The sequence below is a fragment of the Pipistrellus hanaki genome (genome assembly GCF_964339955.1).
Source record: "Pipistrellus hanaki genome assembly, chromosome: 9".
NCBI lineage: Eukaryota > Metazoa > Chordata > Mammalia > Chiroptera > Vespertilionidae > Pipistrellus > Pipistrellus hanaki.
In genome coordinates this window covers 63283649-63408018 of record NC_140511.1, presented here as the reverse complement: position 1 = coordinate 63408018, position 124370 = coordinate 63283649, and the positions used below count along the sequence as shown (strand labels likewise).

Sequence of the window (124370 nt, the reverse complement as noted above, 5' to 3'; positions counted from 1 at the left end):
AGGATAGGTACTTATTTGTTGCCATTTTTATTCTTTATGCACGTGTTCCTTCTTCCCTTCCTATTTCTTCTTTTTACAGCAGTCCCTTTAGCATTTCTTGTATTGCTGGCTTGGTTAAATTTTATGTATAGTTGTGAGGTAAGGTTAGATATTCACACACCCACATACACACAAACACACACATATACCACCATGGTAGTTCCAGCACTGTTTGTTGAAAATGCAATGCTTTCCCCTACTACTCTGGCACCTTTGTGAAAATCAATTGCCCTGTTATTTATAGGTCTCTTTGAACACTTTTATTTATTTTTTTATTGATCTATGTATCTATTCTTTCACATAACCCACACTATCTTAATTTATGAAACTTTAGAGTAATTATTTCTCATTGTGGTAAAATAAATATACTATTTATGATTTTAACCATTTTAAGTGTGCAATTCAGTGGCATTAAATACATTCACCCTAATAAAGAGGAAATATACAAATTGACTGTCATGCCATCACAAAGATGGTGGTGCCCATAGCCACAAGATGGTGGCACCCAGTCCCCTCAGCCCTGCCAGAGTATCCAGACCTTTCAGCCCCACCGGAAGGGGCAGGTGGCAGGCATATGGTGCAGCCGAACCCACCCTCGGCCTCTCAGCCACCCAGGGCCAGCCCAAGGTGCAGGCAAGCCTTGGATGGTGGCTGCCCATCCTCCTAGAGCCATCCCAAGGCACAGGCAAGCCTCAGACGGCAGCTTCCCAGCCATCCAGGGCCGCCTGAGGCTCAGGTAACCAGGGCCAGCTGAGGCTTGTGCTGCTGGCAATGGCAGCAGCAGAGGTGTCTTGGTGGCATTGCCTTGCCCTGATCACCGGGTCACCTCCTGCCCCTGAGGGTTCCCAGACTGTGAGAGGGGCAGGCCAGGCTGAGGGACCCTCCTCCAGTGTATGAATTTTTATGCATGGGGCCTCTAGCAATGAATATAATAATCACCGTTATCTGTGCCCCAAACTTTTTCATCGTCCCAATACAAATTCTGTACCATAAAACACAAAAAATGTTGCTGGGATTATTATTGGAGTTGCATTGAAACTATATATAATTTAGGGAAAATTTATTTATTGATACTCTTTAGTCTTCTCATTTATGTCTGTGGAAAATGCCTACATTTTCTTACTTCTTTTATTTATCTTAGCAATATTTTGTAGTTTTCAGAGGATAAGTCTTGTGCATAATTTGTTAAAATTTCCCCTAAGTATTTCACGATTTTTATTCTCATTTACATTGTATTTAAATTTTTTATTTGCCAAATATCCATTATTACATATAGAAACATTTAGTTTATACCTAGTATACCATCTAAAAATTTCTATTTATCATTTGCCATCACACTATGCTACATCACAATTCATATGCTACATATGATTTTGTACCCATTGTTTCCTCAACGTGGATTTTGACTCCTATCTTATTTCATGTTTTGTTGTTTTCCTGAGGAATTTCTATTCATCAAAATATAGATCAAATACCATCTCTTTTATGAAGCATTTCCTGGCTCTCCCAGAATTAGGTTATCTTCTAAATTCCCATAAAGCACTTAGTGGCTATTTACATAATAGCATTTGCTAAACTATATTGTTATCTATTTATATATTGGAATGCCTATAATTGTGAGCACCTTATGGGGAAAAACCCCACATTTAATTATTTATTATTTTTTACCTCCAGCATCTTGTAGGTGATCAATAGATAAATAAACCAGAATATATGAATATAAGATGCTTTATAAGCTTTATAATGTTAAGTTATGGAAGACTTTAAGATTATTTTAATGAAATTCCCCTATTGAATATTTGAGATAATAAAGGGTTATGACTTGTTCAAAATAAAACCAATGAGTTGATGGTAAAGAAAGTACTGGTATTAATTTTCTTATTCCTCATGTAGTTGTTATTCCACGTCTGTCTTAAGGCAGAGATAAAAATAACGTGGAAATACAAAAAGGAAAACATCAAAGATGATTGTTAAATTAATGTTTACCTCACCTCTTGGTTTTATAGATTGTGTTTTTCTTGCCTGTGGATGTTACTCAAAAGAGTGAATTATCTACAACAGAGGAAGATGCTGTAATTCAATTTGATTTTCAAGAAGAGGGTTTCAGGAATGAATCAATAACAAAGACACAACCTGTTTTCTTTGGAGGCTATACTTTCTACAAATTAAGAGTCTCAAAAAATCCATTAACCATCCATAATTCAGAAAAGAGAGGCAGTAATAATTACTATACAACTTCTTCCGAGTCAGATGCACAGAAAACCAGACCTTCCTCTTTAAAACCTTATGAGAATGATACTGACCAGCAACATTTGTCTGTCAGATTAGAGAAAAGGCCCTCAGAAAAAATCAGACAAACTGAACAAATAAATGATGAAGATCTACATTTTGCTGTTGAACAACCCCCAGAAATGCAAACACAATCAATGCAGGCTAGCTCATTGACACCCCAAGTTTCTCCATCCAATTCTGTGGAAAGTGTTGAAGCATTACCAGAACCTGACTCATCATCTCAAGTTCTGTTAGTAAAAGTCTCGCTATCTGAAACCCCACCATCCCATGTTAAACAGTTTCATGACCTAGAAACCGAAGATAGGCCATCCCAAGATATACCATCTTCAAATATAAAACCCCAAGATACACAATCACAGGACATGTCTTCACACGATATGCCATCCCAAGTACAAGTTCTGCAACCACCACAAGCCATGCTAGTTGAAGTCCCAACATTCTTGTCTCATGACTTGGTATCTGAAGATATGTCACGCCAAAACATACAATCCCAAAACGCACAATCAAAGGACATACAATCTCAAAGCATGCCTTCCGAAGATATGCTTTTTCGAGTACAAGTTCTACCACAATCCACATTGTACGAAGCCCCAACAATCCTGTCTCATGATTTGGTAGTCGAAGATATGTCACCACAAAACATAGAATCCCCAAAAATACAATCTCGAAATATGCCTTCCCAAGATATGCTTTCCCGAGTACAAGTTCTGCCACAATCCACTCTATACGAAGCCCCAAAATTGTTGTATCATGATTTGGTAGTCGAAAATATGTCACCACAAAACATAGAAACCCCAAACATACAATCTCAAAACGTGCCTTCTGAAGAAATGCTTTCCCGAGTACAAGTTCTGCCACAATCCACGCTATACGAAGCCCCAACATTGTTGTCTCATGATTGTGTAACCGAAGATATGTCATCCCAAAACATAAAATTCCTAAAGAAACAATCCAAGGACGTACAACCTCAAAACGTGCCTTCCCAAGATATGCTTTCCCGAGTACAAGTTCTGCCACAATCCACGCTATACGAAGCCCCAACATTGTTGTCTCATGATTGTGTAACTGAAGATATGTCATCCCAAAACATAAAATACCTAAAGAAACAATCCAAGGACGTACAACCTCAAAACGTGCCTTCCCAAGATATGCTTTCCCGAGTACAAGTTCTGCCACAATCCACGCTATACGAAGCCCCAACATTGTTGTCTCATGATTGTGTAACCAAAGATATGTCATCCCAAAACATAAAATTCCTAAAGAAACAATCCAAGGACGTACAACCTCAAAACGTGCCTTCCCAAGATATGCTTTCCCGAGTACAAGTTCTGCCACAATCCACGCTATATGAAGCCCCAACATTGTTGTCTCATGATTGTGTAACCGAAGATATGTCATCCCAAAACATAAAATTCCTAAAGAAACAATCCAAGGACGTACAACCTCAAAACGTGCCTTCCCAAGACATGCTTTCCCGAGTACAAGTTCTGCCACAATCCACGCTATACGAAGCCCCAACATTGTTGTCTCATGATTGTGTAACCGAAGATATGTCATCCCAAAACATAAAATTCCTAAAGAAACAATCCAAGGACGTACAACCTCAAAACGTGCCTTCCCAAGATATGCTTTCCCGAGTACAAGTTCTGCCACAATCCACGCTATACGAAGCCCCAACATTGTTGTCTCATGATTGTGTAACCGAAGATATGTCATCCCAAAACATAAAATTCCTAAAGAAACAATCCAAGGACGTACAACCTCAAAACGTGCCTTCCCAAGATATGCTTTCCCGAGTACAAGTTCTGCCACAATCCACGCTATACGAAGCCCCAACATTGTTGTCTCATGATTGTGTAACTGAAGATATGTCATCCCAAAACATAAAATTCCTAAAGAAACAATCCAAGGATGTACAACCTCAAAACGTGCCTTCCCAAGATATGCTTTCCCGAGTACAAGTTCTGCCACAATCCACGCTATACGAAGCCCCAACACTGTTGTCTCATGATTGTGTAACCGAAGATATGTCATCCCAAAACATAAAATTCCTAAAGAAACAATCCAAGGACGTACAACCTCAAAACGTGCCTTCCCAAGATATGCTTTCCCGAGTACAAGTTCTGCCACAATCCACGCTATACGAAGCCCCAACATTGTTGTCTCATGATTGTGTAACCGAAGATATGTCATCCCAAAACATAAAATTCCTAAAGAAACAATCCAAGGACGTACAACCTCAAAACGTGCCTTCCCAAGATATGCTTTCCCGAGTACAAGTTCTGCCACAATCCACGCTATACGAAGCCCCAACATTGTTGTCTCATGATTGTGTAACCGAAGATATGTCATCCCAAAACATAAAATTCCTAAAGAAACAATCCAAGGATGTACAACCTCAAAACGTACCTTCCCAAGATATGCTTTCCCGAGTACAAGTTCTGCCACAATCCACGCTATACGAAGCCCCAACATTGTTGTCTCATGATTGTGTAACCGAAGATATGTCATCCCAAAACATAAAATTCCTAAAGAAACAATCCAAGGACGTACAACCTCAAAACGTGCCTTCCCAAGATATGCTTTCCCGAGTACAAGTTCTGCCACAATCCACGCTATACGAAGCCCCAACATTGTTGTCTCATGATTGTGTAACCGAAGATATGTCATCCCAAAACATAAAATTCCTAAAGAAACAATCCAAGGATTTACAACCTCAAAACGTACCTTCCCAAGATATGCTTTCCCGAGTACAAGTTCTGCCACAATCCACGCTATACGAAGCCCCAACATTGTTGTCTCATGATTGTGTAGCCGAAGATATGTCACCCCAAAACATAAAATCCGTAAGGAAACAATCCAAGGACATACAACCTCAAAACGTGCCTTCCCAAGACATGCTTTCCCGAGTACAAGTTCTGCCACAATCCACACTATACGAAGCCCCAACATTGTTGTCTCATGATTGTGTAGCCGAAGATATGTCACCCCAAAACGTAAAATTCCTAAAGAAACAATCCAAGGACATGCAACTTCAAAACGTGCCTTCCCAAGACATGCTTTCCCGAGTACAAGTTCTGCCACAATCCACGCTATACGAAGCCCCAACATTGTTGTCTCATGATTGTGTAACCGAAGATATGTCACCCCAAAATGTAAAATTCCTAAAGAAACAATCCAAGGACTTACAACCTCAAAACGTGCCTTCCCAAGACATGCTTTCCAGAGTACAAGTTCTGCCACAATCCACGCTATACGAAGCCCCAACATTGTTGTCTCATGATTGTGTAGCCGAAGATATGTCACCCCAAAACGTAAAATTCCTAAAGAAACAATCCAAGGACGTACAACCTCAAAACGTGCCTTCCCAAGACATGCTTTCCCAAGTACAAGTTCTGCCACAATCCACGCCATACGAAGCCCCAACATTCTTGTCTCATGATTTGGTAGCCGAAGATATGTCACCCCAAAACATAAAATTCCTAAAGAAACAATCCAAGGACGCACAACCTCAAAACGTGCCTTCCCAAGATATGCTTTCCCGAGTACAAGTTCTGCCACAATCCACGCCATACGAAGCCCCAACATTCTTGTCTCATGATTTGGTAGCCGAAGATATGTCACCCCAAAACATAAAATTCCTAAAGAAACAATCCAAGGACGTACAACCTCAAAACATGCCTTCCCAAGATATGCTTTCCCAAGTACAAGTTCTGCCACAATCCACGCCATACGAAGCCCCAACATTCTTGTCTCATGATTTGGTAGCCAAAGATATGTCACCCCAAAACATAAAATTCCTAAAGAAACAATCCAAGGACGTACAACCTCAAAACGTGCCTTCCCAAGATATGCTTTCCCAAGTACAAGTTCTGCCACAATCCACGCCATACGAAGCCCCAACATTCTTGTCTCATGATTTGGTAGCCGAAGATATGTCACCCCAAAACATAAAATTCCTAAAGAAACAATCCAAGGACGTACAACCTCAAAACGTGCCTTCCCAAGACATGCTTTCCCAAGTACAAGTTCTGCCACAATCCACGCCATACGAAGCCCCAACATTCTTGTCTCATGATTTGGTAGCCGAAGATATGTCACCCCAAAACATAAAATACATAAAGAAACAATCCAAGGACGCACAACCTCAAAACGTGCCTTCCCAAGATATGCTTTCCCGAGTACAAGTTCTGCCACAATCCACGCCATACGAAGCCCCAACATTCTTGTCTCAAGATTTGGTAGCCGAAGATATGTCACCCCAAAACATAAAATTCCCAAAGAAACAGTCCAAGGACGTACAACCTCAAAACGTGCCTTCCCAAGACATGCTTTCCCAAGTACAAGTTCTGCCACAATCCACGCCATACGAAGCCCCAACATTCTCGTCTCATGATTTGGTAGCCGAAGATATGTCACCCCAAAACATAAAATTCCTAAAGAAACAATCCAAGGACGTACAACCTCAAAACGTTCCTTCCCAAGATATGCTTTCCAGAGTACAAGTTCTGCCACAATCCACGCCATACGAAGCCCCAACATTCTTGTCTCAAGATTTGGTAGCCGAAGATATGTCACCCCAAAACATAAAATTCCCAAAGAAACAGTCCAAGGACGTACAACCTCAAAATGTTCCTTCCCAAGATATGCTTTCCAGAGTACAAGTTCTGCCACAATCCACGCCATACGAAGCCCCAATATTCTCGTCTCATGATTTGGTAGCCGAAGATATGTCACCCCAAAACATAAAATTCCTAAAGAAACAATCCAAGGACGTACAACCTCAAAACGTTCCTTCCCAAGATATGCTTTCTAGAGTACAAGTTCTGCCACAATCCACGCCATACGAAGCCCCAACATTCTTGTCTCAAGATTTGGTAGCCGAAGATATGTCACCCCAAAACATAAAATTCCCAAAGAAACAGTCCAAGGACGTACAACCTCAAAACGTTCCTTCCCAAGATATGCTTTCCAGAGTACAAGTTTTGCCACAATCCACGCCATACGAAGCCCCAACATTCTCGTCTCATGATTTGGTAGCCGAAGATATGTCACCCCAAAACATAAAATTCCTAAAGAAACAATCCAAGGACGTACAACCTCAAAACGTTCCTTCCCAAGATATGCTTTCTAGAGTACAAGTTCTGCCACAATCCACGCCATACGAAGCCCCAACATTCTTGTCTCAAGATTTGGTAGCCGAAGATATGTCACCCCAAAACATAAAATTCCTAAAGAAACAATCCAAGGACGTACAACCTCAAAACGAGCCTTCCCAAGATATGCTTTCCCAAGTACAAGTTCTGCCACAATCCACGCCATACGAAACACCAACATTCTCGTCTCATGATTTGGTAGCCGAAGATATGTCACCCCAAAACATAAAATTCCTAAAGAAACAATCCAAGGACGTACAACCTCAAAATGTTCCTTCCGAAGATATGCTTTCCCAAGTACAAGTTCTGCCACAATCCACGCCATATGAAGCCTCAACATTCTTGTCTCAAGATTTGGTAGCCGAAGATATGTCACCCCAAAACATAAAATTCCTAAAGAAACAATCCAAGGACGTACAACCTCAAAACGTGCCTTCCCAAGATATGCTTTCCCGAGTACAAGTTCTGCCACAATCCACGCCATACGAAGCACCAACATTCTCGTCTCATGATTTGGTAGCCGAAGATATGTCACCCCAAAACATAAAATTCCTAAAGAAACAATCCAAGGACGTACAACCTCAAAACGTGCCTTCCCAAGATATGCTTTCCCAAGTTCAAGTTCTGCCACAATCCACGCCATACGAAGCCCCAACATTCTTGTCTCATGATTTGGTAGCCGAAGATATGTCACCCCAAAACATAAAATTCCTAAAGAAACAATCCAAGGACGTACAACCTCAAAACGTGCCTTCCCAAGATATGCTTTCCCAAGTACAAGTTCTGCCACAATCCACGCCATATGAAGCCCCAACATTCTTGTCTCATGATTTGGTAGCCAAAGATATGTCACCCCAAAACATAAAATTCCTAAAGAAACAATCCAAGGACGTACAACCTCAAAACGTGCCTTCCCAAGATATGCTTTCCCAAGTACAAGTTCTGCCACAATCCACGCCATACGAAGCACCAACATTGTTGTCTCATGATTTGGTAGCTGAAGATATGTCACCCCAAAACATAAAATTTCTAAAGAAAGAAACCAAGGACATACAATCTCAAAACATGCCTTCCCAAGATATGCTTTCCCGAGTACAAGTTCTACCACAATCCACGCTATACGAAGCCCCAACATTCTTGTCTCATGATTTGGTAGCCGAAGATATGTCACCCCAAAACATACAATCCCCAAACATAGAATCCAAGGACATACAATCTCAAAACGTGCCTTCCCAAGATATGCTTTCCCGAGTACAAGTTCTGCACCACGCCATGCTACATGAAGCCCCAACGTTCTTGTCTCATGATTTGGTAGCCGAAGATATGTCACCCCAAAACATAGAATCCCCAAACACACAATCCAAGGACGTACAATCTCAAAACGTGCCTTCCCAAGATATGCTTTCCCAAGTACAAGTTCTGCAACACGCCATGCTACATGAAGCCCCAACGTTCTTGTCTCATGATTTGGTAGCCGAAGATATGTCACCCCAAAACATAGAATCCCCAAACACACAATACAAGGACATACAATCTCAAAACCTGCCTTCCCAAGATATGCTTTCCCAAGTACAAGTTCTGCCACACGCCATGCTACATGAAGGCCCAACGTTCTTGTCTCATGATTTGGTAGCCGAAGATATGTCACCCCAAACCATAGAATCCCTAAACACACAATCCAAGGACATACAATCTCAAAACCTGCCTTCCCAAGATATGCTTTCCCAAGTACAAGTTCTGCCACACGCCATGCTACATGAAGCCCCAATGTTCTTGTCTCATGATTTGGTAGCCGAAGATATGTCACCCCAAAACATAAAATTCCTAAAGACACAATCGAAGGGCATACAATCTCAAAATGTGCCTTCCCAAGATATGCTTTCCCAAGTACAAGTTCTGCCACACGCTATGCTACATGAAGCCCCAACGTTCTTGTCTCATGATTTGGTAGCCGAAGATATGTCACCCCAAAACATAGAATCCCCAAACACACAATCCAAGGACATACAATCTCAAAACCTACCTTCCCAAGATATGCTTTCCCGAGTACAAGTTCTGCCACACGCCATGCTACATGAAGCCCCAACGTTTTTGTCTGATGATTTGGTAGCTGAAGATATGTTACCCCCAAACATAGAATCCCCAAACACACAATCCAAGGACATACAATCTCAAAATGTGCCTTCCCAAGATATGCTTTTCAGAGTACAAATTCTGCCACACGCCATGCTACATGAAGCCCCAACATTCTTGTCTCATGATTTTGTAGCTGAAGATATGTCACCCCAAAACATAGAATCCCCAAACACACTATCCAAAGACATACAATCTCAAAACGTGCCTTCCCAAGATATGCTTTCCCGAGTACAAGTTCTGCAACACGCCATGCTACATGAAGCCCCAATGTTCTTGTCTGATGATTTGGTAGCTGAAGATATGTCACCCCAAACTATAGAATCCCCAAACACACAATACAAGGACATACAATCTCAAAATGTGCCTTCCCAAGATATGCTTTTCAGAGTACAAGTTCTGCCACATGCCATGCTACACGAAGCCCCAACATTCTTGTCTCATGATTTTGTAGCTGAAGATATGTCACCCCAAAACATAGAATCCCCAAACACACAATCCAAGGACATACAATCTAAAAACTTGCCTTCCCATGATATGCTTTCCCAAGTACAAGTTCTGCCACACGCCATGCTACATGAAGCCCCAACATTCTTGTCTGATGATTTGGTAGCTGAAGATATGTCACTCCAAAACATAGAATCCCCAAACACACAATCCAAGGACGTACAATCTCAAAACCTGCCTTCCCAAGATATGCTTTCCCGAGTACAAGTTCTGCCATACGCCATGCTACATGAAGCCCCAACGTTCTTGTCTGATGATTTGGTAGCTGAAGATATGTCACCCCAAAACATAGAATCCCCAAACACATCATCCAAGGACATACAATCTCAAAATGTGCCTTCCCAAGATATGCTTTCCCGAGTACAAGTTCTGCCATATGCCATGCTACATGAAGCCCCAACATTCCATGTCACACAGGACCTGATATCTGAAGCCATGCAAATTGAAGCCCAAACTTTCCATACTATGCAGGCTATTAATGTAGAACACCTAGAACAGCAATCCCTGGATCTTCAACTCCAAAATATACAACATCAAGACGATCCATGTCCACAGGTATCATATCAAGACCTTCAATCAGAAGTCAAGTTACTGACCGAAGATTGGAAATTTAAGAAGAAACACCACCAAATCAAGAAATCCACCAAGCATCTTTCCTTGGACCTGGGTAGAAAACATCGAAGAAAGAAATCTATAGATTTACCAATCAAAGACCAGCACTCCCTAAGGAAGAAATCCTTTGACCAGCAAATCAAAGGCTGGCTATCCCGAAAGAGGCACTCCATAGATAAGAAAGCTCAAGTTAAGCAATCCTCAGGTCAGCAAACTGAAGAGCAACTGGTGCAAGAAAAGCAATCCCTAAAGCAAGAATCCCAAAACTGGCAAGGTGAAAACCAGCATGGCAAAGAGGAGAAATCCCTTAAGAAACAAATCCAATTTCAACAAACTGAAGAACTGAAAGTCCTAGAGGAGAAATCTTCAAAGCAGCTAAGTGAATATATGCAATCCCAAGTTCAGAAACAGCAAGATTGGCAATCTTTAGGCCAACAATCTCAAAACTGGGAAATTCAAGAATTGAAAAACAAAGATTATAAAGCACAAGAAAGCAAATTTGAAATGAAACATTCCATAAATTGGGAATCCCAATCCACACAAACCCAAGATATATTAGAGAAAGAATTCCTATCGCAGAAAGTTCTATTCAAAGATACCGAAGCTTTGCCCGCCATACCTCAACATCACCTTGCTCAGCAATTACAAGATGAGAACCAACAAAAACTTCTATCCACAGCTATCAAAAAAGAAGATATGCAAATAAACATTAGACCAATAGAATACAATATGCAAATAAGCACTATACAAACAAAAGACATGAAATTGATAGAAATGAAAAGTCTATGCCAAAACTCAAGTGATGTGCTATCAGAAGATTTGAAGCCAGAATTTCATCATTCCTCCTGCCAAAGCTCAGTACAAGATGAATTTTCCACCTGTGAATGCTCAGAACAAGATGTGCAACAAAATACTTCAATTAGCTCAACTTCATACAAAGAAGATCCAAGCATAAATTCATGTTATCCAAAGGATCAACAGCAATCTGAAGACTCTGACTAACTTGCAGAATCTATCCCAATTATGGAATCAAATTGGGGGAAAACAATGCAGTCACCTCCCATATTCTCTTGTGTTGTTACTAGCTTATTCACTCACCAGAAAATGAAGGGCATGTAGAACATTCAAAGAATTTGTCCTTAAATAAAACAAAATGACAACAAATAATACTATTTCAGAACTTTCTTGGGGGAAAAGAATAATTCACATTTAAATTCTTTGCCATCAATGTTAGTGTTTCAATTTATGATCAGCAATTCACTTTACAGCTTAATATTTAGTGAACCTACTTTTCTATGGTGCTGATATTTCTTGCCTTTTCCTCTGTGTATTAGAGGGGTTTAGCACATCAACCAGGAGGAAGTCTATGCAGGCTCTAAGGGCTCAAGAACCAAAAGAGTCAACAAAGAACAAAATTAAATTCCACCATTCCTCTATTTTCTTATTTTCAATCACCTAATTTAATCCCTCTGCCCCAAATCTATGCTGAGGATATTTACTCTAAGTTTGTTTAATTATTAATGGGATAACGTGGTAATGAGGACATAATGTGAGAGAATAAAACACACCTAGAGATGGGTATGTAGGAGGCAGAGAAGGTTAGAGAATGCAGATGCCATCAAAGTTTGAAAGACTGTAACGAGTGAAACTCTAGATCCCTTCCATATGCCTGCACTCACTCACTGCTTCTAACTTCTCAACCCTCATGACATAATTTTATCCTCAGTAATCAGAAAAAAAAATGTGTGAACAAAAGCCATAAGTTACACTCCATCTTCCAAGCCTAAGTACATTTTCCAATCCTCATTGTCTTTGATCACTTTGATACATTTGGAATTGATAATCATCCCTTCTCTCTGCAACCTTCAACACCCTTGTTGGCTTCTTTGTTATTTCTCTCCCTGTTTTAAAAAGTCTAAAATAAGTATTTTCAGGGGACCTCTCACCAACTTCCTTCTTTTCTGAAATCATATACACTCTTGTAGTTCTCTTATGTTCTTGTGAATAAGCCCAGACTGTCATATCTGTCTTCTACAGAATTCTGCACAAAGGCTTGCTTCCAGCAAGCATTAGATAAATCATTTTTAAAAGCATAAATGGGAGCCTGAACCCTCCACCTAGAGATGAGTGAAGTTATGTGTAGCAGAATAATGAGGCCTAGAGTTAGAGAGACTGGTTATATGTCCCCTATATTTATCATCCTGAGTGGTTCCATCTTTGCTAGAGCCCTACATGAGTTGGCCTCCAGCTCATGAATGGTTTCCACTTTGTATTCCAATTATTATAAATAATTCTGATAATTCCCCCTTTTGCTTCTGCTAGATTAGCACACATTTGCATGGTGCTTGTATAATGGCTTTAACTTTTGATCCACACACATAGGTGTTCAGGAAATATATATTTTCAATTTTTAATCAAATTTTTAAGAATCCAACCCATGTAGTCATTCCTGCCCATTCATCCCCATGCCCATCCAACACACTTACACACACACACACACACACACACACACACACTGATGCACACATGCACAAGGGTTCTGGGGTCTTAAATAGTACAAAGCCATTGGAGAGATGATTCCTATCATCACTGAGGTATCCACACCATTTACCACTGAGAAACTCATTGTCTGAGTTCACATTGTCTTATGAACTTGATGATTCTGTACCACACTTGGAAGACAGGGTTTTTCTTTTATTATGGTAAGAATACATCGCCACCTCAGATAGCGAATGATGCTAGGGATAAAGTCAGAAGCCCCTCATGCCCTTTAGACACATAGTCATCTTTCCAATCTGCAAGAATTCAATTTTTCTCTCTCTACTTTTCAGGAATTCTGAAAATTCTCCCCTTTTTGATATATCTAATACAGTCCTGTCAATGAGATTGGGTCCAGAGTTGACAAAATCAGATGTTTAGGAGCCAAGAAGGGAATAAAAAGGTGTGAAGTAGCTATTTATAAGACCAGGTGCAAAAGGCTGTAGAGAGCCAGAGCATTTATGATTGACTTAAAGGTAATTTACTTCTTAAACACTGTTTTATTCTGAATATAATATGTCTTTCTTAGAATCTATTATGCCTTTTATTTTGGTAAAATTGGGAAGAATTATTTTCCAACACTAGTACCTTACACCTACAATTCCCAAGAGCACATGAGAGAATTATTTACAAGGTCACTTTCATTTGCTGGATTACATATCCCATAGCTATGTTACACTTTCCAGCCCTTTTGCATCTAAGTTGGTGAGAAGGTGCCTATCACCAATAAAGTGTTGCTGAAGTGATGCTCACCACTTCCAGGTTTGATTCCTAAACCCTCTGCATTGCTCTCATAATTTCTCATGCCCTGAAGAATCCATGACCCAAAGATGCTCAAATATTTAGAGAATTAAGCCTGACCCATAAATAATTGCAGATATTAAATCCATTGCTGATCATTTCATTGGACTGTGACCTATGGTACTAGTCCAAGGAAAATATAGAATTGTTTGTCATAGAAGTCACCCTAATCTGAATAATAGTAAATAAGGCAAAGAACTTCAAATCTTGCTCAATCTTGTATTATCTATTGATATACAACAAATTACAAAAAAATGTAGCTGCTTAAAACACTACAAATTTATTATTCCAGTTTCTTTAGGTCAGAAGTACTGGACAACCTGGTTAGATTATTTGCTGAGACTCACTTAACTAAAATCATATTGCTGGCCAGGTCTGTGGTTCTGAGGCTTGGGATCCTTCTCAAGCTCATTCATTGTTGGAAGAATTCAGTTTCCTTCAGCTGTAGGTTTCTTTTCCCTCTGTCAGCTAGTGGGATGGGGTAGTGTTCTCTGCTCCTAGAACCACCTGCATTTCTTCTCATATGGTCCACTTCATTTTTAATCCAGCGCTCGTTAAGTCCTTCTCAAACTTCTACTTTTAAGGTGTCCTATGATTCCATTGGACCCACTCAAATATTCCAGAATAATCTCCCCATTTTGCAGTAAATTCACTAATTTTATCTATAAAATTCCACTTGCTATGTAAGGTGATATATTCATAGGTATGATATCACATTCACATTCCTGAGAATAAGGGCATGGACTTTTCTCGTGGGCCATAGTTGTTCCTATCACACCCCCAATGAGTGATAAAGGGAGAAAAAATATTAAATATATTTTGATGTTTTATTTTTCCTCTTAATATATTAACTTGCCTTGTCACATATGAAACAAAAGTGCAGTAAACCCTTGAACAACATGGCTTTGAACTGCGCAGGTTCACTTATACATATTTTTTTTCAATAAAAATACAGACACCCTTTTGTATGTATCATTGAGTTTCACATCTGTGGATTTGACTAGCTGCAGATGAAAAACAGTATTTTCCATTTTTAGTTGAGAATCCACAATGTGGAGGGCCAATTGTATGCATTGTTCTATGGCATTTTATATAAGGGACTTTATTACCTGAGGATTTTGATATTTGTGTGTGGTGGGTTCTAGAACCAATCTCCTGTAGATACTGAAGGATGATAAAAGTTTTGGAGGAGTCAAAAGTTACATGTGGATTTATGACTGCATTATGATTGGCATCCCTATCCCTATGTTGTCCAAAGTTCCACTGTAGACAGTTTTTATGTTTCAATAATCATAGTTATATATTTACATGGTTTAAAAAATTAACTAGTCATACAAATTTATCTTGAGTAGCAAGTAATCACATTTGGAGCTCTAAATGCCTCAAAGCCATGTCCCAGACACTTTATGTGAAAAAAGTTTAACACTGATATAACAATGGAAGATCAAGATTTAACCCTCCCTTTTCCAACACCCAATCACCACACACATGAACATTTCCCATATACATTCTGTCTATTAAAGCTCATAATTTGGGGCAGAGAGACATGTACTTATTTGTATTTTTATGACCATGTATGCTATCAGAACTAGGTAACTCCATAGGCTGCTTTTGAACATTTTTTTGAAAACTAATTAATGAGATTGACAGATCATTCCTATCGGTCACTGGACTAGATGCTGAGAGAAAATGCTAAACTCAAGGGTTCAAATTCCTAGCTCAACTGCCACATAAATGGCTTGACAACTTAGAAGTTGTGAGCCCTGAAGGAAACTCATACATAGAAACCCAGACATATAGTGAAAACTAAGGACTCAACAGAAGCAGAAAATCAAAAGCCTAAGATCAATAGGCAATATAGAAGCCCAAATTGCTTTTCTCAATTCTATTTGCCCCTTCTTAGATGTATCTGGGAGAGAAACTGGGTTTTATCATTATTCATGGATAAAATCTAGAGCTATTATCATTTATGAATTTAAAATCAAGAGAAAATGAAAGGACTTGGGAACCACTAAGTAGGGGATATCTGGTCACACTAATTAACTGCTTCTGTCAAATTCTCTAGAATGTGGATATTTTGCAGTAGAGAAGAAATGGGGAGATTTTGCAGTAGAGACAAAGATTAGATACTTAAAAACAAGTAAAATTGAGCTTCAATGGCAATAGGAGAATGGTAAGAGGAAGACCACAGAGAACCTCCCTTGGAATTATCTAGCAAGAGAATTAGAGCAGAAGAAGTAAGAAGCAGAGGACTAATCCTATAAAGAGAATAAATTGTGTCAGATTAGGAGATAAGGAGGAATCTAAGGCTATGGAAAGAAAAAAAAAAAAGGAGTGCACAAATACACATTATGCGAGTACCAATGGGCCTAGCTGATTAGCAGAAGACTGTGAAGTTCCACATCCCATGTTGAAATGGAGAAATGAGGTAAAATAACTTCTGGAATAGGTCAGTGTGACATTTCCAATGTTTTATAGCTAAGCACATAAAGACATATAAGACATGCAACTGATAAAGAGCCAACCAAAATGAACTTTGGAAAAAAATGTGGACATAAAGCAAAAGCAAAACACCTGGCCACCATGATTAAAAAACAAAATGATAATAATAATTGTCTATTTTAAGTAATGGCTAATTAATTTTAGGGCCAGAGGAGTTTTCCCCTTTACCTGACTCAAAAGAAATGTTCACAATACTCTTTTATTTGGAAATTGAAATGTCTTTATAGATTTCTAGTCCAACCTGATCAATGTACATATAAGGAAGCTGAAACTAAGAGAGGGGATATGACCCTCCCAAAGTCATAGGGAATTTATGACTGAACCATAATCCTTATGTGAACCAGGACTACCAGTCAGGCTCTCCAACCCTCCAGACCTGGGTCTTTTACTCATTCATCTTCTTGAGATCTTGACCTGAGATTCCATGACTCTGTGACTTTATGGTTCTAGAATCCCAAGACAAAGCCCAACAATGTCAGTGCCCCAGACAGCCTTGGGACACAATAAGAGCATGGTCTAGATTGAAGTACCAACTAAATAATTTTACACTTCAAAATATCAACTATACCATCATGGATTCAAACTCTGCACAACATCCTGTATTTATGGTATTTCCTCCGGAGGTCACTGCTTCAGAATTGCAGTCAATGAAAAATACAGTCACAGCCTATGAATCTACCATGCCCTTCTTAAAATATTTTACTAAGAAAATAAAAATCTTTGGGGTAAGTAAGATTTTCCCCAATGTAAATGCTACTGAAGGCATGTTAGGAATGTAATATGTGTGTTCCCCGAAATTCATATTTGATGCCATAATCCCAACATGATGGTATCTAGAGGCAGGGAATTTGTGGGATAATTATTTTACTAATAAGTAGGGGGTCAGAGTGCTAGGTTTCTTTGTGAGGATGCAACAGAGAAGTCTATAGTCTATAAGCCAGAAGAGGGTCTTTACCAGAAACTGATTATTCTGGTACCCTGACCTTAGACTTTCAGTCTTCAGAACTGAGAGAAATAAATTTCTGTTGTTTATAAGTCACTGGGTCTATGATACTTGGTTAAAGCAGCCCAAGTTGACTAAGACAAGATATTGGTACCAAAAAGTAGGCTGCTGTTATAACAAATATTTTAAAATGTGAAAGCAGCTTTGGAGATGGGCAATGGGTAGAGGCTAGAAGAGTTTTGAAGTACATGCTAGAAGAAGCTGAGATTGCCCTGAAGGAACTGGTAAAAAGCAATTTTAGTGAGAGCTCACAAAGTAAAGAGGAGAGCTATATAGGAAGGCTCCATCATCTTAGAGAGTGAACTTGACTGGACAGATTGAATATGGGGTGGTGTTACCCATGGAATATTCAAGTGGGGATGTTTGACAAGAGCTAAAAATATGCATCTGGAATTAAGGAAAATGATATTGTTTACAACTCAACTACATTAAGGTAATAGTTGCAATGGGAGTACATGAGATTCCTCAGATGGAGGTGGATGGGAATGAAAGAGGGCAAGGACACAGACTCTTCTTTTGTATACCTTCCATTCTTCATGTAATTCTCATCAATCTTTCCCAGCATTCATCAAACCACTGCTTGGTGTGGTAGTGCATCACAAGTGTGGCATAGAGACAAAAAGTAGAAAAGATGGGGAGTGCTGTGAATCCTGGGACATGACAATACCTCCATAGGCTCAAAGAATGGGTCATTGACATAAGGGTTTCTGACAGACCACTGCTATTTGAGACAATGCCTGCATGATGATTTAGAATTCAGTACTTTTCAAACTTTAACATTTATATACCACAGACTTGGTGGTTTCCCCCCAAGCTTTGTAAAGATGTAATTGACATATAACTTTGTAAAGTTTAAGGTGTATAATCTGGTGGTTTGATACATATGCATATTGCAAAATGTTTACCACAATAGGGTTAGGTATCACATCTTTCATATAATTGCCATTTTTTGTTGTTGTATGCTGAGAACATTAAAACTCAACTCTCATAGTAACTTTCAAGCATAAAATACAGTGCTGTTAATTGTAGTCACCATGCTGTACCTTAGAGCTTGGGACTTAACTGAAAGTTTGTACCTTTTGACCAACATCTCCATATTCTCCCCAACCTCTGAGCCTTTAACAACCACTATTCTACTCTTTGATTCTGTGAATTCAATGCCTTTAGATTCCACACACAAAGTACTTGTCTTTCTCTTACTCCACTTAGCATAATTTCTTCAAGGTCCATCCATGTTATTGCAAATGGCAGAATTTTCTCTTTTATACTGAATTAGTGCCTGGTGCATGGATTCATGCACATTGTAAGGAAATTAATTGAAGGTGGCTGGTGGGGTGGGACTGGGTGAGACAGGCCAGTCATACCCTAGAACCAAACCTCCCATGGTCCCTCCCCAGCCGGCTGCACCTGGGGCGGCGCCATGGCTCGGAGGCCAACTGTGGAGTGAGAGGGGTCTCTCTGGCAGGTGGGGTCCCTCAGCCTGGCCTGCGGGGTCAGGCTGAAACTGGCTCTTCAACATCCTCTAAGGGGTCCTGGATTGCGAGAAGGCAGTTCTTGGGTGACACACCCCAGAATCAGGCTCCCTCCTCTCTATTTCCAGGTGTGCACCAAGTCACTCCAGCTCAGCAGCTCCCTGGTGCTCACTGAGCATCATAGTTATTGGTCGGATGGTCAGACAGTAACTTAGCCTTTTAGATAGATAGATAGATAGATAGATAGATAGATAGATAGATAATAGAATTTAATTTTCTTTATCTACCTAGATTGTTCTCATATCTTATCTATTGTAAATAATGATGTGATAAATGCAATAGCACAAATTTTTCTTTGAGGTAGTGATTACGTTTCCTTAGGATATATACCTAGAAGTGGGACTGCTGGGCCATATAGTAGCTCTATTTTGAATTTTAGCCTGGGGATTTTATTCAGTAAGTATAGGATTGTGCATAATAATTTGCACCTCTAATTCTTAGGTGATCCTAAGGCTGCCAATCCATTGACTACATCTTCAGGAGCATTGATTTAAATAAATTTTCTCATTATCAAATACTAAGTAGAGGGATCTGGAAATTCCTGGGTACATAATAAAGAGGCTTCTACTACCCTTCTCTATTTATAAAAGAGGATAATTGCCATGTCCATTTATCAAAAAGAGATCTAAATTTTCTAAAGGGGTTTTCCCTTATTGTGTCCTTTTCCTCTCTTTACAGACTATCCAGATACTGCTTGGACTGATGAACTTTTCTTTTGGGATAATTTTCTTTTTCATGTTTGAAGAACCATACCCAAGGTTCCCCTTTATATTTGTTACAGGATATCCATTCTGGAGCTCCATTTTGGTGAGTATAGTAAATCAAGTTCAATGTGAAGCCATGTCAACAGGGATATTAGAGAATTCTTAGTTTCAAAATGAGCAATATACAGTTATATGATAGGCTTTGAAATGCCAAAATAAAAATGAGCCTTGTTGAAATTATTTCCCCATTAATTCATTAGTTACTGATATTCCATCATTGAGTCTTGAAGTTCCTTTGGGAATATTTCTTTGGGTCTTGAGGTTATTTGTCCATTCATTCATTCAAATGAGTTACCATTTGAGCCAGATACATAGAAGAAAGCAACCAGGATTCAAAGGTTAATAAAATACATGGGCCCTGATTTTGAAAAACAGTGTGGCTACTCCTCTAAAAAATTAAAACAAGACCCAGCAATTTCAATTCTGGGAATATATCCAAAGGAAATAAAAACATTACGTCAAAGAGATATCTATACCCCCATATTCATAGCAGCACTATTTACAACAGCCAAGACATGGAAGGAAAAAAGCTGTGTTCTACAGAAAAATGGATAAAGAAGTTTGCACACACATAATAGAATTTTCTGTCATAAAAATGAGGATATCCTGCCAATTGTGACAATATAGATGAAACTTAAGATCATTATGCTAAGCAAAATAAGCTAGATAGAGAAATACAAATACTGTATGATCTCATTTAAATGTTTAATTAAAAGGGCGTAAGGGTAAAAAGGATTACGATGATGAAAGAATATTTGAATTTAGGTGGTGGGCACACAAAGCAATATACAGATGATGTCATAGAATTGAAACCTATATAATTAAAAAATATATATTTTTCACTTACTCCAGAGAGGAAGGGAGAGAGAGAGAGTCACAAAAACATTAATGATGAATCATTGATTGGCTGATTCCTGCACACCCCACACCAAGGACTGAGTCCAAAACCAGGCATATGCCCTGACTAAGAATTGAACTGTGATCTCCTAGTTCATAGGTCAATACTCAACCACTTAGCCACGTCAGCTGAGCTGAAACCTATATAATTTTATTAACCAACATGATCCCTAAATTTTTAATTAAAACAAAAGTGATCAGATTTGACATTACCAAGAGCAGGGATGGTGTCAAAGGACATAAACTCCCAATTATAAGATTAAAAAAGTACATGATGACTGTTTAACACTGTTGTATAATATATATGATATATATTTTTTAATATATTTTTTTTGATTTTTTACAGAGAAGAAGGGAGAGGGATAGAGAGCTAGAAACATGGATGACAGAGAAACATTGACCAACTGCCTCCTGCACACCCCCTACTGGGGATGGGCCCGCAACCAATGTACATGCCCTTTGACCAGAATCAAACCTGAGACCTTTCAGTCCGCAGGCCGTTGCTCTATCCACTGAGCCAAACTGGTTTCAGCAATATATATCATATTTTTAAGAGGGTACCTCCTAAAAGTCCTCATCACAAGAAAAAAAATATATTTTCTTTATTTTCCCTTTTTGTTTTATATTTAAATGAGAAGATGGATGCTAACTAAAGTTATTATGGTGATCATTTAATGATATATGTAAGATCATTATGCTCACACCCTAAACTTATATAGTGATGTATGCCAATTATCTATATGAATAAAAATATAATATGTAAATTGGTCAGGATGCCCTCACAGTAATGACCAAACAGCAGGCTGTGTGGGGTGACCAGGTCAGCAGGGGGGGGGGGCGGATGGTGGTGCAGTTGGAGGTGACCAGGCTGGCAGTGGGGACAGTAAAGGGTGAACAGGTCAGCAGTGTGGCAGTTAGGGACAATCACCAGGCAGACAGGAAGGTGAGCAGTTAGGAGCTAGCAGTCCTGGATTGTGAGAGGGATGTCCAACTGCCAGTTTAGACCCTACCCCTAGCACATACCCTGCGGGGTCCTGGACTGGAGAGGGTGCAGGCTGAGCTGAGGGGACTCCCCCTCCCCCTGTGCACGAATTTTGTTTCTCAACAAAACTGGGAGAAAACAAAAAACAACCAAACAAAAATAAAACATGAAAAAATGACCATGCGGTGTGATGAATGGTGACAGAGGACACACAAGCTGTCTCTATAGGAAAAGCACTTAAAAAATAGAGGGAAGTTTTCCTAGAGATATTCTAGCTTGACTAAGTTTAAAGAATTTTAATCAGATGAAGACACATGGAGGAAGGGAGTGGGGGGTGGTTGGGTGTAAGAGGTAGGGTGTTTTGCTGTATGTCAAGGGAAAAACATGAACAACATAAGAGAAAAACTTAAAGTATGGGGAACGCTTTTTATTCTGTAAGAGTTCAGTGCAGAGAGTAAGAGGGGAGGAATGAGGTTGAAAAAATACCACACAATGAACTAGAAATTAAAAAATGGATAAACTGTGATCAAATTTGAAATTTCTCTTAGACAATGATCCGACCACTATGACTTATCACAATGAAAATTTTAGTATTTTTATATAAATCCCAGAATATTAGCTGCAACTCTGCTTTTGTTACCATCCAAGAGAACACATCAGATTGCACATAGGTAGAAAGGATGTTTTCTACAGAAATGATGGAATCTGATCTTATTGGTTGTAAATTGAATTGACATCAGTATGTCATGATGTCTGCAATAGCTATAAAAGGAAGATGGATGAGAAAAATGAAATCTCAGTAAAGTTTTAAAAAATTCTCATGTTGAAATAAATAGTTAAAGCTAAATCAAATATCTAGTCCAATATTTTGTTCACTATTAATTTATGGACAACCCATCCAAGGCATCTCACCTTTTTTACTCCTCTGTTGGCCTGTGAAAGGGACATGTAGAAGTCTATCCTCTGAGAACTCTTTATGTCCATCACTAAGATATCTATTCTTTCTAACAGTTCATTTATTCTGGAGCCTGCCTAATTGCATTGGAAAGAAAAGGCACACAAACTGTGGTGAGTTATATTTCCCCTTTATTAAAACAGTATTTATAACTTTGAAATAATTCCTTTGAGTCTTGACAATGAATTTGGAAAATCATTAAGCCACTATAACTCCAAAAACTGATAATTATTGATATTAATCAATGTTATTTGCTTACTTTTTTCATAGAATCATAAAACATTAGAGCCAAAAGCAAGTTTCCTAGGTCATCCAGTTTAATTCTGATTTTATATATAGACATCAAGGCATAGATTAAATGACTTGTCCAAGTTCTTTAGCCAAAGGGAAGATGGTATTATTACAGTATCTCACTCATTCTTTTTTTATTTTTTATTATTGCTAATACTCACCAGAGGATATTTTTCCATTGATTTTTTTAGAGAGAGTGATTTTAGAGAGAGTGGAAGGAAGTGGGGCAGACTGATAGAACCCTCTCACATTGATTGGTTGCCCCCTGCATGCTCCCCAGCCTGCAACCGAAGTATGTGCCCTTGACAAGAATTGAACTCAAGACCCTTCAGCCTGTGGGCCAACATAAGTATTTCTGTTGCCTACTGCATACCAGACACTTTGACAGGCAGTCATTTGACACTTATATGATAGGCACACTATGTAAATGGCATAATTTAACCTGATATGCAAAATCAGAAAATAAATGTGTTAATGAATGCAAAACTTTAACTTACAGATAAACTATAAGCAGCATATTTTTTTTTTACTTTTCTCAAATAATCAAAGCTATGAGATATTAATAAGCCAATAAGTTATATTCAGCAAAGAATGACACTAATATATATATATATATATATATATATACACACACACACACACACACTAGAGGCCTGGTGAATGAAATTTGTGCACAGGGGCTGGGGATATCCTTCAGCCCAGCCTGCACCCCTCTCCAATCTGGGACCCCTCAAGGGTCCAGGACTGCTGGCTCCCAATTTCTCTCCTGCCTGCCTTCCTGATTTCCCCTAACCACTTCTGTCTGCCAGCCTGATCACCCCCTAACCACTCCCATGCCAGCCTAATTGATGTCTAATTGCTCCCCTGCCAGCCTGGTCACCTCTAACTGCCCTCCCCTGCACGGTTGATTGCCTCCAACTGCCCTCCCCTGTTGGCCATCTTGTGCTGGTCATCTTGTGTCTACATGGGGGCAGGATCTTTGACCACATGGGGGCAGCCATCTTGTGTGTTGGAGTGATGGTCAATCTGCATATTACTTTTTTATTAGATAGGATAGAGGCCTGGTGCACAGGTGGGAGCCAGCTGGTTTGCCCTGAAGGGTGTCCTGGATCAGGGTCGGGGCTCCCTTGGGGAGTGGGGTGGCCCTAGTGAGGGGCCTGTGGTGGTTTGCAGGCTGGCCACGCCCCCTATCGACCCAAGTAGAGGCCCTGGTATCTGGAATTTATTTACCTTCTACAATTGAAACTTTGTAGCCTGGAGCAGAGCCAAGCCTCCTGTTTGGATTTGTTTACCTTCTATAATTGAAATTTTGTAGCCTTGAGTGGAGGCCTAGGCCAGCAAGGGCAGGCGAAAAGATTGGCTTCCCTTGTTGCTTGGGAAACCCAAGCCTCTCTCCTGTTCTTTGTGGCTGTAGCCATCTTGGTTGGGTTTATTTGCATAGTCGCTCTGATTGGCTGGTGGGCATGGCTTGTGGGTGTAACGAAGTGACGGTTAATTTATATATTACTCTTTTATTAGGTAGGATGTATGTGTGTTATATATATAATATACAGTATACAATATATATAGTATAGTATATACATACATACAAATATATATATGATGTATATATATACTATACTATATATTGTATACAATATATATAGTATAGTATATAGTATACAATATATATAGTATAGTATATACATACAAATATATATATAATGTATATATATAATATATAGTATACAGCAGTGTTTCCCAAAGTGTGGTACACGTACCCCCAGGGGTATGGGAAGAGTTTGGTGGGGGTATGCGTTGCACTGGAGTTTGGTGGGGATATACACTGCACTGTGCTTAGCTGCGTCTAATTCTACATTCTCATGAGTATGAGGGATACTCAGCATTACGAAAATTATAGAAGGGGTACACATATGTCAAAAGTTTGGGAAACACTGGTATACAGTATACTAGTATATGTTAAATATATATGTAATATATGTATAAGTATAATATATATATTAAACAGAGTCATAAATAAGTTTGATCAGAGCATCAAAATGCAATGTGGCTATCGCTAAGAACTTTTATTGTCCAGTGTGTACCTCTCCCCCTAATTAAATAGGATTTAAATTAGGCACAGATTATGGGGGCTGGAAGGATTATTAAAAGTTCACTGGTTCCCCTTATTCTGTAGATGAGGACCTGAAGCCCAGTTAGGTGAAAGGACATTCATAAGATGATATGGCTGCTTAGTAGCATTGTAGTGCTGAGACCAAAATCCTGCTGCCCAGTCTCCTCACCCATTGTTTTGTCTATAGACTCAGATGGAGCCTGGTAATTGTGTTATGTTTTTACTCTCTTTCAGATGAGGATGAGCCAAACAATGAATTGTTTTAGTGTCCTGGCAGCAATAGTTGGAATCATTCTCCTTGTACTTGGTTTCATTCTAGATCGAAACTACCTTTGTGGCTATTCTGGAGAAGTTAGTGAGTGTAAGGCTGTTAACACCCTATTCATTGTAAGTATGCTGCATTTTCTAGGGTGAGGAGTAATGTGTTTAATCATAAAGGTTTATTAGAACCTAATCAGCACCATCCAAATAATGTTGCAGACAAATGTATTATTTAATTCACAAACATGTAAGAAATAATAGCATCTAATAGGCATTCAACCAGGCATTTAGAATAGAACAATAAATGTATTATTACCCCAACTTGAGAAATTCACAGATGAATACAGAAGATAAAACATATGCATCAATGAGAATAATATATAAAAAAGTGATATATTAGAAGAAAAATCAGGTATAACAGTATGGTAGTAGTTATAGCCCTGGATGCACATTAGAATCATGAGTGGAGCGTTTTTATGGTTTTGGTTTTAATATTTAGACTGGGTTTCTGACAAAACATGATAGATTGAAAACAGGCATTTATTTCTGCTCTTCTGAACTTAGTATAAAGGCACGTAAAAGATATGAATTTTCATGGAGAGAGAAAATAGCCAGTAAGATCCATAAAAAATTGCTGAGAAATTTGAAAACCAATCATCTAAGAAAAAGGGGATCCTAATAGAAGGGGTTCCATATTTTTTCATATGGAAGATTTGAAGGAACAGAATGTATTGGACCACAGAAAACAGGGGAGAAGAGAATAGATTAATTTTGGTAATAGTAAAATGAGATGTGTGAATTGATCCTAGTCTAGAAACAAAGAAAAATGCTACATTAAAAAAAAAAACAAACCCACACTTTGTCGAAACCGGTTTGGCTCAGTGGATAGAGCATTGGCCTGTGGACTGAAAGGTCCCAGGTTTGAGTCCGGTCAAGGGCATGTACCTTGGATGTGGGCACATCCCCAGTAGGGATTGTGCAAGAGGCAGCTGATCGATGATTCTCTCTCATCGATGTTTCTAGCTTTCCATCCCTCTCTCTTCCTCTATGTAAAAAATCAATAAAATATATATATTTAAAAACCCACACTTTTTAAAAACAATTTAAAAACATTGAAAAGCTGCTAAATCACCTGGATCACCTACCTCAATTTTTTTTTTTAAAAGAAAGCTTAATCTGAAATCTGTCAATAAAATACCAAAGAGCAATAAAGCTACTATACCTCAAGAAAATTTGCCAATGTTGCCCATTTGGAATCTGATTCTAGTCTAAGTGCATTAAGAAGAAAGAAATGAAGACCTGTGCAATGTTGTGCTCTGCACAGTAGGGTACCACACTGTGCTGTGCTAAGTAGTACTGTGCTAAAATATTTGTATATTGCAATGAGCCTCTACTAATTTGCTTTGTAAGCATTAGCTACATTTGATATGTGGGGGAACTTTCTTATCTGGACATTGTTACCTCGTTATCATCTGAAAAACCATTATTGTGCTAATACCTTGATGCTTTCATTTTTTTTCTTCTGTTACAGGGAATTTTGATTATGCTGGTAGTCTTCAGCACCACTGAACTACTCATTGCTATATTTTACTCAATTTTTAGCAGGTCCTTTGACTGCTGTGATTGTGAGGAATGGTGTTGAAAATCACTGTGCAAATAAAGAAGTGAGATAATATCATGGAGAGATTAATTATATTTGTGAGAAACAGCCAAAAGGAACATAGGATGTTAAAGCTTGTAACTCTGTGAAGCAAAGGGGAGGGACTCAGGGGAATGGGGCTGGGGAAAATTTCGACTGATAAAATACATCCGCGTCTTTGAAATGTCATTTCCTCCTCTCCCAGAATCACATGGTCACTTTGGTGTCACCTCCTTCTGTCAGTCATGCATTCACTGAAGCAGTGTGGTGTTGCTGCTACCACAAACAGACAAAGGAATCAGAGTCCAGGATGTGCAGAAACCAGGTCCTACTGATTTCACCAGGAGGCTCTATCTCCAAGAGGCTCATGCCCTATTGTCCTGTACACAGATGAGTTATGGGAAGAATGTCTTGGCCCACAAATTTTACAATGATCATGCAGTATCAATATTATCAACTTATAATTACAATAGTAACAATAATGAGGAAAAATATTGGTAAAAGTCAGTACAATGTTCCAAGCACTGTATGTTGTATTTCATGTATATGACTCATTTAACCTCACAAAAAATTCTCAGAGACAAATTTTATTATGAAACTCATTTTATGGACAAGGAAGCTGGCACACAGAGAAGGTAAGTTATGTACCCAAGGTCAATTACAAGGGCAGAGCCATGATATCAACAGACAGTGTGTCTCCAGGGCCCAAGGTCTTAATACATATGCCGGCATCTTTGAAACTTTTGCTCTCAGAACCCCTCTTATACTTTAAAGACTCATTACATAATGCTACAATTAAACCTTTATTAACATAACTATATTTTTCAAAATATAAAAATAGTGTGGAGAGTGGCACTGATAAAAAGTTTTACAAGTCTCTTTTTATAGGTTACTTAAAATTCTTTTCTCTTTTTTTTTAGCTTTATTGAGTCATAGTTTGTATACAAAAATTGTACATTAATGTATGCATACTCCCAATATCATCACCATAACCAAGATACTAAACATATTCATCACCTCCAAAAATTTCCTTGTATTCTTTTGTTATGTTTTTATTTTGCTTTTGTTTTTGGTATGAACACAACATGAAATTTGTCCTCAGAATATTTTACAGTGCACAATACCATATTATTAGCTGTAAGTGCCCTATTGTACAGAAAATTCCTAAAATTTACTCATTCTCATAAAAAAACTTTATGCCCATTGAAAAACAAATCCCCATATAATTTTACTGTCAATTTACATCACCTGAAGAACTTTTATAAACCCAATGCACCACATACTACAACAAACCAATGAAATCAGAATGTGATGAGAACTGGGCACCAATAATTTTCAAAGATCTCCAGGTAACTCCAATGCAAAGGTTAAGGACCACCATTTCTCTTAATGGGAGATGAGCAGACTCTCTTAACTTCTTTTGAATTCAACCTATTGTGACATCTCCTGTGGGCTGTGGAGAATACCACTGCAAACTCATGGGAAGAGGTCAGTAGGTCTTAGTATCATTATGAAATTTTGTTCTGAGTTCACAGGTCCCCAACCTCCTAAAAGTGCCTCAAGGACTCCAGAAGTTCCCCAGACCACACTTTAAGGACAGCTGCCTTATAGAGCTCGCTCTTCTGCCATCTCATTTAATTGTCATGACAGTCCCGAGAGGTTTGATTGACGTATGCCACATTCATAAAAACTGAAATTCAACATGGTTAACTTTCCTGGGACCACAAAGGGGAATTAGAACCAGGATTTGAAGCAAGATCTCCAACTACAAATCCCATTGTCCTATGCTTGTATTGGCATAAAAGTACTTGGCACATTCAAAGAAAGAAACTATCTGGCTTTCATTTTTGCTGTGAGCTGGAAAGAGATCAGCCTATAGGTGGGGATGGGGAAATGAAGTTCTGATGAAAAATATGTTTTTTAAATATTTATTTTAAAATATTTCCACTGGAGTGAGGTTCTGATAAAGAAAAAAATATATTTGGTGACAGCTGAGTGAAGTTCAGATGTGTAAGGTTTGAGATAGATTTAAGGGTGAAAAGCTTTTACCTCATGGTCAGGACTTTTAAGTTAGACCTAGTTTTAAATATCAGTTGACTTGAACAAATTAACCTTCATAAGCTTTAAATTTCTAGTTTAAAATACAATAATACCTCCCAGGTGGGTTTCCATGAGGGGTAAGTGAACAATGTAAACTGGTTTTATCAGTGCCTGGAACTTAAAAATCACTTAGGAAATGGGTACATTTTCATTTAAATTTATATTTGATGTTTTCTTGCTTTCCAAAATCACACTTTATCACTTACTCATGACTATGGGTGAGTTTCCCCCACTTCCTGAACATTCATTTCCACTGATTATAAAACAGAATCAAATTATAGTCTTGCCGGACCGGTTTGGCTCAATGGATAGAGCGTCGGCTTGGGGACTGAAGGGTCCCGGGTTCGATTCCAGTCAAGGGCATGTACCTTGGTTGCAGGCATATCCCCAGTAGGGGGTGTGCAAGAGGCAGCTGATCAATGACTCTCTCTCATCGATGTTTCTAACTCTCTCTCTCCCTTCCTCTCTATATAAAAATCAATAAAATATATTTTTTAAAAAATTATAGTCTTATATGGACAATGCTTGGCATATAAATAGGTATTCAACCGATGTAACTTTCCTAACTGTCAAAAATGTAAAGTAGTCCCCCAGGACAGAAAGAGGACCTTTTATACTACAAAGCTCTTAAGTACGCAAATCTACATTTTCCTGAGTTTTAATTATTTATAAGTATAACATTGGGATTTTTCAACTTGTAACCAAGTTCTATTTGCAACTTGGTAGGGAGGGGGGTAAAGGGTAAAAGCCGACAAATACTCTGAGCAGCCAGATTATTATGATCTCTGAATGGATAACAATCTGCTGGCCACTCAGTGTGTGTGTGTGTGTGTGTGTGTGTGTGTGTGTCTGTGTGTGTGAGGCCCAGTGCATGAATTCGTACATAGGTGGCGTCTGGCCAGCCTGGCCAGGGGGAGGGGACGTGGGCAGTTGGCCGGCCTGCCTGCTGGTCAAAATCCTGGTCAAGAGGAGAATTTGCATATTAGCCTTTTATTATATAGGATATACACTGGGGACCCAGATTTTTATGTGTTCACTGATCATAATAATCTGGCCACCCAGTGTATATGGTGATGGAAGAAGATCTGTGCACCCAAAGCAATACACAGATGATTTACCGTAGAATTGTACACTTGAAACCTATGTAATCTTAACTAATGTTACCCTCATAAATTTAATTAATTAATTAATTAATTAATTAATTAAAATATATTTTATTGATTTTTAACAGAGAGAAAGGGAGAGAGATAGAGAGCTAGAAACTTCGATGAGAGAGAAACATCGACCAGCTGCCTCTTGCACACCCCCTACCGGGGATGTGCCTGCAACCAAGGTACATGCCCTTGACCGGAATTGAACCTGGGACCTTTCAGTCCGCAGACCTATGCTCTACCACTGAGCCAAACCAGCTTCGGCTCATAAATTTTAATTTTAAAAAGTAATTATAGTAAGGTCTTCGGTTTCACTTCTGAGGGACCCTAAATCTTCCTAATCAATTCTCTGAAACCAAACCCTCCAGAACCAGTTAGTTCTGATACCAGTGCTTCTTGAGAGTGGAGAGGGCTGATCACTGACATGGGAGGCAGTACCCAAGTAGTGGTATCTTTCACAGCACTGCAGAGAACAAGACAATCAGATCCTATGAAATTGCTGCTTGCAAGGAACACACAAGTCAAAGCCTACAAATAATGAGGACAGTACATCGTAATGGCATTGTGAAATGTAGAAACTACATTGTGAAATGTACTTTTCATAAGAGGGGACAAATGTTTCCAGGATAAAAATAAATAGGGGTACTAGGAGGCGGGGAGAATAAAAGGAAGAAAAATTCCTATCAGGCAAATGCTGACTAAATCAAACTGGAATTGATAAAATTCTATGCAGAGTTTAAGAAAGAGATCATTATATGGAAGTAAGGAAGCCACTAGGTAATGACAAGAGGTTTACTTCAGAGAAAAAAATTTAGTGTATAATTGACCTCATAAAACATCCTCAAACATAACAAAGAAAAAATAATAATGGGACAAATAAAGTGCTACTGACAAACCCAAACTTGGGTTGTCAGCACATTCAAGACTTTAAAGGTCAATCTAGCCAAACTGGCAAAGGCTAGGTGAAAGTTTATTTAAGTTCAAATTCAAGTTTATTTAAGAGCAATCACTCTTGTAGCCACCTAAGTTTGAAAAACACACTCCAAAAAACAGAGTAGCAAACACTCCAAGAAAGAGTTGGGCAAAGTAGGGCCTACACAGAGACAAGGATATGAAGATTCAGGTGTGCAACCCCAATTTGAGACTCACTGATGCCAGGTATTTTCCAAGTCTGACACTGCTACCATGCTCACTGAAATGAAGGCACATCTCTATGTCTGCTCAACATCCTGGACCCAAACCTCAGGCCTCACAATCACCCACAACTCAGACCCTATGAAATTACTGTCCCTGTCACCAATAACTCAAGCAGATACTCAAAGATCCATAACCAGAATATTGAATGGATGGGTGGCAAAGCTAATGTATACTTGATGACAATAAGTTCTCCATTCAAGTGGTAGCCTGTTCCATTGATGAACTACTCCTGGGTAACAGTTTTAATTCTTAAATTTTTCTTTTTAAAATATATTTTATTGATTTTTTTACAGAGAGGAAAGGAGAGGGATAGAGAGCTAGAAATATCGATGAGATATAAACATCAACCAGCTGCCCACAATTAAGGTACATGCCCTTGACGGGAATCGAACCTGGGACCTTTAAGTCTACAGGCCGATGCTCTATCCTCTGGAGCCAAACCGCTTTTGGTGCATTTTTAATTTTTAAAAAATAAATTTATTGGTGTGACACTGGTTAATAAGATTAATCCCAAAGGCAAGGGAAATAAGAGAAAAATTAAACAAATGAGGTGGCATTTTCTTACATGTTGCATCAAAAGCAGCCTTCCAGACCTATTATTAATCATTGGTTTTAACCCTTTGATTCCAAACCACCCTAAAGAAAAGAGTGGTAAAAGGAGAAAAAGAGGAAAGAAGAGAAGAGATTAAATATGAATTAACCTTAGATTCGGCAATAGAGCTACCATAAGTGAGTGGCCTGATTATTATAATCTCTGAATGCATAATAATCTGGCCACTCAGAGTGTGTGTGTGTGTGTGTGTGTGTGTGTGTGTGTGTGCATGAATTTGTGCATGGGTGGGGTCCAGCCATCCTGGCCAGGGGGAGGGGACATGGGCGGTTCCCTGCCTGCCTGCTGATCAAATTCCTGGTCAAGGGGACAATTTGCATATTAGCCTTTTATTATATAGGATATACACTCAGTGGCCAGATTATTATGCATTCAGAGATCAGTGTATTTCAGCCCTTTAGAAAAGGCAAACAATTACGTAACTACAACCCTGGGTCTCTAATTAAATAAGGCAATGGAGAAGAAAATTTAAAAAATAATGAAAAATCCAACATGTAAAATACAGCAGTCCTAATTATTGATAGGCAATCTATTTTAATACCCCCAGAAGATGCCTGAAACCACAGACTGTACTGAAGCCTATATGTATTATATTTTTTCCTACACATACATAATACTTCACAGCCTCTCTTTGTTATATCCAAGTTGCCAGGATCACTAATCTTGCGATTTGGAGCCATTATGAAGTAAAATAAGAGTTACTTGAACACAAGCACTGAGATACCACCACAGTTGATCTCTTAACCTAGACAGCTACTCAGTGACCAGTGGGAAGAAGCATATACAGTGTGGAGATGCTGGACAAAGGGATGATTCATGTCTGGGGTGAGCCAGAGCAGGACAGCATAAGATTTTATCACACTGCTCAGAATGACACACAATTTAAAAATATGAATTGTTTATTTCTGGACTTTTTCATTTAATATTTTCAGACCACAATTGACTGTGGGTAACTAAAACCCCTGAAAGTGAAACCACAAAAAGAGGAGACTACTGTAGAGGCTGCATTATAGTGGGGGTAGGGGGTTCAGTATTTTGGGGCAAAACTTCCGTTGATTCATCTCTTAAATGTTTGCACTCTCCTGGCTATGAGCTTCCTCCATTCCCTCATTTGATCTGGCATTGTGCTTGATAGCCTCAGCTCCAGCCCAGAATTAAAAGAGAGGGGACACAAGGGAATTAAACAGATGGAGGAAAAGGTAGGTTTGCAGGTAAAAGTACTATTTCAATTTATAACCCCAAACCTGAAACTCTTGTCTCAAGCTTTTGGGGATGTGGTCTACTGCACCAGAGTATATTTTTAGGCCATTTCTTCTAAATCCGACACAAGGCACATATGGTCCCACTAGAACGCTAGTATGGGCCAATGAGTCAATATTTGGAGACAGATACACAGAATCTCTCAAGTGTAAGGGCTTAGTGATTATTAATTCTCTCTGCATGGATGCCTCCTTCCCACCTACCCACTCCTAAAAGTGAAGTAAAAAGTTAAAAATGTTCACAGCCCATCTTTGCAAAATTTCAAAAGCCCTTCTTGCCCTTGGGGACCCAATACCCACACCTGCTTACAGGGTGGAGGGTGCAAAGTTCTTCTAATTAAGGTGGTGCAAAGTACGCCATGCAGTCCCTTGGGGTCCTTTTCAAGAAGTGAAACCTTCTGGTATGGCAGAAACTTTTTTTCTGTGTCCTTCAGTTCTGATAAGTATGTATTAAACCAAAGTAATTGGGGTGATGTCCAAGGTAGCAGAAGCCACTGATTTCCTGTCACCTGGTATCTATAAGCAATCCTAGGTCTGGCCTATCTCACTCACCCCTTGCGCACTTGAGAAAGTAGCAGTCAAGTGAACTCAGCAGCAAGCATCAAAATCAGCCCTTGAGCTCTAAGGTCTTGGAGACTCAGGTAAGGAATCAATTTACTTTGTTTCAATGACTAAAAGGGAGTGATGGGGGAAGGTATAGGTTAGTTTTGGAGACTGGAGATTTTTGGCTTTAATTCTAGGGCTTTCCTGGTCAGGTTTCTGATAGTGACATGATTTGAGGAGGGGTAATATGAAAGCTTGCTGCCCACCCACTTTTAATATTTCCCTCCTCCTCTACCTCCCTCCCTCCCTCCCTCCCTCTCTCTCTTTCTCAATTCTGGTAGATCAACTTTGAGTCAGATTGCAGCATGTAGATTAAAACACAATTGCCAACCTGCTGGGTTCAGACCTGCACTCTACCACTTACAAGCCACATAACCTCAGGCCAAGTTACTAAGCCTCTGTGTTCTCAGTTTCCTCTTCTATAATAAAATTGTGGCAATAATACCACCAATTGCATTATAAAGATTAAATGAGCTAAAATCCTGAAGCTCTTCAAACTAGTTGTGTGGTACGAAATAAGAAAGTAACCAGTTGTGGCTATAATAAAAAAAAAATAGCTCTATTCTCCTTACTTTAATTTTTCCCCCTTCAAAAGATAGCCCACTAAATGGCAATATCCTCAGATGTTACTAAGCCTCACAGGCTAACATTTCTGGAGGGGCTTGGCGGACACCAAAATGAACCTCAAATCCTGACTCAAATCCACCACAAAAGCTTAGAGTAAAAGTGGGCACTAGAGATGAGAGGAAGCTCTACTGAAGGGGGACAAAAATAAAATTTAACCATGTCATATCTATTTTCTAAGAACAGTATATAATGTCACTCTTTTCCCTGTTTCCCATAAAATAACTTGATCTCACTGATCAGATCGCCTTTTTTTCCAATGTCCTGTGCATTTTGTAAACCTGCTCTGAAGAGGCAGTTCAGTTTAATGTTCATTCTAACATTTACGGACTTCATAGTATGGAGAAAATGAGTTCTCTGTGTAATCCCAGTAGGAAATTTCCTTGCAGGACTTACACCCCATTAGAGAAGCTACACTATGATATAGAAAGAAAATAGTAAGAAATGCAAATAGCTGTGACTTTGAAAGAGAAGTCGTTGCCATCGGTGAGAAAGGCAGGAACAACCCTGGGTCATGTGCGTGTTTCATGAGGAATTTGACTGAAAATGCAGGGGTAGGAGAAGCATTTCACAGAGGGGAGGATTGAGAGGAGAAAGCAAGAGGCTTGTCCAAACAAGGGGTTCTGGCTCCGGTGGCGAAAGGTGGGAAACAATGGGATGGAGCTTAAGAAGTTACGTGGAGCTAAACTGTGAAGGGATTCTTCACAGGCAATGACTGATTGGAGAGAGAGTTCAAGCTCAGGAAGAGCATGACCTAAGTAGTAATTTAGGACTTTGGATCACAGGATAACATTTCTGGAGTGGGGTGGTGGACACCAAAATGAGCCCCAAATTCTGCTTCAAATCCATCACAGAAAGAAGGAGGGTAGCCCTAGCCAGTTTGGCTCAGTGGATATAGCATCAGCCTGTGGACCAAAGGGTTTTAGGTTTGATCCTCCCAGGCCTGGGCTTTGGTTAGGCTCATGCAGGAGGCAACCAACTGATGTGTTTCTCTCGCATCAATGTTTCTCTTTCTTTCCCTCTCTTTTCACTCTCTCTAAAAATCAATGGAAAAATATCCTCAGGTGAGGATTAACAAAAACAACAAAGAAAAGAAGAGAGTGTGCATTAGAAAAGAGAAAGATTGAAGGCAGAAAAGCAAGATTTTTGTGCTTTAACCAAGAGAGGAAATGAGAATTGAATGCATGAGGTGATAGTGGAAGTATAAAAAGGTTCACCTGCAAGATAAGGCACATTACAGAGGCCCATACAATATGATCTGGCCATTGAGTGAACATGGGAGATAAAGGAGTAAAGGAGCCGAGTGACAGATGGCGCCAACATTTTATGCCTGGGTGACAGAGGAAACAGAAATAAAGCAACCTGAGGGATGATGCCTGAAGAAAGGCTGGGGACTCTGCAGCACAGTCCCTGAAGAGAACAGTTCCAGTTGAGTGGCTCCCCTACAACTGGCTGTGAAGCATTGATGAGTGAGGGGGTGAAGAGGAAGTGGAGGAAGACAGTGGAACCATAGGTTTTAAGAAGCTTTGGGTAAAGGACCGGGGCACTGGGCAGTGTTGGGGGATACTGCTATATTAAAGAAAGGGCTTTTGGATGGGGGAACACTGCAGCACACTTTAATATTTAAAAAAATACAAATATTGTGATTACAATTTTCTTTAAATATTAAATATTTTATAAATTGCAAGGTATCTCATATTCTCAAAACAATACTTTGAATCAAGAGATCACAAAAGTAGCAAGCAACAGGGCTGGAACTAGCTCCTGCTACATGGCATTAAGAACAGTGAGAATGATAATGCAACAACTGACTTCTTGAAGGACTAAAATCTTGGTGGATGGAGATGGGCTGAGACACACAGGCAGAAGGAAAGGAAGAAAGAACATTTTTCCTAAGAGATAAGTACACAGGAGGCCAGAAAGGATAAAAATGCAAAGTATTTTGAGTGGCAAAGGAGGAAGTTGAGGTAACAAAGGGGGAAGTTGAGGTAACAAAAGCTTTGAACTTCTCAGTAAATGATAGAATTATTGGACCTAAAAATCATAACTCAAACCAAAACCCATGAGAGCTGTGAGCTCCCCTTCAGAGAAATAGTGGTGTCTTTTAAAAATCAAAAGGGATTTACCATAAAATGGGGCAGTGTCCAGTAAATTGAGTCTTTATTTTAATATAGCTTAGTGAAAATAAGGTCCTATTATTACCATATTTTGACCAATGTGGTCAGTAACTCAAACTGCTTATGAGTTATTAATGTACCAATGAGTCTTTGGGCATAACCATGTAGGGCACCATGTAAGTGATTATGAACAAAATTTTTAATAGAACAAAGCTTTAGGAATCTACAATATCCTTAGGAGTATGTGATCTAGTTTTATATATTCCCATAGAATGAAGCTTTCATCATCTAGTCACTCTATAATGCCATATATATAAAAGCCTAATTGACCGTTCAACCATTTGACCCGTAACTATGACATGTACTGACCACTGGGAGGCAGATGCTTAATTCACAGGCATGGAAACATGGAACAGACTGATGAATCTGAGAGGGAAGTGAAGAGAGGGGAGGGCAGGAAGAGATTTACCAAAGATCTTATATGCATACTATATGCTTGGTGCACGGATTTGCACACCAGTGGGGTCCCTTGGCCTGGCCTGAGGAGATCAGGCTGAAACCAGCTCTCTGGCATCCCTAGAGGGGTCACCTATTGTGAGAGGGTGCAGGCCAGGCTGAAGTAATTAAGAACAATTTTTTTAATAGAACAAAGCTTTAGTAATCTAAAAATTGTTCACAAATCCATGCACCAGGCCTCTAGAATAATATAATAAATATAATATAATCACACACTTAGTATATATATATGAAAGAATATTTGCATAAGAAAATTTGCATGCTTTTATTTATCTGCTACCATTTTTATCTTAATATTTTTTAAAGCTTTGTAGAAATTTACATAACAGGACATTATTTTAATAGAGAAAATATATTTTCCCTAATGGTCATTACTGTCTGAGTAGAACTTGCTTACGTAAATGGTTTATCTCACCAATAATACAGATACAACCTTAGGCCATTGAAAAAATATTGGGAGATTAAAAACAACAGAAGCCTAATCATTTAAATAATTGATGACTTTTGCTCTTTAAGTCATCCTCACTAAAATGAGCCTTCTGGAGAGGAGGGTGGTGCCTCTCAGCTCATTCCACACTTGTCTGCAAAAAGACAAAATGCCTGCTTAGTAAGGAAGGTGTTGGGAGAGTTGAAACTAGATGCATATATACTATTCCTGGCTCATAGTAGGTGCTCAGTGAATAACTGTATGTGATCTAGCTTGTTGTGTGGTAGAGAGAGCACCAGTCTCAGGGCCATGGTGACTACCTTTTGGTTTGGTTTGGTCACTGGGTGAACAAGACATGTCCCATCCCTGGGCCACCATTTCCTCATTTGTCAAATGAACAGAATGATTTCTGAGATTCCCCCTGAATAGCTTTAAATCTTGCCTGGTGACCAGAATCCGTTTGTAAACTCTGTAGTGGGCTACATTGATATATTCCTTTTGATTGGTACAAAGCAGAATCCCAAGACTACACCACATATGATAATCTAGAATCTGAGCAAAATCAAGTGCCAAGCATTCAGTCAAATCCTCCTCTCTTCCCTTCAGTTCAGATACATATTTTTTTTTCTTCAATTGATTTGTAATCACCCAATTTGAAGGAGAAGAAAGGGATTCATTAGTAAAATAGACTGAATTCCTATTCCCTACAGGGACAAATCAGTCTGGTTGAAGTCCACGTTTCAAATCTTTATTAGTCATGAAACTTTGAACAATTATCTAACTTTTCTATGTCCTTGCTACCTTCTGTACCAAGTAGAGACAATGACTTATCCCTAATCTACTCTGTGAGGCTCAAATGAGATGCCAGATGTGAAATCTCTTTGTCACTATAAAGTGGGTACAAAGGTGAGGCCCAGGACACATCCAATTACTACCTGTTTCATGGCATACCTGTAGTTGCCTGGCTCTGTGTGACTTCAGTAAGATAAGCAAGGTGTACAGACAGTCTTGGTCTTCAAGTCTCCTTACACAACTTACAGTCAATAAAGACAAGAACAAAGATGTGTCCCAAAAGAGAGATTGCCAGGGCCCAGGAAAGACCAAATAGAATTCATGTAAGAAATTGACATAAACAAATGAATACCAGAAGGAAGCCCCAGGTAAAGAGGGCTGAGCAGTCTTGGAGTATCAGAGCTGGGCAGGACCTTGGTAATAATCACTGTCTAACTTCAGAAATGAATAAATTATAATTTCAAGAACAACTAGCATTTACTACTTTCTCGCTATGTACTGGGTACTTTCACTTCTTACAAATGTCTGTGAAAGGGGTATTGTACTCATTTTTCAGATAGAAACAAGATAAACTAATGCTCAAAAGGGAATAAAGCTAAAAACAAAAACAGCAACAAAACAGCTAATATTATTCAGACATAAGTACCTTATATACATTTATTTCTTCAATCATATCTACTAAAATACTAGATAAGAGAGGACAAGATCTCTACTTCGATAGAATTTATAAACAAGCAAGCAAATATAATGGGTTGTTGTGGGAAAGAGTAACTTGCAGGTTGAATCATTGATTGAGGGTTCAGGGAAGGCTTCTCTGAGAATCTGACATTTGAGCTCCATCTGAGTAAAAAAAAACACTGACCATCCATCAGTTCACTTAAACTTTATAGCAACCCTATGAGAAAAGAATTATTATTATCTTCCATAACAAGAGTCCAACTTGAGGCCCAGAGACTTTTAAAAAATTTGCCCAAGGTTCACAGCAAAAAGAAGAATCATGATTTAAACCTAGGCAATTTGAATCAGGAGGCCATGGTTTTATGATGCCTGTGGTCCACCACAATGGACAAAAGCAAATAAGCAAAGGAATAAAGGCAAATCCATACAAAATGCATTTTCCAATATTAAAGCATTAAAAAAAAAGCATCAAGGGCTGAGAGACAAACAGAATATGCAGATATATGAGCATGGTGTTCTCTACAAAGATAAATTATACCCCAAACATAGTTGTCAAGAATACTGGCAGCAAACCCTGGGCCCATATGTCCTTGCTTGAGATGCCCCCTTTGAATCCAATAGGACTTGTTTCAGGTCCAAAGTCACAAGGAAGAGGCCATGTTTACCCTCAAAGACACCTATGGGAAAAATTTCTGAAAAAAAGTATTCAAGTCGAATGACACAAGATAAGAGACTACTGAAATCCTGTTCTCCCTCTTTTCATTTTATTATTTGTTTTATTTTTAGGATTTTTGAGGGTGAAATGACAACACCCAGAAATTCAATGAGTGGAGCTTTCCCAGCAGATCCTATGAAAGGCCCTATTGCCATGCAACCTGTTAAGAAAACCATTACCAGGAAGGTATCTCCTGTGGTTGGCCCCACACAAAGCTTCTTCATGAGGGAATCCAAGGCTTTGGGGGTGAGTCAGTTACCCTCCATTCCATATCCTAGGGATTCTCTGGCTTATAGAAGTAAATGCTATAGACCAGGTATAGGATTCAGTCCAATTTGAAGGAATCTGATCCAACCTGAGGTGTTCTTTATGTCTGAAACGGTGGGTCAAATCAGAGATGTAAAGAGAAGTTATCACAGTGATCTTTCGATTTTGAGGCTTATATATGACATCCCAGTTCATTGCCAGCATCCTAGGCATATCTGCCTTGGAAATGACCCATCTTCTTCACCTAGGTGGTGAAGAAAATGAATCCACACAAGACATAGGTCTTGGCCACTTCTTTTAGGCATTTCACACAAGCCCAAGCCAGGGCTTCCGGTTTTACCTTTGCTTTTTGACTTGAAGATGATTTAAATTTACTCAACAGTGCCCCTATTTTCTTCACAGGCTGTCCAGATTATGAATGGGCTCTTCCACATTGCTCTTGGTGGTCTCATGATAATCCACCTGGAGGTCTATGTACCTTTCTGTGTAACTGTGTGGTACCCTCTCTGGGGAGGCATTATGGTGAGTAAAAATTCACAACCATTTGGGGAGTGATGCAGACAAGAATTTTAAAAAAGCTACACAGGAATATACCAGAATAATTCTGTGTTGAGGAAAGTTGAGTAGGAGATAGCTTGTCTGATTAAAGTAATTTGGTGGAAAGAAACTTGACTAAATTGAGTATGAATGACATTGTTGAGAGTTAGTTATCATGCTTCATGTGAAGTCAGAGAAAGATATTCTACATGAATCTGCAAAGGGAAGGAAGACTGTTCAAAGCATAACTTATCCAAAGTCAAGTTGGGTGGGCAGAGGAGCATTAGACATTTGGGCTACATAGCATGGTGTTTCGGAAAACAAAAAGGGGTAAGACCATCCCACTTCAAACTGCTTCCTTACAATTCTGTTTAGTTACTATTGCACATGGTGAAATTAGTCCCATCCTAGATGAATCTTCCGTAGCTTATTAGGAGATCAGCATTCCTTATGGCTGTTTCATGTACATGTTTTTCAAGTGTGTAAGCCTGTCTGAGTGTGGTATGGTGCAGTGGTGTTTATATCGCCATTACATTTTAATAGTTACTATGATAAAGATGAGCCAAGATTTTCTGAACAAGGGGAGATAGATTAGAACAAGAATTTTCTCCATTTTTTACAGCTTGAACAGTAGAAAAAGAAAATGAGAAATAATCATCACTTCCTGTAACAGCCAACATTTTAATGGGGGAGCCTATGACAATCAAGCCAAATATTTCCTACACTGATTCATTCTTCATTAACATCAGTCACGTAAATCATTGGGAACTACAAAGAGCAATTATACAAAAAATTTTTTTAAATTAAAAACAAAACTTTTATATCCACTATCTGACTACTAATTGATATGGAAATGTGAATTCTGCCTTTTAATGTTTTTTTTTTAATTATTATTATTTTTTTAACCCTCATCAGAGGAGCGAAAATACTTTTTTTTTTTTTGCATTGATTTTTAAAGACAATGGAAGGGAAGGAGTGGGGGAAAGAGAGAGAGAGAGAAACATCATTGTGACAGACACTATGATTGGTTGCCACCCACATGCACTGGAACTAGGGGACAGAGAATAGACCTGAAACCCAGATACTTGCCCTTGACCTGGGATCAAACCTGAGACCCTCTGGTGAGCAGGTCTACACTCTAACCACTGAGCAATGTTGGCAGGGCATCTTTGGTTTTATTATTTTCCTAGTCACAGCTCCTCAGTTGGTTGAATAAGAGGCATGGATTGAATATAGTTGAACTTGAACAAAGGGGAAATATGACCACTGAAAAAGAAATTAATCCAATAAAAATGGCTACATAGATCAGTGAAAGTGGTTGAAAGCGTGGATAGCTTTTTTACAACCCAGTTATCAGTGTTACAAGTATCACTCTCTCTGCTTCTCTTCCCCTCTGCCAATTCTCCCATCTCCACACCCTTCCTTACCTACCACTTCTCTTTTCACAGTACATCATTTCTGGATCACTCCTGGCAGCAGCCAAGACAAACTCCAGAAGAAGTTTGGCAAGTAACCATATATTCTTCTCTTCCACATATCAGAGGAATATTTGATTTCTCAGTTGAAAACAAATACCTTTAAAGACCTTTGGAATCACAATAGCATTGAGTTCTCTCAACCCTAAAAAGCAAACGATCCTCTACAATGCTATTGTGATTTTATTTAAGAAAAACTTGAAAATGAGATCTACTTGAAATGTATCCGTGGAAACAATTTAAAGGCAGATGAATAGCATGCATATGATTTTATGCCTGATAAATGCTGTGTGAGACTAACAAATTTCCTTAAAAGCTATTTCGTTTCTCTCAGGCCACCATTTAGGACAGCTATCTAATAAATGCTATGATTGACTTAAGTCCTAATTGACTTTGAGCTGTAATTTTGAGCTCAGTTTATTTCCATGTACCTTTGAGTTTTCACCTGTAAATGGAGATAATAGTACTTATTACCATATGACATTGCCATTAGGATGAAAAGGAGTAGTACACAGGAAAGTGCTTCGGAGGCACTTTCACTCCAGAAGAGCTCCCATATTGTATGGGCCAAGAGCTCACCAGCAGGTTTCCTTCCCAATTTTTGTTACACCTAGTAAGCTATCCGAAGTCAGTGAGGAGTTAAGTGAATTGGAATGCTCTACTCCAGGGGTGGTCTGACAAAGTATGGGTGTGTGTGTGTGTTGGGTGGGGGAGGGGGAGGAACTGTTTAAGAAGGTCACATTGTTTTATTCTCCAATACAGCCAGGCCTACTGACTTGCCATTTGTAGATTATAGTACTTGTCACATATATTTTTCTGTTTTGACCTTTTTTCATCCTTGCAAGTTAGAACACTCCCACTTATATCCTCTTGCTTATGCTACCAGACATCAGCCCTAAAGATGGTGTCTGTAGGGAGAAGGTGGTGTTATCAATCTTGCTGTTCACTTGGTGGTACAGATTCAGAGGATCTATCTGCTCTTTCCATATATATATATATATATATATATATATATATATATATATATATATCCACTTTTTCTTTTATGGAAGAACCTTCTTTTTTCTCTCCCTCCTTCTTACACAGACAGATATGATCTGAATACTATTTATTTTCATTTACCCAATAAATATTGATTAAATACATACTAGGATGATGACAGTGGTAGTGAAAATAAGTGCAAGGAGACAATTATAAGAATAAAGGATTCCTCCTACATTTTTTTCTGGATAAACTGATTGGATAGTAATGGCATAAAATGAGATGGGAAATATGGAGAAAGGAACAAAATTGAGAGACGAAGGTTTTTATTCTACAGTAACAGAAAACTAAAAACAACTGAGGAATGTGGGGTGTATAATGACTTAGTAGTACCTCTGTGAGTCAGAGGAATGGGATCTGGAATACCCTCCTAGGTTAAATTCTCCAAATGGAAATCAAACCCAATTCATGACTTCATGTTTTCTTTTCAGGTCCAAGGGAAAATGATAATGAACTCAATGAGCCTCTTTGCTGCCATTTCTGGGATAATTATTTTGATCATGGACATATTTAATATTACAGTTTCCCATTTTTTTAAAATGAAGAGTCTAAACTTTATAAAGGCTTCTGTGCCATATATTAACATACACAACTGTGAACCAGCTAACCCTGCTGAGAAAAACTCTTTATATGTACAATATTGTTACAGAGTTCGATCCGTGTTCTTGGTAAGTGTGAAATATGATTCATTTTCAGAGAGGAAGTGTGGCATTTTTATTATGAGTGTCAACTCTAGATCCAGACTGTCAGCATCTGGTGTTTATTGCCTCGAGCCTGTGGGCAAGAATTTTTAACCACACTCTGCCTCAGTTTTAATTATGAAATGGAGAAAATAATAGTACTTACTTACATCCCTGTTTTGAGGGATGAGTCAGTATATACAAAACATTTAGAACCGTGTCTGGTACACAGAAAATGCTATGTATGTATTTATTTTAACATTAATATTGTTAATGGTATTTACATTTATCATTATTATTATTAAGATGAACATTAAAGAACTACCTAAGTTGTTATGAATAGCTTTTGCCTCATGGAGTTTTTTGTTTTATTTTGTTTTTAAATATATTTTTATTGAGTTCAGAGAGGAAGAGAGAAAGAAACATCAATGATGATAAAGAATCATTGATTGGCTGCCTCCTGTATGCCTCCTACTGGGGATCGAGCCTGCAACCCGGACATGTGCCCTTGACTAGAATCAAACCCGGTTAGGGTTAGGGTTAAGGTTAGGGTTCAGTTCCCAGGCTGACACTATCCACTGAGCCAAACCAGCTAAAGCTGCCTCAAGGAGTTTTTAGTGTAGAGTTTAAAGGGGGGAAAGTGTATATCCCAAATGTGAAGAGGTTTCCTTGGTGTGATACCACCTAAATAAAGCTGGATACAATTAATTTGTGACTCAGTAATTATTCTTTCCTACATAGAATTAATTTTTCAACTATTATTCACTTTCTGTCAGCAACATGGATTAACTATTTTTTTCTGTGTCAGGAGTTGCTAAGGCTTAGGGTTACAAACATACTGTAGTTCTTAAAGAGAGTCATTGTTTACCTAAAGAATTTATTTTTTAATTTTAGTCAACAGTCATTTACTGAGCACATACCCTATTCTTCTCTTTTTTATTATTACATTTCATCCTCATTTTTTCATTGTTCTTCAGAGCCTTTACGCAGTGATGCTGATCTTTGCCTTCTTCCAGAAACTTGTGACAGCTGGCACTGTTGAGAATGAATGGAAAAAACTTTGCTCCAGACCCAAAGCTGTAAGTAGTAGCCACTCTGTCCTCAACCTTCCTCTAGGAAAATCATGTCTTACAAAAAAAAAAAAATCCTATATAGAGAATGTAATCCAATGAGACTTTGAGTTTGAGCCTGGGAGTTTCATGAAAAATGGTCTTGGTATATTACTGGGAAGCAGAAAATACCAACAATGATAGAAAATGTCTTGAAATTTGAAATAAGTCTAAAGGTTAGACAGAGGAAACAGTTCTATAGTATATGCATCTTCCTCCTAACCTTGATTTCTGCTTGACTCAGGCATCCAACTTGATTCCATATATCATGTGCAGATGGCTGAAGGTTGAAGGTTGATTAAAGATAATAGTTCTTCCACTTGATTTCTCAGTATTCTCTTCTTCCACCCAACCACCTATTCATCCATCTAATCCCTCTTCCAAAACAATAGGTCCAAAGAAGCTCCACAACTGGGAAATAATCTATTATTAACTGCTTCAGAACCATAGAATGTTAGATTTAGTATAGAACTTAGGAGTCAGCACTAATTATTTCATTTTGCAGATGAGAAAAGTAGGATTAGAGACCAAAAATTATTTTTTCCAAAATTATCTACAATAAAGGCAAATCAAAATGAAAATATAAATTCCTCTATTATTGCAATGTTTTTTCCAAATATTGGGTAATCATTCCTGGAAAGAGGGCAAAAACTGTTGGCATTGATAAATCTCCATAAGTGATTGGAAAAGAATGTGGGCACCTAGGAAACTAATCCTGGCATTTGAGGGACATGGGAAATAAAATTAATAGCATAAAACAAGGAGTTATTTGATAAATATTTGTAGAGATTATTGAGAAATACGCCAATGATAAAAGTCAAAAAAAGTTTGTTGAATTTTGTGTTCTAGGACGTAGTTCTTCTCCTGTCAGCTGAAGAAAAAAAAGAAAAGGCAATTGAAATAAAAGAAGATGTGGTGGAGTTGACTGAAATATCTGACCAACCAAAAAATGAAGAAGACATTGAAATTATTCCAGTCCAAGAAGAAGAAGAAGAAGAAACAGAAGTAAACTTTCCAGAACCTCCCCAGGACCAGGAATCCTCACCAATAGAAGATGATAGTGTCCCTTAAACTTTGTTTTTGTTTTTGTTTTCTGTTTCCTTTTTCTAAGCATTAGTGTTCATAGCTTCCAAGAGATATTTCCCCCCATTTCTCAAGACACTCTGCATGTATCTCCACATATCTATCTGGTCTTTACATGGAGTGACCACAGAGTGTGTGCAATACCTCTCTCTCTCTCTCTCTCTCTCTCTCTCTCTCTCTCTCTCTCTCTCTCTCTCTCTCTCTCTCTCTCTCTCTCTCTCTTCTGAAAATATAGCTATTGTAACAGATTGCATTATAATGTTTCTTGTTTGGAGCAGCTTTCTTACATTAAAAAAAGGCAGAATGTGATTCTTCACTTGCCTTTGCCTTGAATAAATAGTAGCCACAGTAGTGTTTTAGTGTTTTTTGTTTTTGTCTGTTTTGTTTTGTTCTCCATTTCTTCCCTTCTCAACAGGAAGATTCTGGACCTGATGAAAAAGATAAATGACTGCTGCATACCATCTATAAACTATCTCTAATTCCTATTACATCTATATTTTGGGTGTAGTCCCTTTGCACCACTGTTTTAATGAAAGCAAAAATAATAATAATTATTCGATCTATAAATAGCCTATTCGATCGATCTTTCTATGGGGCTCACATTGACACACACTGAGCCTTCATAGCCCTTCAGGAAGACTCTGAGAGACCAACACCCAATTCTTTCTTTGTACAAACAGCACAGCTTATAAATGGCCTTGTCTCTGTCTGTCTTAACTTTCTCTAACCCCTGCTCTAGGCTCTTGGCTGCATTGTCTATCTAATTTTAGTCTTTAGGCAAGAGAAGAATGAAAAAATAATACCAAAAGTAGCCATATCTCAAATAATAACCAACATTTGTATTTGTAGAATATTTTCTAGTCAACAAAATATTTTATCAAATAATTGATTTTGATCATCCCTGATAAAAAATAATTCCTATCTCATTTTACAAATGATTCAAAAAGGATAAGTAATTTGTAAACAATTAAAGGTAATTTACAGCTAGTAATTTTGAGGGCCTTTTTCATTACTAAATCTTCTTACTCAAATCCTGTAATGTTTGAAATAACCAAATTACCTACCAGTGCCCACATAAACTACTAGAGTTAAGTCAAAAGGATTTTATCAAGCACACACTCTCTGACCAGCACAAAACAGGTGTTAAGGGAGACACAAAAGAATCAGAAATCAAATTTTACCATGTAGGGATAAAAAGACTTAGACATTCATAACCTTTTCAAAATTACTTACATCATCGATGTATAATTGTCTGTTAGATTGCATAATGTAGATACTGAGTTATCAATGTTATAGACTAAGTGCTACAGACATTGTGAGAAAGAAGATCATGCTGAAAAATTATATAAATAGTTACAATACCTAATCTCAGGCAATAGCTATCCTACTTACTGATTCTTGTTCATATTCAGAGAAACTTGTACCCTATGAAGAAAGAATCTTAACCTAGGAAGGTCACTGTCATCTATCAACTACACTTGAGCATTTGCTACATGTTGAGTGATGTCAGATTCTGGCAAGTGTGTAGACAATGTGATTTTCACTCCCTGTAATATTTCCATTTTTTTTAGGGGCCACCAATGGAAGATATTTCCTCTGATTAGAAAGAAAAAGGAGTAAAGTCCTCTATGTAAAGTCCTCAAAATTAGCTTTAAATGAATAAAACTATATTTGTATTCTTATCTGCAATAGATGATTCCAATATGGTATTTCTCCAAGTCTTCTTTATTCCTATAACATCAGATCATGTGAGGCTCCTAAAGCCTTAACTACATATTCACACAAACCTAATCTGGGTGTGAATTGTGAAGTATCAGGATATTAACTATTAATGTCAGTATATTCTTACATATACACTTGCCCAAGGAAAATTTTCATGGGACAGGTCATTAATAATGTGTTCCTCACTCACAGCACTCTAGAATTTGACTGAATTATATGGCAGGCACTTCTGCATTGAACTAGGGGAAAAAGAAGAGGGCATGGCAATGCTAGACTCAATGAGAAAGAGAGAGAGAGAGAGAAAGAGAAAGAGAGAGAGAGAGAGAGAGAGAGAGAGAGAGAGAGAGAGAGAGAGAGGGAGGGAGGGAGGGAGGGAGGGAGGGAGAGAGAGAGAGAGAGAGAGAGAGAGAGAGAGAGAGAGAGAGAGAACCTTTTTTTAAAAAAAGACAATCTTTTATTTCTTATTTTTTATTTCATATTTTCTCCACTTCTGAAATACATATGAGGTTTGCCTTCCAAATCTATGGTTTCCTTAAAAATTTATTTTATTCATTTTATGATCTCAAATAATTAGTTTTTACCCACCTCAGATAACCACTTAAATCCGAGATACTGTTAATGTCTGTTAAAGAAGAATGAATATCCTTGCTATGATCTTCTCTCCAATTATCCAATTAGGGAACTTTTTCATTATAGCGTGATTGACCACCTCAGTTTGTTCAAGACTGAGGGGTTTCCTGGGATGCAGCACTTTCAGTGCCAAAACCCAGATAGTCCAAGGCAAATTAGGGTTATTGATCACCCTCATTCATAGTAATACAGAATTTTACCCATCTATAATCACTGTATAACATAATATGCTTTTATACTTAGTGTTTTCATAAATATTTCCTTTTAATATATGATTTTCATAAGTATCATTTTTAGTTGCAATTTAGCCCTCCATTAAATCAAGATAGAATTCACCATTCTTCTATAATCGGTTACTTAGGGTATTTCCAAATTGTTTTTTTTTTTTTTTTTGCAAATCACTTTTGGAGCTGCAGAAAACTTGAAAAAAAAAAATTTCCTCTTCTCGTTATTCAAAATGTGGCTTAACACTTCAAGCTTTGTCAGTCTGTCAGATGCCTAAACCTAAGACCTAAAACTATAGAATTCTTAAAAGAAAACATGGTGTAAAGTTTGAAGTCTTGGATTAGGCAATGATGTTTTAGATATAACACCAAAACCATAAGCAAAGAAAGAAAAAAATAAATTGAATATCATCAAAATTAAAAATCTTTGTGTGTCAAAAAAAGTAAAAATAAAACCATTGAAGGGGAGAAAATATTTGAACATGATGTATTTGATAAGGGTCTAATATTCAGAAAGTATAAAGAAAGTTTACAGATCAACAATAAAAAGACAAATAAGCCAGTGAAAAAAAACTGGAAACATTTTTGAATATTTATATATTTATAATATATTTATTTATCCAAATGTACAAATGGTCAATAAGCACATGAAAAATGCTCAAGTCACTAAGGAAATGTATATCAAAACCACAATGAAATATCACCTCACATTCATGGGGATGACTATAATAAAAAATAAAGTAATGATTGTTGGTGAGGATTTGAAGAAATTGGAACCCTTATACACTGCTAGTGGTATTGTAAGATGCTGTAGCTACTTTGAAAAATTGTGTTTGTCAGTTTCTCAAAAAGCTAAACATAAGTTATTGTAAGACCCAATAACCTACTAATAGGTATATATACTCAAGAAAGCTGAAAATATATGATCACACAGAATCTTTTCTACAAATGTTCTTAGCAGCATTATCCATAATGGCCCAAAAGTAAAAAAACACAAAAGTGTATTGACTGGTGACTAGATAAATCAGTGTGGTATCTATACTATAATAGAGGAATATGCAAATTGTCTGGGACACAATCACAGTAATAGTAATGACTGAATAACAGGCTGCATGGGGTGACCAGGCTAGCAGCGGAGTTAGTGAGGGACGCCCAAATGACTGAAGAGCAGGCTGCATGGTGAGACCAGGTCAGCAGGGGGGCAGTTGGGGGTTACCAGGCTGCTGGGGGGCAGGGCAGTTAGGGGTAATCAGGCTGGCGGAGGAGCAGTGGCAGTGACCAGACTGGCAGGGGCAGCTGGGGGTGACCAGGCCTGCAGGGGAAGGCAATTGGGGGTAACCAGGCCAGAAGGCAGGAAGGGGCAACCAGGTTAGTTGGGGGGCAATTGGGGGCAACCAGGCAAACAGGAGTGGCAGTAAGGGGAGACCAGGCTGGCAGGGGAGCAGTAAGGAGTGACCAGGCTGATGGGGGTGCAGTTGGGGGCAACCAGGCTGGGAGGCAAGGGAGGCAGTTGGGGGGAGACCAGGCTGGCAGGGGGGCAGTTAGGGGTGATCAGGCAGGTGAGCAGTTAGGAGCCAGTAGTCCCAGATTGTGAGAGGGATGTCCAACTGCTGGTTTAGGCCTGATCCTAGGAATTGGGCCTAACCCGGCAGTCGGACATCCCTCAAGTAGTCCCAGATTGGAGAGGGTGCAGGCTGGGCTCAGCGGGGACACCCCCCACCCCCGGTTATTAGAGGCCCAGTGCAAATTTCTTGGGCCTCTAGTATCCATATAATGAATAATTATTCAGCCATCAAAAGGAATGATGAACTACAATAGTTCATGTCATAACTTGAAGACATCGTGATAAGTATAATTACAGATACAAAAAGCTATATATTAGATGATTCCATTGATATAAAATAACCATAGTAAGCAAATTTATAGAACTAGAAAGTAGATTATCAGTTGTCAGATGCTGGTGGGGTGGGAAGGAGAGTGGAGAGTGATTGCTAATTAATTCAGATTTCCTTTGGGGGGTGATGAAAATGTTCTGTAATTATATAATGGTCATGGTTGCATAACATTGTAAATATATTAAAAACACTTTAAAAGGGTGGGTTTTAATGTGTGTGAATTAAATTCCAATAAAAATAACTTAAAAAGAGAAAACCAGTGCTAAAAAATAACCAGAAAGGACTAAATAACAGTAAAATGCTCTAGTGCTTAGCATCAAATAATCTATTTATATATAAAAGCCAAGCAACCGGAATGATGGAATGATTGGTTGCTATGACATGCACTGTGGCAGCCAACTGGACAGATTTGGGCCCTAATCAGCACTTTCACCTTGATCAGGGGCTAACCTCCTGCAATCCCTGCCCCCTGCTGGCTGAGCCCTGATGGCCCCCACATGAATTTGTGCACCAGAACCCTATTGCTCAATAATATTATAGGATAGGAGTAAATTCAATGAAGGCTACAGTATTATGGGAAAATCTCATAGGGAGAATTTGAGTTGTACTTTAGAGAATAAGCATAAATTATATAGTAAAAGAAAAAGGAAAGAATATTTCAGGTAAGGGCAGTAATACCTATATAGGACAAAAAACAGAAACATTCTGGTTGTATTCAGGGGCACTAACAGAATAACCTGGATGAATCAGAGTGTAATCAGACTTAAAGCAATACTCATAGCATCAGGTTTTATTTATTTATTTACTGTTTTAATCCTCACATGAGGATATATATATATATATATATATATATATATATATATATTTTTTTTTTTTTGCATCGATTTTCAGAGAGAGTGGAAGAGAGAGGGAAGGACAGAGAGAAATATCAATGTGAGAGAAACACATCGATTGGTTGCCTCTTGCACACACCCTGATCATGGCCCAGGCCTGGGAAGAGCCTGCAACCAATGTACATGCCTTTGACTGGAACCAAACATGGGACCTTTTGTCCAAAGGCCGACACTCTATCTACTGAACCAAACCAGCTAGGGCACATCTGATCTTTAATCCATAAACATCAGGGAATCATTGGAAGTATGAGTAGTGAAGTAAAGACATTATCATTAACAGCCACAAACCACTTCATTTCAAGGTTTCAATTTTAAAACAAAAGAAAACATATTGAAAAAATGAGTATAAAATATAAGTGAGACAGGAAGAGTAAATAAGAAACTAGACCTGGCCGAAACCGGTTTGGCTCAGTGGTAGAGCGTCGATCTGCGGACTGAAGGGTTCCAGGTTCGATTCCGGTCAAGGGCATGTACATTGGTTGTGGGCACATTCCCGATAGGGGGTGTGCAAGAGGCAGCTGGTCGATGTTTCTCTCTCATCGACATTTCTAGCTCTCTATCTCTCTCCCTTCCTCCTCTCTGTGAAATATCAATAAAATATATTAAAAAAAGAAGAAGAAACTAGACCTGAATTAAAGACTAGAAATAAAAAGGTCATATTTTAGAGATATTTTGGGCTTAATGGATGTAAAGGACTTTATAATATTTAAAGAAGAAAAAAGAAAGAAATCAAAGATATCTCTCAGTTTTGAGTTTGGATAATGGGGCAGAAGAGGAAGCTGGAAAAGGAGGAGCATGGGAACTGGATCATGAGTTTAGATATTTTTAATGGATTTAAGATTCATTATGATGTGCATTGCAGATATCTGTAAATGACAGTTTGAAAATCAGATTAGAGAACAGGATTGAAATTGTAATTGCATGAAGTATTCACCTAAAATTGATAGTTATGGGAATGAATGACAACTCCTAGGGGAAGATGACATTTTGTAAGGAATGACCTCATTTACTTGTCCGAGAAAGTGATGTTAGTTCAGATGAAACTGAGGATGTCTAATAAAGTAGGAGTGGGATTTAGAGGGTAGTCTGACTTCAAAGCTAAAGAAGGATTACTGTGTCAAAGGGCAAGGAAGCAGGCAAGCAGTGTTGTTAATAAATGTGAGTCCAAAAAATGAGAGTCCAGTAGAGGTCATTGAATTGAGCAATTAGGAGTAGCTGGCAGCATTTAGGGAAACAATTTTAGAAAAATACTAAAGCTAAAAGACAGATTGCAATTCAATGAAAAATAAATGTGACATGAAAGTGTTTGCGTTATGAACACAGACTCTGCTTTGGGGCTGTCTACCTAATTTACCTAATAAAAGAGTAACATGCTAATTGACTGTACCATTGAAACACCCACCAGCCAATCAGAAGTGACTATGCAAATTAACCCAAACATAGACAGCTGGTTAATTTGCATATACAAGTGCCCAGTGGCTGGGGTTGGGGTGGGATGCTTGCAATGCAGGCTTTCCGCACCACCTCAACCACTCTGGGCCTCTGGGCAGCGTGGGAAGGCAGAAAGGTTGCTCCCACCAGAGCGAAAGCAGTGCCGGCAGCCAGGGGAAGAAAGGTCCATTCTTGCATAAATCTTTGTGCATCGGGCCTCTGATTTGGCCATAAAAGGAAAGAAAGATGACTCAGTGGTTTGAGTGAGAAGCAGAACACGAAATTATCTAGCATGGTGGGTAATCTAAAACCTGCTGGCACAAATAGTTGCAAGGCTACATTCATGTAAGGAATCCAGATATGCAGTGTGCATCTTCCTTGGCTTGGTATTGTTCTGAATGATGAGTATACAGGTCGGGCAAAAGTAGACTTATAGTGTGAGCATACAAAAGTTTATTCTTATTAAAATATTGCATTATTTGTCATACAAACAACTGTATACTTACTTTCCTCCCACTCTGTATAACAGAGTGAACACAGACAAAAATCCCTGCCTTTGTTCACATCATTTAGATGCATCAATTTGCTGTCACCCGTGAAGAGGATGTTGCAAAGTCTGTCCACTCTCGTTCACTGAAATGCTGGGGTTTGTTGTATCACTTCCAACTTACTGACATTCTAACAACTCACTGACAACTGTGTGTGACTCTGATCTTATAACCAATATTTCCCCAGCTTTGACAGGAACAGCCACTATAGCCAATACTAGAGAAACAAATCTATGGGCTCCAGCATCAATGATGAGAGCGATATTGCTCTAGGAATCAGATGAGATGAAGCAACAGAGAAGGGGCTGGTCCCAAAGTGGCAAAAAGCTCTCACTGTGTCAATAACTCTGACACCATTTTCCACCAGCTTCAGTAAAAGAGCTGCCCAGAGATCTATTCACAACTCTCTGTGCTTTTATCTTTACAGGAAATGAAACTTGTATAAGTTATGCTTTTGCATTGTGCAGGAAACAGCTGCAGTGAATCTAAGCTTATGACAGGAACAATCCATGTCACAAGGTGGTAGAAAACTTTATTAAAAGTTATACAAATGCACATACATTTTTTGTTTAAGTAAACTTGAATTAGGTGCTTGTCAAAATAGCAAGCTGAGCTGCATCCTGGATGTATCATTTGCAGACCTTTTGTTTGCCAATGTGGATGGCAACAGATTCTTTTAAACACTTTCTTTTTCCTAAGCCCTGTTGAAAATTTTACCATTAAGAAATTTCTGAGATAGACAAATTTGGAAATGGGTATCACTGACTAGGGGAATGCAAGGATTTAAGCTGAAATGAGTTTTACGCAGGCATTTTAGCATTAAAAGAAGCTAGGATATATGACATTTTTTATTCCGCTGGCTTTCAGTTATAACTGTACATTGGAATCATCCTGGGAGTTTTTAATCACTCCTGACTCTTGAGTGCCAGTCCAGAGATTTTATCAATTGCCCTGGTTTCAGCTTGGGCATAATTTTTTTTTTAAACTTCTCACAGTAATTCTAATATGCATCAGTTTAAGGACCACCATTTTAAATTCCTTCTATGAAATCCAAATACTTAAGAAAAAAATAATTTAAATAACTAGTGTCACTTTAAATAGATTCTGATATATTATTTTTGAATTGTAAAAACAATATTTCAGAATTTGGAAAAACAAAAAGAAAAGCCAACAACACAAAACAGGCCCTTTCTGACCACCCAGTTTCACTTTGCTCTTTAGACACTGCCCCCACATCCTCTTTATCCAAATTCTCTGCCTGGCACTCATGTGTCACAGTCTGGTGTTCCTATCATTTATTTGTTTATTTCTCTTTCTTAGACTATCCCAGAAAGAGAATAAAAGTGTCATCACCCCAAACATGCATGACATTTTAGAAAGGCAAAAATTAACCATGGAGGACATCTGGTGGTGAAATCTGTTACCATCATATCACAATGGCTTACTTCTCTGGAGCACACTTGCCACCAGCGGCTGCTAGTCAAGCTCATATACCACACAGAGTTTCCAAGCCATTGTCAGAATTCATCTCCTTCTAAACGTCGTTTTAATCACTGTCTACATCAAATAGAAAACCGATGCTAGGTATAATCTGAAAGGTAAACTCACCTCAGCAGGTGGATGAAAAAGTCATTCTGGTGTCTTGTTAAATATTCCATTCATTAACTTCCTTATTTGGCTACCTTTGTGTGTGTGTGTGAGTAATTGTCTCAGCTACACGCCTTTTCATTAACTCCACCTTCGAATCTAAAGTGCATTTTGTGGCAATATTAGAGGGTAGAAAACGCTGCCGGTGATGTGAGTTGCTTTGCCGCAGATGTGGGTGCAAGAAATGCACCAGAAGGGCCAACGTCTGAGATGGATGTTTGGAGACGCCACTTCTAGAGACCCCCAAGTGGTGGTTGGCCGAGGTCAGAATGCGTGGCCCAGCCTGCCCTAGTGAGTCTGCGCACAAGCTCGCCCGCCCCGCCCAGCAGGAGTGGGCACGCAGGCGCCCAAGGACCACGCCGCCCGCCTGCCGCCGTTGGAGTGAGGAGCCTGAGGGCCAGCTGGTCCTGGGATCCTTGCTACCTAAGGGATGACCTCTGGGAAGGGTCTGGCAACCTGGCTCTGAGGGCGCCGCGAGCTGAGATCTGCCTCTTAAGCCAGGACCTTGCAGAGAACACCTTATAGCCTGGGCCTGAGAGGGAGACATTCAGTCCTTGGGACCTTAAACAAGTAAAATGAGGGGTAATGATGTCGTTTTGCTTATGGGATTTCTTAAGTGTTAAAAACCATAACGGGGCATGGAGACAGAATTCGGTGCTACACTCCCTCACCCCCTCTCACTCCCAAGAGCTTGGGTTCAAGGACTGGCCCTGAACGTACAGAAATGAATTCCTTGACTTCCGGGAGCTCACACTAACTTGGGAGTCGGTGCCAAAAGCCAAAAGTTAGATTAGTGATAGGAGGCATGCATGTTCAGAAGGTTGGGGGACCAGGAGAGGAGGCTTTCCTTCCCAAAGAAGGACACTGCCCTAGCTGTTTAGGGCTGAAACCGAGGGGGTGGCCGGGTTGAGCCTGAGAAGGTGGGCAGGGAGCAATTCGTGAAGAGCTTCATATGCCCCGCTAAAGAATTCGAAGACAGTGATGTTGCATCACTACAAAAGATGCTAAAGATGGACAAGTGATTTCTATACATGAGCCCACTTATGACTGTTCCAGAATTTGTAAAGCAGGTTAAGAGGCTCTGCAATAAAGACTGGGGGTTTGTTCTGTAGAAACTACTAAACAATAAATGATTAATTTCATTGATACAAAATGGGATTCTTAACTGGGTTGTACAGTAACCTATGTGATGTTTTTGGTTGCTGCTCTAACCATCATTTATTCCAGGAATATCTTGTATTTTTGGTTGTTGTTCTAACCATCATTTATTCCAGGAATATCTTGTAGTTTTTCTTAGTTTCCTCCTTTCATCAATGAAGCTGAGGGTTTGTTTGTTTTTTTTAAATCTTTATTGTTGAAAGTTTTACATATATCTCCTTCCACCCACGCCTGACCGTTCACCACTCGCTCCGCCCCCATCCCAGCACTTGCACCCACTCCCTATTGTCTAGGTCCATTGGTCATGCCCATATGCATGCATACAAGTCCTTTGGTTAATCTCTTATCACCACTCCTCACCCTCCGCTGCCTTCCCTCTGAGGTTTGACAGCCTGTTAGATACTTTTATGTCTCTGGATCTATTTTTGCTCATCCGTTTATGTTGTTCATTATATTCCACAAATGAATGAGATCATGTTAAGCTGAGGGTTTTACACACACACACACACACACACACCCTTCTTTTTCTTAGTATTTTAACAAACACCTCATTTTGGGTAGTTTTGGTGGGGGCCTGGTAGAGATTCTGTAATACAAAAGAAAGGGCTTATTATGTCCCTTTTACCTAAAAAGTGAAATAAATAGAAATCTAGATATGGCTTTCTCTCATTACTCGTTCCATGTAAAATCTATAACATACTGTTTTCTCTGTTCTCTATCAGTAGGTGTTGTGTCCTCGCCTAGTTTTTCTTTTTGTCTCTATTCTTTATAGAATTAAGAAACATCAGAAAACCAGTTTTAGAAACTTAAGACTCATTAAAATAACCAAGCCATGAGTTTTTAAGAGTCCAGGGGATGTAAGGTCATTTAGTCAAATTCCCTCCTCTTTGAAAGGACAAAAGTTCAAGTTTTAAGATCATCCACCAGATTATCACCTGGCTAAGTGGCATCACTCATGCTATTGACATAATATAACATGTTAGAAAATGTAGAACAGTATAATTTCTGATCCACAAGAGGATAAAAATCTCTTAAAGGGATGCAATTGTTAGCCAGGTTTTTATTTTAATGTAAAGAAGATCTAAATACCAGCGAGAAATGCAGGAACATAGGTGGAGGGTAGGGGTATGTGTCAGGAAAAATGGTCTTGACCTTGGCCAGGTAGCTCAGTTGATTAGTGTGCTAAAAGCTTTGTTGTTAAAAGCTTTACTGAAAATGTTCTAACACCGTTTCCTAGTTCTTTCTACTTTATCATCAGAGACACTGTTTACTACTCACAGAAAATATTTTAAGTCACATAGAGGCTTTCAGTTATGGAGACTTATTCAGAACAGGTAGATCCAAGTGGATGCTGATAAAATGAAGGCATAGAAAGAAAAGCTATTGCTTCTGAGTTTGGGCAGTGGTAGTTGCAAAACAATAAAGAAAGAATCAAACTGAAGCATTTTTTTTTGAGCAAAATATGTATGTGCATTTTGTATTTTTTTGTAGAAGTGTGCAAATAAAGATATCACCAAAGATTAGAGACACAATCATCCAGAAGAAATGCTGTTAATATGGCTCAATTTGTGTCTTCAAAACTCTCTTCAACAAATACACTTGTGTTAGGGGTAAGTACAACTTCACTTTGACTAAATTTGAGATCATGTACTTCCTCAATTTATAGGGAATACTTTTGGATCTGGAAAGGGCCAAATTTGGTTAAGTCAAAAGGGTGAAAATTGTTTGTTTGATGCTGTGTTCTACAAATTTTGAATGATCCCATGCCCCTTCATTAACAAGTATTTATTAGGTATAATTATACTGACTAAATTAATATATACAGAGTAATAGATACAATACAAAACAGGAATAATAAAAGAAAGAATGTGTGTGTACTTTTTTAACTGTGAGAGAGATCTATTGCTGATCCTTTTTAATTACTGAATTAATAGCAATGCAGTAGGATGATTATTAATCTGTCTCTTTAGCTATAAACATAGGGTTTATCTAGCTTCCTTAATAAAAACACCAAAGAATTATGAAGATCATGCTCTTTCACAACTGAAAGGGGAAAAGATTTTCTACTGGACATGAACTTAGCCTTTGAATTTGACTACTGTGTAGAGCCACTGTCTAGGTTTCCTAACTGACTGGTTCTTAACCTCTTTGGAGTCATAGATCCTTTAGACACAGGAAGAAAGCTCTGTATCTTCTCAGATGCATGTACATGCCATGATCCTTCACACTCATTTTTGTTTCTTGGGGAGGACTATGTCTTCCTGTGACCCATTCTTTGGCTTTTAGGTTAAGAAGCATTTTTTAAAAAAAATGTATTGATTTTAAAAAGAGAATGGAGAAGAGAGAGGAACATCCGTTTATTGTTCCACATATATATGCATTCATGGTTGATTCTTTTTAAAAAAAAATATATTTTATTGATTTTTTACAGAGAGGAAGGGAGAGAGATAGAGAGCTAGAAACGTCGATGAGAGAGAAACATTGACCAGCTGCCTCCTGCACACCCCCTACCGGGGATGTGCCCACAACCAATGTACATGCCCTTGACCGGAATCGAAGCCAGGACCTTTCAGTCCGCAGACCGATGCTCTACCGCTGAGCCAAACCGGTTTCGGCCATTGGTTGATGCTTATATGTGCCCTGACCAGACATTGAACTTGCAACCTTGGCATATCAGGATAATGGTCTAATCTACTGAGCTACCTGGCCAGGGCCAAAACCATTTTTAAAAACAAGAAAGCCCTTCTTGTCATTTTCCACACAATAGTAGCCTTGCTTTCTTATAGAGTATGGCATAAGCTTTGGCTAAATGGGGCTGTGGTTGCAAAATAATAAATTATGTAATTTATAGATAATAATAAAAATAATGACATAATTTCATAGTTTTGTGTAGAATAATTGTCAGTCATATCAAAGGAGACATTACTTTTCAACCTAGTCACTCCTTTTAACAGTTGGAAAGTCACATGAAATTTATGATCTTGATACTGATGTGCTTATACAAGAGGTGATTTCTGGGTGCCTGCTCTGGGCACCATATTAGAGGCTGATAACAGCAGTGAGACAGCTGAAGTCTAGGCCTTTGAGGATTTTGTGATCTAGTAAAAGATTGTATCCCAATACAATCCAAAGAATTTCTAGAAATAATGCATTCTTCCATATTTGATGCAGAGAAAATATTAAGTTCTAAATCTACAAAATGAAATGAGATTGTTACCCCCAAAAGTAGTCTTTCTATAAAAAAAAACCCACCAAAAATACTTCTCTAAAATGTATATTTTTGTACCAGCCAATTGCATTTATATGTTTCATAGAGTACCTGCTTTACGAAGAGCTGGAACTATTAAAATTAAACATTAAATAGCTATCTATTAAAGTTTACATAAAATGAAAATAATATACCCTCTGAAATATTTAAAGAATAATTAAAAATGTGATTCAGAATATGAAATATTAGTTAACATATAAATTCAGAAATAAATTTACTGGGAGTTATTTACTGAGATTATAATTATATTCTTACAAATTAAAATTGAGGAGCAGTTCTCCCCTAACCTAACCCATCCCTATTCAATAGAAATACATTGTACAAGCAAATCTACTTTGAATATTCTTTGTATCTGTGTAACTCACCCTGGCATACTAGTGGAAAATCCATACCAAGTATGCCTTGAAGGAAAAGATGTATTAAACTTTCATAAGATTCATACTTACTTAACTATTAATTAACAAGAAAATATTGAATATGTGGCTATCTGCATCCAAGTAAGTTAGGAACCACATTTTCTCTCAAGTACCCTCAGTATTCTCCTCTCCTGCCATTACTTGGAGATAGAGTAAAAAGCCAGTAGTAGAGTCATATTGTCAACTTTCTTATGGGAGGAATGGCCAGAGTTATTATACGACAATTTGTTCCTAAGTATGTCTGATTCCTATTTGGTTAACCTCAGTATTTCCTAGTTAGGGCTTTCTTTTTGGGTGAACCAATCCAAGAAATACATGGGTAAGTGCAGAATTGCTATTTTACTTTTATCTTCTGTAAAAGTGTTGAATGTTTCTTATAATTAACAGTTATTGGAATTATGTTATAAGTTACATGACTTCAGAACTAATAGTATTTTCTTCTCACAGGCTATCCAGATTTTGCTTGGCATCTTTCATGTTTTCATGTGGTATTTCCAAGTGGTTTTGTATATGGGACAGATTCAAGGAGTCTTTGGGATATATGAATCTATAACGTTTAGAGCAGGATGTACTTTATGGGGAATTTTTGTGAGTAGAATGCATTTATATAATTTAATCATTCAGAAAATAATGTGCATGCCACTAATAGAAGATAGGGAGCAGTTTCTAAATGAAGTTTTCAGGAGAATTATGTAACAAAATCTAAGACTGGAAAAAACAATATTTTTTTCAACTAATATTGTTTGAACACTATTAATTTACCAGCACTATTATGAGAGATATGGATAAAGAAGTAAATACACAATGACAACCATAGGTTTGATTGTCATTAGATATGTGAAAGAGAAAAAATGTTAACCATAATATCCATTATCATGGTTAATTTTTACTTAGGGTCATTACCTTAGCTTCCCACACAATGAATCTATACTCACACATTTTCTAAATTTGTCATTAACTGTACTCTCCTATGGTTTCTACATAGCCTTCTGGAGTATGACATACTGGAAACCAAGTTAACAAAGAAATAGGAAAAGATAAAGTAAGATAAAGGCTATCTGACCTTCAGAATTAACAATATGGAGGCCATTAGTAAACCTGATAAGTAGATTCAATAGAATAGTGAGGCAAAAATCTGCCTGGAGTTGGCTTAAAAAATAAGAGGAGATGAGGAGTTATTGACAGTAAACACAGACAAGACCTTTAAGGACTTTGATGTAAGGTAGTATAGGGAATATTTGGGTCAAGATATTCCCTATACTACCTTGAAAGGATTTGTTAGTTTTAGCAAGTTGGAAGTATCATGTCTTTTATTGAAGGAACTGAACCAGAAAAGAAAATTTCTATGAGATAAATGGGAAGAGAGATCATTAGAATCATGTACTTGTGTAAGGAAGCGATAATGAATTTTAGTACACAAATGGCTAAGAGCAGGGACAGTTAATCTTTAGCAGTAGCTCTCAATTAGAAATGATTTTGCCCCTCAGAGGACATTTGGTAATGTCTGCAGACAATTTTGGTTTTTACAGCTGGGGGTATGCATCTAGTAGGAAGAGACCACAGATGCTGATAAAGATCCTACAATGCATATTACAGAGCCTACAGCAAAAGATTACCCATGTTTAATGAGAAACAGAGATAGGAAAAGCATTTTGATAAGTAAGTAGGTGGGATGTTGGAAGGTTATAGAAGTTTTCTTCCAATGACTTAAAATATCTCATTGAATTAGAAAGCAAAATCATGAGCTCAAAGTGCCAAAGGAAGAGTGGATTGGTTGGTTGAGGAGAGAGGGCATAAAATAATAATCTAGGAAAAGTGAGAGAGAGCATGTGCATTATGGAAAAGTAGATTGACTTTCATGCAGTAGTAATTCACTTAAGCTTATAGTGAGATGGATCAAGATTGTTGTCTTTCTTAGGCCATGATTGGCTGCACAGGTGCAGGCATACACCAAGAAGAACTGAATTTAATCAGGATTATGATGTTAGCATGCAACTGTCATTGAACAAGAAAGGAGCAAAGAGCTGAGAGTGCATATAAATGAGTGTTTGTAAAAGTTTACCATGGAATTCTAGATAGTGAAGGGGAAAATGTAACCGAGAGTTGAGGGGCTCAGACTATAGATCTATATGGAGGTCAAAGGATTGTTAGGATTGTAATTCTACAGTGCATGAGCTAAAAAGATAGAAGTTGATGGTGAGAGTAGGATACTTGAAATTGAGATTTCAAAGATGTTATGCTTATTAGCAGAAACAAGGGCAAGAGAATGGATGTGGGAGTGAGTGACTGAGATAGGAGGGAGTTAAAGGATTGAAGGACATAAATTTAAGCCCAGGTATTAGAAAGAATTATATATGTGTATACTAAAAGTACAAAGGATTAAGATACGTTAGAAAGGGACTTAAAGACAAGAATTAAAATTACCTAGAAAGAGAAGAGTAGCCAAGGGATCAACACATGACTTTAACCAGGAGGGATAGTTGGTCATAGAATTTGATGTTTGATTCAAAGCTGAAGGAGAAAGAATGGTTGGACGTAGCAATAAGGAGCAAGGAGACCATTTACCTAATGGTTACAACCAATGATATAAAGGCTATTGGAGATAGGATGGTCACTACTTGAGAAGGCTATTACTGAAGCAGCGGCCTCTAGGTCTAAGAGATACTCTGCTTTTATACATTGGCTCACAAGTGTCAAAGCACTGCACTAGAAAACAATAGGAGAAAAACTAAATTTCCAAACAAAATCCAAATAAATGATACATGTCCCTCGTGTTCAATCATTCATATAAAAATAGCATATTTAACTTCTAGAATAAATTATCTAAAATTTATATTCCATTTGAACCAATGAAAAATTTCTTATTTAGGTCATAAATTTTTAAAGGTAATTTGTAAAACATATGGTTTGGTAGTTTAAATTAGAGAGCATCCCAGTTTAAAATTAACAGTATATTTTCACTTTATATTCTGAATTAGCTATTATCTTCACTGTGTACCTCCTTGGAAATCTTGGCTTTTGCTACAGAATGAAGTGCTAAGTGTGTAGATTTAAGTATTCCTTGAGGAGTTAGTATTTGGCTTTTCTATATGTGGTGTGTAGTATGAATACTATTTTTCCACAAATTAGCCTTTACTTGGATTTTCATCAAAGTCACTAAAACAAAACAGATAAGATTAAAGGACTATTTCAAAGGAATTGTTCAGGCCACCTTAAAAAAATATGGTATCACTTTATACTTCTGGGAAATAGGCTTGGTATGAAAGAAAGGAACCTTTTTTTGAAAAAGACAAAAATATTAGTAGCAGCTGTTACCTTAATCTGTCATAGTTTTAGTTAAGATATATATTTTGAAAAAACCCAATTTGGGATAGATTCATTGATCACTTTTTCATATCTGGGTATGTATACAGTAATTATAATTAGTGGCATCATTTAATGAGGAAGAATAGCATTGGAAGTAATAATTGAATGAGTTTAGAAAGCATACACAGATAAAAACAAGTTTGGTTCCTGATTCAGGGCCACTTAAGTCATTTTTGGCACAACCCACTGTCCCCTGTATATTTCTGTTATTAGTGACCCTACTATTACTATTGCCTTTTAATTTATATATGGCATCACTCCTTCAACTAAACCTTTTTTATATTTTGTTACTCTTAGAATTATAAACATAATTGACTTAAAAGAGAACTTGTTAAAAATACATTTTAAGTTGCTGAGCATTATTAATTAATATTTATAAATAAATGTTTTTATATCCAGTTTATCATGTCAGGAGCTGTTTTAATAAAATTAGCAAAGCATCCAACTCCTCAACTGGTAAGTTGAAATATTTAGGGTATCCTTGTCACAAAGGTTTTAAAAAAATATAGTGTCTAAACAATGAAGGATCTACCTTACCTGTAAAATAAATGATGGAATTAAGTGAAAATCCAAAAGCACATACTTTAATGTACACAAACATGTTATATTAATTAAAAACATGATTATAGGTTTCCAAATTTAAACAAAGAGTTTTTTATTTGTATTCTACCTTTTTTTTCTTCAAGTGCATAAACTGTATTATTAGAAAAATGTAATAGGACCGAATGCCTTTATATACAGACAATACTGCTAAAAACCTCAATTTTCTTAATCCAGTTTGGGAATAGGATTGTATCTTGTAGCAAAATAGAAGATATCTTTAGAATAAAGACTCATCTATGGTATAGGTAGAAAGATATTGGAAGGAGAAAATTCTAAACAATATCTTAGAAATTAAGTCATCTTATCTCTGTATAGACAAAAAACTGTATATTATTGTACAGATATTCAAAGGTATTTATGGATTTTTCCTAGAAAATTAAAACCCAGCATTAAAAATCATTGATTCCTATTTGGCTTATTTCTACAAGCAGTTCTTTTCCATATTTTCCTTTTTTTTTCTTTCCTTTTTACAGTGGAACTGCTTTTGTTCAAATCATATCTTATAAGGCTTTCTTCCAACTAACTCAGAAGATTATAAAATACAATATTGTTTAGCATTAAATGAAATATTTATGCTTATTGGAATGATCATATTTTAGTGTTTTTCCAGATTAACTGGGTTTTATGTCAGCCAGAAAAATATTTCACTCTAATGGCAAGAATACCAACACTTCTAAAGCTTTAGAAACTAGATAAAAGTCTTAACTAGATGATTTTTTTCAGCACTCTGTCTAACCAAAGTGTTTGTTCTGATTATAATAAAATTTCCCTATATCTTCTTTTCAGATTATAATCGCTTTGATCTTGAACATCACCTGCATAATTACTGTAATTGTTGCAGTAATTTTAACATCAGTGGAGTTGTCTAGTTTTCATTCTGTGTCATATAGGAATTTTGGACAAGCAGTAAGTCACCAATTCTATAGAAGCATCTTAATTTCGAAATTATTCTTTTCAGAGATTTTGAAGCCTTAGGAGGTAAAGTAAGGTTTTCCTTTGTCCTCACAAAATTCTCTGATTCATTGTAAGCTCTTTTTAAATATATTTTTAATGATTTCAGAGAGGAAGAAAGAGGGAGAGATAGAAACATCAATGATGAGAGAGAATCATTGATTGGCTGCCTCCTACATACCCTCCACTGGGGATTAAGCCCACAACCCAGGCATATGCCCTTGACCGGAATTGAACCTGGGACCCTTCAGTCCACAGGCTCACATTCTATCCACCAAGCTAGGGTGAAGTTCGCTCTTGATTGAAAGTTCCAACTCAAAAATAATTGTAATATGATTTTTTTTTGGGGGGGGAGGGTAAATACTACTGGAATATTTGAGATCTTGGCATGCCCAATTAAAATAAAGCAAGTAAATAATTTGAAGGTCTCAATAGTAGGTATATCTACTATTAGGCATTGGATCACTGATGATTCCCTTAAAGGAAGAAAAGATAATCCTGGACTTTAAAACCATTCCCAAAATCAACAAAAGAATTCTGCTATTGATGCATATAGTTGGAATTGTAGACACCTAGTAATTTCATTTTGTGCATAGCCTATTTTTGTATTTCACATGAATTTTGCTCTAAGTCCTTAAATACTAAATAAGTGTATCTTTACTGATATCACAATAGATTTTATTCCAATTGTGTTGGCTTTAAATGCAGAGTCACAGATTATTAGTGTTGCAATATTTATAAAAATCTTCCATTTAAAATTATAACAGATGGGAGTGGAGCTCCCCTTTATTATTGAACAAAAGAGCACAACAAATAACAATTTGAATGGTATTTTTAAAAATTTATTTATTTTTAATCTCACCTGAGGAAATTTTTTCCATTGATTTTTAGAGAGAGGAAAATACAGAAATATCTCAATCCATGAGAGAAGCACATTGATTGGTTGCCTCCTGCATGAACTCCAGCCAGAGCCCAGGCCAGGAAGGTGTCTGCAACCAAGGTACATACCATTGACTGGAATCAAACCTGGAACCCTTCAGTTCTCAGACCAGCACTCTATCCACTGAGCCAAACCAGCTAGGGCAATACTTTGAAAGTTTTAATCCAAATATAATTCTAATGAATAGAAGAGTCATTTTGGGTAAGAAATAAACTTTCTATTCCTCCCGGACACCCCCACTCCATAGGACCATCAGTGGAAGGAATCCTAGCATGGAGAACAGAAAGAAGCCTAGACAACAGTGAGATCATGAGAGAAAATGCATTAATACCCCAAAATAGATTGTGTGTAATGAGTGATTTAAATAAGCATGCATCAGATTTTTTTCCTATAAATTGTAAGAAAATTCTTTACTTGCCCTGAAAATGCAATCTAGAAATCTTCAAATCTGATTTTGGTACCAAAGATAGGGAAAGGGGGATTAAATGTAGAGTTATTTCAAGTTATTTTAGCTTACCACTCCTTTTCATAAGCTTGGAATAATCAGTTTAAGACCACAATTGCTAAGACCTACCATTTGCAAACACTGCTACAAACCGTTGCAATTGTATTTATCTCTCCTGAGCTCAGTATTAATGATCTGTTTTACAATCTCTCAAAAACATGTTTCAGCTTTATTTGCTGAATAGTTAGATAAAATGAACTTGTATGTTAGACCTATATTTCTAACCTGCTGTCTTTTCTTAACAGCATTATAGTATTATATACCTAAAGTAGCCAAAGATTTACAAGATTTTCCATGTGCCAATCTTTCTAACATAAGCAAGTGTTTTGGCTAAATCCATACACTCATCAAGTCATCAGTGTTCACAGTAGGTTCAGCCAGCCCCCAAAGTGCATGCCTTGAGATATACTCCACATATAGAAAAATGGTAAATAGTTTAATCCAGAACCAGACTGCCTTTATTCAAACACCATTCTCAGTACTCACTGTGGATGACCCCTTGGACTAGTTTCTTAACTTTTTTTGTTCCTTAGTTTGTTTATGTGTAAAAGGAGAAAGAAAATCCTAACACAACCTATTAGCTAACTACTTTGTCTCCAAAACTCTAGTCCTGTTGTCCTCATGGCCAGTTTGATTTTTCTACTAGGATATGCTTCCAGATTCATTCTCTCAAACTCAACAGATATAAAATGAAAAATATTTACCTCCTCAAAAATACTGTACTACAAAACTACCTTATTTTAATCTCTTAGATTCAAAACTTTTCTGTAACCCTTCACCATTTTCTAGCTACTGTCTTCCCAATCACCAAATATCATCTGTTACTTACTTAATTTTTTACTAATCAGGACTCTCTTGGATGTAACCCAAAATGACTTAAGTGAAAAAGGGGTGATTCAGAAGCTTCAAAAATGTGTGGAGCACTCAGTCACTGTGTTTTTTTTTCCTGCTGGAACTTCTCTGGCCAACATCTTGCCACTTTCAGGGAAGGAGTTTGAGAATAACACTAACATATACTAGTAAATTAAGAAATGTGGGCAAAATGACTTTTTACAATCTGGCTGGATAAGGGGTCACAAGTATTTTCCAGCTCAAATATTACAATTATGTTTCTGCCAGCAAAATTAAATCAGAATTCTTTATCTTGTCATTTCAACCCCTCTAAGTCTTTTCTTTAGCTTGCTGGCAATGTCAGACATGAGTGAACACTATATCTGAGTTAGATTTATTTTATAATTTTCTCAACATGTTATGTTCAGTCTTACATTTAGTTTTTTTTTAGTTTTGTTTTTTTCTCACATTATCAAACCATCGGTCTTGTGATATGTATTTTAGCTTTATGGTTGGTTCTGTGTTGTCTTCACTTCTTAATTATTTAGTCACAGTTTTAGTTTACGTTACTAAATTCTTTCTGGAACAAGAAAGGTTACAAAGAAGCAAGTAAATTAAAGCTACCTAGATTGTTGCTTCCCAACTTCACTTTTCTCAGTCCTTCTTATTTCAAAGGTCCTGGCATTTTATGAAACTCCCAGATATGCATGGCTTAGGGTTCACCTCCTGTCCCTTATAATTATTCAGCAAGTCTTTATTCATATTGACATATTTAACTTTATCATAGGTTACCTTATATTTTCTTTTAATATATACATATATATATATATATATATATATATATATATATTTTTTTTTTTTTTTTTTTCTGAGAGGAAGGGAGAGGGATAGAGAGTTAGAAACATCAATGAGAGAGAAACACTGATCAGCTGCCTCCTGCACACCTCCCAACAGGGGATGAGCCTGCAACCAAGGTACATGCCCTACACTGGAGTTAAACCTGGGGCCCTTCATTCCACAGACTAACACTTTATCCACTGAGCCTAACCAGTCAGGGCTGATACCTTATATTTTCTTTCTGTCTTTTCTACTTGAATATAACCTTGATGAAATAGGAATATTTTTTCACTTCATTCTTGCCATCTAATTCTACTATCTCATAGTTTATTTCATATAAAAGTTATTAAATAAACTCAACAGAAAAGAAGAGAAGGAATTAAAGGAAAGAATTATGGTGTTATTCTTTCTAGGTCTAAATATCATTTTTATCTTCCCACAGCCAGTACAAAAAGTACAATTTTTTTCAGGATTAGTGCCAATATCATCCATCCTGATATGTAGTTGAAATTATTTGTCAGATAGCAATAGAAAGGGTCTGCTTTATCTATCCCAGCAACCACAGTTCCCTTATACTTCCCAATGAAATAGTGTTCGTTGAACTCTTAATTTACTCATCCTTGCATATATGACAACAATTTCTATGTGATTTTTATAACCACACACATACATTTAAGTAAGTTTGCAGTTAATAATAGCTGTTTTAATAACTGAGGACTGTTTGATAAAATCTCTTAGTAGCCATCTTTCATTGGATTTGGGGAGAGTTTGGATAGTGAGCTTCCAGGGACTCTATAGTGCAGAGAATGATAAAAATAAAGAGTTAGAAGAAGTGCAACAAGAATGGGGAGCAATAAGGACCAAAATTAGAAGCTGTAGGCAAGGAATTGTGGGAATGAAAGTTAGGAAGAGCAGAGCAGCAGGTAAAGGAGTAGAAGTGCTTAGGGATGTCAAATGGTGAGAGAGACTTATTTATTCTTCCTATTTTCCTCTCATACTATGAGCTTCTTCCTTGAACACAGTTGTTCTTATTAAAAATAATAATGCAAGGTTTCTCCCTATTCTGGTTTCAGAAACTTGGGAGGTTTCTTTCAGGTATTTTACTGGTCTCCTACTCTTTGCAGTTTGCTATTGCACTTACATACTCGATCTACGGCTGTATTGATTTGGTAAGTGTTTATCTATTCTCCGGCATATCAAGAAATGTTGATTTTAATAAGCCCATCCTTTAGGAGAAGTGTGCTGATACAATATGTTTGAAATGAATAAAAATGGGATATGTAATATTTCCTTTACTTTTAAATTTTATTTTAATTTTATAAAATTATAAAAGGAAGGAATAATAAAACTGTAAATTAAAAAGTAAAAAAAAAAAAAAAAAAGGTACTATCCTCTTGCACTGGCCAGCATGGCTCAGTTGGTTGGATCGTACTCCTATACACCAAAAGGTATGGTTTTGATTCCCGATCAGGGTATATACCTAGGTTGTGGGCTCAATCTCTAGTGAGGCACAGATGGAGGGCAACAAATCAATATTTCTCTCTTTCTCTCTCTCTCTCTCGTCAATAAACATATCCTTAAGTAAGGATTAAAAAAATGTTATTGTCCTCTTAATATAATCATCATAATCACACATGCAGACCTACACAAAAAGATACAGACACAAACACACACAGTTTTCTTTGTTACTATGAGATCATACTGATATTGTTTGGTCACATGCATATTATTCATCTGTCATAAAAATCTTTACATTATAAAATGTATTTAAATAATGCCTTTTAATGGTGTCACACTTTTCCTTAGAATTTATTTTAACATTCCTTTATTGCTGCATATTTAGCTATTTTCTAATTTTTAGAATTATAAAACAATGATGTAGTGAACAGACTGGCACATACATCTTTGCATATAAGACTAGTATTTCAGTAGGGAGTTTATTTCTAGAGGTGTACAGGTGACCATTGAACAACACAGGGGTTAGAGGCACTGACCCCCATTACTACCATGCAGTTGAAAATCTGTGTGTAACTTCTGACTCCCCAAAAACTTAACTAACAATAGTCTACTGTTGATCAGAAGCCTTACCAATAACATAAAGTCAGTTGATACATATTTTGTATATTATATATATATATATATATATATATATATATATATATATTCTGTATCTTTACAATAAAGTAAGTTAGAGAAAAGAAAATGTTATTAAATAAATCATAAAGAAGAGAAAATACATTTATGGTACTGTTTATTGATCCTATAAGTTTATTCCATCTGTTTACAAGATAAATTATCTGTCTATAAGCACCTGCATCAATATTGTCTTATAGGCAATGCTTATTATTGACACTAGACATCATAAATAAAAAGATAATGTGAAAAATAAATTCATTGATGTTTCTATCTTTCTATCTCCCTTTCCCTCTGAAATCAATAAAAATATATTTTAAAAAATAAAATAAATACCTAAGAGAATTACTAAATTTCAAAATATAATTATAAGTGATGGTAATGACTAGATAAAATAAATCTTATATACTCTCCCAGTTGGATTGTAAATTATGGCAACAACTTTTGGGTATTATTTACTAAAAGTTAAGATGTACAACCCTACTAGTAATTTCAGTCCTTCATATATACTCAACAGAAATCTGTGCCCATATTACCAAGATATTCTTCCAGGAAATAAATATACATATATATTAGCATTGTTCATAATAGCTCTAGGGTGAAAAAATGCAACTGGATGCATGGTGAATATATTGAGGTATATTACTCTAATGAAATTCTACATAGTAGTTAAAATGAACTACACTTACATTTAACAGCATGGATGAATCTCATAATGTTGAGTACAGGAAGGCAGACTCAAAAGAATGCATACTTTATGATTCCATTCATATGAAATTTTAAGCCAGGCAAAACTAAACTATAATTTTTAGGGATGGATGCAAGTTAACTGGTAAAACTAGAAAGAAAAGAAAGGCATAATTATCTTAAAGTCAAAATGACAGCTATTTTTGGAGAGAAGGATTAGGTACCAATTGGGAAGTTTTAGACACAGTGACCTTTGAGATGCTGGCAACTGTTCATGTTTGGGAAAATCATGAATATTTTTTATTATAAAAGTCTGGAAGTAGACTAAAAGTTATGAGTAGTCCAATAGGAATTAAGAAGTGATTTGTGGTAGAGATCAAACAGAAAGAGGACAACTTTAACATTTTATTTTATAGACATCAAGATTGCTTGTATTTTTTTAAAAAACTATTTATTACATGTATTACTTTAAGAAACATGATTTTAAGAGACCAATTTTTTTTTCAGGTTCAGGATAGAAGAAGTCTTGCAATTGTTACAGAGCAAGCTGAGAGTAGTTTTTAAAAACCTTGGAAATGTGAGAATTTTCCTGATCCCCAGACCTAATGTGGGTCCTAATGATATCTCTGTATAATACAGTTGCTACAAAGCCCACTGATTTTGTGCAAAATAAAATACAATACAAAAGTGGATTTTTCTTCTTTACAATATTCAATACATTTCTCTGCATGTATTTTTGTAGGTTCAAGTGGAAAGCTTTTTCTTATTATTTATTTTTGTTTAATCACTTCTTTTATTGCCAACATTCTTAGGCCAACTGATATTTCTTTTTTAAAATTTTGATTAATTCTTTATTGCTTAAGTATTACATAGTCTTCTTCCCCCCCCCCCCCCCCCCCCCCATTGAACTCTCTCCAGCCGCCTCCCCGCCTCCACCAGCACATGCCCTCAAATACACACACTCCCTGGTCTGAGTCTATAGGTTATACTCATATGCATGCATATAAGTCCTTTGGTTGATCTCTTAACCCCTCACTCCCGCCTTCCCTCATAGGTTGGACAATCTGTTCGATGCTTCTATGACTCTGATTCTATTTTGTGCATCAGTTTATGTTGTTCAATATATTAAACAAATGAGTGAGATCATGTGATATTTATCTTTCTCTGACTGGGTTATTTTGCTTAGCATAACGCTCTCCCAGGTCCATCCATGTTGTTGCAAACCTGTCAGAATGGCTATCATCAACAAATCAACAAATGACAAGTGTTGGAGAGGATGTGGAATGCAGACTGGTACAGCCACTCTGGAAAACAGTATGGTGTTTCCTCAAAAAATTGAAAGTGGAGCTTCCATTTGACCCAGTAATCCCACTTATAGGAGTATACCCCAAGAAAACAGATCTTTCTTGTTTAAATCTGATTTAATTACAAGGAAGAATTTATTCTCTAGGTACTCTGAAGAGTTGTCAACTCCCCCTAATGGAACTTTTGTAAAGCAGAGTGCAGGCTATAAAGACTTCAGAACATTGCCAAAACCGGTTTGGCTCAATGGATAGAGCGTTGGCTTGGGGACTGAAAGGTCCTGGTTTCGATTCTGGTCAAGGGCATGTATCTTGGTTGCGGGCATATCCCTAGTAGGGGGTGTGCAAGAGGCAGCTGATCGATGACTCTCTCTCATCGATGTTTCTAACTCTCTCTCTCTCTCCCTTCCTCTCTGTACAAAACCAATAAAATATATTAAAAAAAAAAAAGACTTCAGAACATGATGTTGTATAATTCTCAGGAAATTTTAAAATAATTTATGTCCCTATAAGTAAAGAGTACATTTCAGTCTTAGTTCTTCTACCTGAACTAGCTTCTATCTGAACAATGAATCAACATCCTATTCATAGTCCCTTCATTGTTTGCCTTTGACTTCTCTCCTTATTAAAGTTTCTTTCTGCCCTGAAGGTCTCTGCTGTCTTTCTTCCTTTTCATTCCTCTTGTTTCTGTCTTATCATTACTTGAATCATCTATTCAATTGCTTTTCAAAGCAAGCAGGCTGCTTTTTCACAATGAAGATTTCCCAACTGTAAGTTGTGAATTCAGAGTCACCCTCTCTTCTAATATGGAATAGAACTTCAGAAAGCCTTGCTTAACAATGTTATTCATGCCAGTGAGCACATATAATTCTCTTTTATACATGCTGCTGTTTTTTGTTTGTTTGGTTGTTTGTTTGTTTTCTGCCTTGCCTCTCAAGAAGCTTCATCAGTTGTTATTTTTATATTATAAATTCAGTTTTCATGCTTCTTAGAATTTTAGGTCTCAGCTCATGTCTTTCAACTCTACACATTGATTGCCTACTGTGCACCAATGAATATATTAAACTATATTAAACTATAGAATATCAAACCTTAATAAGGTACCTCACTATAAAGAATTCATTTTAGGGGAGGAAACAAACAAGTAACAAATTCAGATTAAGCAGTGTGATTCATGTATTAACAGAAGTATGAAGAAAGCATAGAAGAGAAAAGGATCCTTCTGTTGGAAAAAGGGAGGGAATAAAGTTTAATGAAGATTATGGCCTCTAAACTGGGGATTAATCATTGTTTACCAAGCAGAATGAAAGGTGGGAGGACATTTCAAATAGAAAGACTAGCTCATGCAAAAACAGAAATGTGATGAAGATCATAGTATATTTCATTGGCTAAAATAAATATATATTATGAAAATGAAAGGAGTAGATCAAGTGTGAAAGTTGGTGAGTTAATTAGAAGCTAGATAATAAAGAGGTCAAATCATCAAATATTAAAATATTGAACTATATCTTGAGACAATGGTAAGTCATGGAAGCCTTTTTAAGTAGGTAAATAATACACTTGAGAAAACATTTTAAATGAGGGTAAATGTATTAGGAAGGATAAATTTAATAACAATTGGACTATGGAAGGGAATAATGGATAACTATTGTAATGATTTAGACAACAGTAAAAAAGACAGGTAAGTTTTAGCTTTCTTGACTGATTAAACATAAGGTCTGAAGGGGAAAAAAATCAAACCAGTTTCTGGGTTGGATTTCACCTGCATTGATACAAAATGTAGAAGACACAGCAGGGTTTTAGATAGATTGAGTTTGAGATAACTGAGAAATTAAAGTAGAGATGTTTATTAAGCAGTTGAAAATATATATCTGGGGGATGGAGAAATATGAGCTATATACAGAGATTGGTTTTATGATAATTAAAATATTAGGTGGTTTCTATTTCCAGAAACTAAGGATTAGGTTATTAAAGCCCAAATTTCCTACAAAGAACACAACAAAAGCAAACAAAAAATTTAAAACACCATCTGTTAGAAGATTTTGAAGATACAGAGTTTAAGGGAGCTAGGATATAAGAAGCCAAGAAAAGGAGTTGAAAATAAGAGATGATACAGCCTTTGATATAGATTTTCCCCCAGATACATTTTTTGAATCACAAACCACAGATGAGAGGTTGAAAATCTGAGATAAATTCCTGGTATTCTTATAGGGTTGTTAAGACAATAACCAGAGTTCAGGTTCACCATGCAGCAAGACCCCTTTAAATACCCAAGACTTTCAGTTGTGATTCCTAGAAGGACTCTTAGTAAAGGTAAGCAAAATTAGGCCATCACTCTCATAGAATGATGATCAGACCCAAATCGGCTCAGTTACAGGTTGTATTAAAGTGAGCTTCCCCAAACCTAAGATTCTACCAAAGCAAAATAAATCATTTCAAGGTGAAGATAACATTATACCAAGTACCAGGTTATCAATACTATCTTTATGCACAGTGTCTGGGATTCAACAAAAGTAAGACAAGAAAGTATTGAAATCCAAGAAATACACAGGTCCATGATAGATACCATAACAAAATGATAAAATCTTAAGATTTTAGTAGAGAAATAAAAATTATAAAAATCAAATGGACATGAGAAATAACAATGACTGAAATTAAGATCTAAATATATGAATGTAACAGCAATTAAGCATAAGTGGTGAGAAAAATCCATGATCTAGAATCAAAAGAAGGAAAAATCAGACTGAAGCATTGACTAAATGATAGAAAATGCAATGCAGAATATGGACAGAGAGTAAGAGACATATTGATGAGAAGTTCAAATACCATATATTTGAACTTTAAAAAAAGGATAGTGATAAAAGCAAATAAGTAATATTAGAAAAGATTGTACGTGGGAATTTTCCTGACTTGATTAAAAAAAATGATATTATACATTCAAGAAGGGTTACAATCGTAAGCTAAGTAAATACAAGGAAAGTCACATCTACAAACATAATAGTAAAGCTGTCTAAAACCAGCCACAACCTGGCCCCGGGAGCCAACAGACTAAGCAGAGCTCTGAGGCCCCCACCACAGAGGTGCATGCGTGAAGCCCGCGAGCGCACAGGGGCCCTGCCCCCCACCCCTCCAAGCCCTTCTCTTGGGCCACAACAGTGGCCGTTAGAACCGTGGGAGGGATGAGGGACACCATCACCGAGGAAACAGCAAGGGCCAACTAGGCAAGTACTGCTGCCAGGACTCCTGGGGCAAAACGGTCAGGAAGTAAGGGCGCCACCTGTTAGATCATGCCCTATAGCCCCGTGACCGCGCAAATGTAGAGACCTGGAGTTGGTAAGGACCATCCTGAGGGCGGGACGTTCCCAACACTAGTCTTTGTTTCAATATTGAATCAGTTTCTCTTATCTGCTTCCCTCCTACAGGCTTTTTGCTTGAAAGAATAAAGGATATGTGCAAGCTCACCTAGTAACTGGTAAGGATAGATTTGAACTCAAGTTTTACTTCCCACTATATCTTTCTACATTTTCTCATTTTCAAGCATCAGTAAGCTATCTCAGGGGCAACTCAGACCCTGAGAGTTTGTGGCTTATGCAAATGGAAGAAAAGTTTGTAAGTGAAGAATCGGAAGACATGGTTGCAGACTTCAGGAATGGTTCTGGATAAGAGGTTGAAGAAAAAAAGAAGACCCATCAGACACTGCAGTTTTGGAGAGTAGATTCTCCAAGTCATGTGAGAAAAGTTAGAAGACAAGGTGATTTAAAAAACCATACACACAACAAAATATTTTAGTTGCAAGAAACAAAAACTGTATCTTTCTAATTTTAGCAAAATGAAGATACATTACTATAATACATGAACAGATATGTTTACATAATGTAAGGGCAAGAAGTTAGCCAGGTTTCCAAAAGAAGTTGGAACTAGAAAATTGAAAACCATCAGAAAATTGGAAAGTTCTGCTCTTTCTTGCCTCTGCTTTTCTTCAGGTGTTCTCCTGATTTTTCTCACTTTCAAAAAAAAAAAAAAATCACTTTCTCTACAACTCTGTTAGGATCGACCATAATAATAATACCATTGCTCCTTAAGTGTTAGATCTTCATATCAAGAGACAGCCCAAATAGCCTGAGGAAGAGTAGATTATGGGCCCAACTTAAGTTAAATGCCTTCTTTTGTCTCAGTCAGCTAGGCTCAAGGAAAAATTCTCATGGATATAAAATATAGAGTCTTAGGAGGACTGATATGAGTTATACAAGAATCTCAAAGGTTATCCACAATTTTATCTATCTATTTTTTGTTGTTTGAAGCATTACAAATAGTAATACATATGTCTCATTCCCCGCCCCCCTTGACCTCTCCCAGCCTCCCCTACCCACCCCCCCATATGCCTTCACCTGTTTCTCTTTCCCCCTCTCCCCCGTGGTTATACACAATTTTAATGATAGCATCTGTGAGTTTCATTTGTCTTATCTATTGACACCTTCCCTTGAGAATATTTTTCAGCTTCTTCTGCAGCTGTTGGGGGGCATGTGATTTGGATCCTGCCAGTCAGGCACCCCTGCATCAGGCTTTAATTTGGAAGGAAATACATGGAGTAAGATAATAAGCCATAGCAAACAAAAGTTCAATTTTCCTGACCCTGTGAAGATGGAAAATAGGTAATTTCTAGTGTGATTGGTGGGTGGGAGTGCACACCAGATACTAATTTATACAGTCCAATTGGTAGATGAATAAAACTACTTGAAAAAGAATTACTGAATTCTTTTCAAGATAGTAATATTGATGATTTGATGAAAAACATCTCTCGAGGTACTAAAAAGCAGTGAAAAATTAACAACTCTAGCATTAAATTTCCCTCTCAATTTTAAGTATCTTACCCAGGAAAATAATTAATATTAATATGTTCCCATATTTCATACAGAAAAGAAACATATTTATCCTCTCATTTTTCTATTGTATTCTAGTGAAAATATGCAAAGAAATCAACTGAGTATAAAAAAGGAAACAAGAGTATTGGGGGTAAGAAGTAAATGTTACTTGAGTGAATAAATAACTGTAGTTTTACAATTTCTAAATATATAAAAAAGGAGATTTTAATCATTCTATTTTGAACTCACCAAATGAAAAAGAATTAATAAAAGTGTGCTGAAATAGTTATGCAATATCTGCATTTTCCACTTACAGCCTGAACATATAAATTGTATACAAGGCTAAAGTTAAATAAAGCAGAAATTAAGAATCTATCAACTAAATTTAAATAATTCCACACCATTACAACCTAGTCATACTCTTACAAAATATACTGTGAGTTTGTAAATAGATAGAAAATCCCTTTTTGGCAACTATAAATTATTTAATCTGATGATGATATGGCCCCAAAGAGACGGTCTGATTGTGAAAACTATATTCAGGAGAAGTTGCAGACCATAGGGCTTTGTGGGCAATGGTCATAATTGCATTTTTTTTTTTTTTACATTATCCCAGACCCAGTGTCTCTCCCTAGTGTCAATGGAGGCTGGCTGGGAAATTTAACTCTTACCTAGCAATAACAAAGCTGTACCCCCATGCCCTTGCCAGCACTATGTCAGTGAAGATCTACAGATCGGTGATCATGGTGTGAGGGAACCACAACCACAGGCTATATATATATATAAAGCAAAGGAACTAGAATAGATAGAAATTTTGAAAAAGTAGGAAGAATCATACTACCTGACTTTATATAGCTACAGTAATCAGGATTGTGGTATTCACACAGTAACAGATACATAGATCAGGAGAACAGAGCACACAGTTCAGAAACAGATCCACCCAAGTACAGCTGACTGATTTTTTCAATAAAGGTAATTCATTAGAGGAAGGAGAGTCTTCTCAACAAATATCGCTGGAGCAATTGGATAGACATAGCAAAACAAAAATAAAAGAACTTCAACCTAACTCTGCCTCCTTATATGAAAATTAATTAAAAATGGATCATAGCTTTAAATATAAATTATAAAGTTATAAGCATAGGAGAAAATATTTGGTTCCTAGGGTCATCAAAGAGTTATTAGACATGACACCAAAAGCAAGATCCATGTAAGCAGGTGAGGGCCAATAAATTAGACTTCAGTAAAATTAAAAAAAAATTTTCTGTGAAAGACCCTGTTAAGAAGATGAAATGGCAAGCAACAGAGTGGGAAGAAATACTTTCAAACCACATATCTGGCAAATGATTTATATCTATAATATATATTTTTTAAAATTCTCAAAGCTCAACAATAAAAAATGATCCCATTTAACATGGGCAAAAGACATGAAATATTTTACTAAAGAGTATATACAAATAGAAAATACACATATGTAAATGTATTCAACATTATTAGCTACTGGAGAGATACAAACTAAGATTACAATGAGGTAATTTCTACGCTCCTATTAGAACCACCAAAGTAAAAATAGTAACATTACTAAATGCTGGTGATGATGCAAAGAAACTGGATCTCTCTTGCATTACTAGTATAAATATAAAAATAGTCTAGTCACTCTGTGAAATAGTTTAAAAGTTTCTTTAAATACTAAACTTACACTGGCCATTAAAACCAGCAGATATACTCCAGGATATATCCTGGAGAATTGAAAGATAATACCTGTACAATTTACACATTAGTGTTCATAGAAGCTTTATTTATGATACCCTCCACCCCCAAAGTATCTGAAACTACCTGAAAACTATAAAAAAAAATTCCCCAATACTTGAGTAGTTGCACTACAAGCATCCATACATGGAATACTCAGAAAGACAAAACTGTGAACTGTATTGATACATGCAACAACTTGGATGGATCTCAAGGGCATTAAATTTCAAAAAGGCCTAAATAAGAAAGCCAATCTCTAAAGGTTCATACTGAAGTATTTATTTTATATAAAAGCCTCAAAATGGTGAAAGTTGGTAAAGAAAAACATTAGCGATTGCTCAGGAATAAGGAAGTTGAAGGGAGCATGACTATAAAGAAGTAGCATAAGGAGTGTCTTTGTGGTAATGGTTCACAAATATACACATGTGAGAAAACGACATAGAACTCTAAGCACACATTATACTGAGGTCGATTTTCTCATTCTAATATTGTACTATAGTTGTGTAAGTTGTAACCAATTGGAGAATCCAGATTCAGGGTACACAGGACCTCTCTGTACTATTTTTTCAAATTCCTGTGTATCTAAAATTATTTAAAAATAAAAAGTTTTATTTAAAAAAAATACAGCATCCTTCATTAAATTCAGACTTCAGGGAAAGTCAGTGTATCCCAAGACCAGCAAGGAGCTGAAATCTACACCTTTGCAGAAATGGTCAAAGTCCTATTTATCCCAATGTCCCCTGCCTCCTCCCTTTGCCACAGTCTGACAGAAATGACACTAAGTTCAGAGTTTTGTGTTGTCTAGTTAAAGTGCTCTCAAACTTGGTAAAAGTGCTCTCCAAGTGAGAGAAGTACAGCAATTACCCACTTATTGGCTCTCCTAATAATCACATGCCAAAAACAGGAGCCCATTGCAAATTTCAAGTTGAAGTTACCCTATTTAAGAGGAACTATGAGAAAAAGGACTATCAATACCTAAAAACCAACTGAAAGACCTCACAATGAGATATTATGGGGCTTTAAAGAGCAAGATCAGAATTTTTCTTCTCTTTTGGCTCAGAAACTATTCTAAACTAACCTGGCTTCAGTGGGCAGAAATCATTCACAATTCCCATCCAGCTAGTAGTCCCTAGGAAAAGCTCTAGAAAACAAGGTTCACTGTCTTTTTAGACTCTTTGTTTATAAGGAGCCCTGGGGCTCTGATATAAACTACAGTTACAGAAGGACACAGGAGTGAGCAGAACGAAAGGAATCAAAGTCCAAATTCCAGTTTTGAGAGGATGAGAGAAGAGCAGGTATGGTCAGAAGTACCACGTCCACTAGCCTATATAACCTAAGAGCTACATCTGCAGGTTAGGATTGTTAACTGCATAAGTATTGAGGAATAGAATTTTTTTTCAGGGTTCCAGGGCTAATGTCACTAACCTATTGAGTCAAGTAGACAAACAGTCTCCTAATACAGTTTAGTTGGAAATCTAGATAGTTATTGTTTCTGCAATGACTCTGAAATAATAACCAACCTTCCTCATCTGAGTTGAAGGTTCAGAATCCCAAGATTCTGTTAGGTCATCACCTTACTTCTCTACCTTGGCCTTTTCTTGGTCTGTGTTCTTTTTAATGATTGGATTGGAATAGTAGTAAGTAACTAATAGTGTTTTTTTCTCCCAGGCCATACAAATAGTGAGTGGTCTGATTTGTTTCTTGCTGGGAATGCTCTGGACACATTTGCTTATCTTACACCATTTTGCATTTCAAAGCTATACTCCTGTGTTAGCAATACCAGCATACCCAGCCTGGGCAGCTCTGATTGTGAGTAAAAATATTTACTCCCTGATTGTTATTCATTAATTTGTTCACTACATTTAATAACTATTTCTGAGCTGAGCAGTGTGCCAGGGATAGAACATTAAAATGCGTGATCCCTGTTCTCAAGGAACTCATTCTTATATCCAGTTGTTATCTATACTTAGATTCCTATCAGTAACTAGAGGCTTGGTGCATGAAATTTGTGCACTGGGAGAGGGAGGATGTTCCTCATCCCAGCCTGCACTCTATCCAATCTGGGACCCCTTGAGAGATGTTTGACTGCTCCTTTAGACACAATCTCTGTGGAATTGGGCCAAAACAGTCGGTCAGACATCCCTCTCACAATCCAGGATTGTTGGCTCCCAACCGCTCACCTGCCTGCCTGCTTGATTGCCCCTAACCGCTTCTGCCTGCCAGCCTGATAGACACCTAACTGCTTTCCTGCTTGTCTGATTGCCCACAACTATTCTCGCATCACTTTACCATATAAAATTGTGGACAAGTATATAATTTACACATACACATCTATGTGTAAATTGTGGACAAGTATATTATTTACACATACACATCTATGTGTAAATTATATACCCCTGCTGGCCCAGTCACCCCTAACTGCCCTCCCCTGCAGCCCTGGTCCCCCCCAACTGCCCTCCCCTGCCATCCATCTTGGGGTGGCCATCTTTGACCACATGGGGGCGGCCATCTTGTACAATGGAGTGATGGTAAATTTGCATATTGCCTCTTATTATATAGGTTAAAAGATATTATTTATATTTTTACATTTTAATTTATATTATTATTGCTAGTTAATAATCCATTGTATTAATTTAATATAATTCATTTATTTAACCTAATGGGTGGACTTTTGGGTTTCCTCCAGTTTGGGCTACTACAATACTTCCAGTTTTGGCTTTTAGTAAGTTTCATGTGCATGCCTTTAGATGCACATGAGCAGATATATCTTATAGATATCATTTATATACAAAAATGAAATTGCTAGATCTTTTTTTTAAAATATATTTCATTGATTTTTTACAGAGAGGAAGGGAGAGAGATAGAGAGCTAGAAACGTCAATTAGAGAGAAACATCGACCAGCTGCCTCTTGCACACCCACTACCGGGGATGTGCCCACAACCAATGTACATGCCTTTGACCGGAATCGAACCTGGGACCTTTCAGTCCGCAGACCGACGCTCTTCCACTGAGCCAAACTGGCTTCGGCTGAAATTGCTAGATCTTAGATCATGCACGTACTCAACTTTAGTACATAATACTAAATGTTTCCCAAGTAGTTTTACCATTTTATACCCCCATTAGCAGATTATGAGAATTACTGCTGTTCCATATCTTCTGCAGTACTTTGTATTATCAGTCTTAATTTTAGCCATTCTAGTTAGAACTTTTAATTTGTGGCTTTAGTTTGCATTATCTTGATGACTAATGTAAAGAACTTTTTCATTTGTTGATTTATTTTGACATCTTTTTCTTAAGTACTCTACAAGTGTTTTTTTTTTCTTCCATTTTTAATTGGATTGTCTCTCTTTTTTGTACTAATTTTCTCTAATTCTTTATATATTCTGAATAAAGCCTTTCCCAGCATGTGCTCTAAACATTTTTACTCAGTGGTTTGCCTTCCTTTTCTCTCCTTTAAGGATGAGTTGTTTTTTGATTATTTTTTTAGTGTAGTCCAATATACTAAATTTTTCCTTTATAGTAGTACTCCTCCCCACCCCCATTGCTTTTTAGATAAAAAGGGAGAGAGAAGGAAAGAGAAATATCAATGTGAGAGAAACACATCCATTGGTTGCCTTCTGCATGCGCCCTGACCAGGTCCCCCAGTCAGGGAGGAGCCTGCAACCAAGATACAGGTACATGTCCTTGACCAGAATGGAACCTGGAGCCTTTTGATCTACAGGCTGGTGCTCTATCCACTGAGCCAAACCGGCTAGGCCTTGGTAGTACTTTTTATATACAATTTAATAAATCTTTTCCTGCTCAAAGTTCAGGAAAATATTTTTATATTGTCCTAGAAGCTGAGTTGTTTTGCTGTGCATTTAGATTTCCAATGTACCTGGAATTTATTTTTGCTTATGATATGAATTAGGGGTCAAATTTCATATTTTTTACTATATGAATTTTCAAAAATATGATATGTTGGAAGGAAGATTTTTTTTTGCATCTACAAATTGAGTGTCCACCTAGGTTTGAATCTACCTCCAAACTCTATCCTATAATTGTGTTAGTATTACAACGTCTTATATACTACTGCTTTATTATATGTTTTGATGATAGTATAGTGAGTCCTACCATCTTGTTCTCCTTCAATATTATGTTGACTATTCTCGCATCACTTTACCATATAAAATTGTGGACAAGTATATAATTTACACATACACATCTAATATACCTGAAGGGGTATTTATTGGGATTACCTGAAATGCTATTTTTTTATGGTCTCTATTTTCTGGGACCTAGTTGAAGATGAACTCTGAATGAGTAAATTAGAAAACATGGAATCTATTAAAAGTTCTTTTCACAATTTGTTCATTGCTAACATGGATTGTGTTAAGATATTTTTATTCATTCAGTAAAAAAATATATTGGAGAGACACTCTGCAAGAACTGCTTTAGGGAATGTAATAAAGCAATGAAAAAGATCTCCATTAAGTCTAAGCAAGATAAAAAATGCATCTACTACTTTCATAACCCATTTTTTCAGTTGAGGTAATGAGTAAACAAGCAAGAAAATTTCTAATTTTAAGTATTGTGAAGAAAATAAACAGCATACTCTTCTAAAGGATAGCAATTATCCTAGGGCAATATTATGTGAGTGATGGCCACTCATTTTTGTACATCCAGGTACACTGGTCCTTAAAAAAAATAGATTTCTCCTCTGTGAGTGCTTGTATTTTCTCTTTCTAGGCAACTCTTTCCTTCAGTTTTCAAGTCTCAGGTCACTCTTGTCCTATGAGCTCAGCTTTCAGGTTACTTTCTCAAGAGGTCTCCTTTGATCCTCCTATTTAAAATGACCCCCAGGTGTTCTTTCACATATCCCTAGCCCTAGCCTGACAAATATAAATGTACTAATGGAGAAAATTGGAATATAATAAATCTGTTATACCCCATAAATTCAGGGTTTGTCTGATTGCTATGACTTTCTGAGAGTTATAGTTTCTGCTTCCCTTCTCCCTTCCGAATACTGCTTGAGATTTTCTCTTGGACAGTTGTAACTAGGAACCATCCAAAAAAGGAAATTATGGTAAACATAGTTCTGAGCCTTAGGTAGGAGTTGACTGTAAATAATTCGAGGAATTGCTTTATATGTAATTGTTACAACAGCAACACAGTAATACAACAACGTAGAACATTTTAACCCTCTCTTTGCAATAAGAAAAGCAAAACTAAAACATAGCTTAAGTAACTTCTCTTAGAGTCCCATAAAAAAGCAAAGTGCAAAGAATTCAAATTCAGATCCTTATATTCCCAAAATGCTATTTAGTGTTGGCCCCATTTTTCTGAGTATAGAAAAATGGGGCCAACACTTCTTTTTGTAGTAGAAAAAAGAAAAAACATTTCTTTTTTCTACTACTAAAAAATAGTTATTTTTCTTAATGCTGTCGGAATTCCATGCATGCACAAAAATTGCATCAGTGAAAAAAGAAATTTATAATACACCATAACTGCCATCTTTTTACAAGTTTTAGGAAGTGATGGAGGTCTCAGAACAAGCTACTCATGGAAGACATTATGTGATTCTTATATTTAAATATGCAAAGGGAAGCTGAAATGTTTTCTGAATGTTTTATTTTAATAAAATATTTTAACATTATATTAAAAGTATTCACATGTGAAATCACCAAAATGTAACCTTTTCTAGTAGTACATTTAACTGGATATATTTTCTTATAATTCACATAGGGGCTAAATAAATTATAATCAACAAAAATTAATTATAATTTGACACTCCTTTTGTCCCACAAAGTCACCTCAAGGTTTCCCTAGGTTTCATTTCCAATACATTTGTTATATTAGTGATTAGAGATTTCATACCTTTTCCTATCTCTGTACTAGAGAACCACTGAATTATTTCTTAGATGATTTTCTCAATGATCCCACTAAAGCATTAAGATTATATTCTTCATATTATAGCATTCCAGAATTCTCTCATTCTTTTTGCATTCCTATAAATATAATGCACGGTATTAATCAATGTAAATCTTATTTCCAGTTTTCATTCTCAGGACTCTTTTCAGTAATGGAAGAGAAGAGGCAGTCAACCATCTTGGTAAGTCATAATATTTGTAGCAACTCTAGAGATAAGTTTTATTTGCTAAAAGAAACAGTGTTAATAAGGAGGTCACTAGAAATTTAATCAAATTTTTGGAGGGTAAATTTTTTAAAAATAAGAAATTTGAATTTCTACTCCTTTTTGAAATCTTTGCTATATTTTATTAGCCATAAAAATCATTCAGGATGTATGAAGTTAATCATGGAGTTATATTTCTAGATGATATATTATTTAATGCAAATTAAAATGTTGGTTATGACATGTAAATTTGGATATCTTGAAATGACCCCGTGTCTGTTATTGCCTTCTTTCTTCTTTCTTCACATGTCTAGAAACTTCTGATTGTATTGTGGGCAATGGGTGTGAGATATTATAGATATTATGTTGATTCCCTTTTAAAGAGTACTGAGTTTTATGTTGAGAGGTAGTAAAGTGGAAGAATGAGTAATTTTGAACGTTAATGCTAGAAAATTGATTTTTGGAATGGCAGAGTAAGCAACTCCATGGGCTCATCCTTCCACAAAGCAAGGAAAATATCCGCAGAACAACTAAAATTCATGATTTCAAAACACTGGAAATTAATCAAACTTCACAGAAAGATCCCCATATCTGGTCCACAGCCACTCCAACACCCAAAGTGCCAAACCCACACCTACTGCACACTCAGGCCTGCTCCTTGAGTGCCTAAAAGTAGTGAGAGATTGAGTTTCAGTAGACAGGGAATGTCAACAGAAAACAGGCCATGGTTTATAGCAAGGGAGAAATCACAAACTTGAGATATAGCATCACCTTTGGGAATTTGATCTCTGGTCAGGGCACATGCAAGAATCAACCAATGAATACACAAATAAGTGGAATAACAAATCAATCAATCAATCTATCTATCTATCTATCTATCTATCTATCTACCTATCTATATCTAAATCCCTTTCTCTCAAATCAATAAAAATAAATAAATAAATAAATAAATAAATAAAATATTTTAAAGAGGAAAAAAAAGAAAGGTTTCCAGCAGCTGACCTGGTGAGTTACAAGATCAAGAGAAGACTTATAAGCCCTAGCTGATTGCTCAATCATTAGAGTATCTACCTGTAGACCAAAGGGTCTAGGGATCAATTCTACTTTAGGGCATGTACCTTTGTTGCAGGCTCCTCCCTAGCCCAGGCCCTGATCAGGGCTTATGTAGGAGGCAGCCAATCGATATGTTTCTTTCACATAGATGTTTCTCTCTGTCTTCCCCTCTTTGCTCCTCTCCCTAAAAACAATGGAAAAATATCATCAAGTGAGCTTAACACATACAAAAAATTCAGCCACAAGAGGGAGCAAGAAGCATGGAACAACGTATCTATACAAAGTAGGAGAAAGCCCCAGCTATAAACAAGACAAATGAAAAAAGGTCTCCTATCTGAAAACAACTAGTAAAGATTGGAGGAAATGAGTGCTTTTCCAAATGTGAAAATAACAACGCAAAACTTCAAGGAACTTGAAGAATTAAGGAAATGTAACATCATTAAAATCTCACAATAGACTTCCAATAACTTAACTAAAAACATATGGATTCTGTGACTTACCTGATAAAGAATTCAAGATAGTTGTTTTATTGAAGAAACTCAATGAGCCAAAAGAAAACACGAAAAGACAACTCAATAAAATCAGGAAAATAATACCTAAACAACACAAGAAACTAAACAAAGACATACAAATCATTAAAAAAAAAAAAAAAAAAAAAAGAACCCAAAGGAAAAGCTGGAGCTAAAAAATTGACTGGATGAAATGAAAAATGCAATAGAGAGCATCAACGGCTGTATCTACCAAACAGAAGATAAAATCAGTGAGTTAGAAGCTAGGAATTTTAAAATACCTAAGTCAAAGGAAAACAAAGGAAAAAAGCAAACTAAACCTATGAGATCAATAGGACACCATCAAAAGAACTTATTTCAGAAGTACTAGAGTTTGACAGGAGAAGACAGCTGACAATACTGTTGTATGTGTATCATATATGCATACTAAAATTGGACTGAATGTTCAAAAACCTTTATCTGAAATTTTTAGTTTAGTTTTCTTTTTTTTTTTTTTTAGAAAAAAGCCTCGAACTTTTAATCAAGTTTAATAGTTAATACTTTACAGTGAATATAATAAAAGTAACAAATATTATTCCTTAAAATAATATTTATATCAATATATCCTCTACTTTTAAACATTACTAAACAACTTTGTAGTAGATGGTAGGGCTGCAGGAAGCAGTTTATGCCATGCTTCACACTTTTTAACCACCATATCTAGCTTTTACATAGTGCTTTTCATGTTGTTGTTGTGTGGGTTTTTTTTTTTTTGTAATTTTTAATGGCCTTATTGAGGCACAACTGATATACAATAAACAACAGGCTTAAAAATTTCAAGTATACTATTTGATAAATCATTAACACAATCAAATAACAATCATCAACCGTGAAATAACCATCACTCTCAAAGTTTCTTTGTGCCCTTAATGATCTAGGCAACACTATCTGTTTCTTTTTTGTCACTATAAATTAGTTTGCAATTTTTTAGAATTTTGTATTAATGTAATTATACATTTTCTAGCATTTTTTATAGAGTCGCACAGAAGTGTACACTCTTTTTTTATCTGACTTTTTTATTCAGCATGGTTACTTCAAGATTAATCCACACATACCAATGATTCCTGCTTATTTCTGAGTCATATGCCATTGTGTGGACATGCCAAGATTTGTTTATCTAGTCACCTGTTGATGGAACTTTCAATGTTTACAGTTTTGAGCTCTTACAAATAAAGCTACCATGAACATTCTCCTACAAGTTTTAGTTTAGACATATGCTTTTATTTTTCTTTGGCAAATACCTGAGTTATATGTATGCTTAACTTTTTGAGAACCCATAAAACTGTTTTTGCAAAGCAGTTGTACCCATAGGTTATGAGTGTTCCAGTTCCTCCATACCTTTACTCATACCCTGCACTCCAGCACACCCCAGCCTAGACCAGGAACCAGAATAAGTGCTCTGCTTGTCCTATTAAGAAAAGCCTTTGCCAATAAAACTCCATGCTGCACAGAACTCCTGCTGCAAGTGGCCTTAGGGATTCATTTCCTCAACAAAGATGGCTCTTCTTTGGAATAAAAATTTATTATTATGGCACAATCATTTGTACATGTCATTGAAAATCCATCATTTTAAAGATTGCATTACATTTATATGCTACAACTTACTAAACAATATTGTTGGATTTTTTGGTTATAAGAGTGAATTAATAAACATTTTATTTTAATGAGATTGTCTTTCTTTAAGGGATATTTGCCACAAAAGAATAAGATGAGATTACTGTACAACAATGAATAACAATTTAGATAAACATATGATGTATGCAGTGAGGTAGGTTTCAGAATCCAGTAGTTGAATTTTTCATATTTATTATCTAATTCATGTAAGATAGAATTTCATCAGTGCAGATGACAACAAGAAAGTGTAAGGGAAGGATTTTTCCGATAGCAATATCATAGACTTATTACCTCTCTGACCTCAAATGGACAAAGTGTGATTATGCAGCGACGTTATATACACACATTTGTCTGGAGTATATAGCCTGACAAGAGTGTGGCCTGAAAACTCCAGTAATGTAAATCCCCACCACCTTCTAGATAAAACCCTAAATATATATCTAGATAGCACCAGTCTCTCCAAAAAAATTCCCTACAACCTCCTCCTTGCACTATAAAATGAACCATAGCAAACTTCTGGGATATTAGCACTCTGGTACTCTGACCAAAAATGGCACAACGAATGGCCTATAATGTTAACATTTTTAACACTGTACTTACTTTTAGTAAACATTTATTTGTTCTCCTCAATAATCTGAAAGCCTCTTGAGTACAGAGACAATTGCCTCCTTATCTATGACACAGAGCATAGTTTGCATGTACAGAAGAGACATTCACTAATTATTTGTCAGTGAAGGACTAAAGACATGCATGCTACATCGGAAGTTTTATTTTCTCCAAAATTGTTCAGTCCTACTGGGATCCTGACAAATCTGCAGTTCTGACATTTGACCTTACAATTCTGAAAAGATAAAAAAATTTATATAAATCTTCTACTGGGATATATTTGCCAGTGATGCATGTGGGTAACATTAGTGACCAGATGGTTCTTTTGTTCTATTCCAGGTGTGCTGTACTATTGCAGTGAATATCCTAAGTGCCAGCATTGCAATAATTGGTCTACTTTTACTAACAATAGAATTTATCATCAATTTAAATACAGAGGCTTCTCTTTATTGGCCCCAGGTAAACACCAACTTTCTATAAGAATTTCATCACAAATTTATTTTCTTTTATTAGTAATTTTTCAATTTTTAGATTTTTAGAGAGGAAGGTAGAGGGATAAAAAGACAGAAACATCAATGAGAGAGGAACATGCGCGCTCCCCTACAGGGGATCAAGCCCACAACCGGGGCATGTACTCCCACCAGAAATCAAACTAATTGAACCTCCTGTTTCTTAGATTGATGCTCAACTGTTAAGCCACACTGAGCATGTTAAATGAGAAATCAAAGTATTTAAATATTATGCAAGATATGCCAATGAACTTCATCATTAGTTTTACTCTTTGGCACATGCACCTACTACAAATGTAGTTCAAACACAGGTTACATTCCTAAAGCTAGGATCACCCCAAACCTCAAGTACCCAAGTGGAGTATATAAATATTAATAGATATATTTTAAGTGAGTTAGCATTAAATTTAAATCTAGCCCACAAGGTAACCAAGATATTTTTATGATAGTTCTATTGTTTCCAGATACCTATATGTCTAAAGCCAGTTTTCCCAGGCCTTAAAAGATCAAGTTTATTATAGCAAGATTTGATCTTTAAAGAAGGAAATAGTATCCTTATGTACTTGTGGTACCCAGGGATTTATATTCAATGTCAGAGATATAGTCTTCAGACAAAATAAAGCTGAACTCTGAACATGGATGTAACTTGGAATGTATGTATGCACATGACTGTGTGGATATTTTTGTACCTCCTGCTTTGTGACTGTTTGTCTATCAGCAGGTCTATGTGAGTCTGTTGAACTGTGCTTGTGTTTATGCTTCAGTATGTGTATATATCTGTGTTTCTGTGAATGTGGGACTGTGGACATATTTTCACCTATTTATGTAGATTTGTTGGTATAGAGAGGAGAAGGAACCAGGAGGGCAAGGAGATGACAGTCAATGCTAAGCAAGTTGGGTAGGAATTGATGCCATAGGTTCCAAAGCCTTTTCTATGAATTCCACTTCTTATATTGCATCTGCCAGAGGTCAAAATAGCTGGTCTTTAATCAACTTTTCTGAATTGAGGATGTCACCTGTATTTACATTTCTAGCCTAAATCAGAAAGCTCTCCTTACACCAATATGTTGGTTTGCATTTTGTTGAATTGTCTTCTTTCTGCGTAGCTTTGAATAGGATTTTACAGCAAGTGGGGTTGCAAATTTATTCAGGGAATAATTTATACCTCTGATTTAATTAAATGAATAAGCTTAGAAATGTTAAGCTATTTGCTCAAGATCACAGGGCTATTCATTTGCAGAACATTTATCCTAATTGAGCATGGTCCAAATTTCAAGTTATTTCACTACACAAGTTAAAATCAAACAGAAATCAATTAAATGGCACATCAAACAACCATCATTTTGCTGTAGGGGGTGATAGTATTTTATGACACATACCCTGAAGGATGACTTTAAGTGAAATCTTAAATACATATACCAGGTATTACTTAAAATTATATTTGCACAACTGGAATAACACCTTTTACTGAATTGGAGTACAATTATAGTCTTAACTCTTTCATTTATCCAATTCATCTTTTGGCCCACCAATGTTCATATTAGCAAGAAATTCAAGATCTTCCTCTTGAGGCCCTTTCCCTGTTAAACCAATCAAGTTATTCAGGAACATTGAGAACCAAAGGTTCAGTATGGACTTCAAATCTGTAATTGAGCCCTAGCTGGTTTGGCTCAGTGGACAGAGCTTCAGCTTTCGAACTGAATAGTCCCAGGTTTGATTCTGGTCAAGAACATGTACCTTGGTTGCAGGCTTCTCCCCAGTTTGGGCCCTGGTCAAGGCACATGCAGGAGGCAATCAATCAGTGAGTTTCTCTCACATCAATATTTCTCTCCATCTTTCCTTCTCTCTTCCACTCTCTCTAAAAACCAATAGAAAGCTGAAACCAGTTTGGCTCAGTGGTAGAGCGTCGGTCTGCGGACTGAAGGGTCCCAGGTTCGATTCTGGTCAAGGGCATGTACCTTGGTTGCGGGCACATCCCCGGTAGGGGGTGTGCAAGAGGCAGCTGGTCGATGTTTCTCTCTCATTGACGTTTCTAGCTCTCTATCTCTCTCCCTTCCTCTCTGTAAAAAAATCAATAAAATATATTTTTTTAAAAATAAATAAAAACCAATAGAAAGGTATCCTTGGATGAGGATTTAAAAAAAAAAATCTCTAGTTGATATAACCCTGGAGCATCTCAAAAGTCCATCAGCATGCCCATAACTTCCCATAACTTCCACTTTCCTGCTTCAGTTTCTTTTAAGTGATATCAATATTGAAAGCTAATCCTGAATGGCCAGATTATTATGATTTCTGAATGCATAATAATCTGGCCACTCAGTGTATGGTGGCCTTGTCACAAAAGTGCTTTGGTCCTTTAGGGCTGGATTTCCAATATTTCCAATTTTGTATTCTTATTCCCAACCCAACTATCCTGCAAGAATATGTGTCTATTGGGGTAGTCCTGAGAGGAAACCAACTACCCTCAGGACACATAAGCCTAGAGCACAGACCCAAACTTCCTTTTCCTTCGCTGTGAATTCCTCTTTGGGTTCTTTTCTAACAACAGACTTAAGTTTGAACATCTCTCTATAAAGTAGTAAGTTCTATGACACTGAACCTCAAGAGTATCTCAATTCCATATTCTGCAGAGGTTCATTGAATTCAAAGAAAATTTGCTGATCTTATCCACAATAAGAAAACACAGACAATGACGTTCATTGTCCATTTGGCATAAATTTATCAGAAATCTGTAGCTGAGCCCTAGCCAGTTTGGCTAAGTGGATAGAGCTTCCTCAATAATTATCAGTTAACATTATTATAATGTTAATAATCTTTATAATCTTCTTCAATAGTTATCAGTACTATTATTATCAACAAAAATATATATAAATAACCATAGTTGCTGAGGGTAGGAAATATATTGGGTAACTTTTTTTTTTCCTATGTTTTACCTTCCTGCAATTTTATATGTCTTTATTTTTAAAGTGTTAACATATAAAGATAAAAGGAATGTACATTTTCTTTTTGGAAACAGAGATGTGGTAAAATACTTTCACAGTATTTGTTCCTATTCATCACCTTGGAATTTATTGTTGCATGTATAGTGACCCATTGGTCATGCCAGGCAAGACGTAGAAGATAATAAAGATGTGGTGAGTATTTCATATCTCCCTTGGTGAATCAGAAGATATTGGGTTTTATTATAAACGCTATTTGAGTAATTAGATTTTTATAAGAATTAAATATAAAGTAGTCCATAAGCTATGATTAGCGGTAGCTTAAAAAAACAAAACAAAAACACTCTGCACTAACCATTGTGCACTGTAATAATTTCTATACAATTAAAGGTAAATAATTTACCCTAGACAAAGGTATTTTTTATTACAGGATATTTTTATGTTTACACCTTATGAGAGAATAAAATGGGAGATATATGCCTTCTTGGCACAGGCCTGTTCAATTCAACAGATAATTCTTTTGTAGAGGTTGTTAAAAGGCACAGGAATATGGAAATGCTGAAGTCTCATACCTTTAAATTCCCAAATTTTGAGAGAACAAGTTGAAAATCAAAAGTTTGGGACATTTGGTTTTTTCAGAAACCAAGATTTTTGAATAGGTAACTAAGAAGTTGGAAAGATGATAAAAATCCTTTCAATAAAGTTATTTTTCTTGCCTCCTACTGTATGTCTCAAAAAAAACCAAAAAACTTTATCTCCAATTGACTTCAACATCACTAAAGCAGAAAACTTTGATGAAAAATACATCTGCCTTTTTTTCCCCAGTACCCACAAAACAGCCTCAGCTTTAAGAATCATTACAATCATAAGAACCTCTTAGAAAGAGTACAAAATTAACATGAAGCAGAGAGTGACTTGTCCTTATAGCCCAGACCAGATACAGAGGGAGATTTAGGAAAGAACAAGAAAGAATAAGAATGTGTAGGAGTCTTAGAGTAAAAGGAGGAAAGGGAAAATTGAGAGAAAGGAGGGAAGGAGCTGCTGACAGATTCTGTTCTCAAATATCACTGGTTCTAAACTTCTTGTGTACTTGGATATTTACCTCCACTTCAAGCATCTATTAGGAATAGGCACTGAAAGTAAAAATGACTGAGATGAAGTCAACCTTTGCTCTGATAGGAGAATGGAAATAAGAGCAAAATGCTTAAATAATCTGAAGAAATGGAAGAAGCCAAAGAAAACTTTATGTCTAAGCTATGAGGTGGGGCAAAAATGTTATGGATAAGTCCTAGCATGTAAAACACAAGGCTGTCAAATTTTATTCCTAGCAAAATATCATTGTGTCAAATGTAAGATGATAGAAATTATACAACACCAGAATATGGAAAAGCTTCCTCAAATGAAGTGTTTCTTAGGATCTCAAAAACTAGCAATAGAGCCCTGGCTGGTTTTCTCAATGGTTAGGGCACCAGCCTTTGGACCAAAGGGTCCCGGGTTTAATTCCCAGCCAAAGGCACTTACCTGGGTTGCAGGTTCACTCCCCAGACCCCTAGTAGGAGTGCATATGGAAGGCAACCAGTGGATGTGTCTCTCAACATGGATCTTTCTCTCTTTCTCTCTCTTCCTCTCCTTCCTTCCCTCACTTCCGCTCTCTCTGAAAAAGCAATGGATTCTACAGTCTGATTGTGGAATCTTAGAGGGAAGGTGGAGGTGAGTGGGAAGAGTTCAACCAAAGAACTTGTACGCATATATGCATAACCCATGGACACATACAATAGGGTGGGTAAAGGCCCCGGGGCAGGGGGCAAGGGTGAGGGGTGGGCTAAAGGAGTCAAAGTGGGGGGGGGGGGAGGGGAGGAGGACATATGTAATACTTTGAACAATAAAGATTTACTTAAACAAAACAAAACAAAACAAAACACAATGGGAAAAATATCTCCTGGTAAGGATTAACAACAATAAACTAGCAATGGAGAGAAAAAAAAATTCATAGAAAGGCAATCAGTGATCCAGATATCAGGCTTTCAATACCTTAATTTCTCAGGAATTTATCTATCATGCACATTTTTAAAAGGAAATGCCTTTTGCAGTACAATGGAGATTCAGTTTCTGAGTATCAAGAGAAAGTCAACAATCCAAAGGAAAAAAATTTTTCTGAAATTTCTTCTACAATCTTAAATTTATCAGATTAATTCAAAAATAGAGATTATTTAAGCAAAGCAATCTATAGATTAAGGTCGTGAACTAAACAAGGCATATTTATGGAATGATAAGTGAATTAATGAGGCTGAAGCACAGTTTTTTTGGGGGGGGTTAAGTGATGGGAAATGGGGGTTAAGAAACTAGATGGGGGCTAAATTATTGCATAAATGAATGTCATGCTATAACTTCAGGCTTTTATGATGTAAATGTTGCCTATCTAAACTTTAATTGTGGGAGATGGAGAAAACAAGGACATAATTTAAATACATTTAGATTATATCTAAAATATTGTCAGATTTTCCCCATTTCAAAGTGCTTCTCAGCTCCCTGGCCAGGGTATTCAGGTCCCAGTGATTCCACTTCTGGGAATTTATCTGAAGAAACCCAAAGCACTAATTTGAAAGAATGTATGCACCCCTTACAATCATTGCAGCATTATTTATAATAGCTAAGATTTGGAAGCAACCCAAGTGTGTGCCCATAAGCAGATGAGCAGATAAAACAGCTATGGTACACTTTCACAATGGAATACTAATCGGCCATAAAAAAGAAGAAAATATTACTCTTATGACAACATGGACGGACCTGAAGAACATTATGCTAAGTGAAAACTAAATGTTCTCATAAGATCAATCCGTGATTTGGGATTTATCTATTCGTATAGCATTGTCTCTGGCTTTCAACCCAGAGAGGGAGGGAGGAAGGGAGAGAGGGAGAGAGGGAGAGAGGGAGAGAGGGAGGGAGGGGTCAAAGGAAGGAAACTATAAAACATCAAAAGCACATGGTTTAAATTTTAAAATCTCAATGATGAGCATATTCCTATTAGCAATCTTTCCAAAATTCGACCCAAATTCTGTAATTCTTTATTTTAGAGTGTATTCATGATCAATTTACTAATACCAAACTTACCTCAGGTACGTGGAAAAATGTGATCCTTATCCTACATATGAAAGAACCATCACGACCTCAATCAAAAGGGAAAGTTTAATGGCAAATGAAGAACTTCACTTTGTTCAAGAGGCTTCTGTGAAAAATACATATTAAGTCCATCTCAGTATTTCCTTTCCCTCATTTTATTAATAAAAACTTAAATGGATAAATACAGTTATTATTTTCTGTGTGGGTAGGTGAGCATTAATTTTTCTCAAGTTAAATCTGGTCAGCCTAGATTAAGGTTTTTTTTGTTTTTTTTGTTTTTTTTTTTTTTTTCCATTCAAGAGAAGTTCTAAGTTTGGGTACACATGTTTCTGGAGTGGGATTAAGACTTAAATATGGATAGGGTGATACACTAAATGCTGACTGAAGGAAATCATGAAAATTAGCACAAATTTTAAACAGAGGCTTGTGAAAGCCTCTCTGCAGATAAGCTCTAAACACAATTTCTAATGTTTCTTTCTTATTCTATACTAGGACCCAGTGCACGAATTCATGAAACTTGAAAGGAGCTGTGTGCTACCGTGGGCACGGGGACAGATTTTGGCCCATTCTCCATGCCACTGCCTGGGCCCTCCTGGCATGCCTCTGTCCCCATATCTACTGGCAGCCCCGCTCCCACACACTGATGGCACCATCCAGCTTGCACCCACTGACAGTGCGGAGCAATTGGGGCTGGTGCCATCAGTGGGTGCAAGTGGTGGCTGCTTCCTCAATTGCCCCTCAGACACAGGGGGAGGTAGAGAAGCCCTGAGGGGAAGTCGGGACTGGCAGCCACCACTCCAGTGCCGGCAGCAGGTGTGAATGGAGCTGGCACCAGCAGCAGATACAAGTGCTGGGATGGTCTGTGGCCTGTGGGAGTGAAGAATTTTCAGTAACCACCAGAGGCTCACCCTGATGACAGCAACCGGTGCCCTGCCTTGGTCAGGCGCCCCCACTCACCTGCTTCACTATTCCATAGTGGCTGATGCCCACCATGTTCCACGCTCTGCCACCTGCTGCCAACACCTGTTCCACGCGTGCCCCCTGATGGTCAACACAAATTTTAGTGACTGGTTGTTCGGTTGTTCCACAGTTTGGTCTATTTACATATTAGGGTTTTATATATATAGATTGTTAAAATTTGCATAGCTTACCTAGTGAAGAAGGTATATTTAATATTTATATGCTACTGAGCCTATATGAATGAATGTCTCCTGTATTCTAATTTTTCTAGAAACTTCATTTCCCAAAATATTACAATTTTTTGCCCACAATTTTACTCTATAATTTTTCATGTTGTGAATTTTTAAAACATTTTAGGTACATTGTTTTGTTACAAATCCTTTGTTATGTTTGTAAGGACTCTTTTTTGTTTTCAATTTTTTTTCTTTGCTCTCCACACCCAACTCTCACTTTCCTCCCTCCATGAACAATTGTTTTTTTTTTTTTAAATATATTTTATTGATTTTGTATAGAGAGGAAGGGAGAGAGATAGAGAGTTAGAAACATCGATGAGAGAGAGTCATCGATCAGCTGCCTCTTGCACACCCCCTACTGGGGATATGCCGGCAACCAAGGTACATGCCCTTGACCGGAATCAAACCCGGGACCCTTCAGTCCCCAAGCCGACGCTCTATCCATTGAGCCAAACTGGTCTCGGCTGAACAATTGTTTTATCCTATATAATAAAAGCCTAATATGCAAATCAACAGAACTACCAGTTGCTATGATGCATACTGACCACCAGGGAGCAGATGTTCAATGCAGGAGCTGCCTCCTGGTGGTCAGTGAGCTCTGAAAGGGGGAGCACCACACAGCCAGAAACCAGGCTCACAGCTGGCAAGCGCAGTGAAAGTGGCGGGAGCCTCTTCCACCTCTATAGCAGCACTAAGTTACAGTAGCGACTGGAGCAGTAAGGAGCAACGAGCAGGTGGGCAGAAAGGAGCAATGGGTCTCAGACTGCAAAAGCCTGGGCTGGGAGAGGAATGTCTGACTGCTGGGTTAGACCTGATTCCCCCTCAGTGTACTAATTTTGTGCACCGGGCCACTAGCTATATATAATGTGTATATTTTTAAGTGTCCCTAAAATACACACAGCATTCTATTGTAAGGATGTATTTGTAATTCATGTAAACTATACATACACATATATGTGCACATATTTTTCCCCTCTCAGCAGTAAGTTTTCAACCAAAAATGCAATTATACTGACTTTTATATCTTACCTATCTAGTAATTTTATTTCCTCATGTGGAGCTGACCTCATTTCTCATGCTCTTCCTTTTAGCCTGAAGAATACAAAGGGAGGACCTCTGGAAGCTGGTGTTGGGCCAGGAGCAAAGTCTAGCTTCGGGCCACCCCTCTGGCAGGTCTGCTAGAAACGAATTTTATATGCCTGGAAATGTCTAATTTCTCCATTATTCCTAACTTCAAAAATTATTTTTATACTTTTTATCACTTTAAAGCTATCATCCCATTTGTCTTTAGACATCAATGCTTTATGATAAATCACCTGTTAATTTTGCTGAGGATCCCTTGAACATAATTTGCTTTTATATTCCTACTTTAGATATTTTTCTCTATAGGTAGCTTTTCCTATTTTGACTTTGCTGTATATGGATCCTTTTAAGTTTATTTAACTTGGAATTTGTTTAGCTTCTTGGATTAATATTTTTAAATCAAATTTGAAAAAAAAATTATCTATTTTCTTCTCAAGTACTCTTTATGCCCCTTTCCTGTCCTTGTCACTTTCTCATTATGACTCTGTTGTTATTCTGGTTAGTATCCCACAGATCACTGAAATTCTGTTCATTTTTCTTCATTACTTTTGTTTTTTTTCACCAAAATGGATAATCTTAATTAGCCTAACTTCGAGTTATTTATTTTATTTTTTATTGATTTTTTACAGAGAGGAAGGGAGAGAGATAGAGAGCTAGAAACATCAATGAGAAACATCGACCAGCTGCCTCTTGCACACCCCCTACCGGGGATGTGCCTGCAACCAATGTACATGCCCTTGACCAGAATCGAACCTGGGACCTTTCAGTCCGCAGACCAACGCTCTACCACTGAGCCAAACCGGCTTCGGCTAACTTCAAGTTTTTGAATTCATTCTTCTGACAGTTCAAATCAGCTATTGAGCCCCTTTGGTGAGTTTTTTTTTTTTATGTTAGTTATTATACTTTAGAGTTTCTATTTAGTCTTTTTAAAAATAATTTAAGTCTCTTTAATATTTTCTTTTTAGTGAGATATTGTTTTCATGTCTTTTCTTTGATCCTTGATATAATTTTCTTTAGCATTTTCTTTTTTTTTTATTAATATATTTTATTGATTTTTCACAGAGTGGAAGAGATAGGGATAGAGAGTTAGAAACATTGACGAGAGAGAATCATCGATCAGCTGCCTCTTGCACACTCCCTACGGGGGATGTGCCCGCAACCAATGTACATGCCCTTGACCGGAATCGAACCTGGGACCTTTCAGTCCGCAGGCTGACGCTCTATCCACTGAGCCAAACCGGTTTCGGCTTCTTTAGCATTTTCAATATACCTATTATAATTTATTTAAAGTCAGTGTCTACTAGGCTTATCATCTGAGTTTCCTCTGGGACATTTCCTATTATTGTCCCTTTCCCCCTGTGTATATTATCCTATTTCTTTGTATGTCTTAACATCTTTTTATTAAAACTGGACATTCTAAATAATATAATGAGTCAACTTTAGAAATCAGTTTTTATTAGAATTCCAACATTTGTTTTTGCTGTTTGTTCAGTGATTTCCCTGGACTAAACAAAAAATTCATATTCTTTGTCATGTGCAGTCACTTTAACAGTGTTAAGCAAATAATTGAAATGAGTTGTTCAAAAGTGGCTTGAGACTACAAGTTTCTCACCCCATGCTGAAGGAATATATATTGTAGGTATGTCAGTGCCTTTAACATTTGAAAAGTTTAAAACTCTGCCTTAGCCTTTTCTTCTGGCTCATTAGGAGCTTCAAGGGCAGCCAGAAATTAATGTCTCCTCAGGTCTTTCCTTGACCATGTGCATATGTGTGAGATCATTAGATATCGAGGAATATGTCAGAACTTTACAGTTACAGAGCCCTAATGGATATATCATTCCCTAGATTTTCACTTTAAGATTTTTGTCCAGCCTCTTTTCTGCTGACATTGCTTACTGGTATTACTTCCTTGGGTAGCTGGCAGCTACAATTTTTTAAAACCCACCCATCAGATTCCACAAACACCTTGTAATTGGGCTTTTCTCAGTGAGTGAGTTCTGTGTTAGGTCAAGTAAAAATAAGTTCTGTGAATAAGGCTTTTCCAAAGAGCTGACATACTAGTCAAACGGTGACAATTCTCTGAGAGGAAGGCTTTTGAGAGAGTTCTAAATCTGTTTGGACTCCTCCAGTGGCTGCTATGCTACTGATTTTCAGTCACCATCATTCTGAGGCTATGGTTTCAAAGACTACCAGGATGATGGGGTGGGGGTGGGGTGGAAATAGGCAAGTTAAAATACCACAAAGGTTGTGGCCAAAAGTCAACCATTTTTCTTGTATACACACTTCTCATGCAGTTTTTGATTAAGGTCTAGAATTCTAAAAAGTTGACTGACAATTTTGCCCAATGTCCTCATTGCTTTTAATGGAGGCACAGATTTTTGGTGGTCTTTATTTTACCATTCCAGAATGGTTTTGCCTTTTGTCTTTTTTACACAAACTATTTTTGGAGAATCAAATAATTGGGGGAGGAGGGAGGTTATTCTTTTTAGAAGAATACCAGACAATAAATTAAGAAGAAATAATGGTATTAAGAAAACAACAATTGCCTTTGCTGATTTGGCTCAGTGGATAGAGAGTCAGCCTGTGGACTGAAGGATTCCAGGTTTGATTCCAGTCAAGGGCACATACCCCAGTTACATTCTTCCTACTCTGGTTGGGGCATGTGGGAGGCAACCAATCAATGTGTCTCTCTCACATCGGTGTTTCTCTCAGTCTCTTCTTTTCCCTTCCAGTCTCTCTCAAAATCAGTGGAAATCCTCTGTTGAGGATTAATAAAATAAAATAAAATAAAATAAAATAAAATAAAATAAAATAAAATAATAATGAAAACCACAATTGTGGAATCTGCAATGGCAGGGATCTAAATAAAGAACATCAATGGATTCTAAAATTCATTAGAAGAAAAGTTCATGAGAAAATGTGTAATGGGTAGGTCAAGACAAAACCTAAATGCACTGTGCAGTTTTAATATCACTGAAACAGGCAAACCAGTCAACAAGTGCCTCCCAATGTGATACAAAAGGAATTATATATAGTTGACTATGGGAGCATTTTGCCAGAAAAATCTGAACCTAAATCTAATCAAGCTTCTATTATGACAACTAGTTTGCAGGAAATATGGAAAATAGACAAGTTAAATAATACCACATAGAAGCAATTTGTGACTTTAGAATGTGGGAAATTACAAGGGACAAATGACCTATACACTCTTCTCACTAAACACATGACATTTTAAAAATGAAGAAAGCAAAGTGTTTTAAAAGCTTAAAACATAAAGCAACTAAATGTAGTAAGCGGATCTTTATATATATTATTGATTTTTTTACAGAAAGGAAGGGAGAGGGATAGAGAGTCAGAAACATAGATGAGAGAGAATCATCGATCGGCTGCCTCTTGCACATTCCCTACTGGGGATGTGCCTGCAACCAAGGCACATGCCCTTGACTGGAATGGAACCGGGACCCTTCAGTCCGCAAGCCGACGCTCTATCTACTGAGCCAAACCAGTTTCGGCAGTAAGCGGATCTTATTTGAATAGTGACTCCAACCAACCAACTACAAAAAGACATTTCTGAGACAAGCAGGAAATTTGAATATGGATTGGGTTATTAAATAATACTAAGGAACTATTGTTAATTTTATTACACTTAACAATGATATTGTTGTGTTTTTTTAAACAACTCTTCTCTTAGAATACTGTTAAAACTGTTAGAACACATACTAAAATACTCACAGGTGAGCCGAGGCGTTGGCCTGCAGACTGAAAGGTCCCGGGTTCGGTTCCGGTCAAGGGCATGTACCTTGGTTGCGGGCACATCCCCAGTGGGGGGGGTGCAAGAGACGGCTAGTCGATGTTTCTCTCTCATCGACGTTTCTAACTCTCTATCCCTCTCAATTCTTCTCTGTGTAAAATCAATAAAATATATAGTAAAAAAATAATAAAATACTCACAGGTGAAATAATACATTGGTCCAGTCAAAAATAATCTAGGAGAAGGGTAATTGATGAAAAAGATTGTAAAGCATGATTGATGTCTATATGGGATCTATCATATTTTTTCTGCTGTTGGAAATTTCTCATGATAAGTTAAACATAAAACTTTCAATAGTATCTCATCTCACAGGTAAAGCCAAAGTCCTGACAAGGCCTTACATGATTTGGCTTCCTCTCCTCATTCCCAGCTCCATCACACCCTCCTTCTCCAGAACCTTCAGGTTCTGTCCTGCATCTCCTCTACCCAGATAGCTACAAGGTTCTCTCCTTCATCTTCTCTTTGGTCAAAAGCCTTCTTTCCAAGGAGGACTTTCCTGACTGTCCTTACTTTCATTTTCATCTACACACTTACCCTATTCCCCTCCCATACTTAATTTTCCTCCTTTTTGTCACTCTTAACATACATTTTCTTTATGGTTCTTGTTTATTATTGTTTTCCCCCTTCTTAATATAAGCCCCCAGGAGGGCAGGGTATTTCATGGTTTGCTTCACCGCTGAATCACCAGCCTTGAGAGCAACGCCTGGCACACACTGGCACTCCATGAGATTGTATTGAGGTAATTAACTGGCAAAATACCAAACACACAAGGACTCAACAAACTTAATTACCACTCGTAATTAGCCCTGTGATACAAATAATTTAACAACTCATCAGACTTTGTAGTCATTCATTTGTTCCTACTGACTGTTCCCAACAGTCAAACACTGAGTATGAAAAGTGGACTGTCAGTTTCAGCATGAAGGATATTCACCCCTGATTGTAGCAGTGGAATGTGTGAGACAACGTTGGTCTTCAAACTTCTGTGTCATGTGTATTATTATCTCTACAAAAGAATAAACTGAAGACCAAAGAGGCTGCAGAAGATTGCTGGTTGAATGGGACTTCCGATGATGATCCTTCTTTCCAAGGGCCTAAAGAAGATGTAAAGTGAGGGATGGGGCTGCCACTGGATCAGCCCAGTACTATCAAGCACAGCCTCTTCCCCCTAAGTGGGCCCAGATACAAGGACAGAATATGATGCTGACACTGTCAGAAAAGGTGACATCTCTGCCAGCCCACTATTACACATTCGTCCTGGGAACCTGCCTATAGGGGCTCCCACTGAGCCAGCCACAGGGGTTCCACTATGCTTAAGTTGTCTGCATGGGGCTGCTCGCTCCGCGCCTCCATCATTCTTCACTACAACTGCAGCGTCTGACCGCGTGAGCCTGAGATTAGGGGTACCACCACCCAGGAAGCAGCGCCCACCTGAATACCCTGGCTGCGAAGCCCTGTCTCAGCCCTGAATCAAGGGTGCCAACTATGACTTCACACACCTCTGGACTTACACATGAGTGTAGGAAACCCTGGCCAGGTTGTCACTGGTGTTAGGGCCAGGAGTAGGGGGGTGAAGCGGGGGAGAGTGTCAGGGGCTCCAAAAACCTCCTAGTCCCAGTGCTTATAGTTGAGAAGAACTCCAATTAATACATCGTGCTTTTTACTTGCTCCTTTCAATACCCCTTCTTCCAATGCATGTTTTTAATAACTGGCCTGTTTTACACGTACAGCATCCTCTCAGGTAAAGGTATATTGATTATTTACAGAAGAACATACGAATATAGTGACTTGGGAACCCCAAGGTCATGGAGCAAGTAGTGGCAGTATGGATTCTTGCCTTCCACCTTTGACCATATATATCTATATCTATATCTATATCTATATCTATATCTATATCTATATCTATATCTATATCTATATCTATATATCTGAATCTATATCTATCTATCTATATCTATCTATCTATCTATCTCTCTCTCTATATATATATTTTTGAGGTTTAGAAGATGTGTGTTAGATTTTACAATAGAGAATATATGTACAGAAATGCATATTCTTTTTTCTCTTCAAATTTTTTTTTACTTAAGTATAGCTGGTATACAACCTTATTTTTGTTATATTAGTTTCAAGTGTACAGTAAAGTGATTCAGCATTTTTATACCTTACAATGTGATCACCCCACTAATTCTAGTCATCATCTGTCACCATGCAAACTTAATACAATAGTATGGACTATTTTCCTCTTCCATGAAAACTCATATTCTTAATAGTTGGTTTTCAAGAGCTATGAGTTAAGAGTTGCTCTGATTGTGTATTCCCTTTCCTAGGTGAGTTTGAAAGCATTGCTTGAGAGTCTTTAATGGTGATGAAGTAAATTCTGCTGCTGCCGATATGGAACAGTCCAGTGAGAGTTCTTCATGCAAGAGTGGGTCTTGTGGGAATTACTTCTTGTAATGCCGTTGGCCTGCCCATAGACATACAGTGTGACCCTCAACCTCAAAACCAGTTTCTTTTCTCTACCCAAGACCTCTTAGTACATACCATATGTCCCGTTCAACAGGTTCTCTCCTCCCTCCTCCCCCTGCTTGAATTCACTTGCTCTGCAGAAGGACTGTAGTTGTCTTTGTGGTAAACTCCAGGGCTGCCCAAAATTAGTTCAATAAATGCTTTAAGTCTGACCTTCCAAACATATGTTATAGGACTTGCATAAACAATTCTATACACTTAAACATAATGCTGTAACAAACCAAAAGAAAGAAATTCATTTGCCAGATTCATTGAGCAAGGAGCTATCAAATTCCAACCACTTACAAATATGTTATTAGAGCCAGACAATGTGACACTGTGTGAGGTTTTACAGCAGCAAAGATGTATATGAGAAGGTGTTTGGAAACATGAGTGTAATATCACATGGTAGTGGAAATGTCAGTGATCAAGAATGTATGGGATGCTAAGAAAGGGGAGATCGAATCATTACAGCACTAATAAACCACACAAAAAAATGTGCACTGGGGACTGAAGGAACCAGGAGCCATCAAAAGGTTTTAAGCAAGTGATTTCCACATTTGATCCCCAGTTCAGAAGTGTCACTGTGGTCATATCATAACTTCTGAATTTCTCAATGACTTTTAAGTGCCTTATCTGAGAAAATCATTGTTTATTTTTCTATATTTTCTTTTAGAAATAGAATCCATTCACTCTCTCTAATATCTATACTATATTTTCGATAAGATGTCAACACCTCGCATTGTGTTGAAAACAGGAACCAGAATGTTGGGGGTAAGGACTAAGTGCTACTTGAGTGAATAAATGATCTATGATGTTGTAAGTTTAAAATGTTATTTTTTTAAACGAGACATTGACTCCTTTACCTCAACTATCCAATGAAAAACAATCGATGGAATTAATTCTAGCAATCCTACCATTGTGTTTTCCTTCTTTCTATGTATGTCCATAAAGTAAGTCTGAGACTGTATAAAGGAAATGATGAGTCAAGAGATATTATAAATCACAAGGCTTTGTGGACATTGATCATCTCACAACATTGTGTTCCTAACATACATTTCTCTTGGGGAAGGTGATATTCTAGAACACTAGTCTTATTCCTTCACCTAACCTAATTAAGCATGCTATATCTTTCCCCATCATACATCCTAACTAATGGAACCTTGAGTCATATTTAAACCCAAGACTGTAAGATAAATCATGGTTCAGGAAAGTTCCTAAGACCACTGGGGCCAGGATTTAGTAGATAAGGTTGGTTATGAGCGGGTCCTCCCACCACATGGTGCAAAGGCAAAATTACTGTCAGAAAAAAACAACAATGACATTGTCCCATTAGCTGTTTGAGGAAGATGGAGATGGTAGAACACTATCACAGAAAATAAGTGGAACTGAGCATAGTATATGTAAGACCAAATAAACAGGAGGAGGCAGCGGCAGAAAGGCCTTAGAGAATGAAGCTCTTCTCTCAGAGCCAGAGGACTCCAGGAGTGTGTCCGTCTGCCCTAGTCCTTAAACAAGCCCCTACACTCATTTACCTGAAAGCAATCATACCACTACAAGTTGCTAAAAACACACACATCATTTCATGAATACTGTACACGTAGCAATTCTAAGTGCTTTTGTGGCTGCTACCTTCCTCCATCACCTTGACTTTTCCCCAGTTTTTTATAATTTTTAGGGCTGACCAGACTAGTAGAGACTCCCATGACCCAGAAACAATGGATACTATACTCCCCCCATGCCTTTTCTAGCTCCCATTTTGTAACTCTCTTGAAATTTGATATGTCTGGGTAATTGATTATGACATTCCTGTCTCACAGGCTGCCTAAATAATAATTGGTCTGATCCACTGTGCTCTGGGGTATATCTGGATGCAGTTATATATCAGGCAAATTGAACTATTTTCATTGACCTACTTGCCTATAGCCTTGCTATCAGGATACCCATTATTGCAACCTTGAGTGTGAGTAAATAAATTTATACATTTAATATATCTAGTGATTGCTTCTGTGACCAGGCAATGTGAAAACCATCTGTGAAAATATACAATTACTGCTATCAAAGAATTCTTAGATCTATTAAGGATATTTCAAAGTGACAAAATATTTAGAAAATTCTTCCAAACAACGATTCTATGTAGTTGAATGAATGTTAGAACCAAGGAATGGTTTTCCAAAGGGCATTTTAGATACATAGCAAGTGGTTGATGTCTGTTCAGCTTACCCAATTGCCCATATTTACTAATAACATGAGCAAGCTGAGAGCCAGCACTTAATTGCTGGGGCAATAGAAGAGATTTTTAAAAGTAGTTCAGCAAAAGAAAGAGAGCAGGCTGCTTTTGAGCCACGAGGAATGTGAAAGGATTCAACAGGGACTTCTCAGGGATTTGTATTGTCTTATAGCAAAGGGTAAAGTATTCTATCTCCTTCCATTTTCCCAGACTTCTCAATAATAAGTGTCTATCTCACAAAAATATTTTTCATTCATTCGTTTGGCAAATATTTATTGAATACCTAATGTGGATTAGGCTCTGTTCTAAGTGCTTCAGTTACAGCAATGAACAAAACAGACCAAGATATCTATCCTTGTAAAAATTACCTTTTAGCCCTAGCTGGTTTGGCTCAATGGCTAGAGTGTTGGCCTGCAGACTGAAGGGTCCTGGGTTCAAGTCTTATCATCAGGCATATTCAGGAGGCAACCAATTGATGTTTCTCTCTGTGTCTCTCCCCATTCCTTTCACTCTCTCTGAAAAACAATGGAAAAATATCCTTGGGTGAGGATTAAAAAATAAATAAACTTTTAGTGAAAGATAATATATTAAAAGATGAAAAGGACTGTGTGTGGGTGGGGAGATAAAATGTAGAGGAGGGCAAGGAGGTATGAGATTAGAGCAGGTTGCAATTTTTCATAGGATATTCAAGCTTCATTGAGAAAAGGCATTTGAGCAAATACTTGAAGGATTTGAAATGATAAGTCACAGGGCTATCTAGAGAAGAATGTGCAAGAAAGCTCAGCTGAGAGCAAGCCTGGAGGCTTACTGAACAACAAAAAAGTCAGTTAGGATGGAGAAAATTGAGCTAAGAAAAGCTTAGTAGGAAAAGAAGTCAGTTATATGATAGGTGGTGTGTTAATCTAAGTACTTGTATCATTGCATGTACTATAACTGAATAAACAGAGAGGCATTGCAGGGTGTTGAATAGAGGAATGACATGATTTGACTTAAATTTTAAAGAACCATTAAAAATCATAAATGAGCAAAGGTAAAAGCAAGAATCCTTCTTAAAATCTGATTACAATTACCCAGGTGAGAGATGATAGTCAAACCAGAAGGTAATAAAATGAAAAGTAGTTGATTTTGGACATATTTTTATAATAGAGCCTGAAGGATTTCTTGATAGGTTTATATCAAGATGTGAGAAGGGGGAAATAAAAGGGACTCCAAAATATTTGCTGAAGCAATTGGAAGAGTGGGTTTGCCTTTGACTGAAATGGGTAAGTTTAAAGGGAATGGAATTTCAGATGCTCTTGGGGTACATTGGGTTTGAAATCTTTTTTAAAGATACCAAGTAGAGATATCAAGTATTCTGTGTATAGATGAGTCTGAGGTTTAAAAAAAATGTAAATGTGGGGTCATTGGTATATTGATGCTATTAATGCTGTGAGATAAGAGGAAATTATCAAGAAGTGACATATAGAATTTATGTCAATCTTCTCTATTGGAATAGAAAAGAGTACCAGGGCCTGAGTTCTGGGGCACCTCCAACACTAGGAATTCAGTGAGAGAGGGACCAGGAAAGAAAATTGAGGAAAAAAACAAGCCAACTAAAGAAAGTGAAGTCAGGAAGGAAGGAGCTGTTACATGAAATAAGATCTAAAATTGCCACTGGATTCTGCAACATTGAAGTCATAAGTGATCTTGACAAGAAGAGACTCATTGCCAAGGTGGTGCTGAAAATCTGATTGGAGTGAAGTTAAGAAATAATTGGAGGAAGAGCAAATTTAGACAGCTATTTCTTCTACAAAAAGAAGCAAAATACTGTGACAGTAACTGACAGAACAAAAGCAGTATGTGTTTTCATCCTGACACAATGATTAACTGAATCTGGCCTCAAAATTATGGTGGGAATCCAATAGGAGGTTTGGTAAGCCACATGTGGGTTACATATATTTGCATGCCATATTATTATTATGTTCCCGCACAGTAAAAAAAGCTACCAGAAGCTTCAGAATCAAAGGTGAAGATCACTTCCAGTCAGTCCCATCAATTGTTCAGGGACCCACAATACAATTTCACTGGATTAAGATGATCTCTGGCCTCAGCTACTTACCGTATTTACCCTTATTATCCCTGGTATCTTTATAGTACTTACCAATTACTTCTGTTTGTTAATTTTTAAACCTAATGTATATATTTCTGCAAGTCACCTAAATTCCATTTTGAACTAACAGGGTATAAATAAATGTGTGTATAATTATCAAACCTGAGATAGATAATAGAAACCCCATATTTTATAACAAATTGGTCAAAAATACAGGTTGAATGAGAACCTCCAAACTTGTAGGTGGTGTCTGATGTATTTGGGGAAGTATGTCCTTGGGCAGTATTTTGGGGAAGTATGTCCTTAAGCTGTGAAATATGAGCTAACTTTTAATTAGCATCAGCATTCCATTATACTCTAAAAGAGAGCACGCCAGGGCATTGCCAGGGAAGTGAGTTAGTTTAACAGGCATTTTGGAAATTGAGGGATTTCATTTCACACCATATCAAACATATTAAAATGCTCTGACATCTTCATATTAAATATCATTTGTTTTGAAAAAAATCAAAGTTTTTAGTAATATTTTAAGAAAATTATAAATAACTCCTTTAATTTATTATTAGGTATACTTTCTCAGCAATCATTGTGAATACTTGGGAAATCTCGAGAAGAGGAAAAAAAATCTAATTTATTGATAATTTTTCAAATGTAATAAAGTTGTTATGGCTCTAAATTTAGCAATTAGTGAAGTTGGCATGATGTTACATTTTACAGACCATTTATTAAACTCACTATTAATTTTTAAAAAATGAATGCTACTAAAGTTGTGAGAAGAATCTCTTAAATGATAATGAAAAGATTCTTATGTGCACCTCTTTTTGTTCTCAGTTTGTCATCTCAGGAATTTTTGCAATAGAAGCAGAGAAAAAGTGTTCCCCAATGTTGGTAAGTCAGAATAATTGAAGCAATTTGAAAGATAAAAATTTAAATTATCAAGAGCAAGAATATTAGTAAGGAGGATATTTCATAACCTCTGAAAGAGTAAAAATCTATCCAAAATACTTAAATGTAAAATATTGCTTTGTAATATTTCATTTAAAAATTTTATTTTATATGGAGAAAGTGAAAGAAATGCTTGTTTGGGTTTTGATAAATTTAGAGATTGGGGAACCCATAGAGTAGCTAACTGATTCTGACAAGTTCAGAAATTATAACAATACTTGCCATTAATACAAACTAATAAGTTTATTCCAACATGTTTGAACTAGTAGACATGCAACTAGTTGATATTTTGTGTCTATTCCAGTTGGCTTGTACCATAAAGGTGAACATCTACAATCTTGCTATTGCAATGATTGGTCTAGTTATAACTTTAATTGAAATTGCACTATTTTTACTGAAACAAGTAAAACTTCAATGGGCACACCTAAGTACGAAGTTGTGTTTGTTTGTTTACAACTAAAGTCTTACACTTTAAATTTGTTTGTAAATGAACTGAGAATATTTGGTATTAAACAAATGTAGAGGTGATAGGATAATTTCCAATTGGCATGACCACAAATATTATCCAAACCACTGAATAGATGTCTAAACCTGACCACCAAAAATTCAAGAAATCAAAGGCTATTACATAAAATAACTAATATCTAGATTATTGAGATTCAAATGAAGGATACTGGTGAAGACTAAAAAATGTTAAGTAAATATAGGTATTTTTTCAAAATAAGGACATGAGCTTGGCAGGCTTATTGACTCAATGTCCTAAACATATTTACTTATCAGTGTCTCCCCAAACTAATATAAAGCCTGGAAATGAACACATGTATTAATTGTATGAATGAGTGTTCTTTATTAAACCCTTTGATGGTATTCCATGATTAGCATATAAAATACTTTTGAGAATTGGTAATCAGAAGTTCTATGGACACAATAGGCAGATAAATCCCAAGTCCCCTGCATATGCCATGAATTCACCTTTTTTTGACATGGCACTAATCATTTGGTTTTAAACTAAATATACTAGATATGAAAGTTGAAATGGAAAAAAAAACCATATTGGTCGTTGGTTAAATTTGCATGGGGTCCCCAGTTTCTTAAAGTTATGGAAATATTTATATCAGTACATCAGCCCTTCAAGCTTTCAAAAACCTGTTGCAACTGAGATAAACAAAGGAACTGTAATTCTTTTTCGACAAATTGTCAAGATGACAGGATAGTCAGGGCAAATATTTGCAGTCCCGGATTTTTACTATCATTAACATTATTGGCATTTTTGTCATAGTGGGACTGCACTTCTATTTTAATGAACCATGTATACTATATGCTTTATGCAGCAGAAGCATTCATATTTCTTTTTCAGTGTCTTGCTTATGCTTTACTGGTGTGACAGTTCAGTAAATATGTAGAAGTTCTATTTCTACAGGTAATAGGAATAAATAAGAACACTTAAAAATGCAGGAAACTTATCCCTCTTTTTCATGGTTGTGATATCTGTGGTTTCATTTGCCCACCAATGGTCCAAAAATAATAAATGAAAAATTTCAGAAATAAACACTTCATAAGTTTTAAATTGTGTGCCACTCTGAGAAGTGTGATGAATCACATATTGTCCTGCCCTGTCTCCAGAATATGAATCATCCTTTTGTCTAGTTTCTCCATGTTGAACACTCTTCTTGCTTCTTGGTCACTTAGTAGCTACCTGGTTATCAATTCTGCTATTGTGGTACCATGACAATTGTGATCAACTAATCCTTATTTTACTTAGTAATGATCTCAAAGCACCACAGTAGTGATGCTGGCAACTAGAATATTCCAAAGTGAAGCTGTAAGTGCTTTAAGGGAAAAAGTGAAAGTTCTTAATTTAATGGGGAAAAAAAGGAAAATAATTGTATGCTGATATTGCTAAGATCTATGGTAATAATGAATATCCTATCTCTTACTGTGCCTAATTTATAAATTAAATTTTATCATAAGTATGTGTATGTAGGAAAACAGCACAGTATATATAGGGCCTGGTGCTATCATCCACTAGGGCTTTTGGAGCATATCCTGCATGATTGTATTAAGCTAGTGGAAAGTTATAGGTAAGTATTATATTTTTCAAAATTTTTGCAATTTCATATTATACTTATGATGCTAAAATTATTACATATTTAAAGATCTATAAAATTATAGATTTTCTTTTTGTATCCAGAAAAGTGGAATTATTCTTTCTGCATATTTGTGGATATTTTCCATCTTGGCATTTTACATTTCAAATACAATGGTCAGATGGGAATCCAAGCATCTCAGCGTTGCAGCTATTCCATATAATGTGAGTATTTCATTTCTCTGGTGAATAAGTAAGTATTAACTTCTGTTATGAACCTACACTAAGGGGATTACCTCTAAACACTGAATGTGAGCTGAAATAGTCTGGATTACATATGTCTGTATCTATATAAAGATAATTCTCTCTAGATAAAATTTTAGAATTAAAAAAAGTATGTATCCATATCCTCATAAGAAAATAGAGCACGTGTATTATTTTCTGGCTCAGGTTGATTTCATTGAAGGATAATCCTATGGAGACCAGTGCACTGGGTCCATGGCCTCTAATTATCAGGTACAGTTTGGACCTGTGGGATTTAGGAGCCTTGATCAGAAAGAAAATAAATTGTGATTAGAGGAAAGAGGTAAGGACAGGTCCTGTTATCAAGCATTGATGGTACTGGATGAACCCAGTGATACCCAAATAATTTATTTCTCCATTCCAAGCAGCTCCTGGGTTTAGGGCAACAGCATTCCTGGAATTCAAATTCACTCATAACTGACTGAAAGTGGGTCAACTGTGATCTGATATGAAAGAAGGAATGAAATAAAGAACTCATATTGTGTGAAGAAATGAGGGCCTCGCAGGAGAAACTCAGGTTGAGCTGTGGACTGGTTGTTGGCATAGAAGGACTACAGCCTGGCAATTTAGCATTTACTGAACCCTTTCCAGGACCTTTGGGATTTGAGTGATGCATATTGAAAAAACCTGAAATAAAGGAAAACTTCTCAAAGAGACATTTAGTATATGACTGGAAAAACTATCAATAGTGGGGGTAAAGTTTAAGGTTACTTTAATTTAAAAGCCACCAGTGACCAGTAGATCAATTCACACATTTTGAGAAAAGAAAATATTATTGGGGGTATAAATGAAGACAAATCCTCAGAACATAAAGAATTGTGCAGGATGGAGAAAAGGAAGACAGAATTAGCATGTTTAGAAGATTGTATCAAAAGGATTATCTGATTATTTCAATTTGAATGTAGCACACAACTCCCTGTCCAGAACAATCAAGTAGGCGATGGTGTTTGTTTTTTAACTGAAATATATTTGACATATAACATTCTGCAAATTCAAGGTGTACAGCATGTTGATTTGATATATTTATATATTATAAACTAGAGGCCTGATGCACAAAATTTGTGCAAGGGACTTGGCCTTAGAAGCCACTGCAGCTGTCTCTGCCTCAGTCCTTGTAGCTGCGGCATTCTCTAACAGGTTGTTCTGCTATCCCATCTAATCAGCATATTATGCTTTTATTATTATAGATGATTGCCATTATAGCAATAGTTAGCACCGTTATTATGTCATATAATTTCTTTTGGTGTTTGGGATAATTAAGGTTCTTATTAGCAATTTTGATGATTATATTATATGTGCATCAGAACTCTAGAGCATATCTACTGCTTATTGCAAGTTTTCCCCCCTCTTAACTAGAAAAGAAAAGAGAACAACTTTGGATCAGATGATAGATTTAGTTTTGAATGTATTTCATCTGAGGTGTTTTGGAGTCAAAACATCTAGTAAGAAGTTGAGAATATGCACCTAGAGCTCAGTAGAGAGGCCTAGGATTCAGGTTTGGGACTTGTAAATTTACAATTGGTATACTAATCTCCAGCTTCAAAAGGCATTGCCCATGAAGGGACTGTAGAACCATAGTTGAGATAAGGGACATAGTGGGGATCTAAATGGTAGAAGAGCATGAAATTAAGACTTGAGTAAAGGGCCAGGTCTGTGACATTAAGAAGTAGTGAACTGGGGTGGCTTCAGTTCTAGGTAAAGACATACAAACAATCAAAAACAGAAATTATGGTGCTGGACAAAAGCAAAACAAACAACATATACATAGCAGCAACAAATTGCTGAAGTCTGCAAGATAATTGAACCTGGGTTCCTAAATCTTGGCCCTCTCCTGGAGGGTTGATCTCATAGGAAGAAGAAAACCAATAGAGAATGGAATTTGGAAAACAAGCATTGAATTCTTCATAGCTTAAATTTGGTTAGATTAGCTGGAAACATTCATGTATATTTGTTTAGTCTAGGTTTTTAGTGTTTATAAAGCATGGTTGTTAGTTTGGAACCTAGATGAAGAGAAAAAGAAAAATATCAAAAGAAGATGTGTTGATTTCTGAATGTCAGAAGGAGGGGGAACTCAGTATGACAACATTCCCACTAATGTCCTTTCCAAAATGACCACCAAAAATCCTGGGATCTGACATAGACAGTCCTCTCTTGGCAGCTTTTTAGAGATGACTTATCTGCCCAGAGATGAGATGACTCAAGAACAGGTTTAGAGACTTTTGGAGTTCTATTGATAGTAAGGAATATCCTTTTTCAAGAATAAGCTGAAAGAGAATATGCTGAGTAATGTTTCTTTTAAAATGATTGTGTCTTTTCCCTAATTCCCAACATACTGTGTCTCCAAATCACTCTACCTTGTCAGGATATATATTTAATGGGGAAAAATTTGGAAAGTCACTTAGTAGGGAAATTAATGGTAAGTTTACTAACACTCCACTTTGCCCAGTTTCATGGTATAAAAGGTCCTTTTCTTACATATTGGAGAACAGAACCATCATGACCTCAGTCAAGAATGAAAAAGTTTAATGATGAAGGAAGAACATCATCATTTTTTCCAAGTGGCTTTCTAGAAACACAATTTAGAAAAGTTTGTCCAAAAGTTTGCTTCTCCCTATTCTGTAAATAAAAATTAAAATGGATGACTCTCATTTATATTTTCTATATGGGTCATATTGAGTATGAAGTTTTATCAGTTTAGATCTGGTTGTCTTGAGTTACAGAATCATTTTACTCATGAAAACCCCAGAGGCTACCACCACCACCACTGTCACCACAGAGCACTCTACACCTTCTTTACGTAAAAGAGGAAAAAGCAGATCTATCTGGATAAGATACATTTAGAAAACACCACCAGATTCTGTCCAAATGAAGAAAGAGAAAGTAAACATCTTTCAGCAATCAGGCAAGACCAAAAAATGGGCTATATGGTTTGGTTCATTCATTCATTCATTCATTCAGTTCATTCATACTATGTGTCAGAAACGGTGGTATACAAGTAATAGTTGACTGTCAGGTGTTAGTGGGTATTAGAGATGAATGAGGGGGAGGAGGGCAGACACATAGGTAAAGAAGTCAGACAAAGTTTCTGCTCTCCTGAAAATCACGATCTAGAAGGATTCTAAATATTTGACTCATGGCTTTTATTTCATTAAAATAAAATAATAATTATAGTGGTAGATTATATAATAGCTTTGGTCTTCAAAGTTCTATATAGCATGAGCCTTCCAGGTACCTGAGCAGGTATTATCTCCACTCTGCTGAGTAACTGAGGACAACAGAAACTAATTATTCTTCCCAGTTGTGCCCACCACAGCATGTAGATGATTCTTGGTGGTAGAGAACTTCCATGATGACATCTCTTCAAAGAGTTGCAGAATTATTAGCCAGAAGGAAGAGTCAAGCACAGCCTCTTCCCCCCGGAAGTGCTCAGGTCTAAGGTCAGAGTAAGATGCTGACACAGCCAAGGGAAGGTTGGTATCTCTGTCTGCCCACTACTGTAAGCCATATCCTGTAAGCGTGCAGGCTCAGTGGAGCTGCGTGGTGCTGCGCGGCGCCGCGGAGGTTCTACCTCGCGCATGTGTCTACGTGGGTCTCCACGTGCAACGTCCCACACAGCTGCGCTCTAGAGTCTAGACCACAACCGCAGCGTTGTTATCTCACGAGGCAGGATGAGGAGTACAACCGAGGAAGTAGATCCGACCCGCTCGTCTGGCCTGGCAGCCCTGAACTGACCATGCCACCTGCAGGATCACTCCCCTCTGGCCCTGTGCTCAGGACATGACTTGAGGGTAGGGAGCCTAGGAGGGGTTGCCTCTAGAACTCAGATCTGTTACCTTGAGATCGAAGGTTGCTAGGCCCTGGCACCGTGGGACTTCATCATCCTGGGTTCCCCTATCTCTCAGAATGTTTTACTGATAACGGTAGTTGAGTTGAGAAGATCCATGTTCATCCTGTGATTCAGCACCATTCAGAAGGCTAGGTGGCTAATAAGCATTGCCTGAGAGAATCTTCTATTAAGTAAAGGTGCTGGAGAGTTGACCTGTGAGTAACATTATAAACCAAGACTTGCAGTTTTCAGTATACATCCAATTTGGGTTCTTGTTTGAGACCACTCTTTTCATACTAATGCTTCAGATCTCAATATGAGATCCTCTTGAGTCTGGATTTCAGCTATTTCATATGATCCCCGTTTATCACATTGAGGTGTGTCTCCAGGGTCCCTACAGAGAATTTTATAAATTCACCATAGCTTAGATTAAGTCAGTCGATCCCAGACATACCATCCAAATTTAATGAAAAGTTACCTGGAGTTTCAACTTGCTCTTTAGGACAGTACTAATAATAATACAACCAGGGCTACATGTATTGCTCACTACTACACACCAAACTCTTTTTTAATTTTTCTTTAATATTAATTTAATGAATATCATGAATCCATATAGTCAAACCTATCACCTAAAATACCATGAAATGCTATACATAGTGTTTAAAGTCTACAATAAAAAATATAATACAAACATACAAAACAAAACAAAACAAAACAAAACAAAAAACAACCAACAACATACGGCCCATTGGTGGAACTGAAACTAATCAGAAATGGCTGGAGTATGGTTTGAGAAACTGGGCTGCAAAGGAAACCAAGGGGTACATCATGAAAGGCTATTGTATATTTAGAGACTATTTGAAGACAGTGGAGAATCTCCTAAGTCATATCATCAGATTTGAAAGATTGCTGTGACTGAAGTACAGGAAATGGGATAAAGGGACAAGAAAAGAAATAATGAAATATTGGGGGAAAGAAGATCAAACTACAGACTTTTGCAATAATTCAAACAAAAGAATGAATCCCATATCAACTCAGCTGCTGATCTCTTAGCTTTTTTGCTCATTTCTAGCTCTGCACCTCTTCGCCTACTCCTGAATATAGTCACAGATTTCATTTTTGGCTTCTGTATATTTTGGTTGGTTGGTAGGTTGGTTGAGTGGTCAAGCTAGGTTTGCTTTAAGAAAGAAGGGTAAAGGGGAGGAGGTTGGAAGGAAGCAGTGAGCATATCCAAGTTTAATGACACATCTATCAGGTTTCTAGACACCATTTTAATTCCACTGAAAAATAGCAGTTTACATTGGAAATAAGGCAAAAGCCCAGCTCAGAAAAAAGAAAGCTTATAGAAATTAAAGGAAAGTTGAAATACAGTAAGCATATGGGAACCCACAATGCTCATTTATGGATATGAATTTTATGGCAGTGAGACTAATTTAAAAAGACATGGATAGACGTGACATCATTGAAAATGACAGAGAAGGGAACACCAAGCAATGAATAAACTGACAAAAACTGTCAGAATCAACTGTCTCCCAACTCTGGAAAATAGTGGAAACTTACAAAAAGGGAATTGTTAACCAAGAAAACACAACTTAATCTTACTAAGCACCTTTTTTAGAATTTTAGCTTACCTTAGCCCCATTCTCACCTCCCCAGCTTATCAATGGCCTTGAAAATAGTTTACATTCCTATTATACAAGTGCCATAGGAAGCAGAACAAATCTATCCTTTAAAAAGTTTGGCTATTTGTTTTACCTGCCTGGTGGTTACTGAAGGATCTGCTCAACAGACCTACCTTTGTCTCACCTAACTCAGAACTATCTCAGTGCTGAGATATCAAACCAAATCTAAGAATGCATTAAAAGGATTATATAACATGACCAAACAAGATTAATCCCACTAATGCAAAGGTGGCTGGATATATGAAAACCAGCCCTTGTAATATACCATAGTTAGAGAGTAAAGGGAAAAAACACATGATCATTTAAATTGATGCAGAAAATGCATGTGTGAAAATCTAATATGCCTTAAATGATAAAAATGATCAATAAACCAGGAATAGCAAGGGACTTCCTCAACCTGATAAATGATATGTAGGCAAACCACAATTAACATTATACTTAATGGTGAGTGACTGAAAGTTTTCTTTCTAAGATCAGGAATAAGACAAGATGTCTACTCACTTCACTTATATTTAACATTTACTGGGATTTCAATAATGCATTTACACATTAAGAAGCAAAGCTATACCAAGTAGCATACTACATGATCTTAATTCACACACACACACACAATAAATAAGTTCAAAAGTTCTCCAGATATGAGATCAATGCACAATAATTACTTGTACTGATATACATTGACATTAAACAATCCAAAAACAACATAAAGAAAATAATTACATTATAATAACAACCAAAAGAATAAAATACTTAGGAATAAATTTATTTAACAAAAGAGGTGCAAGACTTGTACACTTAAAAATTATTGAAGAAAAGAAGACTAGCATAAATTAAAACATTTCCTGTGTCCAATGGACTGAAACATTTAATATGGTTAAGATGCAATACTCCCAGATTAATCTACAGATTAAATGTAATCTCTATCAAAATCCCAACTGGTTTTTCTTGCAGAACTTGACAAAATCATCCTAACATGCATATGGATGGCAAAGGAGGCTGATTAACCAAAACAAGATACAAAGTAAAGGACTCATACTTGCCCATTTTAAAACCTATTATAAAGCTATCGAAATAGTGTAGTATTAGCATAAAGAAAGACATATAAATCAATAGAAAGGAATTGAGAGTCCAAAAGGAGTCTATGGTCAGTTGATTTTAGATGAATGACAAGCCCATTTAATGGAGCAAAAAATAGTGCTGGGAAAACTGGATATTCATATGAAGAGAACTTATTTCAACCCTTACTGCACCATTTGATCAAAGACCTTAAAATGAAGAGTTAAAAATATGAAATACTTAATAGAAAACATAGGCATAAATCTTCATGATCTTGAATTAGACATAGGTTTCTTAAATATAACACCAAAATCACAAGCAACAACAAAAAAAGAGATATATACTGGCCTTTATAAAAATGTAAAACTTGCCCTGGCCCATTTTGCTCAGTGGATAGAGTATTGGCCTGTGGACTCAAGGGTCCTGGGTTTGATTCTAGTCAAGGATACATGCCAGTAGACAGTGTACAGGAGGCAGCCAATCAATGATTCTCTCTCATCATTGATATTTCTATCTATCTCTTCCTCTCCTTTCCTCTCTAAAATCAGTAAAAAAAAAAAAATTAAAAAAACCAAAAAACTTTTTTTCAGCATTATTGAAAATTAATTGATGAATATAATTATATTTAAAGTATACAATATAATGATTTTATATAGGTTCACTTTGTGTAATGATAACTGCAATCAAGAAATGATATTCTAAGAACACTTAATCTGGATGGATACAAGTTATCATCTGAAAGGCTATTATGTGCATAACAGGACAATTCATATTTGCCATATATTTCCTCCCTACCTCTCCCCCTACCTGACCCAGCCCAGAAACCCTGAACCCCCTTTCTTTTGTTTAATTTAAGATGTTATATAAGCCTCAATCATCTGACCACTCCTTAAGCCCCATTTTCTTTGTAAATCTCCCATGCAAAGTATATAATAAAATGGTTTTTCTCTTGTTAAAAATAAAATAAAATAATAAAAAAATAAAAATATATTTAAAAAAATAACAAAACAAAAAAGCAAAACAAAAAACAAGCATGAGAGTGATCCCAGTCAAGCTGGACTATTAGACTGAAGTCAGTAAGCACAAATACTATTCACCAAAATCAAAAGGCAGCACGGGACAATTTTATTCATATTGTAAATGTTTTGTGATGGAACATGTTAGCAAACTGGAAAATCACTTCTTTGAGAATTCTTGAAATTGCTTCTTTGCCTCCAAGAATGTTTAATCTGAAGACATTTTCAAGTTCACTGATTCAACACATTTCTTTTCACAGTTAAGATCAAGATACTGAGCTGTTAGTTGACTTAGAGTTGAACTAGTCAAACACCCTCTTTCAAACAATAAACCACCTTTGCTCTGTCATAACACGCAAGAGCAATGACCAGTTTTCACGTCTATGGGTGAAGCTGGGGTTGTGTTCAAAACTGGTGTTTCTCAGTCTTTGAGTTGAGAGTAATGGTTAGTATTTAGTGTTCCAAAAGGTACCAAAGCCTGCCTTAACATCAGAGCCACATGGCAAGTCGGGTCAGGAGTGGTGGACATTTTGAACTTCTGGTCCTAATATGTTGGAATTAGAAAACAGGCCATTGCCAAAACCGGTTTGGCTCAGTGGATAGAGTGTCCGTCTGCTGACTGAAGGGTCCCAGATTTGATTCCAGTCAAGGGCATGTACCTTGGTTGTGGGCACATCCCCAGTAGGGGGTGTACAAGAGGCAGCTGATCGATGATTCTCTCTCATTGATGTTTCTAACTCTCTATCCCTCTCTCTTCCTCTCTGTGAAAAATCAATAAAATATATTTTTTTTAAAAGAACACTTAAGATCTACTTTCTTAGCAAATTTCAAGTATATAATACAATTTTATTAACTATACTCACCATGCTATACATCGATCTAAAAACATATTCATCTTATAACTAAAAGTTGTAACTATCGACGAACATCTTTGCATTTCCCCTATTCACACAGCCCCTGGCAACCACCATTTTACATGGTTTCTATGAGTTTGACTTTTATTTTATTTTTTTAAAATATATTTTATTGATTTTGTACAGAGAGGAAGGGAGAGAGATAGAGAGTTAGAAACATCGATGAGAGAGAGTCATCGATCAGCTGCCTCTTGCACACCCCCTACTGGGGATATGCCCGCAACCAAGGTACATGCCCTTGACCGGAATCGAACCCGGGACCTTTCAGTCCCCAAGCCGACGCTCTATCCATTGAGCCAAACCGGTTTCGGCTATGAGTTTGACTTTTAAAAAAAAAAGTTCCACATGTAAGTAATACCATATATCAATAGTATTTGCCTTTTTCTCTCTAAGTTTATTTTATTTATCATAATGCTCCTCCAGTTTCATTCATGTCACAAATGGCAAGATTTTCTTCTTTTTAATGGCAAACTTCGGTCTACTCCATGTGTGCAATTCACACTAAAATATAGCAATATCGTGGGAAGTGATATTCTTATAACAGAGGGGAATGAGCAAGAAAATTGATAAAAACTTAAAATACCTCATAAGGTTTTGGTTCAGATGTGATATGTGTCATGTTCTCACATTGTATCAGTCAAAGCATGTTAGACGGCCAAATCCAGTCCTGGCCAGTTTTGCTCTGTGGTTAGAGCATCAGCCTACAGATCAAAGGGTCACAGGGGACTGTATTGTCTTAGAGCTAAATAGAATGGGAGATATGACTGGTTCAGTTAGTCAGATACCCATGCCTTCTCTAATCAACTCTCCCAACTAGATTGAGAGACATTCTTGTGAACATCACACAAGGCAACCAGGAACTCAAACATGGATGTCCCTGAGGATCTAGGGAAGCAGGTTAATTCCTAGAAAAGGAGAAAATAATAGAAGTGAGGCACCTACATCAAAAGTTATCTACTTGGTTTCATTTAATGACCACGATGGAAGCATAAAATCTGAGAAGTAGCTCTTGGGTTTTGACAAGAAGTTAATAGCTATGTAGCAGAGGCTGTAATATTAAGTGCCTTATCTCAAAAATAATTAGTATTATTTTTCTCTATATTTCTCTACAGAAAAGGAGTCCATTCATTCTCCATATTTTATGCATTCCTAATTAAAATGCCAAGAATATACTACTTAAGAGAGGATGGCAGAGCAATGGGGGTAAGGACTAAGTACTGCCTGGGGTTAATAAATGCTGACTGTTGCATCTTCCCAATATAAAAGGAAAGAGACCTTATCTACAATGAACTCATAGGAAGGAAAGCTGATGAAAGTGTTCCGAAGTGATGCCAGTCGGGCTAGAGCAAATTGGACATGAATTATAAATCCACAAACTATAACTAAATAGTTCAGCATCATCACAACCTACCTAAGATTCTAGCAAATACACTCTGAGATTGCTTATGCATGGGAGGTCCATTTTCTGCCTTTGCTTGTAAACCATTTGAAACAAGTTTATAGATCATAAATTTGTCAGGTAATGGGCCCAAGATCAGGAGTGGCTGTATACACAGGAGCTCTGTGGCCAGTGGTAACATTGTGCTCTCAACAAACTCTCCCATTATTTAGCTCAAGGAGATAATATTCAGCATCAGTGTTCTTCCTTTCACTTTTCCTCAACCTTAGAATGCTATCCCCTTTTGCATTAGCCACAACTAGGTGTGGAACCTTGGCTCATATTTTTATCTAAGCCAGAAAGATTAAAGCTTGTACTAGAAAAATTCCCAACATTTCAAGCTTATGATTATCACCACTGCCAGAATGGAGGGCATACCTTAATGTAGCAAGGCTTCATATATAGCAGGGGCAGGGGACTAGTGGTTTCTATTATCATGGTGTTTTAGGTCTGAATTACTTGCTTTTTATTTTCTTATCTGGTCTGGAGAGTGGTGATGTCAATGTGTGTGAAAAGGTATAGGCCTGTCCCTGGCTACCCACTGATCTATCCAGTAAGATCTTATTACCTAAGAGAGGATGAATGGTTTAAGGATCTTCTGTTAGTATCTCCTACTAAACCTCCCTGGGTCCTTCACTGAATTCAGAATAAGTTAGTGTATTTATGGCCCCCCCAAAAATCTGAAATTGAAGAGCATGGCAGTAAGCAGGCAAGTCCATTCAATTCCATTTCAAATTGCCATCTCCCATGTGACAGATTGAGACATAAGTCACCAATAAATACATGATTTTGTGCTGCTTCAAGATCAGGGTAATCTTCAAGGGAGAGGCGTATCATTACCCAAAAGTCACTTCTTGACTTTCTGTCATGGTTAATTTTGTATATCAACTTACCTAGGTCATAAGGTAAATTTGGTTACATTCTTTTGGGTGTTTTTGGGAAGGAGTTTTTAGATGAGATTAACATTTAAATCACTGAACTATGACTAAGGCAGATTGCCCTCCATAATGTGGAGGCCTGGCTAGAACAAAAGATGGACCTTCTATGCCAGCTTCAGTAGTTTCTGGCACCCTTATCACTGGTGTGTTTATATGGCTCCTCTCTACCTGGAGTATGAGACCCAGCTCCATGCCTAGCCCCTGAGAAAACTTCACATGAGAGTTATAGAAAGCCAGAGGTTATTAGAGAGCCTTCCTTGATGTTTCTTTTGAACAAAACTTAGAACTGTGGTCTAGACCGTGGATACAAAAGTCAGCACAGGGTGTGGGAATGGGCATAGCAAAAAAGAACCAAAATCCAAGTGCCAGACAAGAGAGGGAGAGAAAAGGAAGGCAAGGTGAAAAGCACCTAGTTTGCTTTGGTGGAGGAAATAAGAACTGAGTCACCAATGGGAGTTGGCCTCATAGAAACAACTGCAGGAAAGGGGGGAGGGGTGTCCAGATCCCCATATCCAGCAGCTCATTTTTTTAGTCATGTGTCCCCCTGAGACAAACACTTAAATAGGTTTCTGCTTTTTTCTTAACTAGAACCAACTAGAAAATTAAATATTAATTATCTCCAAAGGTTATTATAAAACAAAAACAAATACTCATTGTTTAAATAAATGTGGAGACCCTTTGCAGCTACTTGGTTCCTCCCTGACATGTAATTCTTGCATTACTGCTTCAGAAATACCGTGGTAAACTCGACATCCCCGTGACCTTTTCATGGTCTGACATAGACTTGACTTGTGTGATAATGATGGTTCTCCCTTCTCATACACAGGCTGCACAAATAATTATTGCCCTGATTCACTGTGCCCTGGGGTTTCTCTGTTTTCGTTTGTTTATCCAAGAGGAGAAAATATCAGTAACCGGTTATGTCCCTGTACCTGTTATCCTCATTTACACATTTTGGACAGTACCATTTGTGAGTAAACCATGGTGTTCTTGATTTCAATTCTCCCCCCCCCCCCCCAATGTATTAAGTGCATTACTGAGGAGATCAAGCAAAGGCTGAAGACCCAATCTCTGACTCCAAGGAGCTCATTTTGCTATGGAATCAATCTTTACAATAGGAGGGGTTGAGAGTGTGTAAGAGATAGCTATTATTGATCCCCATTTTACAAATGAGGAAACCAAGACTTAGAAAATGTTAGTAACTTTATATATATTATTGATTTTTTACAGAGAGGAAGAGAGAGTGATAGAGAGTTAGAAACATCAATGAGAGAGAATCATAGATCAGCTGCCTCTTGCACACCCCCTACTGGGGATGGGCCCACAACAAGGTACATGCCCTTGACTGGAATTGAACCCGGGACCTTTTAGTCCACAGGCCAACGCTCTATCTACTGAGCCAAACCGGTTTCGGCAGAAAATGTTAGTAACTTTTACACAGTGACTCAGCAATGAAGTGTCAGAATTTTTAAAAAATTCTGCTTCCACGACAGGATCTTATTTTCCTGGACCAAAAGATACTCAGTGCTCTTCAGATGAGGCATCTTTCATTAGTGCTGCAGGCAAATTGAAGATATAAGATCTGGGGAAAACATTTATATTATCGACATACCAAAAACAACAATCCTTTCAACTGGTGATAGCACTTAGAACATGATGTTTGTGGAAGTCAGCCTGTCACTGCAGATCACATGCTTTCTGAAACTGTTTTCTATTGATGAATTTCTTTTTCTACAAAAGCATGGGGGGAAAGGTTTTGCAAGTAAGAGCCACCCTACTAGCCTCTAAGGATTACTTTCTAATAATTTAGGGCCTAAGTTTAGACCAGGAGCTTAACAAATAATAATCAAAACACGTGAAGTACCTATAGCATGTTTCTCATAAAATCACTGTGAAATCCCTAAGTCCTACCACCAAAGCTTTCATTAAGGACTGGCGACTTTAACCTTTTCATCTCCATAAAAATGGAATGGTGACTCCATTTCTTAGAGAACCTACTAGTGGTCGCCAGAGAACTGAAATCATTAAAACCATTTTCTTCAGAGAATTCACTGATCCTTCAGATTTCAAGAACACCACTGGCACTAGGAAAAGTACTTGTTTGGGGGACCATCAATAGGAATGGATGTTTACAAATGCCTGTTTCTATCCACAATTCATCAACT

The 124370-nt window shown here is 37.2% G+C and overlaps 3 protein-coding genes across 3 annotated transcripts; all 3 read left to right on the top strand.

Annotated features, from left to right (window-relative positions):
* Positions 1-17152: 17152 nt before the first annotated feature.
* Positions 17153-27020, top strand: LOC311627561 (membrane-spanning 4-domains subfamily A member 5-like; the record flags this gene model as incomplete). Its single annotated transcript, XM_084894066.1, has 5 exons — positions 17153-17305; positions 19794-19922; positions 22770-22826; positions 25352-25504; positions 26910-27020. The coding sequence occupies 5 exons, from the start codon at positions 17153-17155 to the stop codon at positions 27018-27020; spliced, it is 603 nt and encodes a 200-aa protein (XP_084750192.1).
* Positions 27021-33804: 6784 nt separating this feature from the next.
* Positions 33805-47643, top strand: MS4A1 (membrane spanning 4-domains A1). Its single transcript, XM_084894968.1, has 7 exons — positions 33805-33975; positions 39878-40052; positions 40476-40595; positions 42059-42115; positions 43558-43794; positions 44784-44885; positions 45765-47643. The coding sequence occupies exons 2-7, from the start codon at positions 39894-39896 to the stop codon at positions 45984-45986; spliced, it is 897 nt and encodes a 298-aa protein (XP_084751094.1). The 5' UTR covers positions 33805-33975; positions 39878-39893; the 3' UTR covers positions 45987-47643.
* A 10059-nt stretch (positions 47644-57702) lies between these two features.
* MS4A13 (membrane spanning 4-domains A13) lies at positions 57703-69239 on the top strand (the record flags this gene model as incomplete). Its single annotated transcript, XM_084895680.1, has 5 exons — positions 57703-57756; positions 60278-60418; positions 63596-63652; positions 64586-64705; positions 68937-69239. 5 exons carry the CDS (start codon positions 57703-57705, stop codon positions 69093-69095), a joined length of 531 nt encoding a protein of 176 aa, XP_084751806.1. The 3' UTR covers positions 69096-69239.
* Positions 69240-124370: the final 55131 nt, after the last annotated feature.

Bases quoted from the DNA above. Each gene is read 5' to 3' on its own strand.
- MS4A1 (XM_084894968.1), top strand. From the start codon at position 39,894: ATGACAACACCCAGAAATTCAATGAGTGGAGCTTTCCCAGCAGATCCT. The intron at 42,116-43,557 runs GCAAGTAACCAT...TTTTCTTTTCAG, and splicing joins CAAACTCCAGAAGAAGTTTG to GTCCAAGGGAAAATGATAAT. The intron at 44,886-45,764 runs GTAAGTAGTAGC...TTTGTGTTCTAG, and splicing joins TTTGCTCCAGACCCAAAGCT to GACGTAGTTCTTCTCCTGTC.